This window comes from Cupressus sempervirens, chromosome 3, assembly GCF_028749045.1.
Source record: "Cupressus sempervirens isolate cs-2001-9-10 chromosome 3, ASM2874904v1, whole genome shotgun sequence".
Classification (NCBI taxonomy): domain Eukaryota; kingdom Viridiplantae; phylum Streptophyta; class Pinopsida; order Cupressales; family Cupressaceae; genus Cupressus; species Cupressus sempervirens.
Window position 1 is genome coordinate 727,560,904 of NC_143120.1, and position 144,179 is coordinate 727,705,082.

Consider the following 144,179-nt stretch of genomic DNA (forward strand, 5'->3'; position numbering starts at 1 on the left):
TGAAACCAAGCTGATTTAATCAGCTATTTTGAATATCTATGCTTTGTACATTCTAAAATATTATCAATGAAAATAATAGTTTTTGTCTTCTCAAATCATTACTCAAACTTTCTGTTAGTCTATGACTTTGTTTAAAATAATTAACTATTAATAGTTATAAAGTTAGAACTCAGAAACCAAAAAAAGGGTTTCAACAATCCCTTTATGGTTTCATATAATATATTTGATTAACGATTTATTGTAAAAAATTATTCAATTGAAAATAATCCAATTAAAAGTTTTGTAATTTCTAAAACTATTTTTCTTGAATATGATCGGTTAAAACAAATGGAGTGATAAGAGTGGATTGCAAGGAAAACAAAAGATTATAACCTGAAAAAAGTTAAATAAAATTTTGATAATTTATGTGTCAATCTTTTATTTCATACCTATCTTGTCACCTAACTTTTTATTATGATGAAATATTTTAAATGATGAAGAATAGTTTATAAACAATTATCACAATTTTCAATATATGTTAATAATTTATAGATAATTAAACTATATTACATTTTAATTTTGAAACTAAATAATAAATATGAATAAAAATATAGAATTTGTAATTATATTTTTTAATTTTAATTATTTTATTTACATTAAACTATTGTCATTATTATTTCATATCTTACACCAATTTATTTTATAAAATTCAATATATCTTCATTGAATTTTTCATATCATCTTTACAATAAAAGGTTTATGATAGAAAAGAAAATCGTTTCTATAATAGAAAAGAAAATCCTTTATTTATATTATATTATAACCATTATAATAATTATTATAAATTATATATTTTATATATAATATTTTATGTAAATAATTAAATTAACATCATGATTTTGACATGGTAAACTTAAAAATATAATAATAATAATTTTTATTTTATTTTTTTGAAAAAGGGGTAAAATTTTATTCAAACAAATTCAAATTACAAAGCAAAGGCTAGAGGTCCACAACAACATGACATATGCCTATCTTCTAATAACAGCTAATCAATAATCCCACAATATTCAGAAGGTAATTCATCCCTTCTGCCAATATCCCAACTATCCACATTCTCTGAAGCCCACTTCGCCAAGCAATTTGCCACTTTGTTCCATTCACGAGGGATATGATGAAAGGAGACAGAATCCAAGGAACTACATAGACTTAAAATTTGTCTTGCCAAAGAGGCTAATTTCCAATTAACGTTCTCCAAACTCTGGTTATTTAACATATCAACAACAATCTGAGAGTCAGACTCACATATGATCTTTTTCCAGCCTAAAGAGCATCCTCTCTCAATTGTAGTCTTAATAGCAAGGGCCTCCATCAAATTATTAGAGTGTTGACCCTTATATATAAAGAAAAGAAAAACCGCCCCACCATCATTATTACTACCTATAGCACCAATACCAACATGACCAGGATTCCCTCGAGAAGAGCCATCTGTATTAATCTTCAAGATTCCAACCGAGGAAGGAGTACACCTCCCAACCCTACATACTTGTTTCTTACCATCACAATGCCTTTTTCCAAGAGTGTGCCCCCGGTTCTTACCATTCAAGTTCAAATTCCTCACAATAGCTTGATCACCAAGATCTGTACTTTCAAACATATCACATTTTGCAAAAATAGTTTTTTGAAGCCTAATAAGAATCCTCCTCCACAACTGAAGGCTATCTAAGTTGGAGTCACAAAATATTCTACAATTCCTTTCCAACCAAAGGTTCCAGAGAATAAAAATCGGTCCAACCATCCAGGCAACTTGTAAGAAAGAAGTCTTTGCTGGAGGTCTACCCAAGCTTTCCCAAAAGTCAATGAGAGAAGTGACATGGATACAACCATGGCTCCAAGCCTCCCACCATCTATGCCATATTTCCCTCAAAAAAGGGCAAAGAAAAAATAACTGAGAGATACATTCTTCATTGTTTGCACATAAGAAGCAAACAAAAGGTCCATGGAAGCCTCTTTTGCAAAGATTCTCCCAAGTGAGACATTTCTTCTGAGCTAACAACCATAAGAAAAAACTACATTTGGGCCAAGAAAAATTATTCCAAACCTTCTTCCACCAATGAACTTTAGTTGGGCCATGTAGGTTCTTGTCAAGTATAGCATAGCCCTGAGCCATACAGAATTTTCCTTTTGGACTAGGACTCCAAGCCAAAACATCCCTCCCATTGAGGGAGCTACAAAACCTATCCTCTAGCACATGAGAAAGAAGAGTGTGATCCTCTTCAGAGCCACCAATAGGCCACTCCTGAGAATCCTTCTAGCAAGTCAGGTCTCCACTTGACCCAAATGCTTAACAATTTTAAAATGCGCCACCTTAAACTAGCCAGCATTAGTAAAAGTGTGACAAAGAGGTTGAAGCTGGGGAAAGTTAGAGATCATGGGCAGGTGGCCATCCCAAGAGTCATGTCAAAACAAAGCATTTGATCCACTATTACAAATCCAAAACAGACCCTCCTTAATTAGTTAGGTTCCCTTCTTAAGGGTATTCCAAACACACAAACCTTTCCCCACTAAAGCGAATCGTGACACATCAGAGCTATCAACACCAGGAAAATACTTGTGAGTAAGAATCCTGGCCTAATCCAAATGCTAATTGTTGCACCATCTCCAATACATCTTAGTAGCCAGGGTCGTGACAACAAGTTTCATAGACCTAAGACTAAGGCCTCCAGCATGCTTTGGCCTACACACATACTCCTACTTAACTAAACTCCACTTTGATGAGAGAAGGGTACCCAACCAAAGAAACTATTGAGAAAGAGCATCAAAATCCTTCACAAAAGTGGAAGGGGGAATTTGCATACAACACCTATAAATAGGGAGAGATTGCACTAGAGTCATTAGAAGAACCACTCTCCCAGTAGAAGAAAGCCATCTATAATTCCAATGGTTGACTTTACTCTAGAACTTATCCAAGATCCCCTACCAATACACCCTATATTGAGATCCCAGAGCCAAAGGGACCCCAAGGTATATCAGGGGAAGAGAACCAATCTAAAATCTAAGGATCCTAGCAATCGTGTTTTGAATAGGCTGAGGGGTATTGAAGAAGTAAATGGAAGATTTGTCATCATTGATACACTGACTTGAAGCCTTCAAGTAGATGTCTAGGGCCCACCTGAAGTTCATAGCTTCACTAACTCTGGCAATGCCCATCAGTGTAGTATCATCCACAACCTAAAGGTAAGAATAGGAAGGAAGAGAGTCGTCCCAACTCGAATCTTGAATAAGACCTTGCTCCACTTGAGACTTATTAAATCTTCCAAGACCCTCTACCATGATACTGAATAAATAAGGAGATAAAGGGTCCCCTTGTCGAAGTCCTCGAGAAGCACTAAACAAATCTGATGGTTCCCCATTTACTAGAACTGAATAGGAAGAAGAGGTCACACAACTAAGAATCCAATTCACCCACTCCTTAGTAAAACTAGTTGCCAAGAGAATGTTCTATAAGAATTCCCAGCTCACCCAATCATAAGCTTTAGCCATGTCAAGCTTCATAAACATAGCCCTCTCCTTAGAATTAGCCATAGAATGAATAGCTTCCATTACAACCACAACACCATCCAAAATTTGTCTTCCTTCAACAAAACCCCCTTGCTTTAGAGAGATCAGAGAACTGAGAAGAGGCTTAAGTCTCTCAAAAATTAGCTTAGTGATGATCTTATAAACAACATTACATAGTGCAATAGGTCTAAATTGAGCTAGCTGATTAGCCCCCTCCTGCTTAGGTATGAGAGCCAAAAAAGTAGAGTTCATGGACGTGAGCATCTATTTATTCCTATGAGATTTTTGAACCACCTCAAGGAGATCAAACTTTATTATTTCCCAAAATTCCTGAAAGAACTCAAATGGAAACCCATCAGGGCCAGGAGCCTTACCTTTCTTCATGTTAAACACCGTTTTCTCCAATTCAGATAGCAAAATAGGATGTAAGAGAGCCTCATTCATCTCCGTAGAAACTAGGTGAGGAATGCAATCCAAGATCACCCTCTCCTCCTCCCTAGTATCAAGATCCTCCTTAGAAAAGAGAACTGAAAAATAGTTGACCGTAGCCTTGGAAATATCAATATTGGAAGAAAGATGGGCCCCTTCAAGTGAGATCAAAGAGGATAAAGAATTCCCCTATCTCCAAGCCTTGACTGAATTATGAAAGAATGCAGTGTTCTTGTCCCCCTCTTGAAGCTAGTCAACACAATATTTTTTCTTCCAAAAGATCTCCTCCCAAAGCTCCCACTCTTCTAATCCTTTAGGGCAGGGGACATAGCTTCACTTAGACCAAGGGTCATCCCTTGATCCCAAATCAACCGAGTAATTTTTTCTAACTTAGACTGAGTAGCAATCCTCTGAGCTTTTAGGTTCCTAAAACACTGTTTATTCCACTTCTTGAGCCTGTACTTAACATGTTGGAGCTTCTTATAGAAACTATACATTGTTGTCCCATGGGTAGGCATCCCCTCATATCGCCAATCCACCATAAGGTCTTGCAAAGACTGATCTCTTAACCACATTAACTAAAACTTAAAAGAAGGGTTTTTGGTGATTCCATAAGTAGTAACCAAGAGCTTGATGGACCAATGACCAGAGCCTCTCCAATCAAGAATTTCTAAACTGGCGATCAACCTGTTGTTCATCCAATAATAGGAAACCAAAAATCTATCGAGTCTTTCTAAGATAGCCTCGGCACCACATCTCCTATTATTCCATGTAAAGACACCATTATTTGGCTTAAAATCAATGAGCTTCAAGGAATCTATCATATCTCTAAGAAGATTCATAGAAGGGTCCAGCTTGGCAACCCCACCATGTTTTTCATCTAAACTAGTAATAGAGTTAAAATCACCAGCCAAAATCCATGGGAGAGATGGGTCTAAGGCTCAGATGTAGCTAATATGAGCCCAAAGATTTGACTTGCCTAAAATGTTAGTAGGAGCATAAATATTGGATAGAAGGCACTTTTCTCTGGTAGCCAAACAAGATGCAACCAAAGAGATAGATGATTGACTAGAAATCCACCATAAGGGGAGAATTTTTCTTAGGTTCCAGAAGTAAGCAACCCCCCCTAAACTATTATGAGCTCCCACCCCTTGCCAATTTCCCTGGGGCCAGATGTGTGAAGCATAATTAGCTAAGCCATCCATTATAAGCTTAGTTTCCTAGATAAAAACCACATCAAGTAACTGAGAATCAATTAATCTATGAACAACCTTTTGTCTAGGGATTTTGTTTAACCCCCTAATGTTCCATGATAGAAAAATCATTTATGGGGGTGAGATAAATGGGAATCAATGGGTTTCACAAACTCTGACTCAACCAAAGTATCTCCCATAATCTTGACCTTCTCTTGATCAGTCTTCTTGCCACTCCTTGACAGTTTATCAAGAGGCCCCTTTTTAAAGGATTTCTTCTATAAGCCTAATGTAGGATGGGCTTTACTACCCTTAACCAAATCTGAGCCCCCCTTAGGAGCAGAGGGATCTGGAACCACCACAATCAAACTCATCAGAGCCTGTAACCCCTAGGGGTCCCTGGTATCCTGACCCTGAGGATGTAAATCCATATCAATCTGTACATTATGAAGGTCCTTTGAAGATAGAAATTGATCCTCTTTCTTTTCCTCTTCTTCCTAAACTTCATGCAGGCCCTTATCTCAAGAAGAAAGCTCAACCGGAATACCTTCCTCCTGAACTAGATCTTCAAGAACATCAAATCTGTTAAAAGTATCATCATTGTGTCTATCCAGCCAAGTTATGTTCTTACCTTTGCCTTTGTTATGGTATTTAAACTGAGTAAAACCCTTATTATCCATAGGTTTAGTAGATACAGGAGCCTTCCCCTTGTCACCCTTATGACATCTAGAAACATCCAAAGGATCAGGCTTAAATCTGGGGCATTTGTAAAGTAAATGGCCATATTCATGGAAAATTTGACATCTAAAAGGGAGGGTCTCGTAATCTAGCTGTTGGATCCAAGAAGAGGATCCATGCATATTTCCATAGAATCTGGTAGAGGATTAGTTAAATCAACTTCTACACAAATATGAGCATAAGAGATTACCTTACGATCTCAAGTTTGTGTAATCGCTCCCGCAGGCTTTCCAAGAAGTAATGAGATTGAGTGAAGAATATCTTCCCTCCAAAACTCCAGCGAAAGTCTCAACAAATGAACCCACACAGGTACCTACAAGGGGATCTCCTTGGTTGAATTGAAGCCCATGTGCCAAGGCTTGATGAAAAGCCCCACCTAGTTAAAGAAATAAGGGCCTCCTTCAAATGCCCTATTCCTATCTGACATGCATGAGAAGATAACCATAAAATAATTATTTGCAGCTAGAATAATCTCCATATCACCTTTAGGATTCTAAACCTAACGAGCCCAGGAATCCAACAAAGGTAAGAAGAGGCGAAGGCCCAAAAATTTGCAAATAAGGGCATGATTCTGCCAATATTCAACATTCTCTGAAATTTGCTCAGGTTGGATGACTAAAATAGGTTAATCTTCAGATCTTTCCAAACATCCATTAACTTTTTTAATGTGAGATATTGCTTTTGAGGATGAGACCCCATCTCCCAATGTAGGTTTAGTCATCTGATCTTCACCATTGGCCTACACTGAAGAAGACAGATCAACTATCTCCATATCCTTAGAAGCAATTTGAGATAATACTAAACCTCAATTCACCATAGGGCAAGCCCAACAACCCACCAGTAAAGGAGGATGGGATAGGAAACCCACGCCAAACCGTAGTATTTTCCAATCACCCGTAGCCAAAAAAAGACCTCACAACCCGTTTGCACACCCGTGAATCAGCAAGAAAAGATCCCCCCCCCCCCCCCCCCCCCCCGCGCACATAGAAGACACCACCCATCGTCGCGCACAGAAATTGGACTAGAGGCTAGGGCACGCGGGCCCTAGCACTCATCACAGACTTGTACATCACTCATCGTAGACCCTATTTCAAATATAATAATAATAATTAATAACAATTTCTTTAACAATATTTATTTCAATATTTTTCTCTATATTAACTAATATGTTATTTAAAATATAAAAATTTACAAAAAATGGTAAGCAAAGCGAAAAAAGCAAATTTTGCAAAAAATGTGAATTTCTCATACGCAAGCAAACAAGGAAGGAAAATAAATGCTTATGGCAAAAGGCTAAGGGTTGCCTACGCAAACCATCCATTTGAGCAAAATCCAAAGAGCTCGATCATGCAGAAATGGATGATTGATTCAAAGTATGCAGGAAAGTCTTCGATCAAAACTGTAAATTTTTTTGCCCCATTAGCTGACCCGCACACTAAGAGTTCTAAAAATCCTACATTAAGTTGCCCTAAGCGAAACTCATCTTACCAATTGTTGGATACTCAGTATAAGACAGAACCTGGATTTCACACTATAGCTAGTCTGGATAAGAAAATTTTTGTCTTCAATGCCACTAAATATGCAAACCAAAATCTAAACTCCTTTTACCTTAGGCAAAAGGGTTTCAATTTTCAACCATTTGAAAAACTCCCACCACATCGGGTAGAATCTACCCCTATGCAATCATCATCGATCTACATTCCTTTGCACTGAAGGGAATTACCCGTACCTCAGTCTATCTCAAATCACTCCAAAGTGTCTCAGCCCCTCTTGGAAGATCAAAAAGATAATGTACTCATCATTAGCAATCAAGAGAGTGAGGACTGTTGGAAAAACTATCAAGACTTTGGTCTTTTCGCCTTCTGGAATGGCCTTAAAGCATAATTACTTAATGTGATTGAATGGTTGGAGGATCTTTATGGCCATCAAGTAAGTTTCTCTCAATACTTTGATAGATTAATTTTTATGCTTTGTAGGAATGGTAATATTAAGAAAGAATTTTTCAGGGTTTCTAATTGTTTGTTTAAGGGTTATGCGATTAAGTTTTTTGAGGGGGTTCCTAACTGTAGTGAGAGTAATTTAGATTTAATCACTCCTACTTGGTTTGTAATTATTTTGCTTCCACTAGAACTAAATCTTATAGGTATTATTAGAAGATTTGGCAAATCAGTTGGAGATTTAATAGGGTTGGATGCCACATTTGAAAGTTGTAACAACTTAAAACTTCTTATTAATCAAACTATGAATAACCCAAACCCTAAACAATTGAAACTAAGTATGAATAGATCCACCTATAATTTAAATTTCTAGAGTTACGAGGGTAAAATCTCAAAAATTATCAGGCTAGATGATGAAAGAGTTTCTTCCTTCAAATTTCTTCCAAGAACCTCTGACCTTGAACTTTATCTATATGAGGTTTGCAAAAGGCAATCAAGCATGAACCGAGATAAGCTAGCCTTAGAAATGTAACGGTCTCCAAACATGAAAGAAAATAATGAAAGCTCAAGGGCAAACAGATCCACAAAAAAGAGGATAAAAAAGGTAACAAAGGTTGGACATCAAGATAAAGATATTTGTTGGACAAAAAACACAATTTGATAACAAAAAAACATGGGGATCTTCAGTATGATAAGAATAACTGAGTAGATTTGTGTAAAGTTACGAGGTCCCATACGAATTGGTCAATGTAGGAAGATTACTTAAGTCCCATGGTAGCATCTCCTAGAGAAGATAACAGATAGAGACTGCAGAGTATAATTGTGGACAATAGAAAACATAGAAAAAGAGAAAGGAAATCCAAGAAGAAGACATAATCCAAGAAAGCAGACAGTAAAATACTTATCCATTTAGATCCTAACCTAGAGGATTCCCACAAACCTATAGGGTCTCCAAAGAGTTTAGAGGATAAGGAGCAATCATTACTTTTTGAAGTTTTAGCAAAGCCCAGAAGAGGATCAGAAGATCAGCCCTTTAAATCATTAAGGATAGAGCAATCTTGGTCAAACAATCTTGAAGAAAAGGGGCCTCTCAAAAGGTTAACCAAATTTTGGCAAACCCCATCTCCAAAGAAAGATCAGGTAGAAAATAGCATCAGACTGCAAAACTCAAAAAATCTTAATCCTAAAGGTGTTCCTATTCAAGATTTTTAGAAATTTTTGAATTAGAGAGTGGACAGGAAAGAAGTAATAGAAACAAAGTAGCTAAAAAAGGAGGAAATTGATTATATAGAAAAACTTTTAGAAGAACTGAGCAGGGCTTTTGATCTTGATAATGAAGAAATAGATAATATGGCATAAAAAGAAGAACTCTTGAAAAAGGTTCTACAGTTGGGTGGAGATAACTATATATTTGCAGATCTCAAGAGGGACTTATTTTTATTTGAAAAGGAGGATAAAGACTTCAAACAGGTAGAGATTGAAAATACTTTGGAAGGAGATGAAGAAATAGCTATTGGATCACAAATGGATCCAACAGAGCAATTGCTATAGGAACTCGACTCTGAAGAAAAGAAATTTGGTGAAGAATAGGAAGAATGTCCAAAGAATGCATTAGTTAAGTATGCTCAAAAAAATTTGGAGCAGTTGGGCATTGCAAAAAGCATGGAAGGTAATAAGTTTCCAATTTATGGGAAGACATTAGCAAAAAGAGGCAGGAAATCACTCAAGGAACTCAGAGAAGCAGACGATAATGCTTGAGAACAAAAAAGAATTAGTCATCTTTTTAACAAAGCGAAGGGGAAGTGCCTTCCCATAGAGCCGTGAGGATCACCACTTGGAATGTTAGGGGTTTAAATGCCCCTAACAAGAAAAGAATATTAAAACAAAACCTAAGTAAGTTTGAATCAGATATTATATTATTACAAGAAACTAAGCTTAATAAATCAAAAGGTATAATTTTAGGTAAAAAGCTAGGCAACTAGAGCTACAGTTGGCGTGAATTGATAGGTGCATCTAGGGGTTTAGGGTTTATATGGAACCATAGGAAAATTTCTTTAGAGTTATTAGCATCTAAAAATAACTAGATTAGCAGTTTAGTTAACAATATTAAATCTAATATCAAGTTTATTATTTTTTATGTTTATGAACCAGTAAATAACATAGACAAAAAATATATTTGGAAAGAAACTAGTCAGTAAATGGGAAACTTTCAGAACATCCCAATAATTCTAGGAGGAGATTTTAACACAATCCAAGAGATGAATGAAAAAACTGGTGGTGTTTCTCGGGTCTCCCAATCCATGAAGGAATTCAATGAATCGTACTTAGATAATAACTTGATTGATATCCCTTGTTGCAATTGGATATATACTTGGAACAACAAGCAAAAGGATTTTGTATATATGGCCAAAAAATTAGATAGTTTTCTTATCAAAGGGGATCTAGAAATAAATAATCTTAATATTAAGATCTCTATCTTGCCAATTGCTGGTTTAGATCACTTCCCTGTTAGACTGGAACTTATTGAACCTCACAAATGCACCAAAAACACTTTTAAGTGTGAAAAAATATGGTTTTTCGATTCTAATTTCCTAGACAATATTAAAATATGGTGGGCTCGAGGTGACTTTGAAGGATCTAAAATGTTTATCTTTGTCTCAAAAATGAAGATGCTTAAAGAAAAGATCCTCAGATGGAACAAAGAGCATTTAAAGAATATCTTCAAAGAAAAATTAAAAATTGAAGACAGATTAAAGGAACTAAATTTAGAAATCATCAAACATGGCATGAATAACTATAGTTATGAGTTAGAAAAAGAGCTACTGGCTAAACAAGAAGATATTCTATCCAAGGAAGAAATCCTTTGGAGACAAAAGTTCAGAGAAAGGTGGCTCAAAGAAGGGGATTAGAATACAAAATATTTCCATAATGCAACACTTCATAATAGAGTTAAGAATTCCATTATTAGGATTAGAAATCATGAAGTAATAGTAACTGAAAAACCTTCAAAAATTGCATAAATCTTTGTCAAGCACTTTCAACATCTTTTAAACAACGAGGGAGGGTCAAATAGAATTGAGCAAGATAAACTGCTTGGGGTAATACCCAAATTGGTTTCTCCTAAAGATAATAAAGCCTTAACTCAACCAATCACTTTTGAAGAAGTAAAAAGTGTAGTATTTAATATGAATCCAGAGAAATCCCCGAGCCCAGATGGTTTTCAGGCCTTTTTTTACCAAAAATGTTGGGACATTCTGCGTAGAGATCTCTGGGAGGCATTAGAAGCCTCGAGGAAGGGTGGTTCCCTTTTGTCAAAAATTAATCATTCTTTCTTCACCTTAATTCCTAAAAAACCAGAACTAGAAAGTCCAAGTGATTTTAGGCCCATTGCATTATGTAACACCATTTATAAAATCTACTTCAAAATTCTAGCCAATATATTGAAATTAGTTCTACCCAAGATTATCTTTGAAGAGTAAACGGGCTTTGTGCTGGGTAGATCCATTTTAGATGGAATTCTCATCATACAGGAGGCTATACATTTAGCTCTTAAGAATAAAGAAGCTTGGTTCATGAAACTGGACATTTAGAAAGCTTATGATATGGTAGATTGGTGTTTCCTCTGCAAAACATTAGAAGCTTTTAGATTTTCACGCCAATGGATTAATCTTATTTATAAATGTATATCCACTACTAAGATCTCCATCCTCATCAATGGGTTGCCTGAAGGTTTTTTCAAAATTTCTAGACGAATAAGACAAGGGGACCCATTATCCCCTTTCCTCTTCATTATTATGGCTGAAGCATTTGGAAGAGCCATTTCAAAAGCTCACTTGAATAATGAGATTAAAGGGGTAACAATTACTTGGAATGTCCCTAACATCACTCACCAAAAATACCTAGATGATACAATCTTACCAGGTGAAAGTTCTATAAAGAAGGTAGCCAACTTTAAACTAATCATTAACGATTATATGAAAGCATCTAGCCAAAAAGTTAATGAAGCCAAATTAGAAATGTATTTTATCAACATAGATGCAAAAATGGAAAACCAAAATTCTCATCTTATGGGGTATAAAAAATGCTCCTTTTCATGCAAGTACCTTGGCATAGAATTAGAAACATCCAAGAAATCAGGGAAGGTTTGGCACAACACTTTGGAAAAAATGGAATCCAGAATTGGTAGTTGGAAAGATAAATGGCTTACAAAAGTAGGAAAGAGTATCAAGATTATGTTAATCTTATCTGTAATCCTGACCTATCCGCTATCCTATCTACCCCTTCCAAAATAGTGTTTTCACAAATTTGAAGCCAAACTTAGAGACTTCTTATGGAACGACTATGAGGAGTCCAAAAAATTGGCACTCATTAAATGGGATAATGTTTGTAAACCAAAGGAGCTTGGGGGTTTAGGTATCAAGAACCTTTCATGGCAAAATGAGGCATTAGGGGCTAAGTTGGTTTGGTGCCATTACTCAGAAAGAGATTAGAAGTGGGCCAAAATCTTATTCAATAAGTATATTAGGATAGAAGATCCTAGCTCGATATTTAGAATGAAGTCCCTCCCAAAGGGTTCAGAACGTTGGAATTTCATGGCTAAGTGTTGTCACTTAGTTAGTAGATATCTAACCTGGGACGTTGGTATAGGTAACAAAGCTCTTTTTTGGGAAGACTCATGGGACAGATTCCCACCTATAGATAGTAGCTCCTTTCTCATTGGCCTTAAAGACAAACTCACTAATTGTTGGGGTAGAAAAGTCAACAACTATAAGACTAAGTCATCTATAGACAATCAGTCTTCGTGGGATTGGAAATCTCCAGAGGGTGTAGGCTTGAACTGCGAAGAGGTCAGGGCTTATTATAAGATCATCTCTTCCAAAACTATCAAACAATTGAAGATGGAAGATAAATTGATTTGGGTTGCATCTAATGATGGTAAATATAGTGTTAAAAAGGGATATAAAGCTATCATTAACTCTAAAAGTTGGGAGGAAGTGGAGATTTCACTTCAGCTATGTTGGGATGCAGCTTGCTCACCTAAAGTAGGTTTTTTCTTATGGTAAGCTTTTCAAAATAGGATTTTGACGGTGGATAAGCTCAAAAGAATTGGTGTAGAAGGCTCGTCAAGATGTAGTCCATGCAAAAATGGTGGTGAAGATGTAGACCACCTCCTTTTCAATTGTCCTTATTCACGTAAATATTGGGAATGTCTTGTTCATAAACTCAGTTGGCATTCTCTATTTCTCGATAATCTCAAGGACTTCCTAATTGGATGGCCAACTCACATCTGCAAGGGAGTCTACAACAAAATTTGGAACATTAGTCCTTCCATCATCATGTGGGAAATTTGGCAAGAAAGAAATAGGAGGATCTTCCATGAAATTGAGATGGAGGCAGAAGATTTGTTTGTCAAAATAGTAGCGAGCCTCATGGAAAACATCAACTCCTATCTTAGGAAAGCGAGTATGGAAGAAGGATCTTTTTTCTCTTAGGATGGTGCAATTAAGAAGCTCTGGCCCAAATTGATCAATCCTCTGCTCATCTATCATAAGAAGAATAAGAAGGCTAGGAAAAATTGTAAATGGACTTATCCTCTGAAGGGCTGGGCAAAGCTTAATTTCAACAGAGATGTGTTTGGCAATCCAGGGGTGACTAGAATTGGATGTATCATTAATGATGATTCGGGTAAATGGCTAGCCAAAAGGGCCAAGTTTATTAAACCTACTACAAATAATCTAGTTGAATTTGCAGCCCTAGAAGAAGGCCTAAAAATCTGTCTTCAGTTAGGCATAACTAAGCTTGTTATAGAGGGGGACTCACAGATTGTTTTAAATGCAATTAGGAAGCAATCTACACCTAATTGGATCCTCAATTCTAGAGTTCAATAAGTAATCCTATTGCTTGACAAATTTGAAGACTTAAGGATCAATCATATTTATAGAGAGAGTAACTCTAAGCAGACTCATTAGCCAATGTTGGGGCTGATGGTAATACTATTTATGATATTAGACCCTAAGTCCCTTTAATTCTTCATCGCTCTTATTTTTGTATATTATTAAGTGTGGTTGGGAGTGTTCTTAGTTTTCATTGTTTCTCCCTTGGCATCGGGTATCCTTAGGTTCTCTCCCCTCTGTCTTATTCATTTGTGTAGCACAGATAAGTTGGTAGGTTCATAAGTTTCCTTAGAAAGCAAGTTAATCTTGCATCATTAGGGGTTCATTAGTACCATCACAGATTTCAAAGGTGAACAAGGCATCACGTTTGATTTAATACTCATTAGATCGTGTGTTATTAACTCTTAACTTGTTGCCAATATGGTGTCGCATGATGAGGTGGTAAGAGTTTGGCCTTATCACAATTTTTTATATGTTTGAGTGTATCCATTTTTGGTTCATAGTCTTTTTTCCTTCTGCATCCTCTCTTAGGGTAGGGTTTGTTTCAAAGCCACATGGATACAAATATTTGTGTGTTCCATTCTTCCGAAGTGAAAACTATGGCTTTCATTGGGAATGCAAAGCCTGAAAGATGGAAAAACATCCTTAGAGCGGTGGATGGGATGACAAGAATCACCATCAATCAAGCTATAGGATAAGGTGTGTTCAAATACAACTACTTGTGGAGGACAAATAGTGATGTTATCATAATTTTCATCGGATGCATGGCTAGAATTGGTTTCAAAAAGTGGGATATGATCTGGTTGTGCCTGAATCTCTTCTGATCAACCTGGTGCAAAGGAATTGAGGAGGCCATTATGGGCCTTGATGAGGATTTGTGCCTTCCTCTCCCAGAAATGTACATGAAATATTCTCTAGGGAGCTTTATTATTGCCAATATCCCAGGTGCCTAGCCCTAATCATCAGAGATAGGGAGGATTTCAACTTGGCCTGGCCCAAAATGGAGCCATGTTTCCATTTCTTAATGGGTTGGAGGAAGATTGTGTCAGCAATAGGGTAGGGGTGGCTTGTTAACTACCTCAGAATTCACAAGGCATATGTTCATCCTGGAGTCTCGTTTGAGAATCTTGACAACTTGGACTTCTATACCCCCAATTTAGAGAAGACTAACAAGGAGAAAACTGCTTTTGAATTCCCTCCTTTCTTCAAGGCGGACAACCCGAATGATGTATCTGAAGTGATCATGGTCTATTGGAAGAAGTAAAAGCTGGTTCAGGAGGTTGGATTTGCGTGTTGTTTTTCTTTTTTGGTCATCTCAGTCCTTTTAAATTATTCAGTGGGGTGGAAATTTTTTTTGTATGGGCTCTCTCTAATATTTACTCAGTTCAAACTGGGGTTGGTTTAATATAGGTAACGATCAGGTACTTCCCTTTTAAAGGCTACACATTTTGGATATAATGTTTTGTATATGATGTATTGTAAGTTCAGGATGGCTATCCAATAACTATAGACTGGTATTTTTATACTCTATATATATTAAAACAATATTAAAGTTTAATATAATTTGATTAGGTCCTTGGTTCAACTTTGTAGCTTACTTATGCTTTTTGTGTTGCTTCTCAATTTGTTGATTATGGTTCGGGTTGCGAGCCCTACTGTAGGCATGACAATTTCAATTACCTTTGATAGAGCAGTTAAGAGGTTTTAAATTTTGTAGGTTCTGCATTAAATTGGGGTTTTACAAGAAAGTATCTTAAGAATTTAATTTTCCATTGGGTGCATGCAGTATCCTCATAGTTAAATTTGCATTTAGTCTCTATCTATTTTATTGGGTTTGGCTTCCATTTTATCCGTGGTTAACAATAGCATGCTTTAAAATGGTGATGTAATTTTTTTCTTGGAAATCTGGTTCGAGATTAGACTCTAAGTGTTGATTGTCACCTTTTTGAGGATTAATATTGCTTTCAAATCATTTGGAGGCTCTGTTCTAGAATGGTAAAGGACTTACAGACTATCAGAGAGTGTCTCTGCTCTACCTGGTTTTGTCCAGAATCATTAAGTCATTTAGAGATTAGATCATGGTTTTCAAATCCATTTTTTGTCATTCTTTAAGGATGGTTCCTTGTGATGGAGTTTAACATTTTCTTTCAGCTTCACTTTTTGTATTCATTTGAGGACCTTGTGGGAAAATCTTTAATATATAGTTGAGGATTTGTGGATTGATGCTCACAACCCTTTTGTAGATTTCCAAGATTTCTAATTATCTGGATTTATAAACATGTTAATTACTTGTATCAATTTCTTAATATATTATTACTTAGATAGGTATCTAGTTCCTTGTGGAAACTATGGATGGCTAACATTTACTACATCGGTTTTAATGTTCTCTAAAATTGTTGATTGTTAAGTCCAGTAGGAGGATTTATAAATTGATGTAGGAGGTGGTAGCTCTTTGGCAGTTGCCTACCTTGGATCAGGCCTATTTTGATAAGAGTATTTTGAAATGTATCTAATCCTATTATTATGGCAAGGGGTATGCCCCCTCATATGTTGTAATCTCCATGTATTCATTGAATTTGATCTGACTAGGGTATGCCCCTTTTAAGTTGTAAGAATAAGACTTTTGGTCTCGGGCTAGACTGGAGGTTTTCTTCTCTGTTCTTTATTTCCAGTGCCCATTTGAATGGAGTGAAGCTTGTAATATATTTATTTAATAAAATTTATTAAGGCCTTGGCCATTTATCGATTTTATTTATTTATTTTAATTAATATGCTATTTTAATTCTTTTCAATGATTGTGGCTCTATTTTGGGCCAAATTTTAAATGATTGAAGTTAAATTCTATTTCTACCTGAAATAGGGACATGTGTACTCAAAGATTCTACCTAAAATCCCAACCATTGACTAAAAAAAAGATCGATGACCCAAGATGAATTTTGTGTCAATTTGGGAAATATTTTTCCATGTCCCTATATTCAATCATAATCATGACACATGTCCGGTCATTGCAAGCTCAATTAAGTGTCAGGACTCAATTAATATTATTGATAATCATGTTTATAAACAATTATCACAATTATTAATATATGTTAATAATTTATAGATAATTAAACTATATAAGATTTTAATGTTGAAATTAAATAATAAATATGAATAAAAATATAGTATTTGTAATTATATTTTTTAATTTTAATTATTTTATTTGAATTAAACTATTGTCATTATAATTTATTATTAGTACTTGCCGATAGGCTTAGGGCTAAGTACTATTGTGATACATTTTGGATTTTAGACTTTAACTAGTGATTAAATTTGTTTCATGTTTTTGTGAGTAAGAATAAATCATTGTAATTTCTTTTATCAAACTAATATATTACATAACATAGATGCAAAAGTTTTAACTTAAAAATTTTTATAAATATTTTTCTAAGTTATGATTGGATGAATTCATTTAGCTCTTATATTGGCCGGATATAACAGCTAAATATTTCATTTTCAATGTGATTCATTAACGTTAATATTTTTATTTTTTTAATGTAAATGCATTAGTTTATATTTTATATTTTAATAATATATATTTTTATAAATTATAATATAATATTACTTATATTATATAATCATTTAAGATTTATTATTATTTTTATATTATAATTTTTTTATTATATAATAGAACATATAATATACTTATTTATAATATAATGACAACCATATGATATATATGTAATAGAACATATATATATCAATTATTATATTTATGAATAAAATTTAATTTAAATTAACATCATTACAAAAATAAAATTATACAACATTTTTATTAATTAAAATATTTTATATATTATAATAAATTTATTAAATTTAAATTAGATTTACATAAAAACTTAAGGCAAGTACTAAGCCACTATGCGACACTTGTTTCATATCTTCCACCAATTTTATTTTATAAAATTTAATATATCTTCATTGAATTTTTCGTATCATCTTTGCAATAAAAAGTTTATGATAAAAAAGAAAATCATTTCTATAATAGAAAAGAAAATCTTTTATTTATATTATATTATAACTACTATAATAATTATTATAAATTATATATATATATATATATAATATTTTATATAAATAATTAAATTAACCTGAAATCAGAACACGTGTACTCAAAGATTCCACCCGAAATTTTGACCGTTGACTAAAAGAAAGATCGACAGCTCGAGATGAATTTCGGGACGATTTGGAGAATGTTTTTCCATGTGCCTAGATTCATCCAGAATCATGACACGTGTCTGGTCATTGCAAAGCTCAATTAAGTGTCAAGACTCAGTTAATATTATTAATAATTATGTTTAGTCTTTTAAGAAAATATTACTTAATCCTGGCTCTTGACAACAGCGATGACAAACCCAAAAATTACCCAAAAATCATATCAATAATTAAGTTTGATTTTTATTAATTAATTTATTTAAAATGAATATTGAACAAAATTCAAAAATCAAATGTATATTAATGTAATAAATTTTTACTTTTTATTATTATAGTTATGTCCAGAACTACATTATTGAGTCTTTATGTCATTTACATGTACATTGTACATACTATTAGTAAAGTACCTAAAACCATTAATTACTTAATACTTCCATTTTAACTTTTAACTATTAACCTTCTATAGTTTTAGAGTATGAAGTTGAAAGTTCTGCAAGTTGAGAGTCCGATACAATAGGGTTTTGAAATTTCAACTTTTCAAAGACTGATAGAATTCCATTTTGTGTTTAGAAGACTGAATTTTGCAAGCGCGAAACTTGAGTATTAGAAGACTCCACCAATTATCGAATCTCAATTCCGAGTATTGAATTTATTTATTTTAAAAATCATTGCAATTTGTAGCAATAGAAATCTTGATTTTAATTGTCTTAAGTTTACACTTCACAATTTTTTTAAATAGGGCTTGAAGAAGAATTTTGTGTCATAACTAGTAGCAGGCATGGGCAAAACAAAGTCAAAAACCTCCCCTACGAGTGCAAGCATAAATGAAAAGAAAGACATTAAAGAACTCAGGCAAGTGCTACAAACCCCAAGTTTCATCAATGAATGTCATGATATTTTTTATCCTGTTATCCATGGAGATTTTGGAATCATGTGAATTAGAAATTCATTGTTTAATAAGTGAAAAGATCCACAGAAGGGGAGAAATTATTACAAATATAAAAATAATATTCATGCACATATAAATAAACTAGCTGCTTTGGTTACTAGATTAGCAAACCTCGTTGTACCCAAAGTATTCCCTTGACCTAAAATTGTAATGCTATGCGCTCAGAATTATAATGAAAATAGAAAGGCAATTGTAAACCAAAACACTCAGGAGGAAATTTTATCCATAACTGAGAGTGAATTTTTCACTCTATTAGACCTAGGGCTAGGGTTTAAACTAGAAAGGTTTAATGAATGCATTGACTTGGATAAACTAGCACAGGCTTATGACAAACTGAAAAGATTTTTTCAAGATTCATATATTAAGGATTTAATAAACTCAAGGTCCTCTGCTAGTGTTACACTGGACATAGACCATAAGCTTCCTTATCAATATGATATTTTTGTTTCATGGGTTCAGAATACTATCTCTTTGTTATCGTTTTGTCTGGGATTGGATAGTAACAAGGAAGTGGGGGCTAGTGTTCTTGAAATGATTTATAATATCCATTGTTAAGGTCAGTCAGTTGAGAAGGTAGATGTAAGATATAATTTTGTTCAGCACATTGTTGAATCTATGCAACAACAATTACTAATGATTAAACAAAGTACAACTGTAGACACCTAAAAACCTTTAGAAAATAAAGTATTTTTATTTTCTGAAAAATTCTTGATGACATCATCATTTATTAATTAATTAATTATTTAATTTATTTTTATGCCATTAAATCCCTTTATCTTAATTAAAAATATTTAATTAAGGAATCCCTCCTAAAAATGTTTAAATCTTATTTAAACATTATTTTCTTATTTATTAATTATTTAATTAATAAATTGACCAAAAAAATCCAAAATAAATAAAAAATTTATTTTTTGCCCAAAACTTGGCCAATTTCCTTAAGACCACTAACCTCTTCCAAAATCTTCTAATCCTTCTTTAATTTTAATTAAAGGCTAATCCCATCATTTCCTACCCCTAATCCCAACTCAAAATATTTAATTAAGATTAAATATTAATCCTCATGTTTATTAAAAAATTTTTAATAAATATCTCCTCAACCCAAACCCTTGAAATAAATAAAACTTTATTTATTTCCTAAAAATCTAATTTATCCTCATCCTAAGAAGTTCTAGACTCTTCTAGAAAGTCTTCATCCTCATCCTAGGAAATTCTAGACTATTCTAGAAAGTCTTTATCCTCATCCAAAGTCTAGACTCTTCTAGAAGATGTCTTTAAACCTAATCCTAATCCCCTCCTAACCTTGTCACATTCCCTAAAAATGGGTTAAGACTTACTAACCCAAGCCAAAGTTAACAAATATCTCCTCCTTCACCCACCCTCATTAAATGCCATCCACTTGCCTATCCCTAAGCTAATCCTAAACCATCCTAATCCATCCTCTAATCATTTGCGCAATCCTAAGCAAGCTTAAAACCCTCCTAATCAAGCCCAAGTCGAAATTGCTCTCATCTCCCTCAAAATATCTCAACCATAAAACTTTATGAAGCCCACTAGGCCATAAATGACTCTTCCAAGCCCTTTTATTGCTCTTACAAGCCATTATGAGGGTCTTTATGAAGATTTTATCCCTTGAGCCTCCTTTGTTGACTCATCCTTCCCCTTTCCTCCATCCTCTCACCCTGTGACATGTGTCACTCCTTGATTGGCTATAAGGAAGCACAATCCATGTGCTCTCTTCTCATGCAATCTAAGCCCTCCATGAGCTTTTTCCCATCCTTGCATCTTAGCCCTCAATCCCTCAAGCCTCTTGCCTATAAATTGGATCCTTCCCCTTTGCAAAATAACACAATCCATGAAGTAAAGTCATAATGCCATTTTAAGAAGCCATTTTACATCAAAACCATACACTCACACCCAAATTCCAACTCCATTTGAAGCATAAGCTTGAGCATACATCCTATCTATTTAGACAAAGCCACTCAACAAGAGAGCTTCTCATTGAGAGAGCCCATTAATAGCTCATATTCTCAATTGAGAGTTCATCTTAGTCTATCTTGAAGTTTATGAATTTTGTTTAGTTTGTAGAAGCTTTATTTAAATTTGGTTTCTATTAGCATACTAACATTGCCCATATACACAACTACAGGCAAGACAAAGACATTTAGGTTCACAAGTTACTTGTGCTACCTTCTTTTGGCAAAGCATCGCTCAATATTTGAGACAGAGAACAACAAGCTTGATATTGAAGTTTATAAGTTTGATGAGAAAATCCAGAAGAAATCAAAGACTCCAAGTCCAGTATATGAGTGGACACATAAGATGAGGATGACTGCTAACAATAAAAATTACAACCATTTTTTAGACTTCTTTTTTGCACCTATTTACCAAAAAATCATAGGCACTATGATGCCTAGATTGCCTGTCTTGTAAAGATTGCATTCAACTGGGAAGTCAGATTCAATTGGCCGACTAGTTCTTCATGGAAGAGTACATTGTCTTAAGGTTTTACAGTTCAAAGGTTGAACCCTGAAAACTTCCAATGCATGTTACAAAAAGTGTTTTTGCACTAGAATATGTATGGCAGATGGAGATCGCAGATGAACTTTTCATTAGACAACAAAAGAAAATAATATTTCCTTCCTTGCCTTTTGCAATTGGAGGCTTCACATTTGAGAGAAAGACTTTCAAAGTGGCAAATGAATTGGTAACTTTTTTTGGCTTTGATTTTGTTAGTCACTGGAATTATGATCCACTAAACATAATAAAAACAAGATTTATTTCCAATGGGAACTCTGTAAGAAAATATCAACATTAAGAGTTGCAATTGATAGAAAAGTTAAAAGATAAGGATTTGTGGGATAAGGTTAAGAAAGAGATGGAGAAACATGCAATATAGAATAATATTTCAATGCAAGAATTGTCATTCCAAATTACAACATTGCACATATCATAGTCACACAAATCAGAGCCTCTGACATACTTAAATTTCTGGAAATTTAAAAAGAACTTCAAGTTTCCATTTCAAAAGGTTCAAAATCAACACTAAGTGCACACTAAAGTTCTTTTAAAGAATCTCATAAAAACTAAGAGTCCTAAATGGTTGCCAAAAATTGTCCTAAGAGCTTTGTTATTTGTTCCAAACAAATGTCTTGTTGCAAAATCTTGAGTGTTTCTTAGGTTTTTCATGCATCAAAACAATCTAGGAATATCATTTTTGGGCTTAAAATATGCAAACTAGAACACAAAATCTTGAATGACAACCAAAGTCCAACAAGTCATTTTCACTTTTGAGTCCAAAACAATCTTGAATGATCTGAGGTTAAAACAAAGCACTTCAAAGTTCTTAAAACAACACACAAAATCTCAATCTTGAATGCTCAAAGGAAAAAACTTGAATGTTTAATCACTTGTCTTTGAATGCATGTTGCTAAAATCACTCTTGAGTGCCATGGATTAAAATCAAGTTTTTTTTTTTTATGAATGCATGATTAAAACAACAAATCTAATCTTGAATGCCATAGATCAAATAATCATCTTTTGGGGCATAAAAAGAATCTACATTCTAGAAACTTCCTAAATTATAAAAACCAAATAAAGATGCTTTAAGTGAGTTTGTAGTTGGACTCACCCTCTTTAATCACCCATCAATTTAACCATTGGTTGCAATCTCAGCGCCATCTATGGGGATGGGTCCACCTAAGAGGGTGTTAAGTGCTCCACAAAGATCAAACTTCACTTACTTGTGTTTTTATTAGTTTTTCTAACTTAGAAAATTCCTTGAATGCACATTAGGCTCACTAACACTTCATTTGGACATTGAAATTGAACAAACTCTTGACGTGGAGGGCCTCTGGGCACGCCCTTGACAAATCGAGTTTCACATATCTTTGTTTTGGGCTTAAAACAAACTCACACTCAATCTTGAATGCCTAACAATCAATGAACATCGCATGGTTTTGACGCATTTTCAATGACACTCGCATTTCTTATGTTGATGATCTCTCAATTTCCATTATGCTAACGACGCTGTCAAATTGGAATGAACATTGTATGCCATAATTACAAGTGTCTTCAATCATAGCTTACAAAATCTAAATCATCAATTGGAATAAACGCGTGTATTTTGAAGCCCAAGATCATGTATGTGGTCTTGTTTTACACTTTTTAGGAGGCCTACTTGGGGATTTCATCACCCCTTGGGACGACCTCAACTCCAGCATTCCGGCGGAGTATAAAAATTGGGAGGTGAATCCAAAGACACCTCTCTTGGAATCAAGATTTTGTCACTCGGGCTAAGCCTCAAGGAACTTTATACCCTTGAGAAGTGAAAGAGGAGAAGTGGGTTACCGCTCCTCTCGGCTGTGTGAAATCTTTTTGGTTTCATCTACGGATTTGGGCCTCATGTACCTTGTGTATATTGAGGACTCCCTAGCTATAACAAATTTCATCCTTGTAGAAAGCTTCCTAGGATGTTGGTGCGTTTGACGTGCTTGCTCCAAAAAAAATTCTGCTTGTTTGTTCATAGCTTTTGAATGAATGTTTGCCAACTTTGGTCAAAATCTCAAAAAAAAGAAGAAATCTCCCAGCTCAAGGCATACTTAGCGTAGTCACTGCCTCATCAAAAAATCATCCAAGCTCCCCCACTGCAACCGAATCTATCTAGTTCCTTGCTTTAGAAAAATCCCAAATCCAAAGTCCATCCAAATCATCCCCCCAACCAGCTAGCAACCCAATCCAAAATCACACCTAAGCCTTTAGAGAGTTGTTGTCATTTTGCTAGAATTTTCTATCCAATCAATCCAACCAATCCACTAGCCTCACCAAGGTTATCCCTTTGACAGAGCTTTGTCTAGGGTAATCTAGCTTTGTCACTTGTTATCCCTCATCACCTTGAGCTAAAGGTTGGGATCCACAAGTGGTCAATCTCGTGTCATGCCCATAGGATCATTAGTCTATCCTTAAGTTGACACAATCTCCACCAATCTAGTGCATAGGAAAGCAAAACTCTCACTTTTTGATAGCATATCCTTTAAGTCTTCCATCCACAGGAAAGCCAAAAATCTCTAGCCAATCCTCCTTAGGTCTGTCATGCAGCTTTGACTCTCCCGAGGAAATCTTTCATCAGCCAATCCAAAATCTAGGCTTAATCCAAATCCAACCATGAGCTTCTGTGCTCATCCATATGCAAGACCCCATCCCCTTCCAACTCATCATCAAAACATGAAATCCCAAACCTATCATGATGTGTTTGGTCGTATTGTCCTTTCTCCCACTACATCCTATTCCAATGATGATGAAAATCTTGTTGACTATGACGGATATCTTGAGAGCCTTAGAGGCCTTCCACCAACCATCCCCCAAAATCCAAGAGTTATTCCAAACTATCTAGTCATGCCATCTGATATCCCAGCTTCTCCTCCATCACCCAATCAACCAAGCTTCCAATCTTCCACCCCCATCACACTATCTATTCCTGTCAATCCACCACCTCCACCTCCGACACACGAGTCTTCAAGGAATCTCCTAGAGGAAATACAAGAAAAGCCACCTCCAACAGTCGATAAGACATGTCATCTAATCCAACCATGTGAAGTAGTTAGTGATGAAGCTTCCCCATCTATAATATCACCCCCATCTCCCATAGCTATCATCCCCATACCATCCATCAAGTTGCTTAAAATCCTTCCACTTCCCACAAGCGCCAAATTCCCACCACCCATCGAATCGCTCCAAATCCCAGCCACATCTCCTCCTCCAAGCATTATCCAAATCCCATATAATGAACCTCATGCATCTACTCCCATCCATTCTTGTCAAGATCTTGTCCAAAAGCATGTTGAAATATCCTCCAATAGAACAACAGATCCCGCCATCCCACTTATTCCCCTACATGATCCATTTTTACCATCCCCTCCATATCTAAATCCTACCATCTTACTTACTCCATCTCAAGATCCCTTTCCCTCAGCCCACCCAACTCAAGATCCTATCCTCCCATCTCCTCTACTTCATGATCATACATCTCCCATAATCCATGATGATAGATCCATCAAAAAAGAACTAATTATCATATCCGAAGCTCCAACTCCTTCAGCTAGTAATGGACTCACATCTTGTGTTCCAAATAATGAACTTCATATTGAAAAAAGAAATGAAAATGTATTTCTAGATGTTGGTATCCCCGCTATTCCTGCATGGTCCCAAGTCCTTCCATCTCCACCCCAAAGTTCCCATCCATCTTATTCCGCATCTATTTTGGGCCCTCATCCTACTCCTTATCTCCAACCCTCCATTTTGGGTCCATATATCCCTTATCTAAATCCCACACCCTTTCCATTCATTTTGGGTCCTTACATACCTAATATGAATCCTTTATCCCCTCCATCTATTTTGGGACCTACACCTTCCCCATTTCCATCTATTTTGGGCCCATATCCTTCCTTCCCTCCATCCATTTTGGGCAATTATATCTATCCATATCCTATGTTCCAATCTATCCTTCCATCCCCTCAAATCCACCAGCTAGATCATCAAAGGCACTCACCCTTGAATCCCTTCCAACCTTTAAACCCTATCACTCCATCAATTATCCCTCCATCTCCTCCATGCTCTTGTTCCCATCCCATGGCTAATAGAAGCATATTGGATGCCAAAATACAAAAGCATAAACCCAAAAATCCACAAAAATCCAAGTCTCAACATGTCCCTTCTAAAATACATGTTCAAAACAAGAAACGTTTAATCCCAATCAAAGAAAAAGTCAAGAGGCCACAAAAGCCCAAGCTAAAAAAGTCAAAAATCATGTGGATACCCAAGATGCTCATAAAAGAAATGCATCTCAAAGAAAAATCTTAATTGGCATCCATTCATGCTACTCAAAAAGCCTCATCCATACATCCTTCATCCAAATCCCCATATAAGCATCCTTCATCCCCCCAATCCACTTTTAGTCCATATGCTTCTTATCCTAAATTTCCCATCCTCCATCTTCCAACTCTACTTTTAGTCCTTATCTTTCTCTTCCTCCATTTTCTCCTCAACCTCGCTCAAAACCATCTTTCCCACTACTTTATCACCTCTCAAGGTGTGTGCCAATGATGATCTTTTCATTTTCCTCATCCATTTACCCATAAGCCTTATGTCTTTGCATCCATTATCTGTCAAACTCCCACCCACCATTCCACTTGTTCAATCTAATCCTTTTTCATCCATCCTACCAACATCTATGAGCCAAAAATAGCTAAAGAAAGCCAAAATCATTCCAGCTAAGTCCAAAGTCAAAAAGTCAAAAAAAATAAAGAAAAATAAAGCGTCCACTGGTGAAAACTTGGCAATTCAAGCGCCTTGGACAAGTACCATGATGAAAACTTGGCAAACAAGCGTCATGCGTAATCCCGCCATCCCCAGCTTAGCCTATCACCCTCATGATTTTGGTCATCTCTTGACGTCCAACTCCATCTTCCAATCTATCTACCTATCCTCCACCCTCTATCTTCCATCTCACACCATCCACTTATCTCCTATAGCTTCAGCCAACCATCCCAGCTATCATCCATCTCCCTAGCCCCTTCAGCTTTTTCCATCCTAGCTTCAATCCTATCACATCCATCATAAGACCTCCTTCCACATGTTATCTTCTAATTGGGGGCACTATATTCCCTAGAGATCTTGTCTTGTCCATCCTCCCTTGTCATTGGTATCTAGCTCTAGGCTATCCTCATGCAAACCCAATGTCATCTCTTTATATCCATCATAATCCTAGCTATCTACCATCCTATCCGGCCATCTCATCCTGCTCCTCTAGCTATCCTTGGTCACAAAATCTCTCATCATCATTGGATGCATCCTGCCAAATCCATATCTTTTGTTATCACCCCACCCTTAGCTTTCGCATCTTGCACAACATCGAACCATCCCACTATCCTATCATCCTGAGCTTTTGCCTGCTTGTAACTATCTTGGTCAGCTTCAGCTTGTAAATATCTTGGTTCATCAGCTTGTACATCCTCTTTAGCTTAGTACCATTGTATCTATCCAGCTTTTGTGTCAGTTCCTCCTTGATCAGCATCTTGCACCCATCGCACATCTTGGTTAGCTATTCCAATGCATCCTTTAGCTAGATTTCCTGTCACCAAAGTGTTATCTTTCTTAGTTCATCTTGCTAGACGCATCACTCATCCAAATCCACCAGCTTCGATGCTCTTCGATAAGTCCTTGTAGGATATAGCTTTCCTCATGTCTGATCTTGGTCCGTTAGTACCTTGTCCTACCCATCTCGTTGGCAAATGGCTCTCTTTTGGATTTTCACTTTCTTTTGATTTGGGATCTTCCCTTTTGGGTCTTGAAGTATCTTTTCTAAGAAATCTCCTTGTTCCCTCCTCAAGGTTGCCACGATCTTCCATATCATGGTATGCTGCGAATGGGGCAATTAGAGTGTAAGGTCTTGATCAGGTCTTTCGTTTGTTTTTCTTTTCTGCTTGTGGGTTACCTAATGTCAGTTCACGCTGCTTCCTTTAAGATTCATGTGTGATACTGGGGCAATCCTTGCGTGTTTGTTTTGAGTCAATTCGTCAGTCCTCTAGACAGTTGGTGAAAAGGCCTTGATGTTCTTGGTAACCTTGGCAATTAACCAACAGTCCTATAGAAAATCTAGTGCTCAACTACATGGTGGTACTTCTCTTTGAAGTATCCCCCCGCTCAAAAAGCTTCAATGGTTTTCCTTCATCTCCATTATCCCCCATCCATATCCAACATCCGTCTCTCCTACCCCAGCTTATGCATCAGTATCTCTTTGAATCACTCCTCACCTTTAGCTTTAGGGATCCACAATCCTAGTCTTAGGGATCCACCAATCCAAATCAATCCACCAAGCCTCATCTTTTGAGATCCACAATCCTAGTCCTAGGGATCTCCGAAACCCATCTTCCGCCAATCTAACTCTTTGAAATCCTGTTGCATCAGCTTTTTAATCCCCTCATCCATCTCCCCATCCTGGATTCCTTTTATAGCGCTCTGCTCCTTCATCCTCTGCAATCCCTAAGATCTTAAGCTTGCTTCCTCTTGTGCCTCCAATTCTCCTTTATCATTCTCCCATAGTGAGAGTTTGAGTTAACTAAACCTCTTCTCTTAAGCCAATCTGAGTCTTCTTACTCATCTCGAATTTTTGTACTTTTCAAGAAGTCGTCGAGCCTCGCTTTCTCTCCCCGCCGCCTTCTTGAGGGGGCATCTTGCAGTTCATTCTCTCCTCTTCTGCTCTAGCCTTGGGCATCTTATTTTCTTATCTTTGATGCCATGCCACTTGCAGCATCACATCAAAGAGGGGCAAAATGTAGACACCTAAAAACCTTTAGAAAATAAAGTATTTTTATTTTCTGAAAAATTCCTGATGACATCATCATTAATTAATTAATTAATTAATTAATTTTTATGCCATTAAATCTCTTTATCTTAATTAAAAATATTTAATTAAGGAATCCCTCCTAAAAATGTTTAAATCTTATTTAAACATTATTTTCTTATTTATTAATTATTTAATTAATAAATTGACCAAAAAAACCCAAAATAAATAAAAAAATTTATTTTTTGCCCAAAACTTGGCCAATTTCCTTAAGACCACTAACCTCTTCCAAAATCTTCTAATCCTTCTTTAATTTTAATTAAAAGCTAATCCCATCATTTCCTATCCCTAATCCCAACTCAAAATATTTAATTAAGATTAAATATTAATCCTCATGTTTATTAAAAAAGTTTTAATAAATATCTCTTCAACCCAAACCCTTGAAATAAATAAAACTTTATTTATTTCCTAAAAATCTAATTTATCCTCATCCTAAGAAGTTCTAGACTCTTCTAGAAAGTCTTCATCCTCATCCTAGGAAATTCTAGACTATTCTAGAAAGTCTTTATCCTCATCCAAAGTCTAGACTCTTCTAGAAGATGTCTTTAAACCTAATCCTAATCCCCTCCTAACCTTGTCACATTTCCTAAAAATGGGTTAAGACTTACTAACCCAAGCCAAAGTTAACAAATATCTCCTCCTTTACCCACCCTCATTAAATGCCATCCACTTGCCTATCCCTAAGCTAATCCTAAACCATCCTAATCCATCCTCTAATCATTTGCACAATCCTAAGGAAACTTAAAACCCTCATAATCAAGCCCAAGTAGAAATTGCTCTCATCTCCCTCAAAATATCTCAACCATAAAACTTTATGAAGCCCACTAGGCCACAAATGACTCTTCCAAGCCCTTTTATTGCTCTTACAAGCCATTATGAGGGTCTTTATGAAGATTTTATCCCTTGAGCCTCCTTTGTTCACTCATCCTTCCCCTTTCCTCCATCCTCTCACCCTATGACATGTGTCACTCCTTGATTGGCTATAAGGAAGCACAATCCATGTGCTCTCTTCTCATGCAATCTGAGCCCTCCATGAGCTTTTTCCCATCCTTGCATCTTAGCCCTCAATCCCTCAAGCCTCTTGCCTATAAATTGGATCCTTCCCCTTTGCAAAATAACACAATCCATGAAGTAAAGTCATAATGCCATTTTAAGAAGCCATTTTACATCAAAACCATACACTCACACCCAAATTCCAACTCCATTTGAAGCATAAGCTTGAGCATACATCCTATCTATTTAGACAAAGCCACTCAACAAGAGAGCTTCTCATTGAAAGAGTCCATTAATGGCTCATATTCTCAATTGAGAGTTCATCTTAGTCTATCTTGAAGTTTATGAATTTTGTTTAGTTTGTAGAAGCTTTATTTAAATTTGTTTTCTATTAGCATACTAACATTGCTCATATACACAACTACAGGCAAGACAAAGACATTTAGGTTCACAAGTTACTTGTGCTACCTTCTTTTGGCAAAGCATCGCTCAATATTTGAGACAGAGAACAACAAGCTTGATATTGAAGTTTATAAGTTTGATGAGAAAATCCAGAAGAAATCAAAGACTCCAAGTCCAGTATATGAGTGGACACATAAGATGAGGATGACTGCTAACAATAAAAATTACAACCATTTTGTAGACTTCTTTTTTGCACCTATTTACCAAAAAATCATAGGCACTATGATGCCTAGATTGCCTGTCTTGTAAAGATTGCATTCAACTGGGAAGTCAGATTCAATTGGCTGACTAGTTCTTCATGGAAGAGTACATTGTCTTAAGGTTTTACAGTTCAAAGGTTGAACCCTGAAAACTTCCAATGCATGTTACAAAAAGTGTTTTTGCACTAGAATATGTATGGCAGATGGAGATCGCAGATGAACTTTTCATTAGACAACAAAAGAAAATAATATTTCCTTCCTTGCCTTTTGCAATTGGAGGCTTCAAATTTGAGAGAAAGACTTTCAAAGTAGCAAATGAATTGGTAACTTTTTTTGGCTTTGATTTTGTTAGTCACTGGAATTATGATCCACTAAACATAATAAAAACAAGATTTATTTCCAATGGGAACTCTGTAAGAAAATATCAACATTAAGAGTTTCCATTGATAGAAAAGTTAAAAAATAAGGATTCGTGGGATAAGGTTAAGAAAGAGATGGAGAAACATGCAATATAGAATAATATTTCAATGCAAGAATTGTCATCCCAAATTACAACATTGCACATATCATAGTCACACAAATTAGAGCCTCTGACATACTTAAATTTCTACAAGAAAGCATCTTGACCTTCTAAGAGGTCTATGCCAAAAGAAATTAAAGAGGCATGCACAACTGAATTGTGGTGTTAAACCAAGATGACCGATTTTTAGAAAATGAGGCAAAATTTGGGTGAACCAATGACATCAACATGTTTTGAGGAAATTGAGGAGGATGGACTTTTCAATGATTATTGGAATAAAGAGCATCCAATTGTACTATATGATTTTGGTAGTTGCAGTGCCAATGATATTGAAAGACAGACGAACCTCGAGTCTGATGCCAACATTCAAGGTATTCAGGATTTTGGGTCAATCGGGGGCAAACATATTATTAATCTTCAAATTAGTGATTCTACTAAACAAACATATGGTAAAGGAGCAAATATGATACAAAAAATGGGTTATGCAGGTATAAGGCCCATTGGTGCAAGTGGTGAAGGGATTTGGAATCTAGTTCCAGTACTAGACCCACCCAAAAGAAGAAGTACACCAATCATTGGACTCTTCAATGAGATTGAAGATAATTCATTTAGAAAGAGCAAAAAATATTATACTTTTGCTTCTGAAGGTTATCCCAACACATTATTTGTTAAATATTCAAATCTAGTTGTAGTTGATCCAGATTGAAGATAATTCATTTAGAAAGAGCAAAAAATATTATACTTTTGCTTCTGAAGGTTATCCCAACACATTATTTGTTAAATATTCAAATCTAGTTGTAGTTGATCCCACTGGCATTGGCATTGGCACTAGCACTGACATGGATGAAATTTGTGCAAAAAAACAAAAATTTATGACAATTACACCACAAGAAATGTCAGCGGTTACTTCACCAATGTATGCACCAGTAGCTTTTGTGCAAAGCCTTGAAAATAGTCCTAAAATGCCAGGATTTGGAATGGGCCATTTTCAGTATATTGGCAATCCTCAAAATACAATTGTAGGTGGAGTAAGTTTAACTAGAGTTGGAGGAGCATACAACAATACAACTAATAATTCACCTTTTAAACACTCAATTGTGTTAGCAAACCCAAATTTTAGTTTGAATGAGTTTGCATCAAAATTTGAATAGACAAGCGAAAGAAATAGGCAAATTATGAAGACTTTGAAAAGTGATGCAGTTGCTGAATGTTAGGGATCTACTAACAGAATATTTCCAACATATGATCCAAACAATGAAATGATGAACTTCATGTCTGTTATGCCCCTAGGTAGAGATAATAGTCCACTAGGAAATGTAATAAATTGTAATGATGTACAAGTTACCAGTCTTCAAATGGATTTGTCAAAAGTGAAAAATATTGACAAAATCAATATATCAAAAGGGAGAAACAAAATGGTCTACTCTACACTTCTGAAAGCGGAGAGGAAAAAAAAAAGGCTTACAAAGCAAATAGAAAAGTTACAGGCAGACCTTGATAATGTGAAGGCCAAGGAGAAAGCAACAAATAATAGGTTGAAAGAATTGCAAAATAGGATAAAGAATTCTTCTCCTACAGAGACAATTTTCCAACAAGAAAAGATGAATGAACAAGTGAAATATTTTACCAAAGAATTGGATGAGTGCCAAAAAAGAATTTAGCATGAAAAAGCCTCTATTGCACAGTTGTTCAAGTCTGTAGAGAGTAGTGCTCAGGTCAATAATAAATTGAAAACTGACCTGGACTCTGCTGTCAAGAAAAATAATAATTTGAAGATTGAATTGGAGAATGAAAAGAAAAAAGAGGAGTCTAAGGCAAGGATAATTTATAATTTGTAGAAGGAACTGGGACTGAGAAGAAAAAAGAGGAGTCTAGTGCAAACACAATGCACGATTTGAAAAGCAATTGGAGAATATGAAAAAAAGAAGAGAGAGAGGAGTCAACTGCAAAAACAATCCTTTATTTGAAGAAGGAATTGGAGAATATGAAGAAAATAGAGTCTAGTGCTATTGCAAGCAGTAACACAATCCACCATATGAGAAGGGAATTAGAGAATGCAAAGAGAAAAGAGGATTCAGCTACAAAGAAAATCTTGGATTTGAAGAAGGAATTGGAGAACATGAAGAAAGAGAAGTCTACTCAAACACTCCATGATTTGAAGAAGGAATTGGACAATGCGAAGAAAAAGGAGGAGTCCACTGCAAAGACAATCCATGATTTGAAAAGGGAACTTGAGGATGAGAAGAATTAGGAGGTAACTACTACAAATACAATCCAAGATTTGAAGAAAAAATTGGAGGATGAGAGGAAGAGAGCAACTAATTGGCAAGGGAAACTAGAGGAGATATAGAAAAAGAGTGAAAAAGAGATGTTTGAAATGAAGAAAAAGATGGAGAATGTAATTGCACAAAATAGAATGACATCTTTCGAAGACCATCATGCAAAAGATAGTATAATAAACATGGTTAAGCTTATCAAACAAGAAAATTGGGGCAAAATAATGAAGAATGATGATGGTTTGTTTGAATGGCTTGATTAAATAGCAATCTCAGACTTTTCTTTGAAAATGTAAAAAAAGATGTTTAGGCTAAAAGAGGAATCTTCAACAATTCCTTAAAAAATCATGCTAAACAAATTTTGAGTAAAGTATGGAGATCCAGTGGCAGGGATTTGGCAAACCATGGAACAAACAACCGCTTGGATGCCTCTGTAATGTCCTTTGCTGTCTGTCACAATTGTGAACAAGTAATGAAAATAGATAAAGCTCTCAAATCTACTTCCAAAGACTTGATGAAGATGAATCATAGCATAGTGAACTTGCTAAATGTTGGATTACCAAATCCAGCTAACTCAAAGGGCAGATTGATTGGAAAAGAAGATTATATGAAAAAGTTGCAGAACACCATGAATTATGATTTAGACAACTTGTATGAGGAAACCACTCCAAAAAGAATTGCAAGTTGCATCAAACTGCTATGAACAATAAATGCAGTTATAGATAAATTCCTTGATTCATGTAAAACTATCTCTCTAAAGTATTCATTGTTGACAAGTTTACAACTATTTAGCTACAACCTCAAAGAAATGGAGCTTCCAAATGATGTAGAATGGAGCACCCTAAAGAACTTCATTGAAGCTAGATCATCTTCTCAAACAATTACTGTTGTTGTCAGTAGTAGTCATAGCTGATAGCACTAACAAGTAACAACTTAGTAAGTGATAGTATTATAATCATTTTGTTACTTGTTGCTCATTATAATCATTATAATCATTTTGTTAATTGTTACAGAAATCAAGAGCCAACATATCAGGATAGTTGGACAACCAAGCACTAACATACTATTACTATACAGAGCAGATGGAAATTTTTTTCCTACTCCTACTTGAAAAAATTGTACAATTGGTAATGTGATTGTACACACATAATGTATTATGTAGTAATAATTTGATTATATATACAATTACAAACCGATCTACAACTATTGTTGCTCCCTTATATCTGCAAAAGAGAATTCAGGGTCATTTCAATTTGACATTGAGTCATTTGCAAAGGATTGTAATTGTTTGTAATTGTTAAACGTATTGTGTTACATGTTGATTTATAATTATAAATTGTAATGCAATTTTTTTTAAATAAGGCTTATTCTGTTAAATGCATTATGTTACAATTTCTTAAAGAAACTAGAATCAATGAAAATCTAGAAGTAAAAATGTCTAAAAACTAGAATGAATGAAAATCTCAAGTTCAACATGTACTATTGTATTAAAACTAGAATCAATAAAAATCTCAACATGTTTAAAAAATACAATCAATGAAAATCTCAACATGTGTAGACTCTAAAAGTAATAACTAGTTTCAATGAACATCTCAACATGTAAGTTTGTAACATCAACATGTTAAAAAAAAAATTTAAGCGTCTATAAAAGTACAGTGAATGAAGACTATAAATTAACTTTTGCAAACATAATTAATTAGTAGATAGAGTCTTAGATCAGAGCTACTAGCCTACTACTTGACTCATGCATAAGTTAGAACTTGAAGTTGAGAAGCTGCTATAGTTGCCACTCTGCTTGGACCAGCTCAAGATCACTATCATCAGAGTCCTCCTCATTTATTGCATATAACATTTCATTGTTCATTGTGTTTTCTTCAAATTCACTATCAGCATCAGTATGCATGCCAAAGTCAACATCATCTTCATTGCTTCCAATATCAGGACATGAACTACTGCCATCGCCACTGCCACTACCACTTGGGTTTGAAATGTTGGAAATCCCTCTTATTTGACATTGGTTTCTCTAAATGCTGAGTGTCATAAGGGAAACTATCTACCTCATACCTAGAATTATAGAGCCTCAAACAATTATCCAATTTTTTTTCTAATTTGTTTCTAATATTTGACTTTAGGAAGCCCAAAGTACTGAAAACTCTCTCATCCTCCACTAAACCCAATATCATTGTCAAACATAATTTGGTAAGCTTGAAATATTCTGGTATTGACTCTCTCAATTGATTGCTCTCACCAAATTTTTTTCAAAGCTTTGTTACCGCTCCCTCTTCATTTGGGTTCTCCATAAGATCATATTGTTCCCTCATTATGTATGCAAAAGAATATGATTGATCTCTCAATCGAAATTCATCTAAAATTCCATTTATAGTTACTCCATTGATTACTTTAGGTTTGCAAAAATGTTGAATCAAAGTCGTCATCCTTCTTTAAAAATTAGTCGGATAGTTTAGAGACTAATATTCTAGAAAAATAATTGACATTGCCTTGAGCAATTCCTTTGGAGGGAATCTAAATCTAATTTTCGACGAAAGATTGTAGCAAACTCACTTGACAAAGTCAAGCATAGAGTCTTTGATCTTCTTGAAGTCTTCATTTGTAACACGTGAAAGTACCTTCTCTAGTTCTGATTCAACTTCACTTCCTACTTCATTGGAGTTGGAGTTAGGGTTGATGCAGACATAGTACTGCATTGGTATGTCAACTCCATGTACCTTGGCATAAACCTCATCATTTGCACCAATATGTAAAAAGTTCTCAGGATTGTTCAAATTTGTGATTTCTATCCACTTTGCAAACTTTGATTCATCTAATGGTAGTAATCGATACAGGGTATCCAGGCTATTACATGTCATTTTACACAACTTATTATATTTTGCAATGTACATAGCTCTTTGTTGAACCTTTTTTATAACATTTCTCATGTCCTGTAGCATGGGGAGAATAGCTGCTAAAGTTAATAGTATCCTAACATTAGTTAGACTTGAATATAGCCGAGGGAATCTAGCTAACATAGAGTGAATTAGTCCAAGCAATGATGGATATTCAGAGATTACTCGATGCGTTGGTCCATCCAAAGAGATCCATCTAGTATCATTGTCTTTAAGAAGCTTCCTCCCATCAGTAAGTCTTTGAGCAAAGTGTTGAAATTTCTGGACTCGTTTTGGACTTCGACAAAAGTATTGGTAAATCTCTTTGATTAGAGATTCCACGTTACTTACACAACCAAAATTTTTGACAATTCCAAAAGCTAGATTCATTCGATGAGCCATGCAATGAATGGGAATAGCGTAGGGTGCCAAATCATTCTTGATCTTTTTGCAAAGACTACCTTTACGACCTTGCATAAGTGAAGCTCCATCCGCTCCAACACACACCAACTTTTTGGCAATCTCCATGTTATCCAAACCTCCATATTCAATTAGAGTAGTCTTTTATAATTCATATAAATTTTCAGTTGTTGCACTACAATTCAATTTAGCAACAGATAGTAGAAAGGGTTGATGACAAAGATCGTTTACAGTATAAACATGTATGCACACCCAGGAAGTATTATCAATTGCTGTAACTTCATCTAGAGACAATGCAATAAAATTTAAGTGTTTTATTTTTTCCTTCATATCTTCTTTTTCAACCTGTGCAAGACATCTAGCCCATTCCCACCCACTGTTTACTGACTACTGACTGTTCAGATAGTTTCAAACTTTGAAAAAGTGCAATAAGGCAGTAATGAAGGGTAGTCCATCATAGGACATCCTCTACTCAAAATATAAAAGACCACACTTAATTGAACTACTTTTCCCATATTTTGCAGTTCCATTGCTTTCCTAATGAAATCTTCAATGGAACCTTTTACTGCAGAACACTTCCCTCGTAATTGCTGGTGTAACTCATATATTTCAGCATTCTAGATATGTAGACAGTTGTCCTTTGTTTTCCAAGTTAGCATGGATTTTTCAACTCCATCTATAGTTTTCTTTTTGTAAACTTTATTGACATGTTTTTCTATGGTATCAAGTTGAAGTTGCAACCTCTTCTCCTTCTTTATTATCTCTATGCAAATCTTACATCTGCATTCTATAGGAGGCTCACCATCAATTGGATTGACCAATGGTTCAATGAACTAGTACTTTTCCAACCATTCTAACTGAAAATTCCTTTCAGACAGATCCCAATGAGATTGATCTTTCTTTGATTCCAATTTTCTTTTCCCCTTTTGTGCATGAACATGATTTATGGAATCACTTTTGGTTTTCTCACCCAACTGGTCCGGGACTAACTCCAACTTTATAATATCAGCTTGTAACTCCCTACTCAGGGGAAGTGCCTCCAAATCGTGTTCAAGTTTGTCATCGACTAAGATATTAGGTTCACCAACTTGAACTTCTTCAATAGGGTCCGAGTCTCCAACTTGTGATGAATCTCCTTTTTCAATAAGCACTGGAGATCTAACTTGTGAATTTTGTAGGTTGCCAACATTTCCACCACCAAAATATGTTGCTATGGTTCTACATTTTGGTAATGGTGACCTCTCTTTGCTTTCAGGGATCCTACCAGAACCCCTGTTACCCCTCTTGTTTGACATTGCAAGTTGATAAACACTGCAAAAAATAAATCGACTTAGTTGTTGAACAAAAGACTCAAATAGTGATGACTCAAAGACTGTGAACAATGACAGTAGACTACTTAGACTACATATAATAACAATAATATGATTCATTCTCCAAAAAAGGGTACTACTGCTATGGTACGACCCAATATAATTCACAAACCTATAGGCTATCTTAGCATATGAGATGTTTAGTCACCAGTGGACACTGAACAATAAAACTTAAAAAAAAACTAATACCACTATATGAGTATGGTAGTACCATTATCAACATAAACAAAAATTAAAAATCATTTGCCTTTTACGAAAACCAGGGTCCACGAGTCAATGGGCAATGCACTCAGCACTCTGAAACTTTGGCAACAATACGAAATGCTAGTCTCCAGACCAAAAAAGAGTGAATTGTGTAGAATAATAATATCTTATAGTCCAATTTAGGTTGGAAAATTATGTGGGATTAACAAGAGGAAATGTCAAATGTAGTGCGAAACACACTTTCCTATGCAAGCCCATAGTGGGAAACAATTGGCTAAACGAGGCTGGTGGTCGACACACATCAGGAAAATGGTAGGCGATGCCCAACCTAAGGGAAAATTATTTGGTTGTACTAATGGCGAAAGAACGTGGGCCAATAAGAAACAACATGCAAAGGATGGTGAAATGTTTAAAATAAATGTATCCAAAATGTATATTGCATTGGTGATTGGACCAATATTTTTGACCAATCATGTGATAACTAATGGGTGAATACCACGGGCGTTGGACCCAAATCTAATAAATATCTAGTGATGCGGTTAACCTACGTTGCATGCGCTATTCGCCAAATGACGATTGATCCATGAGATGGGATCACCAAATGGAAAAGATTCGTCGCTAAAGTAATCTCTGTTTGATAAAAATTCCAATTTTTTAATAAAATCAGTAAGGAGCACTAAAAACATATTGCAATTTCTATTCTTTTATTTTACATACTATGTACGCAATTTCACAATTGGTAACAATATACAATTTAGGGATTGGGGCTAAGAAATTAGCAGCTTTCAAATAGCAAAATAACAAGGTGCAACATTTTATTTTTATTTTATGGGTGTAACGGAGCAAACCTTTGCATACTTCTCAAATAAGAACGGAAGATTGGATCCTCCATCTTTGCCTTATTAGAAGACAATTGAGGAAACCCCTCTTTCCCTCATGTGAGAAGCTCCCCGTGAATGATAGAAGATAAAAATTTCAACTTCAATTCTATATATATATATATATATATATATATATATATATATATATATATATATATATATATATATATGAGCTTTGTGCATAATTGATGTGGGATAGGAATTGTCAAACTCAAGGGGATTGGGTGTCCAATGTTCCTCAAAGCCAAAGAGTTCCTTGTGGCATCGACCCTGAAATTATTTGTGACACAAAATGATCCATCATGAGAATTAAATGCATAAGAGACAAATGAAAAATGAAAGTGAATTGGAATAATATTTTTTATTAAAATTTCAAAAAATACCCACCAAGGTGTGAGCCACAATCATGTGATTGAATTGGTGCCTATTATAGATGGCAAGTAATTTGTTTGTAAATAGATTGTCTGTTGTTTGACTAAATGTAAGTGTGCTCTCTGTTGCGTATGCCCTTAACCTTGCCTTTGTAGGCATGGGTTTAAATTGGATATGTTGCCGAATTTTATCATTCTCAGTATGGATTTGATCCCATGGGGCAAATTATTACAAACCCTTGAGCACTTGTGGACACAATAGCATAGGTAAAGGTAGGAAATATAGCAGCTACAAGGTTAGGTAGCTAATCTATCCTAGGCACTAGCATTGGTGAAAGCGTGCATCAAAGTCATTAGTGACAGAAAAATCAGTTAGCTTCTGCCTCTGCTTTGCCATGAAATGCCTCTTATTTCCTTCCCCATTTACCTTTTATTTTTTTAATCACAAGAAGCTTCTAGGCCTCTTCCATGCTTTTGGAAAGTTCTCAAAACAGTATAAATTATCTAACTACTTTACTCACGACTCCACAAAATTATGAATTTATTTGTAATAAAAATAATTTTTACCCTTACTATTTTTCCTCTTAACCAATAGAACTATTATGGATAAATATTTTTTTTTAACGAACATAAAGGTCTAAACATAAGATATATTTTTTTTATGTTAAAAAATCGTTGATCACATAATTGATTGAATTATTCGCATTGAACGAATGCATAAGTATCCTGCCGGAGACGGGAACTAATAAAACGAAATTCAAAATATAACACGAATTTCAGTTTATTAATACAGTCAAATCTGCAGCCACGGTGCTGCGTAGACAATATGAATTCAACGCTGTCTTGCCACTAAAGCCTCCGAAATTGATATGCTGTAAGCAAATAAACAATAGTAAACAGCTCTCCCAGAATTTTTGTCAATCAAGATAGGTAAATTCAATAATATAAAATCTTCCTTAAATCTATGGCAATCCAGCTGCTCCCGCACCAAATCTGTGTACGGCATCAAATTCATGTCAGTTGGACGTGTCTTGACATTCAAACTATTGAATAGACCCCCAAGTATGGTCAAATCCCGCTCTCCCTCTGCAGTTAATAAGATTTTATTACTTTGTTGCAGAATTCTGATTAATCCATTCATCTGGATTCTCCTGTTTTGTTCAGCCCTGCTCCACTTTGGAAGGAAACAACAAATGCAAAAGGCCATGATGGACACGTACTTCATTTCCCATGGCGCACCCACTTTGGCCATTGAGGATGTTCCCGCAAGGCATTTTTTGCTGAATTGGGAGAAAGAACTACCACACAAGCCTAAGGCCATATTGGTGATTTCTGCTCATTGGGATACTTCTTTGCCCTCTGTCAACATTGTTCCCAGAAACAGCACCATTTATGATTTCTATGGCTTCCCTGATGAAATGTATAAGGTATGTCATGTTATTCCAAATGTAGGTTCAACACATGGCTTGGGTTTTGTTGGAGCGTTTGGAATTTAACAACCATGAAAGGTATTTAATTTCTTTTGGGAAGTGAATCTATTTGTTTGAGAATCTGGATAATTTTGATATTGATGCGGGTTATTTGAAGTCGCAATCATTTTTTAATTTATTGTGAAAGTTTAGTTTTGATCAAATAGGCATAATTCAAATACTTTTGGGATCCATTTCATTTCCTTTTATTTCTGCAGTCGTAAGACCCAATATTTTGCAAGTTGTGTTCATCGGTTGGCCAGTGCCCTAGATCTAGTTTTCTGATCTGATTGTATATTCTAGGTCCCCTGTTATGGATTTTTCAATCTAGTTAATGTTTTCCGTAATCAGTATTTGCTTTTATAATAGTTTTCTCCTCTTAGTTTTTGGGGTGCCTACAATCAGGGCTGAAACACTATCACGCCTTTATCAAGGCAACCGATTATCAAACTCTCTAAATTGGATAATCGGTTAGGTATAACATTGCCGACACCATGAACATATGCACTTCTCTGGTCCAAGCACAATTGCTGCAGAAATTTAATGGGATCGGGTGCTATAACGCAATGATAGCACATATTCCGTACGTGGAATGCGTGCTGTGAATACTTAATTTGGAACATGTATGGTAATTTCAGTTGACATGCCTTGTGTTCTTCATTGGATGAGCTGGTTATGTTACATAATTGTTAAGCTCCGTTTTTTGCGAGGTAGGGCATTTTAAGAGCGGGTGGACTGACAGAGACAGAGCATTATATGGTGTTGCTTATCTTCTACGTGTTCATGATTGCATATACTTTCAGAGCAGGGGATCCATAAAATTCCACGATCGAGTCATTGATTATATTGGTCTGTATGGTCTGAATTCATTTTCTGATATAGTTAATTTGAGTGCATCAAAGATGGGAAAGAACAGGGGAAGGCAGTTTCATTGGCAGCCGAGTTTATAAAATATTCCTGTATTAATTTGTGGATTGCAGAACCATCTTTTTGAATAGATAGATCTTCAATGAATATTTTTAGAAAAGCTGTTTTTTCGCATTTAACTCTTTTTAATTGAATATATAGTTTATTTCAATTTATTGTTCCATTGCAGTGATTCATGCTTTTCTATTTGGTATTGTACTAATCTATATGAGATATGCCATTTGTCTAGCAATGAAGAAATCGTATATATTTATTTAATTCAAAAGGATGAAGATGTATTGATTCCAATGTGGTTTACGTTATCTTAATTAATATTTAATTTAAAAGGATGAAGATGTATTGATTCCAATGTGGTTTACATTATCTTAATTAATTTGTGGTTAGGATGCAAACTTGTCTCCTTTGATGCCGTTTTCATGCATGTGCGTATTTTGTTGTAAATTATGGAAAGCGGTGTCAAATTCTCTTGATTGATTTACAATTTATTTGTTGGTATTTGTTATCATATGACTTCAGAGGTAACCGCATTGATTCATGACACTTTATATATTTCTCCATCTCCATCTCCATCTCTATCCAAATATATGTTGTTAGTTTTCTTTCATTGAGTTAAATTTGAAGATTGTAGAGGGCCTGTACAATAATTGCAGAGATTTTGGTCATTGATTACAATGTGAGAAATATTCTCGGCATGAGTTCTATTCTATATATGGATATTGTACGGATACATAATGAAAATATTTCATCTCTGTGTTCATGGAACTTATTTCTTTTTTGCCTGGCAGCTTCAGTACAATGCTCCTGGAGCTCCTGATCTGGCAAAACGAGTGAAGGATTTGCTGATTAATTCCGGATTCAAGACTGTCAAAGAGGACTCAAGTAGAGGACTAGACCATGGTGCCTGGGTACCCCTCTTTTTAATGTATCCCAAAGCTGACATACCTGTTTGTCAGCTATCTGTGCAATCAAGGCAAAATGGTGAGCACCATTACAGGATGGGGCAGGCCTTGGCACCCTTGAAATCAGAGGGTGTTTTGGTTATTGGATCAGGCAGTGCCACTCACAATCTCAGAGCTCTGGACTTTCGTAATCCTATTCGGCCTGCACCTTGGGCTGAAGCATTTGACAGCTGGCTCACGGAAGCTCTAATCAGTGGCAGGTATATATATATGCCCCATTCCTACATACATTATTTCATATATATCTATTCATAAATATTGTAGCTGCCACGTTTTTGGCCTCATAGGTCTTATACACCTGTGTTATAATATGTCTATTACAATACAGAGATTGCTGACTTGGTAAATTTGAAAATGAATCGCCTTCGAAGGTTGAAATTAATATAACACAATACAAGATCAAATAAAGAAAGAACATGAAACATAGGAATGAAAAGCCATTGCAATAATTATCAAACCAAGAAACAGCTACAAGCATTCATTTTCCAAAATTACAGATAACATATGAGGTGGTCTAACAACCTTTAAGCCACCACATGACCACCCCTTTGTTTAATCAGCAAGCTTACTGAGTAATCAGGAGATAATAATAATACATAGGGTAGGAAATATAGTCCAAACGAGATATTTAAGCATATATGAAACAAGCCTCCCTTCTTCCAAAGTCAGTGTATACTTAGAAATAGCTGTGAGATATGTAAAAATGACAAATTCTCCCTGTAATCAAAAGTTTCAAATCAAGCTACCAATGACGAATCTTCGCAATTAATTCATCTCACTGCCATTTTACAAAGAGAGAAATAAGCTAGATAACTGAGGTACATATCAATTGAGTTAAAAAAAAGAGGAGGATGTTGTGCACATCCCTACACTAGTAAATTCTATGGATTAGTAAGAGTGCTATTGCCAAAAGCTTTTGGCCCATGACAGCACACATGGACACTGAAAGAAACTGCTTCTTTGGCTGAAAAAGTATTGATTGCCAAAATATGATGACTCAGCCACTGGCATTGCCATCAGTCAACCACTCAAATGATTGCATTCCTCAATACTATGTAACCATGAATATCAGTGACAGTCTCAAATGTTGTCACTTGTCAAATGCAATGATTTTTTGACTGCTATACAGAGTCATCTTCAAAAACCAATGAATCTGCAAATCCAATTTTAGTGCAGTTACTCTCAAAGTAAAGATGATCAATGTGAAGGCTGACCATTGGTGAGTCACTTTTATCATTGATGCTTACTTTACTGCCACTAACCATTTCTATTCAGAAAAATATAGAATCAATGTTTAGAATCAGCAGTGTCCAATGTTTAGAATCAAGAGACCGGAATGATTTCTCATCAACAAGATACTTAACTAATAGACACTACTCTGAGATAAACCAATCATTAAGGTACCATATAATTAATCTATTAGTTGTTATCACTCTGGAGAAACTGCAACTGATGTGACCAATCAAATGGTGTGTTTGTTCCCAAAATCAGTAATTGGAAATCCAAGAGCTTTGCCAATTCTCAAATAGGATTACTTAATCAGTTTTGGCCAACGAAGGGGAATGATCTTCCGACTCAATTCCCCTGCACTTTAGGCTTCCCTAAACCTAGGCGGGTAAACCTTCCTCAGACCCTTATGACTTGGTTCAAAGCTTTTCTGTAGCGAATTTAAATCTTTTGAGTTTTTAAGTTGGCAAAAATCCTTAAACTTGATTAAAGTTATATGAATGCTTTGATATTTTATTTGTGAATGAATATTATTTAAACGAAAGGAATAGTGTTTATGAGTTATGGATATGACAAAATTTTCAACTTCAAGACCTCCTCAGACATCAACCCACTTTCACAAAATAATCTGCAGACCAGTCCCTTATCCAACTTTGGGCAAATAGAGTCAAACATTCTCTAGACCCCTATATACAACCCTGAGAGACAGTGCTCATACCATCCACAACTTTATAGATTGAAGCTTCAATAGGCAACACATCTCTCAGTCTAATTGAATTTAATTTCTTTGGGAAAACCAATCAGACAAAATTCACATAGACAACATTTCATATGCAAATTCGGTTAGTCAAAGATTTGTATTGAAATCAACTTCTTCACCGTTAGTAGTGATTAATTTTAAAATTAATTATCATAGGGGATAAATCTGAAAAATACTTTGAACTTTAATTTTCAAGATTAATAAGAGAAACAGGGCTCTTGCATTAATTTCGGAAATAAGTACAGTAAATCTGTGTTTTAATACAATATCATAGCTACTAAAAACTGCATAACATCTATTCCTTTTCCCTTTGATCTGCTATCTTCTTTTTTATTTTGCTGCTCATGTTTTCAAATGATATATCTCCTTATTTATATTTTAATAATAAGGGAATATGACTTTTCAGTTTTAAGGGTCTCTTCTTTTCAAAAAATAAATCACGCCTCTTCTTAATTATATTCAATATCAATTATGTATCTTTGACCATATGCTTTTAGAAAATTGCAATTAATATCGATTTGATGTTCAATATTATTATTCCTACATACTGCTGTTTTACCTCTTGAATCATTTATAAATTCCTTCTGCTCCGCATACGGCATCTAGCATCCTTAGCAGGCTATATCCTGCGCACAAAACTTTCTCCAGAGACGAACGACGTCTGTCCAGATGCAAATTTCTATGCTGAAAATTTTCTCAAATTTTAATGATGTCTTTAAATGCTTGATGACATTATTTAATTTGAGAGAAATCCAATGCATAAGCTGCAAAGGCATTTTGTTGCTTTGCCATGTGTGTTACATAGTGAATTCCATTGCTGTCTTTTATAGGTTTGCTGACGGGGATTTCTCTAATTGATCCCTTGAATTTTATTCTATGTCCAACGTCATTGGTATTTGATATATACATCTGTTGGCTTCAAATACAAATCCAATTTGTCGCCTTTGAAAAACATTTGTCTTCATCAAAGTAACGAGAATTGGAATTGGATCAGAATCGGCAAACCCGAATTGAATTGTGAATCGACCATGAATTGGAATTGAATCGGCCACGCATCGGCAAATTCAAAAAACCCTTGAAATTTAGAGATTTTAACAATTTAAAACTTATTTCATGCACCTTTTATTGAGTATAGAATACACTATAACATCATCAAATACTTCACATACGTAACTACATTTCACGTAAAATGTAAATTGTATTTGAAGTAAATAAAAATCGTAGGATCATAATGAGTCAAATCATAGAATTTATGTAAGATGAAGATCCATAAGACATCAAATCATAAATGTATGTAAGATGAAGATCCATGAAACGTATGTCTATCAATCTCTATAAACAAAATGAAAAAACAAGGCTCCAGCTCAAGCCTCATTATCATCCTCAAGCTCGGCTATAGTCTCGGCCTCAGCTTCTGAGTATCTTGTCTGCCTTCTACAAAGGTGTCTAAGGTAGGTCCTAGAGGACTACTGAGCCATAGCCCCTGCATGTAAGATGGGCTCACGAACAACATCACTAGGGCTGTGTCTATGCGTATGTGTGTGCGTCTACCAGTGCTTGAACGTGCTCTAGCTGCCTCTTCTGCCATGGCCACAACCTCAACCTCTCTATCTACCTGGTCAACCTACTCATGGTCTGCCTCAGTGAAGATTGGATCCACAACCTTAGTGAGGCACTCTGATTCTAGATCAGAGAGGAGTCTATTGGTTCCCAAAATCGTAGATTGGAAATCCAAGAGCCTGCCACTTCTCCAGTAGGATTCCGCAATCAATTCTGGCCAACGAACAAGAATCACTTGGATTTCCTTGCACTTTAGGCTCCGCTACACCTAGGCAGGTAGACCTTCTTCTCGAACTTGATCACTTGGTTCAGAGCTTTTCCAAAGCGAATTTAAGCTTTGGAGTTCTTCGGCTAGCAAGGTCCTTAAACTTGATGAAAATGAAACTGAATGCTGAGTATTTGAATGTTTTGTATAAGGTTTGTCGATAATGAATTTGATGCTTGTAGGAAGTAAGTTATAGATTTTCTGACTTCAATAAAAAGACTAGTGCCTTTGCTCATTCGGGCAATAGAGTCAACTTCAGTGAAAATTTTCACGTACTACACTTGAACTGTCAACAATTTAACAATCAAGATGCAACACACCAAATATTATGCAATCTTAAATTAGCCCAGAATGAAGTTTAACTCCTCTGGTATGGAGACAATCTAGACACAGATGTACGGAAACAATTATACATTTCACTATATCTATGATGATCAAATTTAAAATGCTAAATGACCATGTCCACTTATCCGACATTAAAATCGCTTACAAATTTTTTTCAAAATAATTATAAAGGATGAATCCACTGCAGTATAGATCTCCATGCCATTTAGAAATAAACAAAAGACATTTTATTTTATTATTAAAATAAAATAAATGAATTTATATTACAAGTCATATTTAAGCCCTTATTCCTCCTCCATACAAATAAATATAAAATGCTTCTTCTTTGGACTTGTGAACGTCGAATATGTTTTATTGTTGAATAGTTTTACATATTTATATATTGGAAATAGAAATAAGGCGTCCTTTCATAAATGAAAGGATGGGACTTTTCTTCTAAACAACAATTTTTTTGTTAAATAAACCTTTAGTGATTGCACCTTTTATATAATAACACCTTATCACTAGATTTCATTAATTAATTTTTATTAAAATTACTTCTTTTGATGGACCTCATCATTTTGAATGATAAGCTTTAATTTGCTCTATATCTTCCAAACTCTCGATAATATAATTGTCATCGCTCAAGCATATAGTATCAAGTATCACCAGTCTCAGTTTATTTCAATGATTTTTTTGATTGCATATGAAGTCTGTGAATGTTTGTCCTACTTGTACTATCGCTAATGACCATCGTTTTCTCCAGTATATGAAGTGCTCTCTTGTATGCTTGATTTTTTCCTTTCAACCATCTGTGGAGACCCAATCCTCACACCTAGATGGTGCCATCCATGTTAAATCTTCATCGTGTCGATGAAATCACATGCATAGAAATGAAAGTAACCGATAAAGCCTCTTAAGCGATGATCAAAATGATGATTTTGAAATGTAAAACACCCTCTCCAAAATCCTTTGCAAATTGAGAATAAAGGCCGTTGTCTTGTGACCAATTGATGAGTAGCACCGGTGTGATTTTGCGCTTCCTTCAGGGTCCTCCCAAGACTTCCAACTCACAGTGGCCTTCTGATAATTTTTCAGTTGTTATGCCGTGTGTTTTTATTCATAATAGAAAGGTGTGTATTTGCCTGTGTCTTTTCATCTCTAGTCCTTAAAGATTACAGACTGTAGCGATACAATTTCCTTAATTTGACAGATGCATTGACTTGTTTGTGGATCAATATGCTTCATACGCACTTTGCCAATATTCTCATTCCACGCCATATAGTTCCTTTGGCTCTCTGCAAATGCGTTCACACAATCCTGGATATGGGACTAGCACCACTCTTATCCTGCACTCCATTTTCGTGGATGAAGAAGATGTTTGAAGGCTCACATAGAAACACTCAACTAATATGAAGCAAATTTGTTTGTTATACTACGCTTTAGACTCATGCACCTGTATTCTCCATGCACTGATATCATTGTCAAAGACATCACCGCACAACATCGAGTGTTCCTGATTTGGAAGTTTAGGGTCATCTTTTTGACTTCTTCTTTCATAGAATAATAATGCATTAGTATGACATGATTCAGAGGAACCCAAATGTTCAAAGATCATTATTTTACAAATTCTTTTACTATTTCTGAAAAACTCATATTTTATGTGTACGAGCAAATGTGCCATTGTATAGGCATATGTTTTATGATACAGTTATACCATATGTTTTTTTATGCAATGCCTGTAGATTACCATAGCCTTGTATTTATGCAACTATCATATAGGATATATGTTTACTAGAAACAATGAACAATCAATATATGCATAAGTATGTTCTTTGTCCGCTCCCCTCATCTTTTATCTATACTTGTATTGAGAAATGCATGTCCACTTGTGCTTCATGATGCCTAACACTATCATCTGCATTGCTAGATGTCCTTGTTCAGTCTTGTCTTTTACTTATGCCTCTACATACACAACCCTTTCTAAGGGATCTTGTTCTCTTTGCATGTTATCAAGCCCTGAAATCTTGGCTTCCATGAAACTTAACCAATCTTGGGGATTTCTCAATGAGTCAAAGTGAGCTTGTCCCTGTTCACATATTATTTTGCTGAAGAAAACAAGTCTTTGATAATAGTGATCACTATCATTAGTGTTGCATTATACACAAACACCTAAAGTACACTATTAATCACTAAGGGTCCGTTTGGTTAGTAGAATTTAAAAAATCGAGATTTCTACAAACCTTGGTTTAGCCAAATCAAGGTTTTGCAAATCGTCATTCCGATTTTTGGGATTTTACTTGAACCGTTTGATTCATTTGGAAGACGTGTGTGAAGACACATTGTTATGCATAAGCTTGGAGTTGAAGGCAAATTTCAAAAAGTAGTCCAATCTATTCTTTTTACACTACTTAAAAAAACATAACCAGGTTTTGATTTTCAATTCCTACTTGCTATTAGGAAGTTGGAAAACCTGGTTTAGAGGCAAAATTAGAAGTCCGGTATGCTAATTCCATTTTGCCAATTTTGAAACAAATAGAAAAATTTTCAAATCCGGATTTTGAAAAAGCCAATTCCTGTCATCTTCCAGGAACCAAACGGACCCTAAGTTAAAACCTTAGAGGTTTCACAAATGGAGGCTCCAATTTGTAAAAATTTGGGCTCATTAGAGTTAGCGCCCAAAATCTGTCTGATCTTAAGATGGAGGTTGTAATGAATAAGGACAAGATCATTCAACCTCTGCATAGACAACCTATTTCTCCTCTTCGAATGGATATGCTCAAACATGGACCAACTACGCTCACATCCAAAAACGCTACTTGGCTTACTCAAAATACAAATGACAATTTTCTAAAGTTTCGGGGTTGTGGGCCCAAACATTTGTCACCATTTATCTGAAATAAGGGAAAACAAAAACAATTAGTCTCATTTACAACTTTAAAATTACAAGATCAAAAATTAAAATACACAACTTATAACTCATAAACGTAAGATTCAAGAATATATTATTTTTACGTGGCTGTATTGTTGTCCGAGCATCTATGGCTAACCTGCTAGAGAAAATTGGCCCTTCTTTATTATTGAATTTGTCTAGCTCAATGGTTGTAGCTGCGCTATCCTCATCACTACACAACCTTTAGATCACTATTTATAGATCGGTGAGAACCTCCTCATCCGCCTTGAAGTTAGGACAGAAACGTAATGCTGTTTTCAGATAATAAGCTGCTGCATAGATGGGTTGGTGGAGCTGATTCTGCCATCTCCTATCAATGATCTCCCAAATAAGGGCATACTTCTCCTGCACTTCTGCATACTGGGCTCTGATGACCTCCTTGACCCTATCCATGACCTCATATATGTAGCCCATAGAGGGTTTTTCCCGTCAGTAGTTTGTAGGAGAGATACGAGGGGCTCAGTGACCTGCATATAATGTAAAAAAAAAACATTTGAGTCAAAACTTAAATATAAAACTAAAAGTAAAACTAAATCATTAAACAATTAAATAATAAATATTAAATACTATGTTAAATTGTAAGAAATTTACCTCAATGATTTCTTTAGCAGGTTTCCAAAACCATCCTCATCAAAGATGCAATTCACCACATCTATCCCTGTCGTGGTCGTAGCATAGGAAGATGTAGTCCACTTCTGCCCAACAAACATGCTCCTCAATTTTGCCCTTGATGAAAACAAGGACTACAGTGTGATGAAATTCGAGGCAAATCTCGTGATGCTTGGACAAACTAATTCCCTGCTTCTTGTGTAGTCCCTCATTGTGCTAAGGACGAATGCATGATTGTAGATAAACTTGCCTATATTTTTGGCCCTTTCTACACATGATTTGACTCACTCAAGCTTGCCAATTTCCTCCAATATGAGGTCAAGGCAATGTGCCACACAAGGAGACCAAAATATGGTGGGGTGCCTCTCCATCAAATGTTTGCCTACAACAATTTTAAATTAATTCTAAATTTAAACAATTTAGGAAACTTAAAATTAGAAAAAGTTCAAAATTCAAATAAATATGTTTTCAAACTTGAAAAGTTAAAAGTTTACCTGTAGCAACATGACTTGCTGCATTATCTGTCACCACTTGCACCACATTTTGTTCCTCCACCTTTGCTATGACTATCTCAATAACCTCACATAAGTATGTGATGTTTTTTGTATGAGCAGAAACATCAATGGATTTGAGGAACATGGTTTATTCTACAAAACAATGAATTATCATGGACCATCAATAAATTAGCAATCAACAAATCAAAATTTAAATTATTCAATTATGATTCACAACAATGCATGTAGGAAAGTAGAATGATCAATCACCTCCATAGGAAATAAGAAAGTTTAGGAGTGTTCTATTCCTCCTATCCGTCCAACCATTAGTCATGATGGTGCAACGCTTGTCGGTCCACTCTTTTTGGTGGTCCTCAAGCTCAATCTTCATATCCTCTACCATTTCATCTAAGAGATATTCACTCAACTCAACCTCAGTTGGGGCTTTAAATCCTGGACCACAAATAGCAACCGCATCTATCATGTTTTGCCAATAAGGAGCCCTGTCGCAAATAGATCATGATTAGAAATTTAGATGATAAATCATCATGTAAACTTGTAAAGTGAATCTATGATTAATCAATGAATCATTAAACAAGTAGATATAATGAAAATTCTACTTTAACTTTAAAAGAAACAAATGAAAAACAATCAGTTACTCGGCTGCAATAAATGCAATGTTGCAAAAATACCAAAGTTTGCAAATTTCTTTCCTGACATCATCATGAATCTCGTTGTTCAAACCCATGCCCTCAAGTGTGGGTAGTGAGCCAGGAGTAGTGTGGGGCACAAAGCAACTATCCAACATGTTCTTTTGCGCTCTAGGCTGCAATAGGTTGGACTCAATCTTAGTATAAGAACGACTAGCACTAGCACTAGCACTAGGACAAAAAAGAGGCCTGGAAGAGCCCTCTCCAACACAACCCACATATGCCAATAGCCCTTAACCCTTCAAGTTGCCTTTTCTTATTTAATCTCTCTTGTTCATCTTTTTCTAATGCCACTAAACAAGTGCGTTTTGCCTCAGTATTTTGTTGAGTGCAAATTTTAATATCATGTCTGAGTATAGCAGCAATGTGGTATTTGAATCTCTAAATGTCACCAGAATTTATATCTTTGCTAAACATATATTTTGTTTGATTGTTCTTCTAGGAAAGTCTTCGGTATATTTCCAACATTCATCTTTTTTACTTATTGTGGAAAATGAAATTTAAGGCTGTTGCAATAAGAAAATTCAAGTAAAACCTCAAAGTTTCAATTTAATAAACAAAATAGCAAAGCCTACTTTGCAATTTAGTAAAACTAAAAAGATTTAACAAAAAATGAATACTACACTAACATGCAAAAAAAAAATCAACACTTACCTTTTGCAAATGAGTTGAGGAGTGTTGTTATTGACTCCTTAATGCTCCCAATGCAATCTTATGGCCTCCCAAATGGATTTTTGATCTCTTTGGTGCTCTTCCTTCTTACTGGTTGCAAACATGTGGTTTTTCTTTTCTCTTTTGCTCTCTTACTTTTCCTCTCTTCTACTCATGCTAAACAATTAAAAGGCCCTTTAGGGTTAAAACAAAGAGGAAAGACAAAAAATAAATTAATTAAAAAAAATGTGTTTTTATTAAATTTTGACTTGACTTTTTCCCAAACCGCGTGGCTGATTTTTTGCGATTCGTCACGGTGTTCAGGCAATTTTTTGCACGAATCGGCGATTCATGTGATTCATGCCAGGAAATCGGTGATCTGATTCACTGGCTCACAAAAAATCAGCAGCCATGAATCGAATTGCCAAACCGGTGATTCAGGCGATTTCATGGCGATTCTTGTAACTATGATCTTCATAATAGTTGCGTAGGATATTTTCATTCAAATGTTTTTTTGTTGTTGACAAGAGCCATCAGTGCAAATATAATCTTTGCTTAATATTTGTCGCTCATGTTGTGCTTGCTGTGAATAGAAGTCGAAGTCCTCTCCTATTAAGTCTCTGCTTGGTGAAGATAATGTCAACATCCTTGTGAGGTCTTCTTCATACTGCCGTATGCTGTCGTTTCCTTCAACATGCTGTGAATAGACGGTTGTCATATGCTCTGTGATGTATTTGCTTCTGTGCTACTTATCCTGCCGATTTCTTTTGTGTTTCTGTTTGCCTTTTACAGCGGGGTTCTAAATATACTAACCTTTGTTCCGTGAAGGCTGTCTGCCGTTAACTCTCTAACATTTTTAGTGTATCCATTCAACTCTCTTATCTGTTCTGAATCCATGTAACCATCCACATGTCTCGTATTTCCAATATCTGAAAGAAAATATCGCTGCCCTCATACTGAATAATTTGTACTGCTTCATACTGAAGTAAATACATCCCTCTTTGTTAAAAGACATCTGTGAATATATTTGCATCAGTTTTTGTTTTGTTTTTCATCTGTTGAATGGTATAAGCACACTTTAATTTTTTCTTATCGGGTTATATGAATTTGTCAAAGTATATTTTCCAGTGATATGTTTATATAATCAATTCTTCCTTTAGTGTCTTTCTTTACATAGTGAAATGGATTTCCTTTTGACGTGAAGTCTTTAATTGATTTCGTTTGATTCTTTTATTGGAATATATATCTTGATTTGAATATTGAATATGAATATTGGCTATTACTTCCTTCATCATTCCTCCAAAGTTTTGTCTTCATGTTGTTCATTACTATGTGTTAATCACACCTTCAAATACCTTATATCAATACCATCTTGACATCAATGAAAATATTCATCAACGCAGCAACATTAATTCTCAAATGGATGCAAAATTAGGGCTCCATCATGGTGGTCACTCCTCAGGCTGCTTAGTCTTCAGCTCTCACCATCCGTGGGATTATTGCAACTCAGTATTTAAATGATAAAAATCCATCAAAACGTAACAATGCGAAAAAGGCCACCGTTAAAAATATGGCAAGTAACAAAGAGGCCAATGTGAATAGTCTCAACTAATCACACAGAGACAACTCTACATTATCAGTGAAATCACCTAAAAGAATTTCGCCAGGCTACAGGCTTACACTGAACCAAGGTTTAAACCAACTATGCACAAATGCATTCAAAAGAACTCTCAATTGCAAACACAAGTGAACTGAATGGATTAGATTTACAATCAAGAGAAGCTTATACATATCAACTGTCCAAGAATTATAAAAATCAAACAACAACAGGTGCACCCAAAACAAATCATGCATAAAATTAGTATCGCGAATAAGTGGTTGATGAATTTGTGGCTCAATCATTTCCGTTAGCAGCCTACCGGTCAAATATTCTTACACAACTAGATCTATATGTAGTTGTAGATAGTCACTTAGTAGTTTTTGGAGATATGCTGAAAGGATTACCTCCTAAAAGAGATTGTGATCACGCCATTGTAACAGGTATTAGGGAGCCAGCCAATGTATGTCAGGTCTTACATGCACTCTTATGTACAAAAATGGGAGATTGAAAGGCTAGAAGTAGGTATTATTAGGCTAAGTAAAAGTGCTTACTCCTCTTCAGTGGTAATTGTGTGCAAAAAAGAGATTACTTGGCTGATGTGTCTTAATCACAAAGGTTTCAACAAGTACACCATAAAGATAGTTTTATTTATTCCAGAAATTGATGATTTGTTAGATGAGTTCAATGGCACTGTTTATTTCCCAAGTTTGATCTTTGTTTTGGTTATTATTAAATCAGAATTAGAGATGAGAATATACGCAAGAGAATTTTCTATTCCTACAAGGGCTACTATGAACTTTTGGTTATGCCTTTCGGCCTCACAAGTCCTCCACCTATTGGTTACTATCGTCAATTTGTAAAGAATTATGGCAACATATATGTTGTGTCCCCTTCTTGAAATAGGATTAAATAATAAAGATTAATTATTAAATTAAAATATAAAAGAATAAAGATCTAGATAAGTTAAACAAATTGTCAAACGGCATGAATGAAAAAATTGTGTCTCCCTCTAATGAGACTTCATTTGGAGGAAGAAGGGAAGGGGGAAGAAAGAGTGGAGCAGAAGAATTGAGGAAGTATCAAGGGAAAGGAAAGGGAAGAAAATAAGGAAGTCACTTTCATAAGGTGAGTGGCTGTGACTCTTCAAAAGGGTTGTGATTTCAAAGGGCCGTGACTCTTCAAAGGGGTGTATTTATGAAGGATTGTGACTTGTTGAAAGGGTTGTGATTACAAAGGATTGCATGAGGGACAATTATGAAGGGTCCCAACTCTTGCCAAGAGGCAGATGTGATGAAGAGGAGTGACATCTCCCTCACATGGAAGATATGAAGGAGAAGAAAGATCAAATGTAATGGGGGAAAAGGGGAGTAGAGGGGATCTAAAGCAGATTTAGAGAAAAAGTTATAAGGAGGAATCTGACATAAGAATTGAGAAGGAAAGAAGAAAGTAAGATATGTAGACCTAGAAGAAGATATGCAGATCATAAATAGGATATGTGCAGATTTGAAAAGTAGTAAAGACAGATTTGGGAACTGAGATATTATAAGTGAAAGGGACACTAGTTGTTGTCAAACAAATGTATCTTTTCATAACCAAAGGGTGTGATCCTTTCGTAAGGGCATTTACAAATGAAAGGATGTGACTCCTACACTCAAAGGGGATATAAAAGGGAAGAACTTCATTGAATAAGGGCATGGAATAAAAAAGGGAGAGTCATTGGGAGAATAATTTATTACTTTTAAAGGCAACAATGAAAGGTGGTGACTCAAATCTTATGAAAGTTGGTGACCTTTTCACTTATAAATTATAAAGGGGAGATCATTCCAAGCAAACATCAATAGATCATTTCATCAATGCATCACGGAATCAAGTGATCTATGAATCAGAAAATGCTGAATCAAACAATCTATCAATTAGCAAAGATCATTTCAGCAAAATGAATAAACATGAAATAAAATTGTTGTCAATCAACTCACATCTTGGAATCAGAAATCAATTATCAAAATGTCTAACAAATCAATCAACTCACCATTCAAACATCAATCATTTTATTTTCTACCCTATTATAGACACATTCACTCATTCAATCATCCGCAAATATTAGTATTAAAGAAGTAGAATAATTCAGACATATCAACTTCTGGATATGATTATCATTCGATACATATTTTTGATAATCTATATTTTATGAATATTCTTGTTTGATTTCAGATCATAACAACTGATTGCCTCAGACTTATATATATTTATATATTAATATACATTTTACAATTCTCTGACGTGTCCATTTATGGCTATAGTGATAGTATAATGACTTAGTGTAAAAGATGTTATGTTCTTGACTGCTGAAACAAATAATGGTAACGAAAGTGGGGCGATTACCGTTAGGAGAATGACGATGAGGTCACCTTCTGAGTACCTCACCTCATTGTTGCTACTAGAGTGTCTCCATGGAGCCAAAGGGGGACAAATGGATTGGCTCTGGGCTTAGGAAGGGTAGATTGTAATGCCCAGCCAAGGGATCCAAAGAATTAACCTAGAATTTCACTAAGTTTGGTAGCATTTTTTTTTTAAAATATGAAAATAAATACCACATATATGTAATGTCCCCATTTTAGCAGTTGACCAAGTGTGTGCGTGTTAGCCTTGTTCTACATGGTCCCGAGGGCTAATGAAGGGTTTAATGGGATCTTGGAGTGTTTTGGCCTAGTCATTTCCAGTTTGGGCCAAAACGAAGTTGATTTACTCAGTTTCAGACATACTTACTATTTTTAGTAAGTCGGCAGGACACAGTGCAGGTCAATTTTGGTGATTGGATTTGATACTCCTCGGTGAGAGCTTTCCGATGAGCTATCACTCGCATTATTCGGAGTCCGATTGCTAATACATTTTAATGCCTGAAGTTTTATTAAAGTAACATCTAATTTAATTGTAAAATATTAAAGTGTTACTTTAATATTTATTTTATGGTGATGTGTACCCAAGGGAGACATAAGGGGTATTTAATATATGTTTTATATTACACATCTTTTATCCCACATTGCTCATATGAGTTGAGGGGACCCGTGGGAATAGAATAAAAGGAAGCATTTGTGGCTTCATTAGACAGGTTGAATATGAGAAGAAATTGGTGTGTGAGTTGCAGCTTTGTTCTTGGCATTTGAGGACGTCTATCCTCTCTTGTAACATTCTAGACGTCATTCCCTTGGGGTTTGGCCTTTGGAATTCTTTCTTATTGGCTTCATTATCAGGCAGTTTAGTTGCATTTCCGGCTACAGGCAGATTTGATATTTTGCTCATATCTTCTTCACTACTTGTCCGACGCTTATGCCGCTTGGAGGGAATGGTATTATGAAGGTAGTGGACTGATTGGAGGACAAAGTATTGTAGCAGCAAGTTCGTAAGCATGGGCTGGAGTATTATGACAATATTGCTGAAGTAATTAGTGAGTTGATAAATCTGCCATGTATTTGGTTTTATGAATTCTGAAAATAATATTTTATTAGCAGCAGTTCATTTCCACTTTGCATATTATTGTAGTTTCTTGCTTGTTTATGTTGTATGATACCAATTCCATGCATGAAACACAACAAACAAATAAACGTTTGATTTCCAGAGTTATAAGGGGTTTTAAGAGGTTGCATGCAAACTTTTTGACAAAATTCATTTCAGAAAATTGGTTTAGTTTTATGGGACATCCAGGGGTGTCCATTTCAATATAACTTTGCACCATAACGGAAGCAATAGCAATGTCCATCTAAAAGTAATCATAACATACACAATTGGTTACATTCTTTAAGGATCCCGTAATGTTGAATTACATCTAAGTCAACTAACATTATTGAATCCATTTAATATAACAAACACATGAAATAATAATGATAAGTCCACTGTTTATACATTACATTTCTAAATGCTCTATCATCCACTGTACATGTCACAGGGTATGAAAAGCTTAAAAGAATATACATATGTGAAATAAGGTACATCATCCTATTCTAATCCATGATACATCAAGTAAAGATAATCACATGATACATGATCATAGAAGATATACATCCATCATAAAAATCAATAATAATAAACTAAGTGCACGGTTCCTCCCAACCGTTAATAGCATCATTAGACCATCGTGGGCCCTAGCCATCCCTCCGTGCGTAACATTCCAAATCATCGAAGAGATCATCGGTATTAACATAGTAGGAATGTCACTCCTAACATATACTATATCATATGCAGAAAGTAATCTAACATGCAAATAAAAGCATAAGATAACATCATCTAACATATGCTAATCATCAATGAAAGGATAGATATCCACCATCATGAAGGACGCATCAGCCACGATGTCTCAATGACTCTCAAATGATAAGAGTGGAAAAACACTACCACCCGACCGCGTGGTACCTAAGTGGTCCACTCCCACCGTGCTGAGGAGATAATCTCAAGTCCCAAACAGGCTATCTAAAACACATAGCATAAATCTGTATAAGTCCAGGAATCCTAAAAGTATACTAACTCAAAGGTTCCATCATAAAACTGACATCTAATCCCAGAGGCACACAATGACATGTAGGAACCTACTATGCAAGCGTGAAAGTGTCATCACATTTATTACGTACAAGTTACCCTGGCAGTTAGCTAAACTCCACGGGTCCATACTGATCTCATGCGGCCACTAGTATCCTCTCATATTGACGAGGCATACTATGGAATGCAAGGTCGCAACCATGCGTTCTCTCTATTCCCATCCTAGTCTATACAAGCACTCAAGGCATGGGCGAGAACCAAAACACTTATCTTTTTAGGTTCATTTAGTTAGTATTAGGTGTGAATGTTTTCACTTATTAATCCAACTTACAATGAGTTACCCTGGCAGCCTCTCAGGGCCTCGGCCCCCATTGCAAGCCACTTCCCGACACTACATGCAGATATCCTACCCTAAGCTCATGGAATCGTAAATCTCAAAATCATAAAAGATAATCCATAATAAAATCATCAAATATGCATAAAAGCATCAAATCTCCATGAGCAAGCATCCATAGAAAATCATGATTACAACAACTCTCTATTGGCAACTGAAGTATCACTGATAATCAAAAGTATCCATTGGTTCTCAATAACCAAAATATATCTTAATCATACTGATTGAAGACTCCAAAATGGTTGAGTCAAAACATGTCACAACATGACATCATCAAGAATAAATCCACATTTCAGTCCCATCATGGCGACTGGAAAACAACTAAGGATAACTGATCGATGAACCAAAAATGGTTAAGTCAAGTGTCTCAGATACATAAGAATCTCAACTATAACAAACAGTAATTTACAAACATTACATAGAACATTCCATCACATAACCATGGTTGGGTTTATAAAGATCGAGATTAAAAACATCATCATGACATCACAATCACATAACCCCCAAGCCTCTGGTAGACGTCCTATAACTGATCAACACTAGTCAACCCAAAACCCAAAAGAATAGTATAAAAAATGCATAATGCAAACACATGTTTTGGTTTTGCTAAATTTACAAACTTGAATTTAAATTTAGAGGTCTCAGTTTATGTACGTTTTCCTAACACATGTACTGTTTTGGATGAATAAAACTTGAATTTGAATTTTGTACGTTTTCCTAACACATGTACTGTTTTGGATGAATAAAAGTTTTCCATAATAGGTCTAAAATCCATCTTCCAATTATAATATTTGTTTGAAAATGTCCCCCATCAACTACCAATTATATTTAATTATATATATATATATATTATTATTATTTTTTTTTAATTTAAATCAATTGATTAAATCTTAATAGTTAATTTACAATATTATAAAATAATTCACCCTTATAAAAGATGAACCTTTATTATAAATCATTTATCAAATATATAATAATAATTCATTAATAACATTTAACATACTTACATATATACATATATATATATATATATTTATATTTATATATATATATATATATACATATACATATATAAATATATAAAATATTACATTTTAATAAAACGAAATATAAAATCGAATTATACAAATTTGATTGATGACATATAATAAAACATGCGCTTCATATATAAACAAACAGCGGTGACTATTTCTCAGTGTTTAAATCACCGTCGCCTTACATGAGCCGTGCGGCCTGCAGCGCCGACACACTGCCAAGCGTAGGTGCCTTGCGCACGGGTCTGCACACGAAGGACAGTCGGGATTGGTACGTCCGCCCAACCCATGATCTAATACATATAACGTTTGTTTTTATAGCGTTTTCTCAAAAATGCAAATACAAATCGCAATGCGATTTGACGAGTTTCCACTGTGGTAATTCACTCGATTTTCCATTTAAATAAATAAATATATATATATATATATATATGTGTGTGTGTGTGTGTGTGTGTGTGTATACATACATACATATATATATATATATATATATGTATACATACATATATATGTATGTATACATACATATATATGTATGTATACATACATATATATGTATGTATACATACATATATATGTATGTATACATACATATATATGTATGTATACATACATATATATGTATGTATACATACATATATATATATATATAAATTTGCAGAATTTATAAACATTTAAATATGAAAATGCAGATCTGAAATCATATATATATATATATATATACACACGATTTTATGAGTTTTCTATAAAATATTTACTCTTTAAATTTTCTCAATAACTTTCTAATGGATTTGGCTACAATTCAAACCCTAGCCCCGTGTTCTTTCAATCTATGCATATAAGATTCTCAAATAAATGTAACTACCCATATTGAGAATGCATACAAATTTAAATAGGAAAAACCCTCAAAAGACATATGGAAAACACGAGGAAGACAGGGAATGCAAAATGTGGAAATAGCATAAGTAAAATCACAAGAATTTACCCGAATTCTGATGCTAATTCGCTCTTTCTCAGAAACCCGCAGAGCAAGCTCCTCCCTTCTTCAGAGTTCTCGAGTCCTCCAATGCTCCAAATGCTCTCCCAACGCTATGTCTAAGCTTCTAGGAATGCCTGAATATAAAGAGCTCTCAGGAAACACTTAGAATGCTTCTAGAAACAACTAGAAGGTGTCACCAACTAAGCATGTGTTTTTTCCAACCTTCTAGATGAGTCATAGGGTTGTAGACACCATGTGCTTAATTGATGCACTAACCCCCGTGTTGTTGACATATGAGAAATGAAAAGGTGCGTTAACTCCTAGGCAAGCTTATAATACCAATTTACTTTTTATATAATTTCTATTTAAATCTTTATAACTTTCATTTTAATTTTTATAACTTTTATTGTTATTATTTATTTATTAATTTATTATTAATTTATATTTATTATTAATTTTAATTTCTAATTTTATTTTATTTAATTCTTTTTCCTCAATTAATTCTCATTTAATCAATTATAATCAAAATATCAAAGATCATGATATTTTATATTAATTTTCTCAAATAATTAATTTATTAATTAAATCTATTTATTAAGACTTAATTAATAGAAAATTCACCATAGACCTCCAAGATAAAACATGAAAACCCATCATAGAGCAATTCACACAAAATCAGTCTAAAGGGTTAAAAATCACGAATTATGTCATCCGACACATTCGGTGGGTAAAATATCCCGATACTTGTCCTACCTCACTAGGACAATTGGTTTAAGGGTTTGGGATTTGAACTTGAGAATTTATCTCCCTTCTCTTATCATTGAGATAGTACGCTCATCCTGGCAATACAGGGAAGTCGATACCCGGTACCTGCAACTTGCAGAAAAACCATGCATGTACATACAATATATATAATGCTAAGCTAAATAGACAATGGCAGGAAGTGGTGCATCGTGTAGATCCCGACTAAGCAGGTGACGACGACTCCCTTCCTTAACCACATTAGAAATGCCATACAGTAAGAAAACACGCACACCATACACATGCAAGTATGGGGTAAGTATCCATAATAAAACACATGAGATAATAAGCCATCTAACTAATCATCATCAATAACTGAAGCAATGTAATGATCATCATGCATACATGAAATGTGAAGTCTGAATGATCTCATCATATATCCACTGAATCCATAACATAATGTCTGATAGTCTCAAAACAATACCACTAATCCATCAACATGAAGCTAGTCAAACATAGTCTGATAATAACAACAACAATGTCCAGAAAAGATGTGAACGAGGGCAGGCACTACATAGACTTAGGGCAGACCATGGTAATTGGGTGTTGAGCCATTTGAAGTCAAGTGAGGAGTTTTAAGGTGAAGGAGAATGGTGATAGGACCCCACACTAGGTAGCCCACCTCATATGTATGGCATGGGCCATATTTGCTCTTGGGCCTGGGGTACAAGGTTTCTGGGGTATCTCATCAAATCACCCTAACTTAACACTTCTATTATTGGGTCAACTTAACAGTAATTTTAGCAAACCAATGATTTGATCATTTTTGTTGTTGAAGAAGTTTAGTAATTAAAAATGGTTTGAAATCATATCTATGCTGCAACACTTCAATAAGAATGAAATGTACTCTTAAACCTTGACTGTTTGACAAAAAATGTGATTCAAGGCAAAATTTGGATACTCATAATTTGGGGACATTGCAATGTAATCACCTCCAACAACCTCCCACAACTTTGTTGAAGAAAGATCTCTTCCAATGGAACAAGGAAGCGACAAATAGCTTAAGGAAGCCATGTCCCCATCTCTAGTTCTAGCTGTCCCAAATTTCTCAAAAACATTAAGTGGAATGTGATGCTTTGGGACATGGCATTTAGGCTATGTTCATGCAAGAAGTAAACCTATACCATTTGAGAGATGCCAAATCAAATGTAGGAGTTTGTTGAAGCTAATTATGAGGAGTGCTGGCTGTTTAGCTTATAATCAAACTTTGATAGCCCTTGGCTACAATGAGTAATATAATTATATATCAGATCCCTCACGGCAATATGTAATACAATTTGATATCCAGATACAAAATAGAGGAGAGAGTCACAGTAGGGATCAAACATCAAAATTAATGAGTTAGCACAAAAAGTGGGGATTGAATGATGGAAACAATAGTACTATTGCAGCCACAACTTGCCATAGAAATGTTTGGAACACTCAGATTTTAGAATTAAAAAATAATGCAGCAATTTTCTTTCAAATTGCTACACATTTATCTATCAGTTTAAGGTTTGCAAATCTCAATAGTATTGGGAAAATATCAGTAATCACTTACAAACCCTAGGCATTTAATTCACCTTTCGATGAACTCGCTAGTGATTCCTATGTGTTTTGGCTATGGTCATCAGTATTTTAACCTGTGCCCTGTTATGTGGTGATCTAAGTATGCTATGGAAACTTGGACATTTATTGACAACCACCCTATCAATGCAATGACCTAAGTATGACCTGCGTCTTGACAGCATGGTAGACTGACTGTCATGATCTATAACTTCCTTAGCAAGAGATGGCACTATAGGTTGTCATTTGGTTTATGATGGTGCTAGTAGGTAGTGTGAATTGATCGATGTCTCTACAATAGGGCAATGAGAACGATGACTGACTTTCCTATAAAATGATGGTTTTCATTACTCCTATGCTGATCCTACAAGGCTAAAATTGCCTCAGCTTGCGTGGTGTTCTTGCTCCAAGTTGTGTAATCAACATTGTAGCATCAATATATCCATTTCGAGATGCAGTGTGGATGATTTTTCCTTGAATCTTTTCAAGAATTGGTGTAACTCTTGAACAACACCTTGAAACAACTTGGACAGACTTGAACAAATTCACTGATCAGTGCAGCTGAAATTCCTATGTAGATTTTCTGAGGAAGAGGGTAGGGTTTGGCATCTTAACCTTAGGATTCTGTAGATTAAGGGGTTTTATTTCAATTGTGATGCAGAGCCACACCTTGGAAAACTCAGGAGGAATCAGTCACTCAACTGAGTTGCTTCAAGGGGCATCTACAACCTTCAGGATCACACACTAAAATCAGATTCAATAAACAAAACTTTGAAAATAAAAATCCCCCAAAATATCTTCTTGCTGCCTTCGGATAGACCTGCACTCAGACATTAATAACTTTTGAACCAGAAAAGATTTACTCAATCCAACCGTTGATATTTGGCATAACTAGGTTTCAAACAACATATAAAAATTTGAGAGAAATCCAACGGTTCAAACTCGAGATATTGACCTCGCATCAGAGTACATTTTTCTGCAATTGTTATTCCCTAAACTGATTGCCATGAGAAATATATGAAGCATAACAGTAGAACCATAATCTTGAAAAAAAAATGCAGGAGACCAAAGGAGACATAAAACTTCCCATTCCTCCCCAAGTTCGAATCCTTTTTTTACATAAAAGATTGGCTTTTTAATAACCAAAGTCTCTGATACCAAAAATGGTGCAGAGCCACACCTTGGAAAACTCAGGAGGAACCAGACACTCAACTAAGTTGCATCAAGGGCATCTACAACCTTTAGGATCACACACTAAAATCCAACATCACAATGTATTAATTGAGTTTCTTCATACACATTAAAAATGCATATACTCTCTAAATCCATTCTATATACTTTTCCATCCACTTAATCCATTAAACAAAAGTTTTAAAACAAATTGCCCAGAAAATACATTCTTGCTGCCTCCTGGATAGACCTGCACTCAGACATGAATAACTTTCGAACCAAAAAAGATACAATAAAGCTGCTTCTTCTTGTCCCATCATTCCTCAGCTAGGTTATTTTCTTCTTATCTAGTCTCCTGAACTTCTTCTCAGACTATTTCTCTCAATCTTTCACAATCACACAAACATATACACAACTACTTTTTCCCAAACCTTTTGCTGAGCTCTGATACCAAAAATGATGCAGAGCCACACCTTGGAAAGCTCAAGAGGAATACTCACTCAACTGAGTTGCTTCAAGGGGCACGACATCAATCAGCTGGGATCGAACTCGAACCAAACTCCAGATTGGATTAATCAGAATATATAAATCTCCATAGTTTATCTTCACTCGCACACCAAGATCTTTAACCCGGAATGTCCTCAAAGAAAATATATTTGCACTTTGACAAGAGAGACCAAGATCGAATTGCTGCCAAACTCCATAGTCGATTATCTATATCCTTTCTAAGGCAAAAACTGAAACTTTATTGTATCTTTTTAGAAGGTATCGGCAGAGAAAGGATTCTAAACAGAAGGAGATAGAGGAAAAGAAGAAAAGAGAGAAAAGTTTCAGTTTTTGCCTTAGAAAGGATATAGATAATCGACTATGGAGTTTGGTAGCAATTCGATCTTGGTCTCTCTTGTCAAAGTGCAAATATATTTTCTTTGAGGACATTTCGGGTTAAAGATCTTGGTGTGCGAGTGAAGATAAACTATGGAGATTTATATATTCTGATTAATCCAATCTGGAGTTTGGTTCGAGTTCGATCCCAGCTGATTGATGTCGTGCCCCTTGAAGTAACTCAGTTGAGTGAGTATTCCTCCTGAGCTTTCCAAGGTGTGGCTCTGCATCAAATTGCAGAAGTTTTGGAGTAGAACCAATAATGTGAAAATCAGGAACTCTAATGCTCAAATGATAAATGGAAATTTTCTTATATGCCTTAGTTGGATTGGCTCATTTGTCCTATTTTGTTTCCCACTCTAAATTTTAAAGATTAATTTATATTAATATATATTATATTTAAATATTTGTCAATTGATACATAAATAGATATAGTTTAAAAAATTATTATTTTTTGGTTTGAGGGTGCTAGAGTGCGGCTAAAAAAGAAGGGACATGATAGTACTCTCTTCCAAAATTGCATGCCTTCAAGCAACTTGAGACATTGATGCTCAAATATCACCACTCCTTCCCATTTGACATCCTCAAGTGGAAGATTCTTCCTTTTCGTCAAGTTTTCTAGAATGACATTGTTTCTTAGCTTCTCTAATGTGGATAATAGCATTGAGCTCCAAGATCAATTTTCCATCATCATCAAGTGGCGGAAACTCTAAGGACGACATGCCTTGTTGTTCAAGAGCCTTCTTAAGGCATTACACATGAGAAACATTGTGAATCCTATTGTTTTCTAGAAGTTCCAGCTCATATGCAACCCCAACTATCCTCATGATCTTTTATAAGGTCTATAAAATTGTGGTTTAGGTTGGAAGGCTGCCTATAAAGATATAATCACCAATTATTGGTGATCAACATGTCTTTTGATAGTTTCGAACTTGCTATAGGTTCTCCTTGAATGCACTTAAAATTTCTAAACTTTGTCGTGCCAAATCTCTAGCTCTGAATATTGTACTGTTTGATAGAATCAAATCCATGAATGGAAATGTTTCATAATCATATATTGCCTTGAAGGGAGTCATATGAATAGACATATAATGCATGGAGTTATAGTAGTACTCTCCAAGGTGGAGGTAGTTATTCTATATTGTGTTGTCTCATAATATAATTTCTCAAATACCCTTCTGCACATTTGTTCACATTTGTTGTTTCCCCATATGTCTAAGGGTGATGACTAATGCTTGGACTAAATTCTATATCAATCAACCAAAATAATTTTTGCCAAAACAAACTAATGAAATTATTGTCCCTGTCACTGACAATTCTTTGACAATATTTCTTAGCATCTCGTGAAGTCTAAGTACCTCTAAAAACAAAACAGCCACTTGTATAGCCTTATATTTTGAAGATATAGCATGAAAATGAACATCATCAACAATTACAAAGATGCGACCCTTACCTTGTACTTTTGGATGACCGATGATAAAATCCATGGTAATGCTTTCCCATTTCTGATTAGAATAGGCAAGGGTTGCAGGGAACCAATTGGAAATACATGCTCTACTATTTTTTGTTAACATGCCATATACTCTTGATGTAATATACTCCTTGTTTTCTTTTTTCTTTTTGTTATTTTTGTTTTGTATGTTTAGTGGAATAGATGTGTCGTAGGTAAATATTGTGTAGTCGACAAGATGTATGTCGTCGGTAGATATTGTGTAGCTGATGGGTCCCATCGAGAAGGTTCTTGTTATGTAGCCGATGGGGCCCTTCGAGAAGGTTCTTATTGTGTGTATCAGTCGACAGGTCCCTTCGGGAAGGATCTTTTTATGTAGCTGATGGACCCCTTCAGGAAGGTTCTTCGGAGAGTATTAATACACCCTCTTGGGTCATTGTAAAGAATCTAATCATCATAAGCATAATGTAATATTTGGCGTATGTGAACAATATAAGGAGTTATGCTATTGATACTGTTGTTCTTATCTATTGTCTGTATGCATTAATTCCTTTACCCCAATACTGTAAACATTTGGCGCCGTTGCCTGATGGACCTGGTACGAAGGTAGACGGATGAAGACTAAATGCCGAATCAGCTAAACAAGAATAAGAATAAGCTAAAGGAAAAAGATGAAATACGCACCACACAGGAAAACTTAATTTTGGCATAGCAGGCCAAACGCAGATGAAGGTTTCAGCAAATTACTAACGGACACCATAACATGGAAGAATTGTTGGAGGAGACTCGACAGTGGGTGGAATTGGTGGAAGAAGCAAGGGAGGAGTTTCTGAACCTGCATACGCCAAGCGAAGAGAATCTAGATTGAAGAGGATTGAATTGCACAGCTCGGAGTGCCGAGGGAGCACGAGCGTGGAGTGAACTCTTTGTTCGAGATATACTTCCAGAACGGACAACTTCAGTTGACGAAAACCCTTCTTCACCAAATAGCACGACTGTCGGAAATAGCGTAGGTGTACAAAACAACACGGGTGTGCAAAATAGCGTGGGTGTGCCGAACAGCGCGGGTGTGCAGAACATCACGGGAGTGCAGAACAATGCGGGAGTCCAAAACAGCGCGGGAGTGCAAAACAACGCAGGTACACAACACCCTCAACTTCGAATAGTAATGGCAGGACCAAAGGAAAAGTTGCCAAAATTCGATGGCGATGGAGCAGCCGATTCGATCCGTCATTGTAAAACATGCGAAATAATTTGGAGGGCGAATGGCATAACAGATACAAACGAATGGGTCCGACAGTTTTCGGCTACCCTATGGGGTGTTGCAATTGATTGGTTCACCGATGCAGATCCCCAAAACTTAACCATTTGGGACAATCTTAAGGAGTTTACTACCGAGTTTTAACTGCTTCGTGACGACAACGAAATCGTAGCAGAGATATACAATACAAAATAGGGCAAGAATGAAATAGTCCGAGTCTATGCCAGGAAGCTAAAGGACTTGATCAATAAAATGGAGAATAAGCCGACTGATGGGCTATAGAAAAGATGGTTCATTGAAGGCCTTCACTCGAAGCTATGGAAGAAGATGAAGATCGTGCTGCGATCGACATACACTGAAGCGTACAATCGAGCAATGAACTTGGAAAGTGAACAGAAGACGAAAAAAAGAAGAGTAGCTCATCTGGTTCAGATGACGACACATTTTCAGAAGGGAGAGCAGTGATGACGAAAAAGGCAGCAAGAAGGTCCGCGCCCTCCAGAAGGATATGATTTGGATGATGAAAGAATTCAAGAACATGCAGAAAGAGACCAAGGGAAACGAGCTATAGTGCACCGAGTGTAAGAAAGAAGGCCATACGAAGGGATCCTGCCCGAAAGATCAATTTTGTGAGATTTGCCAGATCATGAGACATTCGATAAAGGAATGCCCTTTCAATTTGAAAACAAAAGGACTCAGCAAGTGTTTCTGACATAGGAGGCTTCCACGTCAGGAGGGAACGGGAACACCAGTACGGAAGGTGCCACGTCGGGAGGGTACAGAAACAATCGATGAGGACAAAACAACAACAGTGGCAACAACAATAATGGCGGGAGGAGTCGAATTTAGTACGATGCGAACAGCTGGCCGATAGTTCAATGCTGCGCATGTAATTTGTGGAGCCACTTCGCTCGAGAGTGCACAACAGCGAACAAACCAAAATTGTTATGCAGATGGTGCGGACTCTGCAATCATGAAGATGCTAAGTGCCCGAAGTCGGGAGTAAATTTGATCACTGTCAGGATAGACGAAAAAGAGGTTCTGGCAATCACACAGAAGCAAGCGAAAGTGTACTCGGATCCGGTAGAAGAAAATAAGAGACTGGAAGAAGCATGAGCAGAGATCCAGAAAGCAGCGCAGATAGAAAAGGCACACTTGAAGGACACGACTAGTACCTCCGCACGGAACTACACAGAACAAAACATTGTATGGCAAATATTACAAACCGAGGTACCCGTCAGGATAAATGATCTGTTGCTCACTATGCCTCAACTCCATACGACACTGACGAATATAGCTCCAATTGCTAAACAACCAATAGAGCAAGGAAGGGAGAAAGAAGCTGGCGCAAGTACGGAAGATTTGATGCTGTTAGCCCTTTCATTCGGACGCCATTTGATAGTTGTCGAAATGGGCATTCTCAGGACTGTCCTGACGGACACGATCGTGGACGGAGGGTCTGGTGTCAATGTGTTACTAGAGGATACCTGAAAAAGGTTGGGACAGCTGACATTATGGCCACCTACATTTCAGTTGCTAACGACCGATCAACATGGAATCAAACCGTTGGGAGTCTTGACGGCACAACCAGTGACGATTGGAACACAACCATTCCTGTTGGATTTCATCGTGATCCCGCTGAAGCGGAAAGGATACAATGCCATTCTGGGCTGGGGGTAGTTGATACAAGCCAAGGTTAAACATAATTGGAAGAAAAATACTTTATCACTTGAAAGCAAAGGCCGGAAATACGTCATTGATCTACACACTCAAATGGTGGGGGAAGAAGCTCTGTCATTAGATTCTGAAGAAGAAGATGAAGGGAGGCAGCGTATGGAACCAGATCAGGAGGGAGTCCTACAGTTGGAAGGAGGATCAACGGATGACGATCTAGATTTGGTGAACGGTCTTTTCAACTGGCAGATAGAGGACTATGAACTCTTTTTGAGCTGTAATATGTTAAGGGTTGACGAAGGTAAGAAAGAAGAAGGAAATGAATGTTTGAAGGAATACAGAGAAGTGGAAGAAGGAAAGGCAGTTACGGTTGAAGCTGAAGGGAAGAACACACAGTACGAATCCAAAAGAAGGAAAAATTCCACCGTATGACCGCGTAGAAAGGAAATGTTACGTCAAACCACAGATATAGCAGAAAGGTGTCGGCAGCAAGGAAAACACATCATACGGTCTACATAGGAAACAAAGAGGAAGGGTTTAATAAAAGTTGCAGCAGTACGGAGTGGAGGTGTTATTGACGGCAAAAAGGGGCAGCCGACGGAGTCCATGGTATCGAGCTTCGGGAACAAACTGGGCGATATGGAAAACCGGAGGAAGAGATCATGTACCTTAAATAAACTAGATGAGCGATGATTGCAGGCACAATGGGCCATGGAAGTTACACAAAACAGGCAGAAGAGATGGCAGGAGAAGTTGAAGTATGACGGACGGAACGAGATCAAACCAGGCAAGTTTCAAGTGAAACGGATCAGCATGCCAAAAGAACGATTGTAAGTACTGTATATATGTAAATATTGTACATATGTAAGATCAGTAAGGACAGGGGAAAAAAAAAAAGAGGAAAGACAAAGTATCTGTACGACAATTGTTGGTGTCTTGAAAGCCACCGTACGGCAACATAAAGTTCTCTGAAGGGCACCGTACGTTAATTACAAAGGAAGCATACAATTTATACAAAGCACACTCCATACGGATTTGGAAGTATTTGGAAGGTTGCAAATTAAATCTCAGTGGATGTACAAATTTCCCATTCAGGTGTATGGCTTTAGCATGATTTTGCATATGGAATTGGCGTACGGGTTTGGTACTGTTTCCACTGTACAGATCTTGGAGGACACTACTTGCTGCCACCGTACAGATTTGCTTTGAATTTGTCACCGTACGGAATTGTTGAATAGAAGTTCCCGTATGGATTTCCAGCATAGATCCTGGTGTACGGATTCCAAGGCTGACATACAGATTTTGGAAGACTGTAACTTGCAAATTATTGTACGGATTTCCCAGACAAAGGATGGCGTACGGATTTTAAGGTTTTCATTATATGCACTAAGGGGATATTTTTGCCGTACAAAATTGAAGAATATAGGTTGCCGTATGGTGATTGAGGGCGTCCTGAAGGACATTGTACGGTGGACTTGCCATACGGATTTCATGAACAAGACTTGGCGTACGGATTTTTAGAACAAAACTTGGTGTATGGATTTTGAAGTTTTAGTTATATGCTTGAACACGTACAGATTGTGAAGCATAGATTTTTTTTTAAAGCACCGTACGGATCTGTCCTCCAGAATTTTATACTATCTATATGGTCTTAGCTAAGGAAGACCACCATATGGCAATTAAAGAAGGAAACCGTACGTATGCCCTGCAAACATGTTGCGGCCATCATATAGCTAGCAGAGGGGAAGTTTATGATTTATTTTGCCAAACCACAGCTACAGTACCACCAGATGGGCATGCGCAGGCAGCGATCGTCGTCTTGGGAGAGCTATTTTGGGTTGGGTTTTGTAGATATGTTCTCAGAAGGAAGTAGTCAGAAAAGAAAGGAGGCTTTCTAAAATAAAAAAAAAAGGTCGACAAATCAAGAATGCTCAAAATGAGTAACGGATGATACCGAAGGGAAGGGGGAACATCTGCAGTTGTCAAAAAGAGTGGAATCAGAAGAAAATGACAGAAATAGTGCAATGCCCCCTAAACCCCCAGTCGTTGCGGATTATCAGTTGTGGGAAGTATGACCAGTTGATGAGACCTAGAGCTGTTGTAGGCATGGAGTGTCTGTGTACTAGAGGCACTTGGAGTGGGTGTTGGACGTGAGGCTATCTTGGTGGATGCATAGAGAGCTCGGGAGGAGCTAATCATCCAGTTGGAGGCAGTACAGTGACACTTGGCTCAGGGTACCCAGAAGTTGGAAACAGAGAAAGTGACATAGGTGGCTATCAAGGTTAGCTAAGGAGACAGTATTGTGTTAGTAGAGGCTGCAGATGCAACGTGGTTTGGAGACCAGTTTGGTGCAGACACGAGACAAATGTGAAAGTGATGTGGCAGAAGTAGATTTATCTTGTTATAGTTAGTCAGTTAATGTATTTTGTTTGTTAATTGTCTCAGATATTTTGTAATTGTCGTCCGGAGATGACTTTTTCTTTTGGGGGGGATGATGTCGTAGGTAAATATTGTGTAGCCGACAGGATGTATGTCATTGGTAGATATTGTGTAGCCGATGGGTCCCTTCGGGAAGGTTCTTGTTATGTAGCCGATGGGGCCCTTCGGGAAGGTTCTTGTTGTGTGTATCAGCCGACAGGTCCCTTCCGGAAGGATCTTTTTATGTAGCCGACGGACCCCTTCGGGAAGGTTCTTCAGTGAGTATTAATACACCCTCTTGGGTCATTGTAAAGAATCTAATCATCATAAGCATAATGTAATATCTGGCGTATGTGAATAATATAAGGAGTTCTGTTATTCATACTGCTGTTCTTATCTATTGTCTGTATGCATTAATTCCTTCACCCCAGTGCGGTAAACTAGATGGAGATGCACAAGAGGTTTTATTTGCAACAATATCAGTTGTAGAAGTATAAAAAATGAAATAACTTATAAAATAACAATATTTAGGAAATTCACAACTATATATATTTCATATTGGTTCATAATACTAAAGTTATGATGTAAAATGAAAATAAGAGCAACCTAAATCATAAATTTGCATTAGAATGCCATCTCAAACATACCCAAAAAAATTGATTAACTTTGATAATCAACTACACTAGAAATCAGCTCCAGCAAGCCTTCCAATGGACGCCACAACCGCAATAGATTTTCTTTGCCCACAAAACCAATATGCAATGTTGAAGAAGCCCTAGGTGCCTCTTGTAGGCCAAACAATTGATACCAAAACCCTCAATTTGAAAAAATAAATCCTCATGTCCCCCAGGAATGGAATGGCCAGATGTAGGAATGTTCTTACCAGCAATGAAAGGAGAAAACAGCAAAGAGAATCTTCCAAATTAATTTCAATTTACGTCCCCTTGCTTTGAAGTACAGTCCAAGTAAAATGAAGATACAAAACCACAATGAAGCTCAGCTGTGATTTTTGTATGAAATCATCATTTAAATCTTCCAGATTTGATCTTTCACCAACATAGAAGATGATCCTTTCTAGGATTTTTGTTTTACTTGTTTGGATGTGGGTATGAGAACTTGGTGCGTGGATATGTGGATTTTTTTGGTGGGGGGATTTGGATGAGTTTGGTTACATTATACACACACACACACACACCCACCATTTTAGGACTTTATGACTTCCACATTAAATGAGTGATTTTAAGATTTTCATTCTTTGAGCTAGAACTCCTTTAAAAATTCTTTGTCATTCTTATTATGACTCCATGGATTTATCACTTTGTAGGATGTTTCTTAACACCAGTCTCATGCACTTGGACACCCCCTATCCCACTGCTATCTTTTTAAAATTGTTTAAAATGATTGACTTCAACTCGAGATCACTGATGCAGGGGCATCATCTATTTCGAAGCATTTCACATTTTCAGATGAAACATGCATTATAAAATGTTTATCTTTTCATGATGAATGTAATGGTTTGGGTGGAGTTTTAGTATTTTAATGGTTTTGGGTTACATCTTAATAGTCATAGATATAATAAATAAAAGGTTTGTAAAATTGTACTCAACGATTCATTAGTAGTTTATTTAGTATCTGTGGAATTACAAATCAGGAGTCGGTTAGAAGTTAGTAATTAGTTATAGGAGGGAGTTATTCAGTTTTTGCAAAGTTATAAATAATGTAAGGCAAGCCGATAAGGAATATAGTAGAGGGAAGTAGAGTAGGAATCAATGGGAAGGAGAAGATTGATGTAAGTTGAATGAAATAATGTTCTGTGTTTACATTTGATTTCTCTTTGTCATTCAGTTTCCTGAATGTTTATATATATATATATATATATATATATATATATATATATATATATATATATATATATATATATATATATATATATATATATATATATATATATATCCAATGACATAACCAGTGTTCTTTTATATATATAGCTCAAAATGATATCAAATATCATTAAGTTTATAACAGTTCCATTTTCCAAGAACTGGGTTTAATCACTTTACTGCTGTTCTCCGCATCAGATTGGTATTAGAGCACAACAAAAAGTCTGGGAAGAAGATCTAGGATTTGGCAGGTTGAAGGTCCCTTGTTGATGCTTGGAGTTGAACCATCCTCTGAGAGTGTTCCAAGGTGGTGGCTGGATATCTAACGAACCCTAGATTGGTTTGAGAAGATGGTTTTGATAAGGAGTGAAAGAAAAATAATTAATGCATTGAAGGAGTACTTATACGGAAATAAAAAGGAGAGAGAAGAAAGAGAAAGAAAGAAGAAGGAAGAAGAAGCAAGAAAGAAAGAAATAGAATGGATGAGACAAGAGGAGTTGAGAAGCCTAAGAAGGGTTTTTGAAGAACAAGAAGAAAAAAGTTACAAGAATCTTAGAGAAGAGTTAGATAAGATTATTGCAAAGTGGGAGAGGATAGCATTGCTTTTGGAGCAAGCAGTAGATGAAGATGAAGCTATTGATGAAGACAAGGATCAAGAAGTGGTACACGTTCCATTGGAAGGGCATAGACAACAGATGAATGTTAGTGTAGAGAGTGAGAGTGAGAGTGAGAGTGAACAACAGGAGGTTGTTGTTGAACCTTGTGAGGAAAAGGTTGTTGCAGATGAGGGAGAGTTGGTGACAGGTATGGTTGAAGAAATGATATGCCCAGATGATGGAGATGTTGACAAAAATAATGAGGAAGGAAAAGATGTAGTGCAAAGATCAGATGCTGAAGAGAAGACTATTGATGACAGGGATGAAGTATTTGCTGATGAATGTGATGCTCTAGAGATTTACAAACAGGGAGAAGAACAGATTGTGGATCAAGTTGATTGGTATTTTTATGCAAGAGATGTGATGATTATGACAAATTGGTATTTTTATGCAGGAGATGTGATGATTATGACAAAGGTATTTATTCCAAGATTCAAAGGAGGAATTCAATTTGAAGATTGGCATCAGTACGTTGTCTGGAGCGGCATCAATTCAGTCATCATTGTGATACCATTATTTCCTTCATACAATTGGAAGATTCAGAAGAAAATTGCAGCAATTCAATGGGACTTGAATTTTTCTGGCCCCAGGAGTATGATGCAGGGGCATCATCTATTTCGAAGCATTTCACATTTTCAGATGAAACATGCATTATAAAATGTTTATCTTTTCATGATGAATGTAATGGTTTGGGTGGAGTTTTAGTATTTTAATGGTTTTGGGTTACATCTTAATAGTCATAGATATAATAAATAAAAGGTTTGTAAAATTGTACTCAACGATTCATTAGTAGTTTATTTAGTATCTATGGAATTACAAATCAGGAGTCGGTTAGAACTTAGTAATTAGTTATAGGAGGGAGTTATTCAGTTTTTGCAAAGTTATAAATAATGTAAGGCAAGCCGATAAGGAATATAGTAGAGGGAAGTAGAGTAGGAATCAATGGGAAGGAGAAGATTGATGTAATATGAAATAAGTTGAATGAAATAATGTTCTATATATATATATATATTGCTCAAAATGATATCAAATATCATTAAGATTATAACAGTTCCATTTTCCAAGAACTGAGTTTAATCACTTTACTGCTGTTCTCCGCATCAATCACCTACCATATGTAATTCATATGATAAAATTTGACCTTCATTGCCACTATAAATGATTGTCACTTCCTTTGCATTTGTGACACAAGATACCCTGCTTCACAACTTTAAAAGTTAGCCAACTATCATTGTTTTCATTACCTTGACCCGTGTTTTGCATATTCATTTGCCATAACTTAACAACTAAGTTGCTAGATCCAGTAACATTGACCACAAAATTTGTGTAATACAAAGTTGTTAAACTCAGTTTTTAGGAAGGAAGATTCAAATTGTTGTTGGTCGTTTTAGGGTTTTTACTTTTAGGGATGTTGCCTTGGTATTTTTACCAAATCCAAAATTTTAAATTTGAAGTTAATATTACGATAATAGTTAATCGTCTATTATTAGTTAATGCCACTTAATAGTAATCTATTGTAAATATTAGAATGTTTCTAATTTTTAGTTAGTTGTAGTTATCTGTTAGCTTTTATAGCTAGAATAGAATGTTTCTATTCTTTACTATCGTTTTCTAACGAAACATCGCTTTATTCTTTTGTATATATAGACCTCTCGGTCTCTATTAATAACAAGCAAGTATTTACCAATTATTTTGTGATATGGTATCAGAGCCAATGCTTCAATTTTTTTTAAAATTTAATAGTTTCTTTCAAAATTATCTGCTCCAAATTTTCAAAATTATTTTGAATGCTGAATAGGGATTCTGGTTTTTCATGAAACTCCTGTATTCCTACATGGTTCTTGGCTAGGGTTTTAAGGATACGGAAATCATGATTTTCTCCAGGCAAGAGCAAAATTGCGAGCTGAAAATCCTGACAACTACAATGAGCTGCAAATCGTGTATGCATATTCATATCTCCAAATCATGTTTTTCGTTTGCTTGCCCAAAACACCATATACTGGTGTCGTTTTGGTGGTCTGAAGTCTTCATCTCCAACTATATCATAGGTATACATAGGTATCTTCTATTCGCAACTTGCAAAAATTGCGTTTCATGCACACATCTACAAGAACTCATGTTTTTTCAGAATTTATGGTTGCTGTTTCTTCAACTACATTCACATCATACACTGTCTTTGGGGTCGTTTTTTATTTCCCAAGCCAAATACGACCTTAACTCAACTGCTTACAACCTCAGATCGCAATTTTTTGGCCTCCAAAACTTCATTTTTCTACAAATGCGAGCTTTCATGGCTGTCGACTAGGGTTTTTCTGAGACCCTAATTTTGGACATCGGAATTTTTTTTTGATTATCGATTTTGGTGGGTTTTTCAAGAGCTCAACTAGGTTGTCATCTGTTTTTTCTGGGTGCCTTGATTTTTGAGCTAGCGGATCCAGAAATCCACAACATATTCTTTCTGGGATTTTCAAGCTCTCTTTGGGTCATCCTTCAATTTTTTTGGGTCTACCATTTTTTTGCCTCAAAGAACGTGCCTTAACAGATTTTCATGTTTTTTCATTGAAAAATATGCCATGGCATCTCTAACAAATATTTTGCTCGAGAACAACTCAAAATTCAATGGTCGAAATTATGGCACTTGGAAGTAGCGGATCATAGTGATTTTTGAATATCAAAATATTTATCAAATTGTTCTGGTGTTACGAAGCATTTGACAGCCCTTGGTATTGATCAGGGTACGTGGAATCTGAATAATGGAGAGGCGGGGATGCTTTGCAAATTATCCGTGGATGATGATCAACTCTCTCAGAGTTGATCCGGCAAGACGACTGCCGAGATATGGACACATCTCAAAGGTCTTCATGAGACTTTTGACAAAAGCAAAGCTTTCTTATTGAAGAACACTTTGTTTTCTATTATCATGGATGAATGAACCTTGCCCCAGACTCACTTGAGTAGGATTCAGAAAATCCATGATTAGTTGCTTGCCAATGGTCATAAGATGGAGGAAGAGGACATTGTGGTTATTACTCTTCGGAGTTTACCAAAGTCTTATGAGCATTTTATCGAGACTCGAGACATCACGTCTTCAAGTGTTGATCTGAAGTTCACTGATCTCTGCACACTTGTGCTTCAGCAAGATCGGTTTAAACAACAGTTCGGTAGTAGTTCTATCTCCACCTCCACAGAGCAAACCTTTGCTTGTAAATCCTTTGAGAAGGATAAAGGCAAGTTTTAACAGTCGTCTCAGCAAAAGTCTTCTGCTCTAGCTTCAAACGACTCTCGGAAGAACATTCAGTGCAACTATTGCCACAAGCTTGGTCACATAAAGGTTGAATGTTAGATATACTTAGCTGTCCAATCCAAGCAATTAGGTTGGCAGCCCAAAGTGAACAATGCAGAGCACACTGAGCAGACGAAATTTGCCTTTTATGCCTTCATGGCTAAAAGACTTGCAGATCATGTGAAGTCGTCTGCCTGGTACATTGATTTAGGTGCCTCTCATCATTTCATTCATCGTAGAGACTTGTTTACTGACCACCACCCTTTTCAAATTCTGTTATTTTTGGTGGTGGAGAAGAGTACACCTTTATTGGCAAAGGCAACAAAGGTGACTCTCAATCAGTCAGTTATTGCGACATTCTCCACACTTGGTGTTACATCCCAAATTTTGCCTTAATTTTTAAGTTGAACATATCCGTTGATTTAACGAAACAATATCATGTGAAATTGAGTTAGTTAATTATAGCCATTGTGTATTTCTTCATATCATGTGAAATTGAGTTAGTTAATTATAGCCATTGTGTATTTCTTCATATCATGTGAAATTGAGTTAGTTAATTATAGCCGTTGTTTATTTCTTCATGATGATGTGAAATTGAGTTAGTTAATTATAGCCGTTGTATATACGATGAACATGTAGAGTTAGTTATTCTGACATGGATGAAATCTCTAATGGTCACTTGATGATTTTGAATTAGCAATTTATAAATCTTGAATTGATGTCTTGGCGAGAATGTTGTTTTGAGTGATTACAGGAAGAAGACTGAAGAGAGACGGGAAGCATTGCTAAATGGGGTCATCGGAAGGGGATGGTCGAGTAGTTAAGTCATCAGAATCGATAGGTTTGACCTAAAACTATCTTGGCAAGGTTACTAGGACTTGGCAACATATTTCGTGGTGGAACCACATGAGCTATAAATATTAATATTATTTAATTATTATTTTACATTCTCAAATATGATCATATGTAAATAATAATAAGATGACACCATTAGATTATAAATAATAATCCAATGATGCCACCCTATCATTACATATACATAAGCATAGATGAGAAAATATAATAATAATAGCTTTTAAAACTCCTCATTTTCTTTCTTTCTTTCTTTCCCTCCTTTTTTTTAAAAATCGATTTGGAATGGTTTCGAATGGGTTTTTGTAATGGATGGAAGCCATAGAGTCGGGCTCTTTATTATTTAATAGGCTACCATAGTCGTATCAAGTAGGAGTTTATGTTTCTTTTAGCCTTTCAAACCATTGCTGCTAGTAACCAAAGAAACAGAGCTCAGTAAATCGAAATCATATTTGCCAAACTTCCTTAACTTATTTGCCGCAGATCACAATCCAGAAGCCAAAGAATCAGTCAAGTTCAAGTCTTTCCGAATCAGTTTAGAGGAGTCACGTAAGGCCCTATTGCATTCTTAATTTATTTCTTTTATTGCCAAGTTCGATGCACAACAAACCGAGTTAATTCTTATGTTCTAAGTTTTCGTTTGTTCTCAATCTTTCGTTCCATATTCTAACGACAGTAGTAAGGATTGTGATACCAATTCCATGTTGTGATTCCTGATAATTTCATTCGAATGCAAAAAGGGTGATAGGTAGAAATAAATATATATACATTTGTATTCTACTCATATAATGAAAACCTTGCAGTCTGTCAAGTATGTATAAAACCATTTACTTCCAATCATGTCTCATAATGGTGAATAGATTATCTCAATGAGAACACCAATGAATTCACGAGGTGATGAAGCCAGAATATGGTGAAGAAGGTGATATGTTCTGCTGCAATTATAATATGATAACACTTGGGAATCATCGGCTTGGAGGCCTGATTAAGGTGAGGAGGTGTAGAGAATTTGCAAAAAGAGGTTGACATCAGTAATAATAAAAATAATAAATTAAACATTACTTTAGCTTATGCATGTTCCACTCATGAAGAAAGTTGCCAAGCCGAGTGGTGAAGATCGGATTTGTCGACCTACATTTTGAAATCTTTGGCCAGAGTGGAATTAGGTAGACTTGCCAAACAAGTGATCTTTGTTGATTGTCCAGACGCTTTAGTTATTTTGTCAAATAACTGTTGGGACTTCAATCCACCTGATTACTCTGATGGCTAGATTTATGAACATCTCAAGCCTGACCTCGGGGTAGGGAGGGCCGTTCTATTAAATTAGAATAAGTGGGGATAAGTAATGGTCTGCGGTTGGGAGGTTAAGCCTATGTCAATGCTTCTCCTCTCACCAATGCCAGGGCTCGGACAACAAGTAAAAGAAGTTTCTCAAATGGTACTATATGTTCTTTAACTCTCCGAATGTTTAGTTGTTTCATTTCAAGATGAAAGTCAGTTACTTTACAAATAGCTGTTACTTAACTAGAAGAAGTTAAATGTTTGCAATTATCTCAATTTGTAATTAGATAGATAATTCATTTCAAGAATATCAGTTATTTACTTACAGCTGAATATATTGAATAGAGTTTAATTTCAGTTATAAACCATTAATGGAAATCAATGTCATGTGATATGAATTAGGAAATCAATTGATTTAAGATTAAAACTTGTTTAGGAAAATCGGTATGTTACATATGGTATCAGAGCGTTGGGTTCGACACTGAACCGAGGGCATCCTACCTTCTGGAAACTTGATAGAAATCTGTATTGGCTACAGGATGTTAGTATGTAAAAATCCCCGTAAGAAAACAAGGCATCCCATCTTTCGCTATCTTATTAGAAACATGACTAAATATGACTATTCCTGTTGTTGTGAGCCCCGAGACAATGAAACCTTGAATCAGACAATTCAGTGGATGAAGAAGGAAAGAGTCAGATGGACTCCTGCCAAGAAGGCGACATTTAGAAACAAATTGATACGGAACTGAAATGCTCAGCAGAGCAGCCCCCTTTTCCATTTTCATAGGTCTTGGATGGTACGAGATATGTACCAGTCTGAACCAGAATGTAATGCTGCTGCAAAGCAGGAATAAAAACGCTGTGTGAATGTAGACTTCCTCAATAGAGGAAAATTTTGTAAATAAGATTGCTTAGTTGAGCAATGAAAATGAATTTTGTAAATAAGATTGCTTAGTTGAGAAATGAAAATGAAATTTTGTAAATAAGATTGCTTATTTGAGCAATGAAAATGAAATTTTGTAAATAAGATTGCTTAGTTGAGTTATTTGAAATTATGTGCTGTAATACCTTTTTGCTTGTAAGATTCTTCTATTCACAAAATAACACAATTGTAAATTAACAGGTGAGAAACTTAAAACATAAAAATGAATAATAGCGGAAATGCAGAAAACCAGGATATAGTACGCAATAACCCTCAATCCTCCAATGAACTGTTATTCCAAATTTTGCAAGAAACACAATTGAAGCTAGAAACCATGGAAAGGAGGATGAGTGAAATGGTAGCCTAGATGGGGCAAAACCACGAGGAAGTGCAAACCACACTCGGAGCAGAGATAGAAGTCTCTGGACGTAACGAAACCCCCTTTCCCAAACAAATAGAAAAGCAAAAGAGGAAGGAAATAGTGGCTGATTTATCACAGACATAAAGAAAATAAAACCACCTAAGTTTTCTGGTTCTGAGTCTGGAGAAGAAGCAAAAGCATGGTTGACTAAAATGGTACAATATTTCGAGATTAGAAGTTTCTCTGAGACCTCAAAGGCTGTGTGGGGAATATATCATTTCATCGGGGAAGCTGCAACTTGGTGGGGAAACACCAAGGTTGAGCAAAACATTAGAACTACTGATATCACCTTGGAGAAATTCGTAGGCATATTTCGGAAACGATGGCTGCCTTAGACCTTTTATGATCAGAAACTCTTGGATTTCCAGAACTTAAAACAAGGAGATTTGTTAGTGCATAAGTATTGGGAGAAGTTTACTCGGTTGCTTAAATACGTCCCACCTTATCAGCAAGACACCAATCTGAAGGTGTGAAAGTTTATCATGGGACTGAATAACAGGATAGGAGGAGCTGTTGATGTTCTTGCACCGTGGACCATGGAAGAGGCTTTAGAAAAGGCTGTCTGACAAGAGCATAAGATTAGAAAGGATGACTCCATCCGAGACAATAAAAAAAAGACTACTTGGAATTCAGAAGGCGCTGATTTTGGACCGTCGAAAAAACAATTTAAAGATTATAAGAATAACAAACCTAAAAATAAAAGCGGTAGAACACAAGATATCAAAGATAATTTTTATGTGAACAAAAAACGACAGAAATAATGAGAAGAAAGGACTGTCGGGAGGATGTTTTATCTGCGGAGGAAATCATTATAAGAAGTAGTGCCCTAACTTTAGCCAGTCACAGTGTTCACCTTTGCCGCAGCAGCAACAAGTCTTTCAGCAGAGGATTCATGTAGCCTTGGATAACAGGCAAACTGAGCAACAAATAGGCCTCATTGAAACTCTGGGGAAGATCTATGGAAACCCTGTGTCCATATTAATTGATACTGGAGCAATTGAATGCTTTATTTCACCTAGATTGTTAAGTAGATTCCCAAAAAGATCTGGTTTTATGGAAAAACCATGGATGGTCAGGTATGCAAACTAGTCAAGGGCCAAGGTAGAGCAATGCCTGTTTGAAGCTCAGGTTGATTTTCCGAATTTCTCTACAGAATTGAACTTATATGTAGCTCCGCTAGGGTCATATAACATTATCATTGGAATTAACTGGCTCAGTGAACATAAGGCTAAGATAGATTGTCTTGCTGAAATTGTAAATTGTGTGGATGATCAAGGCAGACCAACAAGTATTTCAGGGATCAAATATGAAATCAAACCAAAATAGATTTCTGCAATGCAACTTAAGAGATATGGGAGAAGAGGTGAAATTTTCGTAGTTAAGATTGAAGATACAAGAGAGCCTAAAATAACCACTTATGGGGATGACTACATTTATGAAGATGGAGAAATCAAGCAAAAACTAAAAGAATCTTTCGAAGAAAAATATCCCTATTTGAAGAATTATCAAGATGTGTTTCCTGAGGAACTTCCTGGATTACCCCCTTCCCGGGCATTTGATTTTACCATATACTTGATACTGGGAGCTGAACCGATATCCAGGGCCCCATATAGAATGACCACCACGAAGTTAATGGAGTTACAGATTCAATTGTAGGATATGTTGAATAAGAAGATGATCTGACCTAGTGTCTCACCATGGGGAGCCCCAGTGTTATTTGTAAGAAAGAAGGATGAAACCATGAGACTATGTATAGATTACAGGATGCTTAATAAAGTTACCATAAAAAATCGGTACCCATTGCCAAGGATAGACAATTTTTTTGACCAAGTGAAGGGGGTGACTGAATTTTCAAAAATTGATCTAAGATCAAGATACCATCAACTACGAATTAAGGATGAGGACATACATAAAATTGCTTTTAGAACTAGATATGAACATTATGAGTTTACAGTATTGCCGTTCAGATTAACTAAAGCCCCAGCTTTTGTGAATTTAATGAACAATATATTTCAGGATTATTTGGACAAATTTGTATTGGTCTTTATAGATGACATTTTAATATACTCCAAGAATGAAGAGTAACATCAGAGACACTTAGAGATAGTCCTGCAAAGACTTAGAGAACACAAGTTATATGGGAAATTATATAAGCGTGCTTTTTACCAGAAGGAAATTCAGTACCTAGGGCGTATTATCTCAGCACAGGGTATAACAGTAGATCCATCTAAGATAAAAGCAATTAAAGAGTGGCTCATACCTACAAACGTATCTAAAGTCAAGAGTTTCATGGGATTAGCTGGATTCCACAGAAAATTTGTCAGAAATTTCTCGAGGATAGTCTATCCAATCACTTCTCTCTAGATGAAGGGGAAGAAATTTGTTTGGATGGAAAAGTGTCAATCAACTTTCGAGTTTTTGAAAGAAAAATTGAACTGCACCTATTTTTAGGGTACTCGATCCACAGAAACTGTTTGTAATTATTGCTGATGCATCAGGTGAAGGTTTAGGGGGTGTATTAATGCAGGAAAAACAAGTCATTGCTTATGAGTCTAGGAAACTGAAAAATTACGAACAAAATAATGCACCCCATGATTTGGAACTAGTAGCACTAGTGCATACCTTGCAAATGTGGAGGCATTATTAAATTGGAAAACCTTTTGAGCTTAGATCTAATCACCAAAGTTTAAAATATATTTTCACCCAACAGAATTTTAATGCTAGACAAAGGAGATGGCTGGAATTTCTAGCAGATTATGAGTTTGACATAAGCTACATTAAAGGAAAGGAAAACAAGGTGGTTGATGCCCTAAGTTGGAGAAGACACATCTCGGCAATGACTATGGTAAATTTTAGGTTGAGAGACCAAATTTTACAACATTTGGAGCATGATGAGTTTCATATAGAAATCAACATGGCACTTATTAGAGATCCACAGGATCCCAAGTATTCAAAATTTAGCCTAGAAGAAGATGGATTGTTAAGATATCGCCACAGAATCTATGTGCCTAATAACCCTAAACTTCAAAGATTGATTTTAGGGTAATATCACTCAGCTCTGTACTGAGGATATCCAGGAGTGATGAAAATGTTATCCGATATAAAACCTTTATATTTCTGGAAAGGGATGAAGAGGGAGACAATCCAGTTTGTAGCAGGTTGTTTAGAATGTTAGAGAGTGAAGGCGGAACACCGGTATCCAGCAGGTTTGTTGCATCCAAACGAGGTACCTAAGTGGAAGTGGCAAGTAATATCTATGGATTTTGTGCAAGGATTACCTATGACTCAAAATCGACACAACACTATCATAGTCATGGTTGACAGATTGACTAAATTTGCTCATTTCATACTAGAAAATTTATCTGTAGGAGCTCCTGAAATTGCTCATAAGTTCATAAAAGAAATTTTTAGGTTACACGGGATTCCAAAGAAGATTATTTTAGATAGGGATGCTAGGATAACTTCTAGATTTTGGCAAACATTATTTACAGCCTTGGGTACCAAATTGAATATAAGTTCAGCCTATCATCCTGAGACAGATGGTCAGATCGAGCGAGTAAATCAAGTATTAGAGGATTTCCTAAGCGTATATTGTATGGATCGACAGTATCAATGGGAAACATACTTACCTCTGGTTGAATTTGCATATAATAACTCTTATCAGTCTTCAATTAAATTGGCTCCTTTTGAGGCTTTGTATGGTCGTAAGTGTAGAACTCCAATAAGTTGGAATCGATTGGAGGACAGGGTTATTGTCGGGCCTGAAATGCTACAGGAGATGGAAGAACAGGTACTCCAGATTTGTCAGAGGTTGAAGGAAGCAAACGACATACAAAAGAGTTATGCTGATGCTAAAAGAACACCCAGAGAATTCTCAGTAGGGGACAAGGTGTTACTAAGAGTTAAACCTCAGAAAATTACTATCAAGTTTGGCAAGAATGCTAAGTTAGCTCCAAAATATGTAGGACCCTTCAAAGTTTTGGAGGTTGTTAACCCAGTAGCTTACAGGATTGCTTTACCACCAACCCTTGCCAAGATGCATGACGTCTTCCATGTGTCTTACCTTAAAAAGTATATTAGTCACCATGAGCAAATGATTGATTGGAAATTATTGCAGGTGCGAGAGTCAGGAGTGGTAGAGGTAAAACCACTCAGAATACTCGAGGTACGTAAGCTACGCTTATGAAATCGAGAAGTAACACAGTGCAAGGTCTAGTGGGACTAGTATACAGAAGATTATGCCACCTGGGAAGATTATCATGATATTTTTCAAAGATATTCCTACCTTTTCTCTGAAGTTGAAAACTGAATACTTTATTTCTTTTATTTTAATTGATTAAGTACAATTTGTTATTATTTTCATCGAGGACGTTGAAAAATCTAAGGGGGTGGGTATGTCACATCCCAAAATTTGCCCTAAATGTTAAGTTGAACATGGCTGTTGATTTAACGAAACAATATCATGTGAAATTGAGTTAGTTAATTATAGCCGTTGTGTATTTCTTCATATCATGTGAAATTGAGTTAGTTAATTATAGCCGTTGTGTATTTCTTCATAACATGTGAAATTGAGTTAGTTAATTATAGCCGTTGTTTATTTCTTCATGATCATGTGAAATTGAATTAGTTAATTGTAGCCATTGTATATATGATGAACATGTAGAGTTAGTTATTCTGACATTGATGAAATCTCTAATGGTCACTTGATGATTTTGAATTAGCAATTTATAAATCTTGAATTGATGTCTTGGCAAGAATGTTGTTTTGAGTGATTACAGGAAGAAGACTGAAGAGAGAGGGGAAGCATTGCTAAACGGGGTCATCGGAAGGGGATGGTCGAGTAGTTCAGTTATCAGAATCGATAGGTTTGACCTAAAACTATCTTGGCAAGGTTACTAGGACTTGGCAACATATTTCGTGGTGGAACCGCATGAGCTATAAAGTAGAACATTATAATAAATAATGTAAAATAAACATAAATTATTACCTTTAAAGAATTATCAAATATTAATATTATTTAATTATTATTTTACATTCTCAAATATGATCATATGTAAATAATAATAAGATGACACCATTACATTATAAATAATAATCCAATGATGCCACCCTATCATTACGTATACATAAGCATAGATGAGAAAATATAATAATAATAGCTTTTAAAACTCCTCATTTTCTTTCTTTCTTTCTTTCCCTCCTTTTTTTTAAAAATCGATTTGGAATGGTTTCAAATGGGTTTTTGTAACGGATGGAAGCCATAGAGTCGGGCTCTTTATTATTTAATAGGCTACCATAGTCGTATCACGTAGGAGTTTATGTTTCTTTTAGCCTTTCAAACCATTGCCGCCGGTAACCAAAGAAATAGAGCTCAGTAAATCGAAATCATATTTGCCGAACTTCCTTAACTTATTTGCCGCGGATCACAGTCCAGAAGCCAAAGAATCACTCAAGCTCAAGTCTTTCTGAATCAGTTTAGAGGAGTCATGTAAGGCCCTGCTGCATTCTTAATTTATTTCTTTTATTGCCAAGTTCAATGCACAGCAAACCGTGATAATTCTTATGTTCTAAGTTTCTGTTGGTTCTCAGTCTTTCATTCCATATTGTAACGACAGTAGTAAGGATTGTGATACCAATTCCATGTTATGATTCCTGATAATTTCATTCAAATGCAAAAAAGGTGATAGGTAGAAATAAATAAATATATATACATTTGTATTCTGCTCATATAATGAAAACCTTGCAATCTATCAAGTATGTATAAAACCATTTACTTCCAATCATGTCTCATAATGGTGAATAGATTATCTCAATGAGAACACCAATGAATTCACCAGACGATGAAGCTAGAATATGGCAAAGAAGGTGATATGTTTTGCTACAATTATAATATGATAACACCTGGGAATCACCGGCTTGGAGGCCTGATTAAGGTGAGGAGGTGTAGAGAATCTGCAAAAAGAGGTTGACATCAGTAATAATAAAAATAATAAATTAAACATTACTTTAGCTCATGCATGTTCCACTCATGAAGAAAGTTGCCAAGCCAAGTGGTGGAGATTGGGTTTGTCGACCCACATTTTGAAATCCTTGGCTAGGGTGGAATTAGGTAGACTTGCCGAACAAGTGATCTTTGTTGATTGTCCAGACGCTTCAGTTATTTTGTCGAATAACTGTTGGGACTTCAACCCACCTGATTACTTTGATGGCTGGATTTATGAAGATCCCAAGCTTGACCTCAGGGTAGGGAGTGCCATTCTATTAAATTAGAATAGGTGGGGATAAGTAATGGTCCACGGTTGGGAGGTTAAGCCTATGTCAATGCTTCCCGTCTCACCATTACCAGGGGTTGGACAACAAGTAAAAGAAGTTTCTCAAATGATACTGTATGTTCTTTAACCCTTCGAATGTTTAGTTGTTTCATTTCAAGATGAAAGTCAATTACTTTACAGATAGCTATTACTTAACTAGAAGAAGTTAAATGTTTGCAATTATCTCAATTTGTAATTAGATAGATAATTCATTTCAAGAATATCAATTATTTACTTACAGCTGAATATATTGAATAGAGTTTTATTTCAGTTATAAACAATTAATGGAAATTAATGTCATGTGATATGAATTAGGAAATCAATTGATTTAAGATTAAAACTTGTTTAGGAAAATCGGTATGTTACACTTGGATGTCACCTTCAGTTCACATCAGTGTACCATCATTGATTGGGCGACTTAGTCTACTGTTGCAGTGGGTCTTGAGGATCATGGTCTTTTTTGACTTACTGATTATGGTGATTCTCGGGACTTAGATATGGTTGCTCGACGATCTTCTATTAGCACACTTTGGCATCAACGATATGGGCACTTAAATGTGCATTATCTCTCTCAGCTTGCTCGGGATGAGTTTGTCCTTGGATTGTTAGATATTTAGACTCAACAATTTGGAGTTTGTGATGCATTCTAGGCTGTGAAGCAACATTTCACACCTTTTACAAGTGGCGATTCATGATGCGCTTCAGGTACTTCAGCTTGTTCATGTTGATATATGCGGCCCTATGGCCACTCCTTATGTTCTTAGGTCCAGGTATTTTCTGTTGTTTGTTGATGATTTCAGTAGAAAAATGTGGGTGTGTTTTCTTAAAAAGAAATTTGATGCATTTCCTGTATTTCAAAAGTTTAAACTTTAAGTTGAAAAAGAGTCTGGAAAATCTATTATTACTTTTAGATTAGATAGTTGGGGGGGAATTTTTTTCTAATGATTTCTCTAGCTTCTTGGATACTGGTTAACCACACCCCACACACCACAACGGAACAATGTAGTTGAATGTCGGAATAGAACAATCACTAAGATGGCTCGATCCATGCTCGAACACATACACGTTCCGAAGAAGTTTTGGGCAGAAGTAGTCAACATTGCAATTTATCTTTTGAATTGGTCACAATAGTGGTGATTAAAGGTAAAACTTTGCAAGAGGCTTGGTCAGGTCGCAAGCCTAGAATCAGTCACTTGAAGGTTTTTGGGTTTCTTGCTTTTGTTTGGATCCTTGATGCATCACACACCAAGTTGGATACCTAGAGTTAGAAACTCATGCTTGCTTGATACAATAGTCTTTACAAAGCCTATCGCTTGATCAACACTGGAACATCTTGTCTCCTGAACAGTCATGATGTAATCTGTGATGAGCAGCGAGGACCATTCATGCTTGTTTCTCTTGTTCCTGATCCAACAAACGAACCTATCAAGGCTCATGAATTGGGAGTTAGGTTTCCATTAGGTCCACTCGATGGGAGGGCTCCAGTAGCTCCTGCAACTCCAATTATACCAGTGATACCTGTACAGACACCTCTAGCTTCTCCTGTAGGATCAACTTGATTTATAGATGCTTCACGTAAGTTTGATCTAGATTCTTATGATGAGGAACCTAGTCACGAAGCATCTCCTGATACTAATGTCAGTCATTCTCCTCTTTGGCCTAAATGGTGGGCTGAAACACTTGCTGATCTTCGTGATGATGAGCTCATTGATAGGAGAGCTGCTCGGAAAAAGAGAAAACCTACAGAGTCTGTTAACTTTTCTCTCATGGCCAAAATTCATAGTGTGTTTGAACATCAAACATATTCCGAGGCTAAAGAAATTCCAAAGTGGGAATAGGCCATGACATCTAAACACTAGAGCTTGCTGAAGAATAACACCAAGGTTTTTTTTAAATTTCCACCAGGGAAGAAACCCATTGGCTGCAAATGGGTTTATAAAATCAAATACAAATCGGATAGTACTTTGGATAAGTACAAAGTTTGTTTAGTTGTGAAGGGCTTTTCTTAGCATCAGGGTATTGATTACGAGGAGACCTTTGCTCCTACTGCAAAGACAAGAACCATCAGATTAGTCCTAGCCATGGCAACATAGTTTGGCTGGAAGGTCTATTAGATGGATGTAAAGAGTGCTTTCCTGAATGGTGATCTCCATGACGCAACCTCTTGCTTTCAAGGTTGTTGGTAAAGACCATTAGGTTCTCAGATTGGTAAAAGCTCTCTATGGCTTGAAGCAGGCCCCTCAGGCGCGATACATAAAAATTGATAAGTACCTTAGTGATCAAGGCTTCTAGAGGAGTTCTTCAGACTCAAATTTTGCACATCAAGACCATTGACACTGACATCATCCTTTTGGTTATTTATGTGGATTATTTGATCATCAGTGGCAGTTTGATATCTTTGATTCATGGAATCAAATAGAATTTATGTCAGTCTTTTGATATGACTAACCTTGGGCTCATGCATTATTGCCTAGGTGTTGAGGTTTGGCAACAGTCTTCTAGTATATTCATCTCTCAGTCCAAATATGCTAGGGCTCTGTTAGACAATTTTTGTATGCAGGATTGCAAGCCTACATCTACACCCATGGAGAAAGGTCTCAAGTTATTAGTCAAGTCTGATTCTCCTCTCGTTGATGATACAGAGAATGTGGAACTAAGGAAGGCATATGAGAGGGTCTGATAAAGGCCTGAACCGAGCTACAGTTAGTGTCCATAGTGACTATCTTGCTAGGGGAGATGAACAAAACTATCATTATCATTGCCTGGGCTATGGAGTTGTGTCTTGGTACAAACTAAGCGTGCGATGTGTTTGGCATAATATCCGTGAAAGGTTGTCTCGATAACTTTTTCGAACACCATCCTTGCTCCCGTGCTTGAATAACACATACGGAAGATCTGCATCATACAAGATGCTCAATAGGAGAAGATCTCTTTCAGGATATGCTTGGAGTTTATAACTATAATGAAGACATGTTGACTATTTTATTTATTACCTCAATGAGACATTTGTGCCATCAAAAATCCTCATGCGTACGTAGATTACCAATTGAAGTTGCCAACATTTAGATTTAAAGCATATATGCTCTCTCTTTGACATTGCGGTTAGGAACAATCCAGTGAATATAGTTGCAGATTATGAGTGTACAGGGGCTGAACAAACTCCTTGATGGAATCATGGTGCTGAACATTTAGTATGGAATCCTATATAATCCACTAACTTGTTTGACCGAATGCCTCAAAGTGTTGGCTATCTCATGGGTAGCGAGTATGCAGAACTCGAAGACAATCGGTCAACCAAATTGAAGCTAGGAGGTGTTGGTTACACATATGATCCTTGATTCATGAAGAGTATGGGTGATTTGCAAGCAAATATATGATGAGACATTGCAGAAGTCACGATATGTGGATTCACAGACAATGACAATGACAATGACATGTTTGACGTAATGCCTCTGCTATCTATGAAAAGCGTGCAATTTTCAGAAACCTTCGATCAAAGAAATGAATAATATAGATGGATGAGAATGGTATTGATAAAGCTTTTAAAATCTCTTGTGAATGCAATAGGCAGGTGTAAAGTTTAGTCTAGTGTGCACAATTTGATGGTTTGCAACAAGGAATATATATGGAAGTGATAAAGGCACAGGTTAGTCAAATTGGTAAGATTGTAAATTGTCAAAAGAGTCCAAAATTGCTAAAGAACACGTGTGTTATGGATATGAATATGTCAAACAGAGGAGGCTATAGATATGGAGGGAATGAGATCCAATATGTCAACCTCTTGAGCTCACAATATCTTAGTATGAGAAGTGTGTGATCTACACATAGAAGATCCATATAATCTTGTGATTTTCTAATCATTTTTAATGCAAGAGATAGTAAAGCCCAAGCTCACTTTGTATAGAAATCCCCTCGGTCAGTTGGCCAATAGGATGAAGAATATGAACTCGTAGTATGGTAGTGGGGTTTTGATATTTTAGATCAAATAGATTGGATTAGAATGATCTTATGCGAAGGATAACTTGGAGGACTTGTCCTGAATAAGGAAGAAGAAAGCATGTGGCATTTTAAATTCGTGAAAGAAATTAAACCACAACGATTGGAATTTTAGAATGACATTTCACTAGTCATTAGAACAAGAGGTTGGACAAACAAACAATGAAATACAAGTTCCAAGGCAAAGAGCCTCCTGTAATATTGACAAGCATGCTTCTCGAGATATTAGACACCAAAATGGGACACATTGACATTGCAGATTTTTGGTAGGCAACGAGCAAAGAGGATAGATTGCTTTTAGCACCACAAACATTAGACAGTGGGCTGGCCCATGCAGGAGGACAACCACACGCAGTTCAGTTTACCGAACTGGTTTTGGAATGTATGAGATCATATGATCAAAATTCCAGAGACATTAAGACTTCAGGAGGAAATGTAGTGGAGAGGCTTGATCTAGTATCTGTTTCCATTTCATTCAGGTTGCCAGTAAGGGAAGAATTCACAGATATTTTTAGAGGTGGTGTTCAAGGGTATTTCCACCAAAATAAAAAGAAGTGTTTAAACTTTAAATATTATTGCTAGAAGTTGGCTAGATCAACCCACAAAAGGAGAGTCACAATTACCAAGGACTCTTCACATAATACTTTTCAATGAAGATATTTCAGTTATGATTGTCCTTCTCAGTGGGGTAGTAGGAAATGAGACAGTTGAGGATTTTCAAGATTGGATGTTTTTATACATCAATACCATTACCGTTGGGAAGCAATTTATCGATTGGGAGGAGATGATCGATGACACCCTTCACCATTAGTTGACTGAATTCAATCTAAATCAGGGATTCTATATGTCTTCTTACCTTATGTACTCCATTACTAGCACAAAATCATGACCTAGTCTCAATCCTTATGGGGAGTACAATGTGGCTACGCAAATCTATAATTATTACCCCTAGTTGCAATTGAAACAAAGCAATGCGCACTTCTGCAGAGTGAATGAAACTTTTTCTATGCTTACAACTAGTTAACTATAGGGGGACATAGGGCTCCAAATTTCTCCTGAAGCAAACCGGTCTCTTCAGCACTTATAGGAGTATCTTCATACAATATCCCCGTTTCACCTAAATTTGCATTGGAGGTTTTCAAGATTGCCCTCTTATGTTGCCTCGCTTTGTGGATGACAATTTGGCACTTTCATAAGTTTGTAGGTAGATTGGTCAAGTGAACAAGAAATGCAAGAATAAGAGATCCATCCCTTTCCCGATTGGTATTGGACACTACAGTTGTCTTTCTTCTTCAGATGCCCAAAATATTGAAAGATCTATGGTGAGGATAACTCTTTACTCTTCTTAAAGTCATTTCCCATTTGATGGCAGTGGGTATATTAAAAACAATCTAACACTAGGGCTTGGCTATTTTCCTTTTCCTACAATGGAAGATTATTGGGCGAATAGTGAGATTGACTTTGAGGTGAGAAGAAGGGATTGGATGAGATTTACAGTACAATAGATCATTGATTACAAGATGGGATGGGATGTCACAGGCATAAAGGAAGATGGATCAAATCTAATTGATTCTTTCTTCTTTGAACAAATTCAATATTTAAAATTACCCTACATCAATTGGTCTTTACCAAAATTGAAAGATCTCAAAGGAGAACCTTCTTTGTGATTCAACGAACAGAGAATTGGGTAAAAAGTAAAGCCAAAGAAGCCATAGCCACTAGGCCAATAGGGAAAACCAGTGCGAAGAAAAACAATAGTTCACAAGAAAGTACGTCCAATTCAGCCATTCCATTTTCTCCACTTGCTATTTCCGGTTCACCACACGACACACAAGGAGGAGATGATGGTGAAGATCCTAACAAAAGAATCGATCTAGTTTCAACATGCGAGCTCAATTCTGTTACTAGAAAGAAAAGTTCAAAACCCAAAGAGAAAACTTTAAATCCAATTCAAAAAATGATAGACGAAGCTCTCGAGATGAATGCTTTGCCATCATCATTCGTAGATGAAATGATTAAGTCCATAACTTCTCCATTGCCTCATGATCTTGGCTGCAACAAAGTTTGGAGAGAAAGAAGAAAAGAGTGATCCAATTAGAAACACCAAATCTAGATGCGGTGGCTGATCTGCTATGTAAAGGTATGAAGGTGAAGAAGACTAGAATAGATTCTAGACTAATGATGAACTCCACTTCAGGAAACCTATTTGTTGAGATCGCAAAGCCTGTCATCGAGAAGAACATAGATGAGGCGGATGAGTCTGATTTTAACATAATTCAAGTGGATTTGGGTCGAACTACTCGCAGAGGTAGAGAGCATAATTTCCAGGTGTTAGCTGCTGTCCTAATTGAACAGTCAAAAAGAGACAAGCAAACTAAGAATCAACTCAAACACCAAGTTCGAGCCCTGTCGTCATGCATCTGATAAATGGTAGGTGATTCATTCCCGGATCCTAGTGCTTCTACAGAAATAATAGAATATCCTGAAAAGATGTTTGATGAAAATACTATTCAAAACATAGGAGAGTGCCAAACATACAGTAAGATGGTGAAAGCATGGATAAATCACATGAAGGAGCAAGCCTTAAGATTGTTTCAGGAAGTAAAGGTCATATACGTTAAGGCGAATCACATACAACAAAGCATTCAAAAGGAACTAGCAACTCGTAAGGAACAACAGTTGTTCTGGAGAGAAATTGATGGTAACTTAATAGAAATTAAAGGAATGAACAGGGATATAGTCAAATATTTAAAATTAGTCACAAGTGGAGAAGAAGAGCAAATTGACATATGGCTGGAAAACATCAAATGGAAGCACGCTAGTATGGATCAGCAATCAAACAAGGAAGAGAGGTTCCTAAATGCCTGCAAACAACTGAAAATAAAGGCCTTGGGGAATGTAGCAACAATTATAGAAGGTATTCCTATCAGCAAACATACTCAAGATCCAGACATATCTTCTATTTTGGAATGCATAAAACTAAAAATCAGCATTGAACTTGGCGGTAGACAGTGTTCGGATGCTGACATTACGATGAGATTGAGCACTTTCTCGGTGACATTAGGCTCTTGTATTCAAAATTTGCCAAGTGACATGCTAGAGTTGGATGAAATTAGGAAGAGCCATGATCTATGCAAGCTGAAAATGCAGAGTTTGGTCATCATCAAAACTAAGGCTTTGGCATAGGTAATCAAATCATTCAGATCGTACAAGGAAAATTTGACTCAACTACTCATAGCACTCCAGATCAAAGAGCAGGCATAGGAGATATCAATGATCTCATTTGAAAGTTATAAGTAGGTTTGTCTAAAGTTGTCTCCAGTGTTTGGTTTGTATATTTTGTAAAGGGGTCAACTTTAGGCTTAATTTTGGTTTTAGTCAATGCCTTAATTTTTTTCTTTGTTATGGTTAAGTATTGAAAGTTAGAGTTTGTAAAAGTTAGAATTGGTTGTGAACCATCCTCTAAATTGTTCAAACCCTAACTTTTTGAGTGGTTATGAACCCAAAAAGTTGGCTATGCAAGAATAGATTATAAACTCATGAATAACGTATGTAAAAAGGACTTTTTGGATTTTGGGAATAAGTGAACACTTATGTTAGAATCTTGGAGACAATGTTTGGAAAGTGTGTACAGATTTTGTCTTTGTAATAAAAAATTCCTCTTGTGTTCTTGGTGAAAGAAAATGAAGGAAAGTGGATTTTGGAGTTCTCTTTCTAGAAATCTGAATTGTTGAAGTGTTGATTCTCTTTCGGTGAATGTTTTCATGGTATGGTGCAAATGTTCATGAATTGTTGAATCAATATTATGCTAATGGTAACCTTCAAGTGTAGATCTTGATTGTTCTTATTAGAAATTTAAGTTAATTTAGGGAAGCTTTGAAGTTGTTTGGTGCATTCATCATTAATAGCTTTCTTTTGATCTTCTAAGTTTGAATTCATCTTTATTGAAAAATCAAAATTGCATCTTACGAGGGAGCTGTCCCTCTAAATGTAGAGAAAGGCCGTATACCAAGGGCCTATCCAATTGTTGGAGAAATTGATTTGCCACACATATTCCATTGGGCTAAATCACGTACTTTCCAAGTGACAAATTTGTTTACCAACAAGGGAGAAAAACACTTTTAAACTTATTTTTATGGTCACTTTTAGTGATCCTTCCCGTTGATTATCCCAAATGCAAATTGGGTCCGTAGAGGAGCACATTGCAGCTTGCGTTGCCCTTGGATGTGCAGGTTACACATCCTGGCACATCTACAGGCTATGGAACACATTTTGTGCTTAGGCAACTTGCATCAACAGATACATCCACATTTGGTGTGAGCCTACAAGAAACACATCCTACAACATAGGTTTTTATCCTCACAAAACCACATCATGGACAAGTTCAACCAGCAAGATAATATCCAAAATTTTAATTCCAAGCCTCCCAAATGAGCTCCAAACTTATGTTTATATGCCCTCCAAATGCTGCACCCAACTAGGGTTTCATAGTTTATTTTTAAATACTTGTCTCCCCATAAAGTGGAGCCATTTGAATCTAACCCCCTTTATTCAATATTTGCAATTTATCACTTGGGTGCCACTACAATAACTTATTAAATAAATCAAATAATCATAAAGCTAAATATTTAATTTAACTTCATAAATTAATTATTATTTAACTTTAAAGCATTGGACCATATAAAAAATCAAAATAGTTGCATTCACCAACAAATCTAAAATAATAAGATTGACAATTGGCTTGGTCGGTGCTCGAGCCGGCTTACAAAATATTTTATGTTAAATTTGCCAAAATCACTTTAGAAAAGGGCATTATGCAAGTTTCGATCGCTTGAGTTCAATGAAACACCCATCACTGCTAGATCAAACTGTCATCATGTGTCCCAACCCTAACTCAAGGAAGGGGACATTACAGTTTACCTTCCCCAAACTCTGGATGTTATAAAATCTGCTTATTACCCCATGTTGTATCCTCGACCAGGAAGGTCTTCCATTTGACCAAGTACTCTTCTATGACACTCTTTCATAGAGTATGCTCCCTATAATCTATAATGGCCTTTAAAATTGTTGATGTGAGTTTTGTAACCATGCCAACATAACAAAGCACATGCTTTGCTGCCATCCAATGATCAACCTTGAGAGTTGTCATAAAACATGAGATGCAACTGACTGCGAAGTTGTTATTAGGTCTAGTAATAGAAAGGTAGATGAAGTTGTTTATTAGTTGCTTGTATGTAGTATCATCAAATGGGGGAGAATCAGATTTGGTTGATAACTTCAAACCTTTGTCCATGGGTGTAGATGCAGGCTTGCTCCTGCATTCAGAACTTTTCTAATAGAGCCCTGACATATTTGGACCGAGAAATGAATATACCAAAAGACTACTGCCAAACCTCAACACCTTGGCAATAATGCACAAGCTTGAGATTAGTCATATCAAAAAATTGGTATAAACTCTGTTTATTCCCTGAATCAAAGATGTTGATCTACCAATGATGATCAAATCATTCACATAAATGACTAGAAGGATGATGTCATTGTCAATAGTTTGATGTACAAATTTGAGTTTAAAAAACTCCTCTAGAAGCCTTGATCACTGAGGTACTTATCAATTTTCATGTACCATGCCCTAGGGGCCTGCTTCAAACCATAGAGAGCTTTCACCAGTCTAAGAACTTGGTGTTCTTTACTAGCAACCTTGAAACCAAGAGGTTGTGTCATGTAGAACTTGTAGGTCACCATTTAGGAAACCAATCTTGGCATGCATCTAATGGGCCTTCCAGCCAAACTGTGCTGCCATGGCTAAGACTAATGTAATAGTGCCCATCTTTGTTGTAGGAGCAAAGGTCTCCTCATAATCAATGCCTTGATGCTAAGAAAATCCCTTCGCAACTAAAAGATCTTTGTACTTATCCAAAGTATTATCAGACTTGTATTTGATTTTCTAGACCCATTTGCAGCCGATGGGTTTCTTCCCTAGTGGAAGATCAGGAAGAACCCAAGTGTCATTCTTCAACAGGGTCTGGTGTTCAAACTTCATACCCTGTTCCCACTTTGGAATTCCTTTAGCCTCAGAGTATGTTTGAGGTTCAAACACACTGTGAATGTTGGCCATGAGAGCAAAATTAATTATCTCTATAGGTTTTCTCTTTTTCCAAGCAGTTCTCCCATTGATGATCTCATCATCTTGAAGATCAACAAGTGTCTTAGCCCACCACTTAGGCCAGACAGGAGAACCAACATTAGTATCAGGAGATGCTCTATGATTAGGTTCATTATTAGAAAAACTTGGATCAAAATTAGGTGAAGCATCTCCATATCTGGGTGATACTATAAGAGAAGCTAGAGGTATTTGTATAGGAATCACTGGAGCTACTGGAGCCCTCCCATCGAGTGGACCTAATGGAAGCCAAACTCCCAAATCATGAATGTTCATAGGTGATGCAGGGGCATTTGAGGTTCTTGAAGATTTTGGCATTATCTGTGGAAGACTGGAGGTGCTCGGCCATCTCTGGTATTTCTCGGTTGGAGGCTTGATCAAATGGGCTTGGTTCTCGATTGAAGGAGAAGCATTGCTTAGTCGTTATTGATTTTTTATGTTGGCTGAGGAGCTCGGTCGCTGAAGGAACTTGGTAATCAGAGGTTCTCGGTTGTTGAAGGAGCTTGGCAAGGCTTATGGTGCTCGACAATGCTTGGGGAGTTCGGCAGACATCTTTTCTTGACAGTGCTTGGATTGCTCGTGTTTGCTAACACTCGGTCATGCAGTTATTGCGGGTTAACACGAGGGTTAACATTTCGTATTTAATGTTTGTTGCAAGTCGACTTATGGCTTAAATATGCATTTAATGTAAGGGTTTATTTAATTTGTAACTTGCTAGGCCAACTTGTGGCTAAGTTGGGTATAAATAAGGGGGTATAGGGGAGTCTTGAGTCATTGTCATTTAGCATGGAGAAGATGGAGTAGCTGAGAGAGAAAAGTTTTAAAGCAGAGTTAGTAGCTGCGGCTTGGGAAACAAGGAGATTGCTTGGTGGCTTGCAAGCACAAGTTTAGATCTTGCTGTGGGGTTTCTTCCAAACTGTTGTTGTGTCACAGATCTGGACTAGCCAGGGTTTGGGATTGGATCTTAAAGAACTATTACTTGCTTTATATTTGGCCGTAACTGGGAAGGCCTTACAGCCTGACACATTGCATGTAATCAGTTCTTTTATGAATAAAGAGTTGTGTTTGATATTAGATCTTGTATCTTGTGTTGTGTTTCTACTGTGTGGTTATTTGTTGGGGGATAGGACATCTCCTTTGGGGATTCTCTTACCTTGTATTGTGTCGGATGGTATGAGAGCTTAGTGTTCTTGAGCGTGTAGACAGATTGCCGAAGTTGAGGCAGTTTGCACCAGGACCATGGGTTGGGTGAAGTTGATCTGAGAAGATCTTGATCTCGTGGTGATTGTGTTGAGGATCGTTTTCTTTGGGAGTCGTAGTTGGCGATTCTTGGTGTGGGGTGGTAGATTGTGATTTGACTTACACTTGCAGAGGGCTCTCCATTCGATCGTTGCTTGTATACGAAGGATGGTTGTGAAGATGGAATGTTGATATTGTAGGAGCATGATCGTAGAGAGTTTGTGTTATTTGTATTGTAGATCTATGATTTTGGACTTGTGATTTGTTCCTGGTTGTTCATATGAGGTGGTAGGTTGTAATTTGACTTGCAAACAATTTGAGTTTGTCACAAGTTGCTTGGGTGGGATTTGTTGCATAGGGTTTGCGAAGATCTTGGAAGATGCCTCTGAGAAGATTGGACCCTACAATGATTGTAGATCTCAATGATGTAGTGGAGAAGAATATTTTAGAGACGTTTGCTTGGTTGGAAGCTAGTTTGATCGATTGAGTTAAGGAAGAGATAGTTGCGTTTCGCAGAGATTTTTGGAGATGGAATCTACCAATCCGGAAGAGAGTTGTTTGGCCGGTTAGGAGACTTGTTCGAGAATGAAGAGGGCATGACAAGATTGGTTTTGGTGACCAGTTTGTGGATTCTGATGCGAAACCTACAGAGCAACTTGTGGTTGCTGAAGACATTTCTAATCTTGTTGATGCTGGGAGGAAGATTTGTTTTCATGATCAGTTGGATGGATTTGACATGGAAATTGCAGAGCACTTGGTTATGGTCAATCAGGTTGCTGTTGGTGATGAGTTATATATTGTAGAGCATCTTGTTGTAAGCAATGGGATCGCTGATGGTTAGTGTTTGGCATATGTTGTTAAGGAATCACATATTGCCGCTGATAAGGTTGGGGATCTACATGTTGCTTTGGACATTGCTACATATGTAGAGTTGGATGAACTTGTTGCTGATATGGATTGTGGTGATAAGTTGAACACCCTATTTGTGGGTTACCATGTTGTTCAATTTATTCCTGTGAGTGAATATGTTGATTGGTTGTTTGTAGATTTGTGAAGGAGGAATTAGTTGACAATCTTGTTCATTTTCTTGGCTTTATGGATTTGTTGAAGTGGAAGTCTAGTTTTGATGAAGGAACAAAGTGTGGGACACACTTTTCTTTGTACCCCGAGAGTATGATGCAGGGGCATTCGAGGTTCTTGAAGATTTTGGCATTTTCTGTGGAAGACTGGATGTGCTTGGCCATCTTTGTGGTATTTCTCGATTGGAGGCTTGAACGAATGGGGTCAGTGGGGAGTGTAACAACCAGTTTTTCTGGGTTTTAACTAACAACTAGCATATTCAAAGAAATACAATTATTACTTCATTTTCATAGAAAGACAGTTAAATCAGTTATGTTCATGGGAATGAGATTAACAGTTACAATTACTTAAACGAAAAACTCATAACTAACAATTGAAAATCACCATCAATAAATTTACTATGGAAATTAAAATCTACATGCCATGGAATTCGAATCCGAAAATCAATGTAAGGATGCTTCTGCAATCACCCAGATTAGTCCACAAATATCATTTAAGATCAATTGATGATTACCATCAAATACCACTATATCAAAATCAAGTGACAATTACCATCAAATACCACTATACCATTTAGGGCATCACATACCACTGTATCAATTAGGGCATTAATTACCATTGGATTAGATACACTGTATCTTTGGGTTGTCAATACCACTGTATCATTTAGGGCTTTAGATACCATTGTATCATTTAGGGCTTCAATTACCATTGGATCATTTAGGGCTTCAGATACCACTGGATCATTCCTTTTCTTCCGATTGCTTAACTGTGGCAATAACATAAGATTAGGAGATATGCTCATAATCATTATAAATGAAAAATTGAAATAACAATTCATTAGATAAATCTATCTCTCAATTAAATATATTCCATGTTTAGTTAGAAGATCAATTGATCTAACTGGTTGTCAATTATATTGATGATAAGAGTTGCTTTCTTCTAAAGAAATAACTGTAACGATGATACAACTCAATTAATCTTACCTTCTACTTGAATATACATCATAAAAGTAAAAATACTTGTTTCCAACAAACGTTTGAATGCATAACTTATCTTTATCTAGTGCACGTCCAACATTTTGTGGAGAGGGGAAACATTGTCAAGGGCTTAACCACCCAACCTCAGACCATAACTTATCCCCACGCAATTTCTAACGAGAAACACCCTCCCTACCCGAAATAGACATGGAACACCTTGTCAGCCACTGAGCATCTTGGTATCTAATCACACCACTCAACTTGACAACAGGAGTAAACAATAAACATGATCATGCATGAGCTATTAAATGATTCCTTTTAAAAATAATAAACATTGTTATATCACATTTGATTCTATTTGTTGTTATTGCAGGTCTCCTTTCTCTGACCTCTTCACCCTTTTCCTTGTCTATACAGCCGAGTGAGTCCCAGGGGTTGGAATCTTAGAGCAATCCGCTCTTTCTGTTGATTCTTAACTGTTCATGAATAATATATGTTCCAGCTTATCACAATCTGTGATTTGATGAATGTGTTCTTTAAGACTTGCAGAAAATATCATTTGAATTCTAATCTCCAATGGCATAATAAATCATGATTTCATAACATGGCTACTTGGCATTTATTTTCCATAAACAACTTTAACTTACAGAAGGTCTAACCTATGTCATCAAGCAAGATATTTTGCATCATGATATAAGCTGTAGCTCACAGTTATGTAAATTGGATTTGCTGTAACAAATGAATAAGAAAATTATATTGTAATGTTTGGATTTTGGATCTCCACATAGCCTAGAATAAATTCTGGAAATGCTTGAGCCTTGCTAGACGCTTGTATATATGTTCTTCAAATTAATTTCTTGGTGTAACCGCAGTAGGCAAAGGCAACCTTAATTCCAGCAAGGTAGAGTGATATTCGGCTGCCTGCAACAAGGATGGAAGTGTTACAATCTGTAGAGAACTTGTAGGGATTTGAATGGAAATGGTAGCCGGAAGTATGAGTAAAGAAAAATAGAAATAATGAAGGAGTCGAAGATGTTTAAGGGAGCCGGAATGAGCAAGGAAATGCGATAGTAAAATGGAAATCGGGAATGTGTTCTCTTATTTCGTCTCACCTGACCCATGATATAAAAAGGTTTTAAAAAGACTCTTTGGTTTCCGTAACTTAAAGAATTATCTTGGCTTTTTGAGTGCTTGCTAAATGCCAAGTGTTCAATCGGTTTTAAAAAGATGAATAAAGAGATGGAAAAAGAGTTGGAAGGTTATAATTAGAAAAATATTATGATTTATATTTATCTATGTATACGTAGATATATTGGTGAGGTGGCATCATTTTATTATAAGAAAATAATATTATCGTGTCACTTCATTTTTATGTCTATGTGTACGTACATAAGTATATATTGTTGTCGGTGAACATATATTAAAATAATATGGTGTAAGATCATTCAAAATCTTTTGAGGTACGTATTATATTTTAATTAAATTATTTTATATTTTAAATTATTTATTTAATAGCTCATGCGGTTCCATCGATTGTATCCTGATGTTCAAGTCGCTAGGTCCTCAACCATGGTGATTCACGATTCATACCCATTGCCCAATGATGATGATGCTTCTGAGCCCAATTATTTTCTAACAATGCTTCCACCCCTTCGACATGCTTCCTACAAAGAAATTCTACATAGTTAAATCATATTACCATAACAAGTTATTTAATCATAAATAATCATAATGGCTAACTGCCTTTTCAATTCTATGAATTTGTGATAAATAAATAACTAGCATGTTATCTTCACATGAAATTATAATGACTAACCATCTTACCATTTCGCAGGATTATAACAAATTTAACTGTTAACTGATTTCATGTGAACCTCAACGGCTATATGAACATTTTAAATTAGGTCAAAAATTGGGATGTAATAGGGAGGCTCAATTCTCGGTTGAAGGAGGAGCATTGCTCAGTTGTTATTGAGTCATGTTGGCCGAGGAGCTCAGTCATTGAAGGAGCTCGGTCACTGAAGGAACTTAGTCATTGGAGGTTCTTGGACGTTGAAGGAGCTTGACAAAGCTTATGGTGCTCGGTAATGCTGGGGCAGTTCGACAGGCATGTTTGCTCGACAGTGCCTGGATTGCTCGTGTTTGCTTACACTTGGTCATGTGTTTATGGCGGGTTAACATGAGGGTTAACATTTTGTATTTAATGTTTGTTGCAAGCCGACTTGTGGCTTAAATGTGCATTTAATATAAGGGTTTATTTAATTTGTAACTTGCTAGGTTGACTTGTGGTTTAGTTGGGTATAAGTAAAGGGGTTTATGGGAGTCTTGAGTCATTGTCATTTAGCATGGAGAAGATGGAGTAGCTGAGAGAGAAATTTTTTAAAGCAGAGCTAGTAGCTGTGGCTTGGGAAACAAGGAGATTGCTTGGTGGCTTGCGAGCACAAGTTTAGATCTTACTGTGGGATTTCTTCTAGAGTGCCTAGGGTTTGGGATTGGATCTTGAGGGATCTTGAAGAACTATTACTTGCTTTATATTTGGTTGTAATTGGGAAGGCCTTACAGCCCGATACATTGCATGTAATTAGTTCTTTTATGAAAAAAGAGTTGTGTTTGGTATCATATCTTGTATCTTGTGTTTTGTTTCCATTGTGTGGTTATTTGCTGGGGGCTAGGGCATCTCTTTTGGGGATTCTCTTACCTTGTAGTGTCTCAATAGGTTGATCTGTTGGATTAGGAACTTGAAAAACGAGCATGAATGATCCTTGTTTCTCATCAAAACATCTGTATAGGAGATGAGATGTCTTAATGCCGGTCAAGCGGTAGACGTTGTGAAGACTACCTCATCTAGCAAGCATGAGATTCTGACTCTTGGCATCCAACTTGATGCATGACGCATCAGGGATCCAAACAGAGGCAAGAGAGCCAAAACCCTTCAGGTGATTGATTTTGGGCTTGCGACTTGACCAGGCCTCTTCCAGAATCTTACCTTTGATTGCCATAATGGGTGACCAGATCAAAAGGTAAATTACAGTGTTAATTGCTTCAACCCAAAACTTTTTCAGAACATGTCTATGATCGAGCATGGATCGAGCCATTTGAGTGATTTTGTTGTTTCGACCTTTAATTACACTGTTCTGTCATGGTTTGTGGGGTGTGGATAACTGCCATTTGATGCCATGGATATCACAAAAGCTAGAGAATTCATTAGATCAAAATTCCCTCTCATTATCTGACCTAAGAGCAATAATAGATTTCCCAGACTCTTTTTCAAGTAGAGGTTTGAATTTCTGAAATACAGTAAACTCTTTTGATTTCTTTTTACGAAAATAGACCTACATTTTTCTACTAAAATCATCAACAAACAATACAAAATACTTGGACCCAAGAATAGGAGTGGCCATAGGGCTGCAAATATTGGCATGAACAAGCTGAAGTACTTGAGAAGCCCACTATGAATCACCACTTTGAAAGGTGTGCGATGTTGCTTCCCAGCCTCGCATGTATTACAGACTCCAAGTTGTTGAGTCTGAATCTTTGGCAAGTTGAGGACAAGCTCTTCATGAGCAAGTTGAGAGAGATAATGCACATTTGAGTGCCCATACTATTGATGCCAAAGTGAACTAACAAAAGACGGTTGAGTAGCCATAGCTAATTCTTGAGAATTAACAAGTCTTAAAAGACCATGATCCTTAAGGCCAATTGCAACAATAGACCAAGTCTCCCTATTAGTGATGATGCACTAATGTGAACTGAAGGTGACATCCAGTCGTGGAGAGTGTCACATCAATTGACTGACTGAGAGTATATTTAGTTCCATCCTAGAACAAAGTAAACATTGAGGAAAAGGAGATTCCTCCCAGCATACTCAATCCAAATGTTTCCTTAGCTAACAATAATGTACTCTTCCCCTCCACTAAAAATAATTGAATTTGAAAAAAGCTGGTAGTCAGTGAACTAGTCTCTGTAGTGGGTGAAATGACGAGAGGCACTTGAATCAATGTACCGGGCAGACGACTTCATAGGATCTGTAGGTCTTTTAACCATGAAGGCGTAAAAGGTAGATTCTGTCTGCTTAGTGTGCTCTGCACTGTTCACTTTCGATTGCGAACCAAATTGCTTAGATTGAGTAGCAAAGCATTTCCGACATTCAACCTTCATGTGAACATACTTGTGGCAGTAGTTGCATTGAATGTTCATTTTCCTAGAGCCTTTTGATGCTTGAGTAGAGGAATTTTGCTATGAATGAGACTTGCCTTTATCCTTCCGAAATTATTTAGCAATAAAGACTTTCTTTGTAGAGGTGGAGTTGAAACTATTACCGAACTGTTGTTTCCACCGATCTTGCTAAAGTAGAAGTGTACAAAGATATGTAAACTTTAGATCAACACTAGTAGAAGTGATGTTGAGAGTCTCGATTAATGCTTGTAGGACTTGGGTAAACTTTGAGAGTGATTACCACAATGTCCTCTTCCTCCATCTTGCGTCTAATGGCAAGCAACTGATCATAGATTTCTTGAATCTTATTTAGGTGTTCCTAGAGGAATTTCTGCTCATCCACGACAATAGAAAACATAGTGTTCTTGAGAAAGAAGGTCCCCTGCTTTTGTCTGAAGTCTCATGAAGTTTGTTGAGATGCTCCCATATCTTGACAACTATCTCGTCAGATGGAATTTGAGGGAGCTGATCATCAACCATGGATAATTTGAGAAGCATCATCGCCTATCGATTATTCTGATCAAAAGTAATCCAATTAGTACCAAATATAGTCGAATGCTGTGTTACACCTAGAACAATTTGATCAATATTCTGATATTCAAAGATTGTTAACATTTGCTGCTTCCACGTGCCATAATTTTGACCATTGAATTTCTAATTTCCCTTGAGTTGAATATTTGTCAAAGATGCCATAGCACGATATTTAGTGAAAATTGTGAATTTGTGAATGCATGTACTTCGAAGCAAAATGTCGGAAGACCAGTAAAAATGAAGAGGTACCTAGAAGAGATCTTGAAAATCCTAGAAGGAATATGCTATTGGATGCTGGATCTACTGGCTCATAAATTGAGGCACGAAAATCAGGACACCCAAAAAAATGAACGAGAACCTAATTGAGCTCTCGAAAAACCCATCAAGAATTTGTATTTTTTTTGGATTTGGTACAAAAATTTAGGGTTAAAAAAATTGTACATAGGTCCAATTTTCTTTAAAAATAATAGATTTTGTAGGAAAAATGTCAGATTCTGGGCGCAAATCTAATACTGAAGGTTTTAGAAACCCAAGATGCCTCCAAACAAGCAGAAAATGACCATGAAATATGTAAAAATGGCTGCCGTTACTTGCAGAAAAAATGACCACGAGTTTGCTGAAAATCTCCCAAAAACAACGCCAAAAATTGATGCCTCAGACCTGAGAAAGGGGCATGAAATAGTCACTTGGTTTAGCCAAAATAAAAGCGACCAATAATGGTCACAGTTTTTGCAGAATAAAACTACGCACAAACCAGATGGAAGATGCCCAGTCTCAAGAAAAAATGGAGAAACCCTAGCTTGTGGGAGTAGATAGGCAGAAAACTATTTTTGTAAAAAATGGCATTGATAATTTCAAAACGAAATTATTATTTTTATTCGATTGTTTTTGAAGTTTTTGTTCTGATACCATATTATGGGAAGTAATTGGTAAAATACTTTCTTGATATTAACAGAGATCAGATTACTATATACAAAAGAGTATATGATGTTTCCTTAGGAAACGATCATCAAGAATAGAAATATTTTATTCTAGTTAACAAATAACTATCAACTAACTAAAAGATAACTAAATATTAGAAAGATTCTAATATTTACAATAGATTACAATAGATAACCATTAAATAGAAATAGAAACTATCTATTATCGTAATACTTCTAACTCAACTGATGCAAGACAAAGTTGAAGTTGTGGTGAGACCAAACCAATCTCCACTTCACAAGTTAACTATACTAAGAAAGGTGCAATCTTTTATGGGTGAGTATGATTTTCAAACCATTTGTGCTCATTAAAACCATAAACTATGCAAATCAATGAACATCAAGTAATTGAGGCGAAGTTCTTGTAATGGAGTTTAGACCATCATTAGACTATTGTTTGCAATCAGTAAACATTAAAAGGTATGACGCTAGTTTCACCCTAATTACAGTAACAACAATATCTTTCATTAAACTATCCAGCTACTTTACTTAAACTACTTCCACACTTAAGCAATTATAAACTGAGTGAGGAATGTAGGAAACGATGCAATACTCCAAAACTTAACAACTATTCACCATGAAAACAATAATGAATAAGGAGCAATTTTGGTAGTATATTAGAAACAATTTCTTCCAATCTTTCTTTATAGATGAGAAGGCCTCATTGTTAATAATTGTTCCTGGTACAATGAGTGACCAAGATTAATTTGAGATCAATGGCCAAGATTATTCCAACATAGCCCTAATGTAATTGCCAACTACACGCATTAAATGCTTATCCAATCATAACTGGACACCAATAAATGGGCCAGTAAGAAAATTAGTGCTTTGATAGACCAATGAGAAATTCATTAGGTGAACCTTTGAATGCAATTCGCATGTACACTTGGAATGACTTGATTGGATGATCTTGAACACGTGAGATTGGAATCTTCTGCTTAGTCGGAGCTGAACAGGCACCACATCAACATCCTTATCTTTCGACTACACTTCTCCATCTTTGAAATGTTCTTCAAATTGCTTGTACTTGAAATGGTTCTTGACTTGATGCCATGTCCATGATCTTGCTCCATGAATTTGTACTTAACCAATTTTAGCTTCCCTTGCTTAATAATCAGTTCAGTTACAATTTGAGGACATACCTTTTTGCATAAAAAATGTTAAAGTCCTTTTAAACCTTTTTCATAAACTTGCAGCATTTATGCCTTTTTTTGCAACCTAATGTTGGAGATATAGCCTTGGGAGAAATCTTTTTCTTTATTTGAAATATATAAATAATTTTTTTTTAAAGACATCAAAGGGTCCTCAATATGAAGGGACAAGACATTGAAGACTCAAGAGTCAAGACAATGAAGGGTTTTCACTTTGTAATGACAAGACAATTAAGGGTCAAGGCCATGTTTTATATTCTTCAAGAAAGGATTTTCTGATATAAATTGATATCCTTTGTCGAAGGATTGTATCAAAGGGGTATTTCATTTATTGTTTATAGATCATAGGGATGATGATCATTGCTTCAGTTTTGGCCTAGTTTTGGGCATATTACAAATCTGTTTACTACTCTTTCATTAATAAAATGATTCTTGCGTGGCTGGGTTTTTCCCCCTTAGGTTGGAGGGTTTTCCTAGGCTAATTTGCTGTGTCTTTTATTCATTTTTTTTGCGAATGTGGCAAGCCACAAATATTTTAGTAATATATATATATATATATATATATATATAATTGGTTCAAAGGCTGATGGAGGAAAGACCAGAAAGTAAACCTCCAACTGCTACCATATACAGAAAAATAGAACATAACATCTTCTGCTTAATATAGCATGAACTCGATCTAAACCAACAGGATGAGCCTGAGAGATGCCTTTATAAAATGGGCTACATATGTGTATGGCTCATAATAACAAAATATGTCTCTAAAAGACATAAACTAAGATAGCTGATTGGGCATGGGAGGAGCCTGAATAAAATGGGGTACATTATAAACATTTCATATTTTTATAAGCACACAATTAAAGTTACTGTCATTTACGACCTCATGGCCCACCATATCAACACAACGAGTGTTTAGCCACTGCCTGTGCTTGATTACTTCATTTATTCATTTATTATGTTTGTTGTTTCTCTTCAATTCTGTATGTAAATTCAACATGGTATCAAAGCCAGGTTTCTAATGGATATTTTGGATTCATTAATCTTTGGGAAATGAAAGCCAATAGTTTGGTTGCAGGGTGTTGGAGGATTTGAGATTAGTGATAGGGTTTCCATATTGAGCATCCTTGATTACAACTTGTAATGTGATGAAATGTATTGGTGTGCTATTTCAGTTTACAACATTTTCCTGTAAATATTCTAGAGTGTGGGTTGCATTTCTAATGAATTTTAATTGGTAGTTTCACTGGTTTGGTAGTGGAACGGCTGCAAATCATGTCTGCTCCAACCTTGTTTCAATAAAAATGGCCTTGTAACTCTCTGAAAATTGAGTCTTAGGTACAGACAATTAGTGAAGGACAGTGCGAGGACTTGAAATTGCTGTTGAGGGAAGAATTTGTTGATGGTGTATCAATGGAAACTCTGACCAGCTCAAACACTTGTGCAAGAGTAAATGTTTCCGAAATTTCCATTCTGAGTCAGAAAACTGGTGACTCTTTGCATTCATTCAAAAATCTTTATGATCTACTGAATGCCCAGGTTTCTTCATCCGAGATTATGTGATGAGAATGAGGAGTGCAAACATCAGGAAATGTTGGTCATTTTTGAATGGATTCCTAGAAGATAGATTGATAAGAGGCGGAGAGAACCTGCTTCCACCTCTTTGCATTTCTTGTAACAAATCGTGTGCATGTCAAAATTGTGTTGGGGATCAAATGGATACTCAAGCCTCCTTTCACAAATCCCAGTTGCATGAACCACCAAATAATTCTTTGAGCATGGCTGACGGAACAATAGATCCCCAGTGACCATCTTTCTAAGTCCATGCTCAGATGAGACCTTTAACATTTCCCAAGGAGACTAAAGTAGAAGTAGGATTCATAGAGAGTGAAATAAACTATTCAATGTTGGTTAAGAGAAACCTTTTAGATTATTTAAGTCACCATTGGGTATGTTATTTTGGTGTGTTTGTATTGGTTCGGTTCATTTTGTTAAAGTGAAACCAACATGTATTTAGTAATAGTGGAGATGTGACTATGTTGGTCCTGTATTGAGCACGAAAGCAGGGCAATGGAGTTGAAATTAGTTCGAGATGACATTGATTATCTTGGTCACCAGACATTGGTTTTCTTATAGTCATAGTTACAGTTACTATTCAAGAGGGAGTTTGTTGGGTGCACTTGTTACCTAGGAAACAAATCTTAATTCGTGTATTTCCACTTCCATCCTTGGTGGAATAAAAAAGGGGAAGCAACCAGATTATTCTATGCAAAGGTTATTAGAAAATCCCGATTGTATTCTTGTATGCTATCAGATCACACTCACATTTATCCGTCCAGGAGTGGCCATCAAGAGTCTTACGTGTGGATGATTCAAAGGCAAAGTTCATTACCAGTAGTAGTTGGGTACCATATTTGAGTTATATGGAGTTGTCATCAGACATGATATGTGTGTTTGTGGGTGAGATCATGCAACCCAATGCATTAAAATAATATTGACTGTATATAAATGAGCCTGGTTATTATTTAGGTAGCTTCGAAGTTTCCCGGTGTTGTTTGCTGAGGAAGAATATCACATAGTGCAGACCCGCTAACAGTTTTAGAACAAGATATGTTTATTGAAGGAATGACATGAAATGTTGTTGTGTTTGAGATTTCCATATGACTACTTAACAGAACTATCCTGGACATAGAGTTGATGCGATGAAAGTAATCTTAAGGCTTCAGTTCGGAGGATTGGTTTGTGAGGCAAAGTAACAAGGTTTTATCCAATTCTTCTGTTCCAGTATATTGGGTCTCTTGTTGAACAAATTTGCAGATAAGTCCTATCTAATATTATGACTGCTTTGAAAGTTCACACGTTTAAATTAGATTTTTTTTTGAGTATTATAGGGTCATGGTAGGTCAATAATTATCGTTGTGAAGTAATGAGATTATTTGAAATCTTTATTATTCTTTTTTTTTTTGAAAAAGAGGGGTAAACGCTTTGACCTGGAGCTATGAACCAGTGAGACCACAAACCCATGAGATTTGAACCTTGATGGCAAGGATAACAACACAACCACTTAACCATCACAACATGCCACTATTGGCTAAGGGTTTGTGGTAACCTAGTGTGACTCGAACCGGAGTTGATGCGTAGCACCGGGATCATTAGCCTAACACTACGCCTCACGACTTGCCTTCACACCAACTCGGCTATTCACTCACCCTTAAATCTTTATTATTCATATTTGATGTTTTGCTCAATTATTCTAATGAAAGTTGCCTTCTATTATGAAGTTAAATGTTTCAATATTTATCGCGTAGACTTTCTAATGTTGGCAATTGGAAATAATATGCATGTAGAGACACTACAGTGGTATAATTCAAGACTTATTGAACTGATTACTAAAGAAACCTTGGCAGAGTCAAGACAGTCACTACTTTGGGCATTCGTGTTGTGTTTACCACTATATCAATTGCTAGAGATGGAAGCCAGGGCTCATTAATAGAGACATTGAATATTCATCTTGTGTGCGTTTTGGGCAAGAACTTACAGACAATGGGATTGTAACTAGATGTGACTGCAATCTGTGGGTTCCTTCTTTGCATTGGGCAAAGAATGTCCAGTACATTGCCTAGTTCAAGTGTGCAAATACACAGTAGCGACTCTTCTTATTTAGAGGGAGCTTGAGCGACAGATGGAGAGTGCCAAGCCTTCTGTAGAGGATCAGAAAGCTCGTGAACAAGTGTGGCTTCAAAAGCTCCTTGTTTGGTCAAACATTGGAGTCAAGTGTAATTTATTGTGATAATCAAGTCTTTGAGAATGTTGCCCTTGCTGATAGGGAGTCTTGGCATCAATTTCTCTTATTATGTGCTATAAGTGCATATTTCTCTGGAGAGGGAAATATAAGGTGAAGGTCCTTATAATGTGTATTTTTTTGTGAGAGACAATAATGAGGTGAAAGCCCTTGTAATATATATTTTTTCATGAGAGAAATATGAGATGAAAGCCCTTGTAGTATATATTTCTCTGTGAGAGAAATACGAGGTGAAAGCCATTGTGTATATTTATCTGTGAGAGAGAGATATGAGGTGAAAGCTCATGTATGCATATTTCTTTGTGAGAGATAAATATGAAGTCAAAGCCCTTGAGAGGTGATGCTTCTTGTAAGAATTTGGTATAGCTCTAATACCATGTAAGAATTTGCCTTAGGGGAAAATGACACCAAGATCAAGAAGCTCAGAAGATAGCACAAGAGAGACAAATAGTGATCAAATGAGAATCTCAATAATGATCATAATGGATACCAGATAATTGGATATGAGATGAATACACACTAGAAGTGCCTGTATATAAAGGCAACTAGAATGATTAGGAGTCAGCAAAGAGATAAGGATTACAACTCAAGACATGTCCACCAAAGGTGGATTATCCTCCATTGAGCACAGGAGTTTGTGCAATGATGAGAGGACAAGTTTACATAGGCATATCTCATAAAAAGATGTTGTAGACACCATGTGCTCAAATAAGTTGCTAACTCCTGTGTTGTCAACAAGACAATTCATATGTCTATGCAAATTCCTAAGTATCTACATAACAACTAATATAAAAATGCATTATCCTAAGTAAACTTAAGTAAAGTGTAATAATAATTAATTATTTACACTAACAACCCCCCTTAAGTGCAACTTAGGGGAATGCACTTAAGCTCACAAAGCTAAATGCAAGATGCAATGTGGGTCCTGGGTATTAGGCCATGTTAGGTACCCATGTACTAATGCAATACTCTACATACAATGTGATACAATGCAATGCAATCTCTCTGAAAATGGAGAAAGAGGGAAAACCTCATGGGAAAAATCTCCTTCAAAAAGAGAGATGAAGTAGTACAAGATGCATGTAATGATGGAGTAATCAAGACCCCCCTAGTATGACATACATCATGCATGTACAAGCATATATCCCCCATAAGAAAAAATACATGATGGTATCCCCCCAAATTGAATAATCTCCTGCAAGGATGTCATGAAGACAAAAAAGTATCCAATGCCTACAAATGACATTTCTCCCTTTAGGAAGAAGATACACCAAGTATAGGTGCAAGTATACTTCCCATTGTGGATAGGAAGATGGATGAGGAATCCATATGTAGTATGCTATGGATGCTCCCTCTGGAGTCTGATCATATGTAGACAAGTCCTTGATGAATGTAGATGCCACAAGCCAATTTGGTGGATGCCCAAAAGAAGGTGGCAAACAAGGTAACATGTCCATGTATGAGAGTGAATCAAACTCCAAAGACAAGGAATCATCCTTATAGGAAGATATGGGAAGAGAAGCAATGTAGCCTCCCCTCAATGATGAATGCACACCCATGAAAGAAGCTCCTTGATGACTAAAGAAGCTGCACCATGAGAACTGAATGATGTTCCTCCTTGTAGGAAGAAGTGGTGCCATAGGTGTAGTGGAGAATGCTCCCCAACTAGAAGGAAGAATCCTCAAAAGATATGATGTCTGAGGAAATTGGAATACAATCTCCAAAGATTGATATGATTCCTTTGAAGTAAAAGAGTCCTCCAACTGTTGAAAAGAAGCGTCCACAATCATGTCAGTCTCAAAAGAAAGATCAAGTGGTTGAGGCTCAGAGTGTTCCCTCGCAACGAGTGAAGAAGAATTCTCCTCAACAAAGAGAAGATGGATGTCATCAATAATGTCATCAGGAGCATCTGTGGTTGAAATTGGATCAGTAGAAGCAACAGGAGCATGAGAAGGTATGATTTCAACTAGAGTTGTAGGTACCACAATTGGAGTGACTAGAGCTAGAATGTCCTCTTGTAATGGAGGGACTTCTGGATCTCCATATGCTTCCCAAAGACACATCCAAACGTCATGAGGACTACTTGCCTTACTAAGAGGACAAAAAGATTCCTTACTCATACTGTTATACATAAAGCAAAGAAGAGAAAGATGTCCCCAATTAGTATTAGGTGGAAATATCTTCGAATATGGATAAGGAAACACTTCCTTATGTTCTCTTAGATGATCAATGATCAAAGCACTCCATTTCTGATAGTTCCTTTTTGTCAATTTGAATCTTAAACCAAAGTGACACTTTTGACATGACTCCGTGAGATCAAATAATGTATGCACCCCCAAAATGCAAAAAAATCAAAGAAACCCCCCTTAATGCATGATTTGGCACTTTATATTTAGTGCGATTACAATGGCCACTTGCCAATATAGGGCCTAAGTGGACTTCTGATTTTGCTGGTTACAACAACAAATATGAAGCTATATCGGACTTAGCAAGATAAGACACAAGACCTCTCAAGGATCTAATTAATTACAAGTGCCAATAGGCCAAAATGAGACCAAAATTTGAAAGTACTATGTCTACTCAAAATTACTCCAAATTGATACCAGATTTGGAAAGTAGACAAAAATTCATGCACTTTCAACAAAAATAGCACTTGAGTATGTGTCTGGATGAGCCTGAACAAAGCCTTTGAAGTTGTAAAAATTGGGATTGGCAATTTTCAAAAAAATTCAAGAACAAAGATCACAAACAACCTGCACCAATGTGTAGACCATGAAATTGAACCCCAAAACAAAAAAAATTGCTCGAAAAAAGGAGTCCGTATGAGGGAGATATCGCTGTTTGAAAATCACCTCTATAATTAATTCTTGAATTGCCGTCGTCACACCTTCGGAAATCAAATGACTAGATTTAACCTCAGATGTCCGATTTTAATGAAACAAAAGCCAATTTGGGAGTTTTTTGATCTTTTGAATATGATGCCAACATCTGATTTGCAGCACCAAGCTCCAATCTTGACCTGCAGAAAAAAATAAAAATCTCTCCAATGGCTATGCAGTGAAACTCCTATGGCTCTGATACCATGTAAGAATTTGGTATAACTCTGATACCATGTGAGAATTTTTCTTAGGGCAAAATGACACCAAAATCAAGAAGCTTAGAAGATAGCACAAGAGAGACAAATAGTGATCAAATGAGAATCTCAATAATGATCAAGATGATAATGGATATCAGATAATTGGATATGAGATGAATACACACTAGAAGTACTTGTATATAAAGACAACTAGAATGACTAGGAGTCAGCAAAGAGATAAGGATTACAACTCAACACATGTCCACCAAAGGTGGATTATCCTTCATTGAGCACAGGAGTTTGTGCGATGATGAGAGGATAAGTTTACATAGGTGTATCTCATAAAGTGATGTTTTAGACACCATGTGCTCAAATAAGTTGCTAACTCCTGTGTTGTCAACAAGACAACTCATATGTCTATCCAAATTCCTAAGTATCTATATGACAACTAATATAAAAATGCATTATCCTAAGTAAACTTTAGTAATGTGTAATAATAATTAATTATTTACACTAACACTTCTCCACAGATGGGAGTAGCCATGGTGGACGTTATGTCAAGATATTCAATGACAACATCACGTTGAGTGATTCTGTAATGGGTACTTGTTTATATGCTTCTTTCCACACATGGGAGTAGCCATGGAGGATGTCATGTGGAGAGATTCCATGATATCATGATGAGTGACTTCGTGATGCGAGGTTGTGTATATGATTCTTTCCACACATGTGAGTAGCCATGGTGGGCATCATGTTGAGTGATTCCATGACATTATCACATTGAGAGTTGTCGTGATTAAAATATTTTTTACAAATGGGTGTAGCCATTGTGGGTGTCATGTTGAGAGTTACCATGACATGGATATTTGGAAAGATATCGCCCTAGCTAAGAGGGAGTGTTGGAGATATAGCTTTGGGAGATATATTTCTCTCATTTTGAAATATAGAAATAATCTATTTTTTGTTAAAGACATCAAAGGGTCCTCAATTTGAAGGGACAAGACATTGAAGAGTCAAGAGTCAAGATAATGAAGGGTCTTCACTTTTTAACGACTAGACAATGAAGGGTCAAGGCAATGTTTTACATTGTTCAAGAAAGAATTTGGTGTTACAGATTGATATTCTTTGCCAAGTCATTGTATCAAAGGGTATTTCATTTATTTTCTATAGATCATAGGGATAATGATCATTGCTTTAGTTTTGCCCTAGTTTTGGGCATATTGTAAATCTGTTTACTACTCTTTGATTAATAAAATAATGCTTGTGTGGCTGGGTTTTTTTCCACTTAAGTTGGAGGGTTTTCATAGGATAATTTGTCCTGTCCTTGGTTCATTTGTTTTGTTCGTTGTTTATCTTCAATTCTGATATGAAACTTATACACCTCAAACTAAAATAAAACATGAAAGAGACCTAACATAGTCTTCATGGTCTTACGAGACACCTATGCATAAAACAATGTAATCCAAGGTTGAGAGACACACCTCAACTCAAACACGAGCCAAAAACCTCTAGAAATTACAAATTTGCATTTTGTTGGGAAAAGCAAAAATTTGAATTCGTAGGTCAAAACAAACACTCTAAATTATAGCAAATGAGGTTTTAAAGCTAAACAACTGGAAGTGCTAAGAATCTCTACTCTTCTGCATTCTCATTCATCCTAATGAAGGATCACTTTGTGTGATCCGAAACGTTGATGATAAAAAATTCTACACAATCAATTACCAGAAAACTATTTGACATTTCTAATGGATTGTGGAAATTTAATTACTTTAATTGATACCCTTCATGGGAGGGAACTATGTTTTAAAGCTAAACAATTGGAAGTGCTGAAAATTTCTACTCTCTTGCACTCATTCATCCCAATGATGGATCACTTTGTGTGATTCGAAATGTTGATGATAAAAAATCTACACAATCAATTACGAGGAAACTATTTGACATTTCTAATGGATTGTGGAAACTTAATTGTAGATGATCCAATGGATCTGCTAAGACCTATGCTAACTCAAAAAAGACTCCTGGCATCAAAATGTGCATAAATTCACTACTAGGGTAATGCTCCTGCATCAATAGGGTACTCCAAAAGTCGTATGAATACTAGTTAGTGATCATTATCATGTATATATGAGTAATTTTTGGACTTAACTTTATCACGTTTGGGCACTCAACTTGCTCATAATTTGTCAAATCTGTTAGGATAAAGTTAACTTTAAATTTGATGTACCCACAATTATTTGTTTTAAAACCAACAAACTTAAGGTTGTTTTATGTGAAGGTCAATAAATTGTACATTAGTATTTAACATAGACAGCGTCACTCAAGCATTGTGGTGGACTGTTTCCTATTGTGGAAAACTTGTAAAGATGGTTATAAATTAGGATTGTATTTTATTTTTAAATACTATAAATATTTCCAATTGGCAGGAAAAATATTTCATTCAAGTTTAACTGAAATCTCTGTAATTTGCAGGCATGCTGAGGTTAATCGATTTCAAGAGAAAGCTCCAAATGCAAGAATGGCTCATCCATATCCAGACCATTTTTATCCACTGAATGTTGCCCTTGGAGCAGCTGGCGAGAGAGCTAAAGCTGAACTCCTCCACAATAGTTGGAGCCTTGGCACACTTTCATATTCTTCATATGCTTTCAGGTCTGCAGATTAATGTGTATCATGTGGGTGTACAATAATGGTGTTTCTTTCATTTCAACTATCTATTCGTATCATGTATGGTGGTGTTAGTGGGCTATAACTCAAAAATCCAAATGTATTGTAATTCATCAAGCCCTGCTCAGTGCCCCTGTATTATTTGAAATGGAATTTTATAAACCGAACATTCTTTATGTAAATAAGGGTTCTTTTGACCATTTTAGTATTTTGCACCGATTCATGGACACTCACAGTCCCTATAATATTCCTAATTATTTTCCATGGCTGATTGGTTGGATTATGATTGCATATATGTTAATGATATAATTTAGGATTATTATGAATGATTCAACTGCTGTGCTTGAGTTCAAGATTGAATACTGTTATAGTTCATATATGACTTGAGATTACAACATTTTATTGAAGTCGTTATGTTTCTTGTCATGTATTTTGATGTTGGACTTCAAAAATGATACCAATGACCCTCTTGCTTTCTGACAACGTGTCACCCAATTTAACACGTGTATCTCAAGATGGGGAAGAGACCAGAAGTTCTAGGACAAGGGAACTAACTGATTTGAGAAGTGCTGCTTAAATGATCAGATGTTCTCCCTCATCTATGTTACTAAGGAAGCCAAAGCAAGGAGAAAAAAGTGTATTGCTGCTTTGTGGACTTCCTTAACACTTTCTTGCATACAGACTTAGGGATTTGGATTTTCCACACAAGCTGGTCTGATCTCTGTGTGTTTGTATTTTAAAATATTGTATTTGTATAAAATTCTTATCATCATACCATTAATCTGTTCCATGTTTTTAAGATTTTGTTTTCCTTTGATGTATTTATTCTTTAAGATTTTCCATGCAGGTTAGGGATACTTATCCAAATATTCAGTTTTTTTTTCTTCTCATTTTCCATTTTTAAATAAAAAGTGATTTCCAGCGTTGTTACATTGTTATCCTTTGTTTGCACCTTCATAAACTTCAGCATTTCTGAATTTAAAATTCTAAAAAGTTTATGTTACTAAAAATTAGTTTGTTAGTCGTGTATTAAGCAAAGTTTTTGAGATAATTTTAACTCACTTGTTGATTGTGCTTACATTTTATTCTCACACATCAATCTTGTGATAGTGAAAATTGTAGACCTTAGTACTTTCCCCTTTCATTTGGACTTGCTTTGATTTGCTTATTGTTGTATACAATTACAAGTGCACATGTGACAAGACTCTAGTAGGAGCTAAGACATAACATGAACCATACCTAGTCCTATATGCACTTATTCCTAAGGAACACATGATGCTCAATTTACTCTTTTCTTGATCAAATTAAATCCATAATTTGTGATTAACTTTCACTTGGTTAAATCCTTCATGGAATGACAATTATACAATTAATGTGATGTCTACTATGAGTGCACCCAAACCCTCTTGATCCCATTGAAACTTATTTCGAGGGACCTATCTTGATTCTCAATTTGTGCTTTTCTACTCAAGGTCAAATTTGTAATTTGTAGGATTGACCATAAATCATTTGTGATTTGAAGAAATGAAAGAAAAACTCTTAAATTTCAAATCTAGGTTTGGGGCAAGCTCAACCTTTCTAACTAGCCACTGTGTGTATAAAGGACGTGTGAAACATTTGATTTGCTACTTTTGGAATTGTAATCAAGTAATAATTGTAGTTAATATCTAAAGGAGGATCTGACACTTAGAGATCTAGTTCATAGTCGAGTATTTATTTGCATAACCAAATGTTGGATCAACATATTTGTCTTACTATACATAGTTGGTTATTGTTTTCAATATTTTCCAAAAATCATCTAACATCTTAAGGGTGTTGGTTCAAATAGTGTCTTTATCAAACTAGTTAGCTTGTAGCATACTTATTCTATTCACATTACTTAAGTCTTCACTTAGGGACTTTTCATATTTTGTCTCACCCCATATGGTTGAAACATATACTCAATGAGATGCCTAGTGGATATATGTTTGGCGCTTGCCTACAAACTTGTAATATCGAGGGTTAGTCAATTCTATCCAACTTTTCTACCTCTTCTACATTTACTATATACACAAGTCTCTCTATGTAAATTACTTACACTTTCATTGGTTGTGAAAATTATTATTCTTGTTAAATCCCAACAAGGTTTGACCAAGGGAGAGTGCATCTTATCTAGCAAACTTGTAGAAGTTGTTTCTAAAAATTGTCAATCAAATAGATTAGATTCTAAGCATCTAGACAAATGAAAAAATGACCATTAGAGTTTATTGGAGATGCACACTAATGTTTATTTATGGACTCTAGTTAGATATGAAATGTCCCTTCTCGTAGCTTGAGTATTTGATGCTTAAGACTTGTAATAATCGTTAGCATATGGAAAAGATACCATAAACATATATGAGTATGAAACAATTATTAGCAATTAACAAGATATATATTATTAAATCATCGAAGTACTGGTAATCAATATTCCAACACTTTTTACTCAACTTTGGGTTTCAACAATTAATGATATACTTGCATGGATAAACAAATTGAAAAGTAAAGTGCATAATACAAAGAAACTCATAACACTAATTTTTAAACTAGGGAAACCCTAGCCAAGGGAAAACCTCGGTAGGGATGGTACCCAAAAATTGATGCACTAGTCAAAATACCTTGTAAAGAGTATTGACTATGTTAGGCATCTATTACATACATTTAGTATATATGTCCTTCTTATAGGTCTCAACCGTGTTAGGAGCTATATTACAAAAGGATCTCAATGCTCATACAGTGATTACAATCTATATAAGAGATATTGATACTGTACAAAAGTGAGTCTCCTGATATCTTCAATATCTGATTAGTCCTTGTGTGTTCCTGACATCTGATCATGCCAATATACCATTTGATCGCATCTGACCATCAAAACTTTAATATACCAATATACATAGAACTCACATAATATAATCATAGCATAGTATAATCATGTGTATCTTTGCATAACCAGAATTTCTTCTTATATGGCCTTTTCATTTTCTTTGTACAATCGATCTGAATAACGGAATGTGCGACACTTATCAAATTTTTTTTTATCACAATTTGCTAAGTGAGATTAAACATCTAGGATGTCGTCCCTACATTGCCAAGTTATTTAATCATTAAGACAATTTAGTTCCTTAGCCTATTTATCCATTCTTTACCTAATACTCTAAATCTTTGATATCATTACTGTCTTCATGCTTTTCGTCCAAAACTCATTCCAATTGATATACTAACATCAACGAATATAGATACATTATATAAAGGCTCCATTATACCAAATCCCAAAATTGTAGCCATATATCTACTTCTATTGAAGCTCGTTGATTAACATTGTTGATCTGTTGACAATTATTCCCTGTGATACTTTAACAATTTCTTCATCAACTTTATCCAAGACTATATCTTTACTCCATGTGACTTTAACTGATAATAGTGTTGCCACAAATGTCAACATCAATGAATCTATAATAATTAACTTGTCAACAATCTCCCCCTTTGGCATTGATGACAACACTTAGTAAAAAATTAGCAAGTGTGAAAATTCCAAAATCTCAAAAAATGATCTTACACAAAACTTCATCTTTTTTACTATATACTTTTAAGTTCATGCCTTACTTGCCTTCACATACATACATAATTGACTAACTCCCCTTTAGATACATATACATATTTTTCATTGAATATACCTCCTTTGACATTAATGACAAAGGTGAGTGACCTATTTATAAGTAAAATTGCACTACTTCTAGTCTTATAGAACTTGCCTCATAATATCTGAAAAAATGCTTCTCAGAGTCTCAAACTCTATCTCCCATGTCTTCATTGCTTCCATAACTTGAATGATTGTACATATAGCATAAGTTGCTATCTATGCCAAGTGGTCTACATGCCTCATAGATCTTCTTTGAAGACTTTAATAGTTTTGCATCATCTCTAGCTTTGGGGTCAATAAACTTCACAATTAAGAAACCTTCCCCAACATTCTATCCATCTCTCTTTGCAATACACTAATAGCATCAAATATTTTGCTTACTGCCTTGTCCATTTTTGTAACACTCAATTCTTTCTTCTCAAATTCCCTAGCTAGCCTCTTTAGCTTTTCTTCATATGCACTTGGTGACATCCTCAACATATTTTACTGACCTTTTGCAAGCGACATAAACTTGTTTGCCTTGTTGTATACTCATCAATGACTTGCACATCATTAGCAATGTTCACACATACTTTATGAAATTGTTCAGGTTCAAATTCCCTTTTTGCTCTAAACTTAGTTGATTCTAGCAGTCAAGAATAATGATTATCAAAGTCTTCAATTACCTAGTTTAGATCCTCTCCAATGTTAGTGCCTTCAAGTGTCTTTGGTGCTAGTAATGCCTTCTATAACCTGTCTAATGCTTGCTCCAAGATTTTCATATGTCCTTCTGATTTCTTTTCAAATTGTTCCTTGGCTTTTGCAAATGTAAACAATGATACATTCATTAGTGCATTTTCATCCATGTCTTCCTTCATTAAGCTTGAAATATCCGAGCTAAGATGACTTGCCAATAATGATTGAAATTAAAATTTAGGTGTGGTAGGTGAAACAATTATCTTCTCTATCCTAACAGTAATATTCTCTAGGGCATTTGTCCTTTGAACTGATGGAGTGCACTAAGTTTCCACTCAAGTACTAGAATCTACTATGGGAAATGAAGGTGTACCTTCATTTTCCATAGATCTGACTTCGTTCTGAACATCAACTATGTCTTTTTGACCTTGATCTTTTCTTTATTATGATCTACTTCATCCTATCTATCTTCTCTACAAGATTCTCTACCTCTATCATAATCTCTTGTAGGCCTTCAGTATTCATCATATTTTCCTCAAAAGTACCTTATTCCTACTCTTTTTCTTTAGGTGTAACATCTCATGTATTTGGGATGCTAGTCACAAAGAAGTGTGGTTGGTTTATTGTACTGTAGAATTGATTTACACCTTTTGCTTTATTAGTAGCCTTGACTAATGGTTCCTTGATAGTAATGCCAACTGATCTCTCTTCAAGATGAATGATATGAATTGTGCTTGAACTTGGTTCATTCAAGACTTCAATACATGCTTTCTTTGTTTCCTTTTATTATTTCATCGTACATACCTGCCATTATCTTGTTTGATCTCATTTTGGCTCTCATTTTAGGTTCTATCTCATCCAAAATGACCTTTATCTCATCATAGATAATAAGTGTACAAAGTTCACACAACTTATCCTCTCTGATTATTTTTTCCTTTTCTATGGATTGTTGTCTTCTTGCATCTAATTTATCAAATACAGGGTCAACAATACTACCTTTGATTTCCACAAGATTCCTTTTGAAGTTTAACAAATACTTAATAACAAAATCCTTAATAATAGTTTGATCACCATCATTGTACCTTACGTAATACTTCTTGATCTGGTCTAACTTTTCATCATTCTCTATCCTTGCATCAATAGACTTCAAATTTGGTCTCCATTTTCTTCTTTGTGCCTCTATATCAAATATCTACTGCATCGGGAGTAATAGTAATAAGAGGTTCTTCCTTTGTTTCCTTGACATTTCAGATTTTTTTCTAGTTTCTTTTTCTCTAGGACCTTCTTTCTTAGGGCTAGGGCCTTAAGCCTTTGGCTTCTACCTTGTAGTCCTCTTTGGTGCATTCTCAATGGGTTTATCAATCTTCGTTGTTGGAGTCCTTGTAGATCTCCTAGTTACCTGGTGATGTTTAGGTGTAACCTCAACTTTTGCAATCTCAATCTCAGGTGCATCCTGTACACCAACAATTGTAGTAATTGATTCCTTTAGAGTCTCAGTGCTTGTACTTTCTTGCTTGAACCTTGAGGGAACTTCTTTGGAATTTTTGATCTATTCCTATTCCTCTTTTGTAATACCTTCATGAATATCAATCTTCCCTACTAACTTCTCAACTTTCCTCTTCCTTGTACCTTTGTATGAAGTTCTCTCACTTGACTAAACATTTTTTTAAAAGTTCCCCACCTCTTTGATTCTCTATCTCTTGGTGATGCAAGCATCACTTCAACATACTGCTCTAGAACTTCTCTCTACCTCATATCACATAGGGTGAATGAAAATTTCTCTAGGCTCAACGACCTCCACGCATGCCACATTTTTTTCAATCATAAAACAAATAATATCTACATATTTCTCAACTATAGATCTAGGATTTCTGCACCTTTGTTTCATTTCCTTTTGAAATCCTTTGATCATCCAAAATAGGTCTACAATCATGTCTCCCTATACTCCATGTTATAATGTTTTGTAATTAGGTCCATGGTAGTCTTCTCATCTATCCAAGCATGAGGGTGCATGCTTGAGAACTTATGCACAATATGCAAAAAGGATATACAAGATAAGTGACCCAAATAAAAAAGGTTTATTCTTGTCATGCTTAATCCTTCTCAAATTTTCAAAAAGTTGTTGCCTTAAGATTTCATAGATATCAAAATGTTCCTTTTCAAAAACCATCTCGTAAGTAGTTTGAATGACTCCAGGTGAAATTGAATTATGCCTTGTGCTCTAGTGTATCTTATACCTTAGAATTTTAGCTATAATACTCACATCTAGGGTTTGTGAAAATGCACTAGTAGGGTCATCTTCCATTAATATAAATAGGTGTTTATGAAATTGATACCTAGGTCTATCCTTTACATTATATAACCATGACTTATCCATGCTTAATTACCTTTAACAATTACTGCATTTGATGATTGAAAACAACTTCATGATATAGGAAAATACCTTGTGAGAACCGTGTTAGGGCATCCACCAAATTGAAAACACTTTGAATTCCTTCAACTTCTTCACTTTAAGTTCTACGAGGTCTCCAATAGCTCAAATGGTGATAATAAACTCAAGTTTACCTTGTAAATTCTTAGGATAACCCTTTAATCATAAATCCACATAATGAAGTGGAAAAATTTGACACCACTTATTACAAGCTAAGGTTGCCATTGCACCAAAAGATAGACTTTTTGATGCCTAATACAACCACTAGACTTATAAAACATACAAGACAATTAAACCATGTCACGAATCTTGAAGGGGAACATTGGGGTTTAGTCCAACAAAATCCGGGCCTCAACATTACCCTAAGAGATTTGAACTTGCGACCGGGCTCTGATACCAATTGTTAGAAATATGAAATCCTGAGAGGGTAGGGAGGTGTGAATCAGTTTTCCAACACTTTTTTACCAACTTTGGATTTCAACAACTAACCATGTACTTGCATAAATATAGATAACTAAAAAGTAAAGTTTATAACACAACGAAAATCATAACACCATATTTTTTTAACTTAGGAAACTTTGGCCACGGGAAAATCCTAGTAAAAAATGATGTACTAATAAAAATACCATGTAAAGAGTGTCAACCTTGTTAGAAATTTATTACATACATTTAGTACATCTATACTTGTTAGAGGACTAGACCTTGTTATAGGTCTCAAGCCTATTAGGAGTTGTATTACAAAAAGGAGCTCATTGCTCATATAATGAATTACAATATTTATAAGAGATATAGATACTGTACCAAAACTGACTATACTTATATCTTCAATATCTGATTAGTCCTTGAGTGTTCCTCGCATATGATCATGTCCATTTATCATATGATCACATCTAACCATTAAAACATACATAAAGTTCACATAACATAATCATAGCATAGCATTATCATGTGTATATTTGTATAACTAAAAGTTCTTCTTATATGCCCTTTTTATTTGCTTTGTCTAGTCGACCAAAATAACAAAATGTGTAACACTTATCACATCTTTTTATCACAATCAGCCAAGTGAGGTTAAACATCTAGGATGTTGTCACTAAATTTCCAAGTACTTGAATTGTCAAGACAATTCAATTCCTTATCTCAGTTATTTGTTCTTTGCCTTATACTCTAAATGTGCATATCAAATTGTCTTCATGCTTTTCATCCAAAACTCATTCCAACTAACATACTAACATCAACGACCATAGATATATCATATAAATACTCTATTATACCATATTTCAAATGTGTGGCCATATAGTGCTTCCAATGAATCTCGTTGACTAAAACTGGTCCTCTATTGGCAATTATTCCCTATGATACTTAGACAATTACTTCATCAATTTTATTCAAGATCATATCCTTACTCCATACAGCCATAACTAATAATAATGTGTCATAATTAACAACATCAATGAATCTATATTAGCCAACTTTCCAACACCCACCTCTAACCAAGCCTCTTGCCTCTAACATATGTATACAATTAACCACTTCAATATGTGTGTGTGTGTGTGTGTGGGTGCGTGCGTGTGTTTATGTTGTTTGTAAGAGATTCTCTACAAATCTCTCTTTGGTTTCAATTTAGAATCTTGTTTTTCAATTAAGAATTCCCTCTAATTTATGGGTTCTCTTAAGAGAAACTTGACATTTTAACGAATTCTCTCTACCAAGTTCTTACTTGGTCTCTAAGAGAATTATAAAGTTTTCATCCCAAGCATGATTAGCAATTCTTGATTGACAATTTTATCTACCAAATGATTCATATTTATTTTTGATACAAAAAATATCAAATGTACATACCTCTCGTTCTCTTTAGTTCTACACTGTATAATCGTTCACATAATATATATTATTTTAATTCTCTATATTCCTCCTCAAAATATATTTTAATTTAGTTCTCTATTTACTCCACTTTGATGGTTGTGTAATCCAACTCTCTTTGAATATAATTGTTTTCTAGTCCTCCCATATTTTATTTGTCATCTACGTCCTTTTGAAAAGTTACAACCCTTCATAATCACAATCCTTTCAAAAAGTCACAAGACATCATAATTACAACGATTTCGAAGAGTCACAACACTTCATAATTACAACCTTTTTTAAGAGACAACTATTCATAATTACATCCCTTTGATGAGTCACATCCTTTTATCATTTCAACCTTTTGAAAAATTCTCTTCCTTCTTTTGTTCTCATTCATTTCCTCTTCCATTAATCCTTCATTAACTCATATTTTCTCCTCTTCTTCCTTCCTTTTTCAAATGAAGTCTCTCCCATTTTATATATTTAATTTGAAGAGTTACATCTTTTTAGCACATATCTCTTGATTTTTTATTAGATTTAGTTAATTTATATTATTCTATATTATATTATTTATTTACTTATTTATTTTATGTTTATTATAATTTATTATTAAATCCTATTTAGAAACTAAAAGGTAACATAGTTTCTACAATATTCTTGTTACCTATTTTTCACCTATGTGCTTAAATCAGGTAGAGTCATGCTTGTTAAGATACAACCATTCCAAAATATGATGATGTGTTTTATGCCTTAATGAGAAAACGTTTTACTTTGATCCAATCATGCACACATATATATTATATTTTATGAAGAAAAAAAAGCATCATAATATAAGTTGATACACCATTACTTCTTTTCTGAAAATGTAAGTATATTTATTCATCAAAGTATTTATATTGCTTCACACAAGTTGTGAAAGTAGCTAAGACAGATAAATTTAGTGCTTGAATTTCTAATATGATTACACGTGTGAATGAAAAAAGAATAAGACATAAGTCATAGGGGCCAGTCATTACCTACATTATTGGCTGTGATGTTTTCTTTGATTTCTTGCACTCTTGATGCCCTATTGCTCCTGCTTTTCCACTCTCCAATTGCCAAATTTTGAAATGACAACAAAGTGGAGTTAGATCCAATGAATCAGAACAATGACTAGGCCACCTCATCGAAACACCTCACACATGCATCAACATTACCAAATCCCAATTCCTGATTCATTTTTCTAACTAGTTTGTTTCATTTGCAACAAATGAAAATCAATGACATGTGGATGTTAATGTGGCTTGCACAAGGGTTTGACCTAATGTGTCATTAACAAATAAGAATCAAACATGTATAAATAAGAGAAATGTCAAAGGGATATGTAATGGTAATGATTCAATTGAAAAATAGCATTGATTGTGAGAGGGAGATATAATTCATTTTTAGAAAGGGGTGTATGAAACATAGCATTATAGAAGATGTTATAGGAAATTTGAAGAAATATGCTATAGGAAGGCACATTCAGTGGGAAGTATAAGTGTGTTTCTACAGGAAGTAACAATGGAGTAGCAAGAAAAATGCATGCTGACTAAAACAGAGTGTAAACAATCAGATTTATTAAGATGCATAAATAAAGTAAATATATATTCAAACACCCTAAATTAGAATCCTAGTTTCAGCATCAATGACATGCTTAAGAGATTCCAATCATACATTAAAGTTTTGGCTGGAAATGTAATGTACATCGGAAAGTTTATGCCAACAACTAATGATTGATCAACAAAGTAATAATGCATCATCATTGATTGGAATTGAAAACACTTGATTTATTAACAATAAATCATTTAAAAAGATGGAAATAAAATTTAACAGGCTATAGGAGATGTGCAACTTCAAAGACAAAAACATAAGTGATGACCATTATCTTCAAAGTATGCTACTACAACAAATCTGAAATTATATGTAGACACAAAAATAAAGTTTTAGCAGTCCTATTCATAAAATCAAAGCAAGAAATTGATTTGTTGATCAACTATCACTCAAGCTACCTAAGGGTTATGATAGAAGTTTAACGTATTTGGAAAATATGGAGGTATGAAATTGTGTGTTGCTACAAGAAGTAAAATAGAGCAACAATAAGAGTGATATGTGTATGTTAAATGTTGTCTAGTGTGGAGCCAAATAAGTCCCCAAGTGAAAGATTGTTAGTTTGTGGCAATTGATCAGGGAAGTATTGTACATACTCCATAATTCCTTAGCGAGGTTCGAGCTAAGCTGGGGCCTCTAAGAAATTTTTTTGGGGCTATTTTATCAACATTTTTGGGCTGACATGTTGTAACTAATTTTAACCTTAAAGTAGTAAAAATAGTTGTATAAAATGGCTTAGGGTTAGGAATTTCATATGGTGTGATGCGATAATTGCTTCTAGCAGCGGTATTGCACTGTAAGGGATTACAGATAGTAATAAGGTTCTAATCATTGGATAATAATAATATTGGACTTGCTGTTTGGTGAATGTAGCCTAGGGATTGGGTGAACTACATTAAATCTCGTTGTCTTGTGTTCTCTTTTGTGCGATTTATTTATTTTCTGATATTGGTTAGAGTTGCATGTAATTATTATTTCTATCCGCGGTTAATCCTAACAAGTGGTATCGTAGTGAGTTTATTTTTTCAATTATCCTTTGCAGGAAAGTCTCACAGTTAGGTGGAACTCTCATGGTTGAGTGGGAGTCTCACAGTTGAGTGGGAGTCTCACAGTTTAGTGGGAATGATGGCAGATAAGGGTAAGCTGAAGGTTAAGAAGTTTAATGGGTAGTACTTTTAGTTATGAAAAATGCAAATGGAGAACTATCTTTAGTAGAAGGATTCATGGAAGCCATTAGAAGGAAAAACCAAGAAACAAGGAACTATGATAGATGAGGACTGGGAGCTTTTAAGAAAAAAAGGCACTTGGAAGCATTCGATTATGCCTAACATCATCGATGACATTTAACATTACAAAAGTGAAGACGACATAAGAGTTGATGAAAACCCTAGCAAAGTAATATGAAAAGCCCTCCGCTTCAAATAAGGTATTTCTCATGAAGTGTTTATTTAATATGAAGATGGAAAAATGTGGACCTATTGCAGAACATAAAAATGAGTTTAATACAATTACTAGTCAATTATCTTTTGTGAATGTCAATTTTGATGAAGAAATTAGGGCTCTCTTGATTGTGTTCTTTTCCTGAAAGATTGAATGACTTGGTAATGGTTGCAAGTAATTTAGTTTCTAGATCTAATACCCTAAAATTTGATGATGTGATTGGTGTGATTCTGAGTAAATAAACTCGTAGGAAAACCTCAGGCGGATCTACATCAAGAAGTTATTTGAATGCACAAAGCAGAGGCAGAATGAATGAGAGTGAAAGTAATTTTGAAAATTGTGAGAAATCAAGAGAAAAGTCAAAGGGGAAGAGGTCTCAATACATCCCTTGGTGGCTCTCATTATTGTGTTACATCTATTGATGATACAACTAGAAAAGTATGGGTTTTTTTCCTTAGAACTAAATATGATGTATTTCAAACTTTTACAAAATGGAAATGCTTGGTTGAAAATGAGACTGATAAGAGATTGAAATGTCTTAGATTTGATAATGGTGAGTATTGCAGTCATGAATTTGAAGATTATTACTCCACTAATGGTATTCACAGACAAAAAATCGTTCTAAGGACTCCACAGGAAAAAGGAGTGGCCGAACGCATGAACAAGACAATAATGAAGCATACAAGGTGCTGGGACTAAAAATTGAAGCACTGATTTTGAGTACCATTCTGAAAATTGAGTCTATTCGAGCCCATATAAGAGCCCTTCATGCATATGTACTCAACCATCCTTTTGAGGCTTATGATGTGTCTCATATGTTTAACACCTTTCATTCAATATATGCATGCGTCCTATGATGATAATTTTTCATTCTAAGTCATCTTGTTTGCAATTGGATATCTTGCACTCGGTTAAGTTTCATGACTCCCCACTTTGGGAGTGTTTAGTATGTATATCAGAGAACCTATGTTTCATATTTAAAGTTGTTTTGATATGTTTTGACTAGGTTTTGAATTTTTAAAGTTGGTTGTTCATTGTTGTCAAGTTAATGCACATGACTCAAAATTCTAGGTAGCCATGTTTGACTAGCTATAACTTTGACCCAGTTGACTAAAATTAGAAAATTCTTTCACTAATATATTCTAGGGGTCAGAAACTTGCTATATTTCAAATCTGAACTTTTGATGAATCCATTTGACTAGTTTTCAAATGCGATTCCAAATGTAATTTTTGAAGTTTCACTGATAACTAAAAGTGCAGATTGGTCAGTAGCCCTGTTCGAGATGTTATAACTTTAAATCCACCACAGATGAGGCCAAATGGATTGTACCATTGTATTCTATGCTGAAAATACTTCAAGTGTGCTAGTTTTCAAGGTTTGATGAATCCAGATGCACACTTTCCCATGTCCACTTCATTTGCAAAAATCTTTATTTTGCTAGTGTCTCTAGTTCTGTAATTCCAAGTAGTCAACTCTAGGCACTTTCCAAATGCACCTAGTTATTCGTCATGAGCCAAAAATGAACCCTCATATTCTCCATATATTAAAGAATAGTATCCCAAATCTCATCTCCCCAAGTGGTCGTTTGACGACCTTTTCTCATAGTCAAAACCAGATGCATTTTATTGTTCCTGACATGTTTAAATTGCAGGTAAGTTTGGAGGAGGCAACTTTGATAGTTGATATCTTTTGACATAATGATCATCATAAGGCAATATTTTTGAAGACTAAAAGAGTATGCACTAGAGAACCTAAAATGCAAATTTTTAGAGCAAGATTGTTTGATTATGTTAGTTTTAAAGTGAGTTCAGAGGCCTCCCGACATGAAAATGATAGTTTATAGAAAGGTTGAAAATGACTTTAAAGTGATCAAGTAGTAATCAATCTTGAATCCAATCAATGTATTGAGTCAAATGGATCAAATTTGAGGGTCAATTGTTTGAAACTGAATTTTTTTTAGCCGGACCCACTTTGGGGCCCAACTAACTACATCAGGTTGATAAGATGTTGGGGATTGAAAATGTTCAAAAGATATCATAATGATTCTAATCATTAAAGGGTTTAGCTTTCAAAAATTATCATCCAAATTCAAATGGGTTTGGGGGAGCATATGTCATGTCAATATGAACGAGAAAATTGAATGTGGCAAGTGTAATCTCTACATTAATAATGACTTTTCTCATTATCTATTTTTTTTCTCATAAGATTATTAATCTCATGAATTTTCACCAATAGGACAGAGCCTGATTTGTGAGGTAGTTGTATACTCTTATATGACTATGCTAGAGATTGAGGGCTTCCTTCAGTCATATCCTTTTCCAACTCTACGCAACAAACACAAGGAAACAAATAGATTGTTTCAACCTTTTCCACTATGGAGGGCTAGTGTTTGATGACACCACACATATCATAAAATGCATGATAATGCTAGAACACATAGTGAGAAATAAACGAGTATATTGCACATACTAAGGAGATGCAAATGCTCATGTGACTTGAGCATGTTTTCGAATGGGCATGTGTCATATCAAAATGTATGGAGTGCCATCTTCTTATAGAGGCAGTAGTTTAGATTTAGAATCAACATCAAAAAGGGATGATTTGGCGGATCCTTCCATACTCAGCTCAGAGAATTGATTTGGCTAAGAACATGAGGGTTATTTTGTTAGGACCCCTATTTGAAATGGAACAACAAATGTATTAGAAGGCATCGACAACCCAATCCAATTTGTCTGAAATTCAAATAACCTTTCACTAAACCTAATATATGGTTTGTGTTGGCGCGTCGACTATTTAGCGGTATTTGAATGTGGAGTGGTTGATGGCATAGGCGAATGCATTTGAATCCTATTGTTAGTCTGATTTACATTCCCTCAGTCTTGTGCGCGCATGTACAAGAAAAGCTCCATTATGCCCAGAAGGCAGTTGTGCATCCAAATCATGATTATAATTGAAGTCACCGCCAAACAGGAGATGTCCATTGAATTTAACATACTCCAAAATCAAACATTATCGTATGTGGCTCGATCCAATACCAGATATGACCGGATTCAACATGGAGATGATCAGTATGATGCTATAGAGATCAAGAATGTGGTGCATGAGTGGGAGATTGTTTATCTGAATGGGTGTTCTTGAAGGGGCCACCGATGCTCAACATTTGGGAAAGCTCTATAATATGGGATGCGATCAGGAGAGAAACACCGATCAAATCACAAGTTAGGAAGATATATTGCCGGCTTAATGCATATAGATGTACGTGATAAAACACAAATCAAAGATGGGTGTCAATGTCCTAGTATAAAATGACAAGGAAATGGATTTAGTGTTGCGATCACCAACTGGTAGAGAAATGCTCGACCTTTCTGATGGAAGATACGGTATTCAAAAGAAAATACAAGCCACGTAAAGTTGAAAAGATCCGATTAACCTGGGAAAGAGGGATGTGTTGTGTTGATTTTCATAAATCAATAATGTATGAAGTTAGAAGCCTCCATTCTTTGAACTCTTAGCCATATCTTCTTACACAATGGACCAGAAAAGAAAGTTGTAGATCTTGCAAAGACTATTGTGGGGTTTATATGCATTTGTTGAAAGTGTCATTCCTAAGACCCAGCTGATGCTACGTTGATTGACAATAGTGATAAGTCAAAAATATAAAAGATTCTGATGTGAATATCAGGATTAAAAGATTCATTATTTTTTCTATGGATAGGTGTGTTCAGAAGAGGAATAATCCCAAGGTTTATCCCACATGGGTCATGGGAAGAAATATTTTAATGATTTTATAAGCAGGTGATTCATCAGTTACTGACTTAAGCACATCGCTTAGACAAGAATTGCATGCTCATGTGTGCCCTAGGACAATGGTAGCGAGGAAAGGAAATTTGAACCAAACAATAGGAATGACATGGGAACATATAGATGAATGAGCATCGAATATGTAGCAGAGTTCCCGAGGCAGGACCAGGCAAGCAGAAGGTCAATAATAAGTTTGACAGTTAAGCGTATAAGGGTTATGCCCATACGCTAACTGCTAGTAGTTGAGCTTATGGTTAGAGCAGAAGGTCAATCATAAGTCTGACAGTTAAGCGTGTAAGGGTTATGCCCATACGCTAACTGCTAGTAGTTAAGCTTATGGTTAGAGCAGTTAGAGAAAACCTCCATGACCTAATGACTATTCATATGATCAAGGTAGTTAGGGGCTTAACCGCCTAATGACCTCAAGAGATACAAATATTTGCCATCTAGCAAGCAGCTCACACAAGGAGGTGAGGTGGAAAAATGAGGAAGAAATGAAATGGTGCCACATGGTAGCGAGTGGTAGATGGCTAGGTTTAGTGACCAATTAGGTAGTGACATGTGGTAGGCCTATTGAAAAGGCTTAACCTGAAGTGAAAATGGAGGGAAAAAATGCAATGTTGCAAAAAACTTTATTTTAAAAATTCATTTCCTTCAATTTGAACGTTCACATATTTTAAATAAAATTAGGTTTTATTATAAAGTCCAAACTTTATAATAAGATTAATTTTTACAAATTTGAAAGGGTCTTGAATTAGTTTTTTGAACCTGGGCTTCAAATGGATGCCATAGATCTGCTTTTTATGCAAGTATAGGACTAGTATATATCGTTGGAAAGCTCTTAGTATGTATTTTCCAAATATGTCACAAGTTTTTTTCATAGGTATCAATGGGTAAAAGTTATACTAGTTTTTGTTCAAGGTACTCCATATGAAACTGTATTATGGTATGAGCAGTTCATAATCAGTTTGTGGCCAAATAATGAAATGGGTATGTGCCAAACCTAATGAGGATTCTGTTGTTGATGTTATTTTGCTTTCAAATCAGTTTGGTGGAACTTCTAGCATAGTTTTTGATAGTAGATCAGATATTTTTTCTAGAGGGTATTCTCATATTTCTTGGAGATATTTTTAGAGTTGGTTATGCACATTGATGAGATTTGATCTGGATTTTAGTTGAGGAGAGAAGAGAGAGGCTTAGCTTCAACACATGGAATAATTTCAAGTGGAAAAACGACATCATCAAATAAGATCAGGGAATTCTTCCTCTTCTACTTATTCTTTTCTCTTTTCTTTCTCTAGGGTTGGATGTAGTTGGTTCCAAACTCTTGGACAAGTTTCCATAGCTGTGATACCACCATTCTCAACATTTCTCTTTTGTATGAACATAAGTAATGAAGTATAGTGTATAGTTCTGATCTATTTGGTATTTTATGAGTCTTTCATGCATCTTGAATGTACTTGTTTCAAAGGAATGAATACAAAGAACAACAAATTACTTGGTTTCATTTTGATTCTTGTCTCCTATCTTTACTATTTGTAACCTTTTCTGGTTTGTGATCAAAGATTATAGATCTAGTTGCAATTCAGTTGGGTTGTATGTATTGGTATGTTTTGCCTTTGATTTAAAGAATCATGTAAATGCTTGATACATCTTGACAAGGTTGTGAATTTCATGAGAAGGATATTTTATGAGCATGAAATTCAGTTTTAACATAGATGTCTAATTCACAAAGTGAGAAGATAGATAATTAATACCTGATGTATGTTATGATTTGTGGAATACCTAATGGATAAGGACTGATCAGTCATATGATTTTTTTCATTTCTTATTGTTGCATATTTGGGTTTTCTTGATATCAATCAATTAATCAAAATCCTTTTCCCTTTAAAGTTGTAGAGATGAAAAGGATACCCACACTTAGCTTATGAATCTCAAAGATCATGTTATTAGCTATTTCATGTCTTTGCCATTGCATGAGCATAGAAGGATTTGAGGTTTTCATCTACTTTATACATATTCAGATGTATGTTTTGGCAACTGGTACCATGTGAATGAATTTGAGGTCTACTTGCCCATTTTTTGTAGAGCCTAAAGAAGGAGTTTAACCTTATAGTTGGCTCGAGTTTTAGACAATTTGTATCCATCATAGGAAATAACTGACCTTAGATGCAATCTTGTCTTGGCTACCTGGTAGTTGAAATCTCTGTTAAATCAGGAGCCATCATAAGAAGCATGAGGTTAGATGCTGGGTTTCCCTTATACATATGAGCAGAGGCTATCAATATTGCTATATATTTGATTAATAGAGGTCTCTCTACTCCTTTGGGTTGTGGTATTCTAGAGGAAGCATGTACTAGTAAGAAGGTGAGTTATTCTTTTCTCAAAACCTTCATTTGTGAAGCTTTTGCACATATAGATTCTGAAAATAGGACCAAGTTGGAAGCAACTAAGTCAAAGAAGTATGTATTTTTTGGATACGACATTGATGAATTTGATTATAGGCTTTGGGATTTTGAAAATCATAAAATTGTAAGAAGTTGGAATGTCATATTCAATGAGAAAGTGTTGTACAAAGATCTATTGCAACAACATGAGAAGAAAGAAAATGGTTATGTAGTGTTGGATGATACTCCAAAAGATGATGTTTCAATAGCTCCTCATGATCCGCAACAACCGCAACAAATACCACACACCTCAATAAATGTTAGACAATCAACAAGGCTAAGTAGACCTCCAAATTTTTTTTCTCCCTCTTTGTACTCTAATTTACTAATTGATGCTAGTGAATTTGAATGTTATGATGAAGCTGTGTGGGTGGATACTAAGATTCAATGGGAGTTTGCAATGAAAGAAGAAATGGACTTCTTACTAAAAAATAAGACTTGAAATTTATGTAAGTTGCTTATAGGTAAAAGGGATTTACAAAATAAATGGGTTTATAGGTTGAAATAAGAGGATGGAGGTAAGAAAAGATTTAAATCTAGGTTAGTTATAAAAAGATTTGCACAAAAAAGGACATTGATTTTGATGATATATTTTCTCTTGTTAAAATGACTTCTATTCCCACTGTTTTAAGTATTGTGGCTATTGAAGATTTGCACTTGGAGCATCTTGATGTTAAAACAACATTTCTTCACAGTGATTTGGATGAAGAGATATATATGGCACAACCACATGGATTTGAGGTCAAAGGTAAGGAGAACCTAGTATTGAGATTGAAGAAAAGTTTATATGGCTTGAAGCAAGAACCTCAACAATGGTATCTAAAATTTGATAGTTTTATGCATTAGCATGGATACAATAGGTGTCATTTAGATCATGTGCTAATTTTAAGAGTTTAAATGATGACAACTACATTATTTTATGTTTATATGTTGATGATATGCTTGTAGTTGGGTCTAACATTGATCACATTAAGGGGCTGAAATGCCAATTAGCACATTCATTTGCTATAAAGGATTTGGGGGCAGAGAAACAAATCCTTGGTATGAAAATTTGTAAAGACATGAAGAATAGAAAATTGATATTATCTAGGGCTGATTATATTGAGAAGGTGTTGCAAGTTTCTCTATAGAGAATGCTAAAGCTGTTAGCATACATTTACCTAGTCATTTGAAGTTGACTAACGAGATGTGTCCAAAGACACAAGAAGAGGAGGATAAGATGTTTAAGGTATCCTAAGCTTCACTATAGGAAGCTTGATGTAATATGCTATTGTATGTGCTAGGCTAGATATTGCACACACAGTGGGAGTTGTTAATAGGTATAAGAGTCATCCAGGGCTTGAAATGTAGTTAAATGGATTCTCAGATATTTGAGAGGAACATCTAGTAGTATTTACATTTTGGGTCTCTACTACTGATTTACAGGGATATGTTGACTTGAATTTGGTAGGAGATATTGATACCAGGTAGATTACTACAAGTTATGTATTTACTATTGGTAGGGAAACAATGAGATGGGTTTCTCGATTATAGAAGGTGAATGCTTTATCCACTATAGAGGCACATTATGTTGCTACTACAGAGACAACCAAGGAGATGATATGGATTCAGTTCTTCCTAGAAGAATTGGAACACTTATAGAGGGATAATTAGTTGTTTACAAATAGTAGAGTTTCATTCATCTTGCAAATAATTTTGCTCTATATTCAAAGATAAAACACATTCAATTGCAGTATCATTTCATTCGGTCAGTTTTGGATGATGGGCAGTTAAAGCTGGACAAGATACATACAGACGAAAATCCAAGGGATATGTTTACAAAGATAGTGACAAGAGAGAAGCTAAACTCCTCATCAACTTTAGTTGGTCTTCTAGACTGAATAAAATAAAAGAAAAATAGAGTCCAAGGTGGTTGGATCTAGTGGGAGTCTCATGGAGTAGCAGAATTGCTACATGATTAGTCTCCAAGTGGGAGATTGTTTTCTAGTGTGGATCCTAATTAGTCCCCAAGTGGGAGATTGTTACTTTATGGAGACTAATCAAGAAAGTACTATAGTGGCATTTTTGGGCCGCTATGTTGTAATTAATTTTAAGCGTAAAGTGGTAAAAATACTTGTATAAAGTGGCTTAGGGTTAGGGATTTCATATGGTGTGATGCGATAATTTCTTCTTGCTGAGGTATTGAGCTGTAAGGGATTATGGATTATAATCAGGTTGTAATCATTGGATAATAATAATATTGGATTGGTTATTTGGTGGATGTGTTCAAAGATTGGGTGAACCATGCTAAATCTTAGTGTCTTGTGTTCTCTTCTATGAGATTTATTATTATTTTATATTGGTTATATTTGCATGTAATTATTATTTCTATCCGTGCTAATCCTAAAATTGAAAACAAGGATTTTGAATCAAATTTGTGGATGCCTATGAATCAAGAGAATACACCTTGCAATTAGATGTATGATAAATTTTATTTCAATATTAATGATATGATTTAAAGACTCTAGTTTTACATTGGAGTTGTGATTGGAATGCAATGTAATGTTGAAAGTTCATATCAAAATTTCATGATCAATAAAAAAAGTGATAGTATAACAATAGTCATAAACAAATAATACTTTAGCCATAGAAGGGAAGAATAGAAGTGCCAAAAATACATGAGACATGCTACTAAAGTGATTGAACACAAGTCACAAAATGAAAAAATAAAGTAACAAAAAGTTATTATTCCATTAAAGGCTGAAACATTCAAAGCCCCAAGTACTTAGAATAGATATGAAAGTTATTGTTGGAAAAAATGTTGAGTAAAGCTAGGATTGTATATCAATATGCAATAACCAAGCAATAGAGTGGTTTTTTTCCATTAGAAAAATGTCAAACATAGGAAACAAGGGTTAATTCTAGATGAAGCTTAAATTATGAGGAAAAAATAGAACAATGCTTAATGAAGATGGAAATGAGATTAACCCTTACATCCCTCAATATATGTCATCAACTCCATTATTATCTCAAAGCAAAAGGGCTATGCAAAAATGTTGGAGATGATAAAAGATTATTAATAGTAGTGAGAAGCATAAAAGTATCAATCTCTCTTTGCTATTGTAGCCTCTATCAGAGATTCACCCAAATTCAAATGTGCAAAAGGACAACTACAACAATTTGTAGCTTCTTGTAGTAGGAAAGAGGAAGATGGTTTTTTCATAGTGAATATATATGAAGAAAAATGATCTTGAAGGTACCATTTAAAAGGCGTTGTGCTACTGCAAGTGAAAAAAATGATGGGAAAAACCTACAATGTAAATCTCAAGGGAATCATTACGAATAACAAATGATCATCATCTCAATTTTTGAAGAGTAAAGAAAACATTGAAATATGGTTCTAATTGAATTTTTTTTTATATCAAAACCTCCAGTGCAAAAATGAGGAAAAATCTATCAGATTCAAAGAAAAAAAACATAGAACCAATGCATTCTTACCAACATATGAAATCTACGCAATACTTTTATAAAAATGACCAACAGATGCATGCCTGACCCCCAAATTTCTCATTAATAGATCAAAATTTTGCATATATGGCAACTAGTTGGGGTTTCAAAACCCTTGAATTTTCCCCTTCAAAAATTGGGAGGTGCTAAATGATAATGGTTTGGGCTATCGAGCATTATAAAATTCTTTTCACATTGTTTAAACCAAGTTTCAAGTCTATAGCCCAATAATGGAATTTTATTATACACATGTGCATGTGCGCACCTTGGTGAGGTGCACACATGTGGATGTGCACAATAGTGCACATGCATAGTGGCAAGTGCATGTGGGGGCACTTGGTTCTTTTAATTCTTCTTTACTTTTTTTATGCACAAGGGTGCGCACATGCACACCTTGATGGGGTGCACATGTGTGCACCCTTATATGCCTTAAGGCTATTGAAAGCACAAGAGAAGATACACATGTGCGTACCTTGTGAAGATGTGCATATGTACACTTTTGGTGACCTTATAGTTCTAAAAAGGTGTGAACGTGCACACCTTGATGAGGTGCACTTGTGCACACCTTCTTGATGCCTTTTAGCCTAAGGTTAGTTTTTAGGTTGTCTTTTCTTTATTATGTGAAAGAAGGTGTGCATATGTGCACTTGGAGGACGTGCACATGTGTGCACCTTTGCATGTCTTACATTGTTTGTTGTTTGTGTTTGTTGCAAGTTTGCAGAAGTAGGAGCACAACATGCAAGGTGCAAGGGTGTAGTGACTCAATGAACGCAGAAGATAATGAAAGAAGAGGAGTGGGTCTTGTGTTTACATAGACCCATACTTTGAGTTCTCACCTTTGCAGGTGCACACTCTCAAAAGGTGCACAAGTGTGCATGTGTGCATCTCAAGAGGGAGATGAGTACGCACTTGTGCATTGAGTGCACTTGTGCACCTTGACAAGGTGCACATGTGCTCTAGTGTGCACTTTTGTGCTAATACACTCAAAATCTCTAGTTTTCCTCCAAGTCCGACACCCCATACTTCCTTAGTCAGAGACCGAGGCTTGAGGTGGACCCTTGACGAGTCCAACAATGACCCAGGCCCTAGACTAGGGGTCTAGGAGACAAAAACATCACTAGGGGGTCCCCATTTCAAGGAGAATTGGGTTGTGCAATCTGAGACCACAAAAAATAGCCCTAATAAAAAGGAAGAAATGACAAAGGCATTTCTTCATCAGCAAGCATTCTTTTGACATGCATCAAATGACAACTAAATTTTGAACACTTCAGACAACTTTCGAGTTCCTTTATGGTCTAAAATTTGAAATCTCAAATCTTCTAGCTCAATGTGTGCACAATGTATTCATTAACTTTGATTTTTAAAAGTGTAATCTATCATGAGATTCTAACAATAGGGTGACAATCTTTTACTCCACCGATCTGCTCAACATAAATCCTCATAAAACCTATATATTAATCACTATTTGACTAGATGAGAGAATTATTCCGAGGCCTCTTAACAAGTTATCAATTATGTATTTTAGGTCCTTAGTAATCTCTTTTGATTTTGCTTCATAGAGATCACACATTTCCATTTGATTCTTCCATGAAGCAATTTGTATAGATTGTGGATAGCCATTTTGAGGTGTATATCCCTGTTGTCTGATTACCCTTTTTGACCTTTTGGAATCTTTCTTTCTTAACACCATCTTTTTTTAAAATTCTCTTTCTATACCTTGACTATGCTTAGACAATGTGGCCAACGTATTGGTTTCCTTTCTCAGATCCTTTCTTTAGTTTGATAACTTGTATGTTCCTCTTTTATGAACCTTTGGAAATTCTCATAACAAACAACAACCTTAGCATTTCTTTGGAAATACCTTTTTTTTGAACTAGTAAGTTTGAATTATCCCTTCGCTACTGTCAACCTTGATTTTAAAACACTAAGATATTCAATCTTTAAAATTTTAAAGTGTCAAGAACTATCGATCTGCAATTTTGATTTCAAGACTAAAAGCCCTTTATGTTGTAAGTAACATTCATTTTCAGTTGGTGCAAGAAACAAAATCATTTGAATTCTTTGACAAAGAAATACCTCTTCCTAAAAGTCAAAACCACAAGAAGTGATGTATGAAATGTGGAAAGAAAAAATCTTGATTTCATCTAATCCTAGACTAATAGGAAAAGTTAGATACGACTTTGAAAGAAAATAGACAACTAAAGGTAAACCCACAACTGAAAGAAAACACACTTGCAGAAAATAAACACACTTGCAGAAAGGGATTTTTTTTTTGAAATGTTTTCTGCTTTTACGCCTCGAAGAAATGTTTTAGGAATTGGCCATTCATTAGAAATGGGACCAATTCCCCTTGTAAGGAACTTAGTCTAAAATTATTTTCTCCTAGAATCTTCACAATTTGATAAGGGAAAATCCATAATCGTTGAAACTTATTGTGACTACCTAAATTTTCTTTTGCCTTGTCCCATAGGAGAACAAAGTTGGATATTCTGAAAGACTTGATTGTGGCCCGCTTGTCAAAGCACCATTTGATGACATCTTGATGTTTCACCATATGCTCCAAAGTTTTTGTTCTTTTCTCATCCAATTCCAAGAGATTCATTAATGTGATCTGAACTATATCTATGTCCTCAACATATCACTTCATAAATTTCAATACTAGAATCTTGAGATTAAGTGAGAACACTAGTTCTTGTTCGTAGACAAGTAAATAGGGAGATGTCCCTAAAGTATTTTTTATCAAAACTTTGTCTATCCATAATGCATACTTCAACTGAGTGTGCCAATCTTTTGGATTTACATGTAGCAATTTCTTTATCATTGTAATCAAGTTCTTATTGGTGGACTCAACCACACCATTCCCTTGGGGATAGTAATTAGAGGAGAACTTGATTGTGACCTAATTGTCTAATTCCCATTGAGTAAGGAAGATTGATGCAAAAGATGACCCATTATCGCATACAAGGAAGAATTACATACCAAATCTTGTGACAATGTATTCTTCCAAGAAATATGTACCCACCTTTGCTATGTAATTTCAAAACGTTTCAACTTCTGTCCAGCACATGCAATACTCTATAGTTGTGAGGATGAACATAAGTCTTGTAGATGATGGGGGGTTTACTGGACCAATAAAGTCTAGCCCCCACTTAGAAAACAAGTGTACTTCAAGCACTAGTTGCAGTGGCATAGCTAAATGTCTTTCTCTATTAGCACTTTTCTGCAAAATGTGGAAAGAACATACATGTTTGAATATATCCCTAAAGATGGTAGGCCAAAAGTAACATGATCTCAAAATCATGTAAGCTATAGCTTCTTCAGATCCGTGTCCCATGCCATACCTATCAGGAAACTATTCCAAAACTTCTTTCACTTCTTTGTGTCCCAAGCATTTCAAAAAAATTCCCTTGTAGTTTATTTTGTAAATTTTTCTATCTTGCAACATATAGGATTCATATTTCATCTTGAGCCCTCTATGCTGGGAACTATTCATCCAGTTGGGGTATTGATTTTGAAAAAGATAGTAAACAATATTTTGATAACAAACATCCATGATTATTCCTTGATCAATATCACTTGAGACACTAATGATCTTTTGTTGATTATCAGTGTTGATTTTGTCATCAAATATGATTTTGTTATCATTACCAATCTCATTATCAACTATCATCTTGGTTAATCCTTTTCCTCTTACCAACTTCATTGTTTTAATCTACAAATCAAACTCTTGTAATATAGCCATCCATTTTCCTCATCTCTCACCTAATTCATTTTTCATCAGCAATGTTTTAACCACAGGGTCAAGCACAATTGCATATACCTTACTCCGAAGTATGTAATGGTGAAATTTCTTAACTACCTTTATCAATGTGAAACACTATTTTTCAAGATTAGAATAGTTCAACTCAACATTCTTTAGTGGGAAACTCATGAATGTGATATGTCTCTCATCCTCTTTGTCTTTCTTTTGAGTAAGAATCCCAACGCATGAATACTCTAAAGAAAATGAATAGATTTTGAATGGTTAACCATAATTTGGATTTACAAGAACCGGGGCCATAGAGATTGCTACTTTGATGTCTTCAAAATATTTCTTTATTTCAAGAACCCATTCAGTCTTTGCTCCTTTCTTGAGTAGGCCATTAAGAGGATGTACTATCTCAAAAAAATCCATTAATGAACTTATGTACAAAATCGATTTTCCAAAGAAAGATTTTTGCTCTTTATGACTATGAGGAGCTGATGGATTAATAATGGATTCTATCCTTTTAGGGTTAATGGATATGCCAACTTTAGAAATAATGTGACCAAGAAGTTTTCCTTTTGTGACCCTGAATGAACAATTTTTTGGATTCAATGATATGCCATATCTTCAACATCAGTTGGACACTTGTTTCAAGTCTGCAATATGAGTACTCCTATCTTTAGAAAAGACAGTGAGGTCATCCATGTAGATAACTTTGCATTTTTTAATTAGCCCTTTGAATTCTTCATCTGTCACTCTTTGGAATGTGGCTCCCATATTGAGAAATCTAAAAAGCATCCTTTGGTATGCAAAGGTTTTCCATTTTATTGTAAATGTAGTCTTCAACCTATCTTCTTCACTACCATCACTTGGTTGTATCTGGAATATCCATCTAGAAAAGACATCATTTTAGACCCATTCACAATTTGTACCACTTCATCAAGCGAGGGAAAAGGGTAACTATCCTTTTGAGAAGCCAAGTTCAAATTTTGAAAATCCACACAAAGGAAAATTTCTCCAATCTTTTTCCTTACTGGGAGCAAGTTGGAAACCCATGCAGAATGTCAGATTGGGGAGATAATTTTAGCATCCAGTAAATTTTGCACTTCTTTCATTATCAAAAGCTCAATAATGGGATCCACTGGTCTTTGTCTTAATGAAATGGTTTTTCATTGGGCTTCAATGGAATGTCATGAGTGATGATCTCAGGATCGTACATATTGAGTTCTTCATAACTCCATACAATGACGCCTTTTTATTCCATAAGAAATTGAAGCATACTTTCTCATTCTTGAAGGTTACAAACCTTTCCAATTCTCACCATCTTTGGATCTTCTTCTATGCCTAGATTATATGAATCACATTCTTCAATCCCTTTTTCTTTAACATTCCTTTTACTATGTGTTGATTCATGTTGATCAAAGATGCATTCTAACTCTACCATCCACTTAGGAATAGTATTGGTCTTCAAATTTATAATCCAATCTTCATCCTCTAGCTCATCTTCTTTAGGCTTGTCGTCAGGAGTATCATCAATATCTTGTCCCTTGAAAAGGTCATTGCATATAATAAAATTGAAAAGATATTGGTCATCTTGGAAGACTTGGAAGTTCGTAATGTTATCTGGAATAGATAAGGCAACAACCAATTCAACTGAAAATCTCTTTAGCATCAGATACCATGTTCTTCTTACTTGGGATGTACCTTATGTTCAAGGCCTCAAAATCTTCTAACAAGTCCCAAACTCTTTTTTGGTATGCAAGTAGTCTCCTATCAATGCAAGAGTAGATTGATTTCACCTATCTAATGACTAACTAAGAGTCTCCCTTCAATTACAAGAGCTTTGGCATTTTTCTCCAATGCAAACATAAGTCCATGAATTAAGGCTTAATATTATGCAACATTGTTAGTACATCTAAATTATAAGCAATATGCTACATAAAAATACCTACCTTTGGAATTAATTAATTTAATGCCTACACCAGCTCCTAATTTGTATATAGAACTATAAAACTTGAGTATCCAATTGGTTGTTCTTTAGGCTTTTT

At 35.6% G+C, this 144,179-nt stretch overlaps 1 protein-coding gene across 2 annotated transcripts; it reads left to right on the forward strand.

Moving 5' to 3' along the window:
• Positions 1–39,597: 39,597 nt before the first annotated feature.
• On the forward strand, positions 39,598–117,237 carry LOC149568832 (extradiol ring-cleavage dioxygenase-like). Of its 2 annotated transcripts, XM_089821711.1 has the most exons (4): positions 39,598–39,912; positions 40,015–40,277; positions 42,032–42,405; positions 116,779–117,237. In XM_089821711.1, the coding sequence occupies exons 1-4, from the start codon at positions 39,864–39,866 to the stop codon at positions 116,969–116,971; spliced, it is 879 nt and encodes a 292-aa protein (XP_089677837.1). In that variant the 5' UTR covers positions 39,598–39,863; the 3' UTR covers positions 116,972–117,237. The 2 variants fall into 2 exon arrangements, with proteins under 2 accessions (XP_089677837.1, XP_089677835.1); XM_089821709.1 differs by having other exon boundaries at positions 39,729–40,277.
• Positions 117,238–144,179: the final 26,942 nt, after the last annotated feature.

What these genes read in the sequence shown, in the direction of transcription:
- LOC149568832 (XM_089821709.1), top strand. Translation starts at nt 39,864, where the DNA reads ATGTCAGTTGGACGTGTCTTGACATTCAAACTATTGAATAGACCCCCA. An exon ending in TCCCTGATGAAATGTATAAG is followed by an intron (nt 40,278 to 42,031) that starts GTATGTCATGTT and finishes TTTGCCTGGCAG; the next exon opens with CTTCAGTACAATGCTCCTGG. An exon ending in GAAGCTCTAATCAGTGGCAG is followed by an intron (nt 42,406 to 116,778) that starts GTATATATATAT and finishes TGTAATTTGCAG; the next exon opens with GCATGCTGAGGTTAATCGAT.